The 144,179-nt window shown below is 32.3% G+C and overlaps 8 protein-coding genes and 1 long non-coding RNA gene across 20 annotated transcripts; 5 read left to right on the forward strand and 4 right to left on the reverse strand.

Annotated features, from left to right (window-relative positions):
* The first annotated feature begins 5,940 nt into the window (after positions 1-5,940).
* LOC148609605 (uncharacterized) lies at positions 5,941-7,777 on the forward strand. Its single transcript, XM_088540624.1, has 3 exons — positions 5,941-6,292; positions 6,789-6,917; positions 7,438-7,777. Exons 1-3 carry the CDS (start codon positions 6,216-6,218, stop codon positions 7,712-7,714), a joined length of 483 nt encoding a protein of 160 aa, XP_088396750.1. The 5' UTR covers positions 5,941-6,215; the 3' UTR covers positions 7,715-7,777.
* A 14,385-nt stretch (positions 7,778-22,162) lies between these two features.
* LOC148609606 (uncharacterized) lies at positions 22,163-35,119 on the reverse strand. The gene is made up of 4 exons (XM_088542032.1): positions 34,854-35,119; positions 25,499-25,615; positions 22,936-23,054; positions 22,163-22,722 (listed from the first exon to the last, which is right to left on the reverse strand). The coding sequence occupies exons 1-3, from the start codon at positions 34,937-34,939 to the stop codon at positions 22,958-22,960; spliced, it is 300 nt and encodes a 99-aa protein (XP_088398158.1). The 5' UTR covers positions 34,940-35,119; the 3' UTR covers positions 22,163-22,722; positions 22,936-22,957.
* Positions 35,120-42,398: 7,279 nt separating this feature from the next.
* LOC148609607 (galactoside alpha-(1,2)-fucosyltransferase 2-like) lies at positions 42,399-52,492 on the forward strand. Of its 4 annotated transcripts, none has more exons than XM_088541387.1 (3): positions 42,399-42,585; positions 50,413-50,503; positions 51,418-52,492. In XM_088541387.1, exons 2-3 carry the CDS (start codon positions 50,455-50,457, stop codon positions 52,317-52,319), a joined length of 951 nt encoding a protein of 316 aa, XP_088397513.1. In that variant the 5' UTR covers positions 42,399-42,585; positions 50,413-50,454; the 3' UTR covers positions 52,320-52,492. The 4 variants fall into 4 exon arrangements, with proteins under 4 accessions (XP_088397513.1, XP_088397510.1, XP_088397511.1 ...); XM_088541384.1 differs by having other exon boundaries at positions 42,400-42,585; positions 50,322-50,503; XM_088541385.1 differs by lacking the exon at positions 42,399-42,585 and adding an exon at positions 48,748-48,866 and having other exon boundaries at positions 50,322-50,503.
* On the reverse strand, positions 46,612-49,201 carry LOC148609608 (uncharacterized). 2 transcript variants are annotated; one of them, XR_015914603.1, is made up of 3 exons: positions 49,067-49,201; positions 47,285-47,373; positions 46,612-46,752 (listed from the first exon to the last, which is right to left on the reverse strand). It is a non-coding gene; the product is annotated as an uncharacterized LOC148609608 (long non-coding RNA). The 2 variants fall into 2 exon arrangements; XR_015914604.1 differs by having other exon boundaries at positions 47,268-47,373.
* Positions 52,493-60,451: 7,959 nt separating the features above from the next.
* Positions 60,452-80,950, forward strand: LOC148609609 (fatty acyl-CoA reductase 1-like). Its single transcript, XM_088540892.1, has 14 exons — positions 60,452-60,557; positions 64,479-64,690; positions 64,967-65,142; positions 65,930-66,002; positions 66,909-67,015; positions 67,331-67,508; positions 68,912-68,956; positions 70,962-71,080; positions 71,805-71,872; positions 73,025-73,106; positions 74,094-74,183; positions 75,075-75,204; positions 77,386-77,513; positions 79,448-80,950. The coding sequence occupies exons 2-14, from the start codon at positions 64,490-64,492 to the stop codon at positions 79,605-79,607; spliced, it is 1,557 nt and encodes a 518-aa protein (XP_088397018.1). The 5' UTR covers positions 60,452-60,557; positions 64,479-64,489; the 3' UTR covers positions 79,608-80,950.
* A 10,210-nt stretch (positions 80,951-91,160) lies between these two features.
* Positions 91,161-107,830, reverse strand: LOC148609610 (small ribosomal subunit protein uS15). The gene is made up of 6 exons (XM_088540526.1): positions 107,691-107,830; positions 106,802-106,850; positions 105,999-106,077; positions 94,580-94,749; positions 93,343-93,443; positions 91,161-91,221 (listed from the first exon to the last, which is right to left on the reverse strand). Exons 1-6 carry the CDS (start codon positions 107,711-107,713, stop codon positions 91,188-91,190), a joined length of 456 nt encoding a protein of 151 aa, XP_088396652.1. The 5' UTR covers positions 107,714-107,830; the 3' UTR covers positions 91,161-91,187.
* On the forward strand, positions 107,762-121,118 carry LOC148609611 (NAD-dependent protein deacylase sirtuin-5, mitochondrial-like). Of its 4 annotated transcripts, XM_088540518.1 has the most exons (10): positions 107,820-107,912; positions 108,165-108,277; positions 111,603-111,758; positions 113,468-113,566; positions 114,358-114,484; positions 115,459-115,546; positions 115,975-116,028; positions 117,787-117,910; positions 118,626-118,741; positions 120,888-121,118. In XM_088540518.1, exons 3-10 carry the CDS (start codon positions 111,606-111,608, stop codon positions 120,955-120,957), a joined length of 831 nt encoding a protein of 276 aa, XP_088396644.1. In that variant the 5' UTR covers positions 107,820-107,912; positions 108,165-108,277; positions 111,603-111,605; the 3' UTR covers positions 120,958-121,118. The 4 variants fall into 4 exon arrangements, with proteins under 4 accessions (XP_088396641.1, XP_088396644.1, XP_088396642.1 ...); XM_088540515.1 differs by lacking the exon at positions 108,165-108,277 and having other exon boundaries at positions 107,762-107,912; XM_088540516.1 differs by lacking the exons at positions 107,820-107,912; positions 108,165-108,277 and adding an exon at positions 110,848-111,034.
* Positions 121,119-124,598: 3,480 nt separating this feature from the next.
* On the reverse strand, positions 124,599-137,621 carry LOC148609612 (CD82 antigen-like). Of its 2 annotated transcripts, none has more exons than XM_088540521.1 (9): positions 137,485-137,621; positions 136,504-136,586; positions 135,495-135,686; positions 134,900-134,974; positions 133,792-133,902; positions 132,948-133,020; positions 132,473-132,636; positions 131,654-131,737; positions 124,599-130,970 (listed from the first exon to the last, which is right to left on the reverse strand). In XM_088540521.1, the coding sequence occupies exons 2-9, from the start codon at positions 136,558-136,560 to the stop codon at positions 130,890-130,892; spliced, it is 837 nt and encodes a 278-aa protein (XP_088396647.1). In that variant the 5' UTR covers positions 136,561-136,586; positions 137,485-137,621; the 3' UTR covers positions 124,599-130,889. The 2 variants fall into 2 exon arrangements, with proteins under 2 accessions (XP_088396647.1, XP_088396646.1); XM_088540520.1 differs by having other exon boundaries at positions 137,430-137,583.
* LOC148609613 (uncharacterized) lies at positions 137,560-144,006 on the forward strand. 4 transcript variants are annotated; one of them, XM_088540524.1, is made up of 6 exons: positions 137,608-137,647; positions 138,823-138,870; positions 140,369-140,545; positions 141,137-141,238; positions 141,797-141,928; positions 142,804-144,006. In XM_088540524.1, exons 3-6 carry the CDS (start codon positions 140,390-140,392, stop codon positions 142,933-142,935), a joined length of 522 nt encoding a protein of 173 aa, XP_088396650.1. In that variant the 5' UTR covers positions 137,608-137,647; positions 138,823-138,870; positions 140,369-140,389; the 3' UTR covers positions 142,936-144,006. The 4 variants fall into 4 exon arrangements, with proteins under 4 accessions (XP_088396649.1, XP_088396650.1, XP_088396651.1 ...); XM_088540523.1 differs by lacking the exon at positions 138,823-138,870 and having other exon boundaries at positions 137,560-137,647; XM_088540525.1 differs by lacking the exons at positions 137,608-137,647; positions 138,823-138,870 and adding an exon at positions 137,702-137,823.
* Positions 144,007-144,179: the final 173 nt, after the last annotated feature.

Below are 144,179 nucleotides of genomic sequence, written 5' to 3' on the forward strand. Positions count from 1 at the left end.
TTGATAAATATGATACATAAAACTTTTTATGAAAAATTTATTCATGAATCAGACACATCTGACTGCTGTATTGGTGAATACCCTGCGAACCTCAGGTCCACCAGCATTGACATCGACCCAGCAGTTATAAGTTACAAAAAAATACCAATCATATATATTGCAAATTTCGATATGTTTTACACGTGTTTTAAGGAGTAACATCTCATAAGCAGCATAACCAACAACTATATAGGAAGTTCTAAATTAAAATGAAATTATCGTATACAAGGTGTACTCAAAACCAAGACTATAGAAACCGGAAGCCAAAATTCATAACAGAGAGGTCATTCCATGTATAATGATCATCCGATTTATTTCATACAAAACAGACAAAACGTTTTACAATGCAAAAATGCAAATGTACAATTACAACAAAGAGAATGGTACATACTATTTGGTGCATAGCGATATTCCACGAAAGCGATCAGAAATAGCCTCAAATGCTCTTTGGGTGAAAGAATAATGAGCATATATGCATTAGTCGGCAAACCATTTGTAAAGCCATCAGGTGTATATAAACCATGTACTAGACAATCGCATCTCCCATTTAAAAAATCAAATGAACAACAAACAACCCATATCAGGCCAGCATTTTATTCTAAAAATGCTTTAATCTTTAAAACTAGCGTTTAGGAAGCAGAAGTTGGCCCATGCACAAGGAGATGTATTACCAGTGCCTAACTTTGACAGTTCTGGCTCACAAGTTCTTGTGCCGTGAATGTACATTGTTCATCATCAATCCATTTGATAAACATCATATGTTGCTTTACCTTATTTTGCAACTAGTTTTTGTTAATGTATTACCTTTGTTTCCTACAAATTTTGATTTCGTTGTCTACTGCAATTCATACAATAATAGATGGACATCCAATTGAATTCGATAGCCGTTGTCTTGTTTTCAATGCAAACTCATTTGTTCTATAGATTAAGTCGATTTTCGTCTTTTATGAATAGTTTTACATTATTTAACAGCTTGTGTTATGGTATGGGTTTTACCCATTTTTGAAAACTAGAGCAAGTACTAACTTCTGATTTCCCTTAACTCCAGTACTATCTGCGCATCGGACTCCTGAATGAGGGATATGTGGAAAGAAGTCTCAGAAGGTGGCTTACCAAATTCTTTTTTTAAGATATCAGCCCTTGGTTGAAAAAAACTCTTCTAAAGCAATGTGTAATGATTGCTTATTGTAAGTTATTTTTGTACTGATCTGACCACGATTTACCGTTTATGATACTATAGCATGCAAATTCTATTTAATCATCGCCGGTATATTCACACCGCAATAGAAGAGTTCGGTTTGGCGCGCTGTATAACCTAGATTTAACCCATTTTCTTTAAAATGCCTGTACCAAGTCAGGACCATTGTGGTACCAGCTGCTCCGATGGGGTAATTTCTATTTTATCAGACTCATTTTGGACTCATGAATCGGATAAGTGTTCGGTTATTTTGTTGTTACCGTTATTTGTAGGATTATCATTGAAAATTGTTTGTGTTCATGTAATAATCATAATAACATATTAAGTCTTAATACTCATTGTATTAACTAGAAATGGTACTGTAGTAAAACCATCCTGTTCCAGTAAAAATCACGACGATTATAAACATAGTGCATAACAGAGAATGCAACTTTTCTACTGAATTAGACTTGATAGAACATTAATTAGGAAAACAATTGATGCAATAGCCATATCAGAATTTTATTTATACGACTGGATAACTTATATATGGTCATAGGCTGTTTTCCGATTTTTTGGGTTCTGGTAATTTCATTTTTAACTTTGGAAACCACAATTTGATATCATACGCAAGCAGAGTGAATGTGCTTTGAAATGAAACAATTTTGTACAGAGTTTGATAAAAAAAAAATAAGGACATGACAGCTGAACAAGAGGTCATGAGTTAAGAAGGCCACAAAAAAGTTGTGATTTTTTTAGGGATAGGGCTCAATTCTCGGCTTCTTACAACAGCAGAATGGATCCATAGTGTTACATTTCACCTGGTTTCTCTCACCACTCCCACGATGTCAACCCTGTATACTAACCACTTCCAGTTTTAGGCCAATATGAAACCAAAAATTGCAAAAATCCTCATTTTTCCTCAGGAGTGACCCCAATGTGGACCCCTGAACTTCAACTTACGACTGTAATGAACTATTTTGGTTTAAATTACCATCAGATGGAACTAGTTTAGAAAAAATCGCACTTTAGCACTTTGGACACTGTCTTACCCATGGTGAGCACAACAGCCGTTGGGAAATGACAAAAAATCGCCAAACATGACCATTTTCAGGCAACAGACCTATTTTCCCGCGCATGCCCACCCACCTCGTGCTATTCTGCTAATTAAGTAAAATTAATTAGGATATATGCAACCAAAAGAGCCAATACATGATTGAAAATGCATTTTTTGTAGTTTACAACGTAAAATATTTCCGAGTACTAATTCATCATGACAAATCTTATTATGATGGAATGTCTCCTGATTTGCTAGCCAATGTATGACCACGATTTCATTTGCGCATTTTGAAATTCAGTTATCAAGATTTACCAAAGATTTAGAATTGAATTCATTTATTTGACAAACGTATTTAAGAAACTCAATTAGATGTGAAAAATTATCGGCTAAAACAAGGATCGTCAGTTAAAAAGATATGACATTCACCGATTGAAAGATACAAACAAGGCAAAATTGGTTGAAAAATATTGAATTCAAAACAACAACGACAGCAGATGAGAATAATCTCACACATGTTCAAAAGAGAGCACTAGCTTTTACACAAATTCGATTTTCACTTTATACAAATGCCTATGTTTAATGAATACAATTGTTTGTATAGAATAAGAATCGCGTTAATATTTGTTATTAGATAAAGAGATTAGTTTCCCTATGGTAAGATTTGTCTCGGTAATTAAAAAGCTACGCATACTCATTCTTCCCATTTTTGTAAAACACCCTTGTTAAATGAAAAGTGTGGCAATGTAGTATACTGAGTAGAATATTGAACGCTTTAATGCTACTGCTTCTAGATGTACTTTTCTCTTTCAGATATTAACTTGTTTCATTAACAACACTTCCAGTATTGTAATTGTGGAGAGAAAAAATAGTTGTGAAAATTTAAATAAACAGAAGGAAATATTTGGCAGTGCACCTAGATAACCAAGCAATGAGAAATACTTATAAACACCATCATATTCGTAAATAATAGATAGTGTTTCAGGATATTTGAGAACTTTTTTATTAAGACCTTGATCAGTTTTTTTTTAAATCATTGACCTTACTTGTTTTCACAAACTCACAACGGATATAGATTTCCTCGTTCCCTTATTTAATGTGTCCATTTTTTTTTTATGATTTCTCCTTTTAAAAAACTGTCTATCTGAGAACAATCATGCCCACGATATGTTTGTAAAGACGTCGCTTACGTAATACGGCAATGTTTTATTGTCATCTAGCCTTACTTCATTTATCATTCTAACAAAGCAGTATTGTTTGATAGAAATCATTTAAGAGTATTTTTATCAATTAGATTAACGAAGTTCTTCCTTGGCATTGTTCTCCTGTGTTGTATTACCAAAATATTTTATAACGTTAGAAACATTTTTTTACATTAACATACAAGACAATAAAAGTGACTGAAATAAAGTAAAGAATGAACTGAAGTTGACTAAAGTCATTATCGTATTCTTATACATCCATTTAAAAGAATTTTTCATCTATGAAAAACGCACAAACAAATGTTTAAAAGATTTTAAGCTAAGAACAAATTTTAGAAGCAGATTCAATAGAAAGATACACGAAATTGCAAAATTGCATTTTATATTAAATAGTGATTTTCTTCGGCATAACTTTCTTTGACTTCATTTCTTTTATACATTTCCGTCCTATACATCTTTAGAATTCGAGAAGAATGTGTCAGTCATGTCAGTCATAATATATTTTCAATTATTAACCTGTTTTATGATTTTATTCAATACAAATTACAGACAAAGAGGACAGAAATAGTGAATTTCTATTTGTATCAAGCTTGGTCGTAACATGAGACATGACATATATTATGATCATGATACTTTTGATACAGTTTTTTATCAAAGGTTCTTTAATTTGTTTTTCGATGAACTCTTTAACATGTATAGTTTCTACCGATGGCATGCAACCGGTACCAATAATCAATTGTTAGCCTCTTTGACGCTTAGAAAATACCTATCAATTTGTTTTGTGTTTTTGATGATTGTTTTAAAGTTCAACATGAGAGATTTTCACGGAGTTTTAGAAATAAAGAAGAAAAAAATGACAAAAGAAAAAAAACAGGATTTCAGTTTCTATGAAGTAGGTTTCTTTTCATGTTAATCTAGGGCCGTATTCGTTATCAACAAAAACAACTCATGTTATCTAATAATTGTGTTTACTTTTTTGTTTTCCTTCCAACATTTTATTGTCTATTTGTGAGACATTTCGGTTATAACAATCCTTTATTTTCAAATGCACATTTAAGGTTAAAATATTGCATTAAGTGAAAAAAACTTTCATGATATTTGCATATAATTATACCACTCTGAACATTGATTGACAAGACTAAAATGAACTAAAGTAGAGTAAGAAAACTGAATACAGTGTACGTGTCCATTTGAGATTTTAATTTACATATAAAACGTAGGCTGATATAATTGATTTTCCTCTCATAAACGTCCGTTATTCTTTAGGCATTCATTATATTCAATATATTTACAAGTTTTTAGTGCTTCTAATGTGCGAAAAATATAAAATCTGTCACCTTTTAACATTGATAATTGGATTTTACTATACAAAGCTATTCCCCATTGAGGGTTTGTTCCTACAATAACTTGGTCTTGTTTGGTAAAGTCTGTAATAAGGGATTGTCAGTCTATTAGTCACGGTCTTCAGAGCAATCACTACAACTCCGTTAAAAATATCATGCATATACATTTCATCTTTTGGATGGAATCGATGATATGATGAATGAAATTTCCTAACAATAAATCTCATTTCCTTGATTTTTTTTAAAAGCTTGTTCTTCCGTGACCGCGCAAAGAAGTCATAACTGTTTGTTTGTTTGTTTTTTTTTTTATTTTCCTTTTGCTTTACTTTGTTTTTGTTGGTTTGTGTGTGTGCGTGATCGCAAATTTTGTTAACTCTATGCCAGATTCAGAAAAGAAAAAATTTATACAATGTTCAGTAAAATTTAAAACAAAAGAGAGAGACTTTAAATTAGTTTGAATACAACCATATGATAAGTCTCAGAGTTGATAAAATGTTTTTCCCAATTTTCCAGAGTTTTCCTATTTGAATTTCAAAATTTCTATTCAATAGAGAACATAAGAGTAATAAGGGGAATCAAGGTTCTAGTGGTAATAAAAAAAATGTAATCCAGGGAAAAGACCTGACATGGAAAACAGACATACACAACAAAGAACATTAAGCAATTAAATCACATACAAAGTAGCAAAATCAAATTAGCAACTCCAACAAAAACTGAGAACATCGACCAGGTACGCTGGTAGGGTAAAGCGTCCTCTGTTTTCTAGACAAACCCGCCCAGTTGCTCATAAAAAGTCAAGTCCGGGATGAAAATTGCTTTTAGAATTAAAACAAGTAACAAAATATAGATGTTTATACCAATATGCTAATGCACATATCAAAGTATCATCATGTTTAGACTTGTAATACCAACACCATTATATAAAGTTGTTTAATTAGGTCTTGTAATCTAACGTAGGGTTGGATAAAACATTTCATCACCATTTTAGAAATTTTCCAATGAGTTAAAGACATAACTTTTAATTTGCGTTGTATTTTAATACAGCTTTGCGTCCATACTCTTTCAATGCCGACCGATGATAGTTACGAAATAGATAATTGGTTGAAGATAATGACTTTGTAAAACATCTCTGTCGGAGTAGTGGAATCAGTATCTGTTACTTTCATCAGTTGCTATAAAACTGGTATCATTTGTGCCAAAACTTATTTCAAAACTTCATTTTTCGGAAGTCAGATGTTTTATTTCGTTCATATGCAGATTTATTCAAGACGTTACTGATGTGAAGTAGTTAGATAAAGTGACATTTGTTTTATTTTTTTAGCAAGGATTTCGAAAAAAAGGCGAATATCAAGAAGGATAACTTACAATTTATGAAGTGACTTTTGTTTCACTACAAAATGTATTCTGTGATAATTGGTGTTGTGGTTGTCTGTTCATTCGTTCATGGGAATCCTATGCGAAATTCGCAATCGAGGTATATTGTTTCATACTTTTTGCAAAACATAAAATCTGATGTACTATGTGTTGTTACAAATGCGTCTCATTCGAATAGTATGCACTGGCATTGAAGTTATTTCAAACAAAAAAACGACTGAAAAATGCAACAGTCATTCCTTATAATTTAATTTTAGTATCAAAATTTAATGAGTAAATCAGCAAAAAAATGACGCCACAGTTACTTTACCATACTTCCATTCTTGTATTTCGATACTTTTATTGCTAGTTTCTATTAAAAAGACCTAAGCACATAACTGTTAATATATTGTTTAAGAATTTGAACAATTTAATGCTTAATTGCAATGCATTATACTTTCCTATACTGTATTTATCCATTTTCTGAAGCCGCCTTATGTTTAATTTTTTTCCTTTTTCAACTATTAATGTGATTCATGCAAAACAAACACATTTGCGGCTATCATAGTTTTATAATTTTAGAATTCGATCCTTTTAACAGAAAATACATTTTTCAGATCAAAACGACAAACAGCGGATCTGTGGCTGGATCATTTGAAGACAATTCTTGCCTTAAACAATAATGCAGTAGATTATACAAAATGTGGCAATGTCATTGGTTGTGGGCTGCTTGATGTTGTTGACAGGTAAGCATCTAATTTTTTTATATAATTTGACTGTAGTATCTGTATATCTAAATAAAAAACAAATAGTTACAAGATATGAAATCAAACATGACGCTGTGCAATCCATCTTTGTCCAATAAGGCTAAAAGGGTATACAAGCGCTTTTAAATAGTGTCAAGAGAATGATCGTTTTCAAGAAATGTACAATATCATAATAACAAGTATAAGTTAAATATCACTTAATTTTGGCAAAGCGAGCTTCCTTTTTTTTTGGAATGTAAACAATCATCTAGATTACAACAGTTTAATGTTTCTAAAAAAAGAACTCATGGAAAATTAAGTATTATAACTTCAATGACGTCGATGCAAATATTGTCTGAGTGAAAGGTCTTTGGAAATAATTTTTTTTTTTGTTATTTGTATGTTTGTTTGTTTGTTTGTATGAATTGATTCTTTTGTGTATTGCTTTGTATTACTGATTTCTTATGATGGTGCCAAATGAATTTATTCTTATTCAATATTTCATCAATTTCTATTCTAGCGGAAAGAAGAAAAGAAGTTCAAGCCATAAAGAAATCGTACCAGAGAGAATTAACAAGATAGAAATTGATAACTTGAAGAGAGTTTTTGACAACAAACCTGCTGCGGATGGGAAAAAATTCTTCAATCAACAGATACCATTTACATCAAAGGCAGAAATAAGACAACTATCCAAAAACGTGGACAAATTTTCTAAACATTTTCCAGTCAATAACAAAGACATTTTAAATAATTCTGTAGTTGGGCATGACAGTACTGAATATAAACTTTCCAGATGAGTTTATCTGCATAGTTTCAATATGAATTATTAATTAAAACTGTTTGTTTTTTTTCTGCAGTTATATTGTGTAGTGCTTACTGCAATGTGTTTAACGTTTATTATCTTAAATAGATAACAAATTTGATTTGTTTGAATGTGATCAGAACAATTCAATTCCAATATCTACATATTCAGATTCAACATATAAAATCACTTGAACATAATAATTATACCTAAAAGTTAAAAGTAAAATGACCTATAAGTATGACATACGAATAATACAGAGTGCCATTCTATTAAAAACTGTAAGAGACTGTTAATTCATATATACCTGATTTACACAACTGATTTGTAATCGATGATATCATTACTCTTTGGTATATCGTAAATTTATACATTCAAACCACTCCAGCTACAAACACATCAAAGCTAAAACAATACTTTTATCCTTATGCAGTTACAAATATCAGAAGTTACATCCATGTGCATTTTTTTTTTAAATAAAACGCTTGCTTTTGCTTAGTATATAGCATCGTTTTCAATCTATGGCTGTACGATTCTAGCACACCATTGAATAAGTTGGGGTAGTAAAATAGATGCAGATATGCAGATTATCAGTAAGCAACTGAATATCTGGACATGGGCATCCTGACATTTTATCGTATGAAATGCGCACTGACCTTTCCTAACAGAAAATAATATAGTTATGAAATAACTTGAACAAAATGCAAAAAATCAGTATGTTAGTTGAACTGCATTTATTTTATTACATGTACTATGCATGACATGTCTATGATAACAGGGATAAAAAATACATATACAAATATGAAATTTCTTTAAGAAAGGGCAACCAAAAAGTACTTTAAAATCTGATAAACATTTGATTGAAGATAAATGGCATTCTTGTAATAGCAATTGAAGCAGAGACATATTGAGATCCTAAACAGGAATTATTTTTCTTTTCACTATTTTGTGTACATAAAAAAGAAATACTTAATACCATATGTGAAACGTACGGACTGACAACGATAAAAGGAAAGTTTGGAAAAATACATAATTTATTCATTTTTGTTTCCTTTATAATGGATTACATGTAATTGATTTATCTGTTTGTATGTTTTGTTAGCTTTGTGTCTGTAATGGATTATGAAACGTACCATCTGATTCAAATAGCAGATTATTTTATTTGGTTTCTCAAATAGTTTTTCAGTTACATCATTTATGTCATAATGCCATCTCTATGCGAGTGTTCTGGAAATTTAAATGACGTGAATCCCTTTCATCGCATCTATGCTTGTGCTTTAAAATGATACTTGCTCTATGATCGGATCTAAGCAAGTATAATAGAAAAATGAGATGCCACTTGCATATCGCTGCATCTAAGTAAACTGATGACGTTTTTTCTATCGTTGCATCTTAGTGAGAGTATTTTTTTGTCTAAACTCAAATGACACTTGCCCTTTCATCGCTTCTAAGTTAGTATGTATCGTAAAGCAAATGACTCTAATCCTATCGTCGCAGTCCAGGAAAGTTTTCTTGAAAACTAGATGTCTCACCTAATGACATTTTCAGCGAAATTGATAACTTCTTGTTTGCATAAATATTCTTAGTATTTGATTGTAATGCTGCTGATAAGAGGTCACTTCTGGAATCCATTTATCAAATTTTCAGAACTATATGATTGTTACTCTTTTATTCAACAAACATTGGGGCGATGCTACTGCTTATGGACCAAAAGTCTCCGAGAGTATTTACTAACCATGTAGTCAGACATGTTTGACCACACATCATTTCCTATACTATTTATCTGAATTTGCAGTTTTACAAAGTCATAAAACACAAAAGCTTCATTCCTCGCATTGCACTTTGTAGAACTTCTTTGTCCTATGTTTGGCTTTCTTATCCAATACTTTTTGTTTTGAGAATTTCTTGTGTATTATTTGTATTAGTTCTTCTTTTGTACTTGAATTTTATACTGGCTATGAGAGGTCTACACGTGTATATCATATCTTAATTCGCAATATCATATGATAAGTACTTTTGTTTTTAAGTCAGTCAGTTGTTTTACGTACGTGATATCACAAGATGTTATAGAGCTGAAATATTTACTCAAATTTGCTTTTCACAGATTTCAATACAACGAGTAATCAAGGGAACCAAGATTATAGCGGAAATTAAAAGAATGTAATCCAGGGACAAAAAACAGGTCAACACAACAAAGAACACTGAAATTATCTTAGCCAGCACTCCACCGTTTAGTTTAGTTTCGCACTTTTGGCTAGGAATGAAAAATGACATTAATGGAAACCGGTGGTTGCTATAGTGAATAAAAATGAAGAATCTATTGTTGATAAAACATTTTCTGAAAAAGGGGACTTTTCAAAGTATTTTGCAATGTTTTATATATTTTCAATGTTGAAGGGGTTTTTTTCAGTGACAATTTGACTTCATTGTGAAAGTGAAAGTAAGTCAATTTTTACTATGCTAAATTTAATAAGTGGATTATAAAGTGAAATAGCTCAAAATCGAACCGGCGATGCCCATATGAGGATGGGGTTTTCGAAGTGTCAGGGGATGAAATAAAAATTTAAGATATTTTGCGGGAAATTTGATATTTTTAAACCAGATTTTATGAACTTTTTTGCAAATTTTCGCATATTTTTAGATGGTTTCTATGGTAACCCTATTTGCTGTGGGTAATTTTTTCCAGAAAATTTTTGCTGCATCCTGAAGCCTTGGCTTTAGCTATTTCTAGATATATAGATTTACAGATGCTTGACAATTTTTTAAAGTGATAAATGTTATAAAGCATAAGATTACAAGACCAAAATTAGACAGTTCTACAATGCTGTGGAGTGCTAGCTTAGTATGAAAAACAGTCTGATTATATCAAAAGTTAAGACCAGTTATAGTCGACGCTTGATATCAAATTTTAATCAAATGAAGGCGTCAGTTTTATTGACTTTAATGATATAGTAACATATTACACTGCTCCGAAAACTAAAACATACCAGGTGCGGTTCATGCAGCCTCAGAAATATAAATTTCGACGGCAAACTGTGACTGTTTGGTACTACTAACGTTTAGTCGGTAGTGTGTGTATTTCTCTTACCCGTCCTGGATAAAAGTTTAATTTCTCTTACCCGTCCTGGATAAACGTTTAATTTCTTTTACCCGTCCTGGATAAAAATCGACCTGCAGATCTTTTAAAAATGTAGATTTGAAAAACATATCTCTATTGCAATTCAGATTTAGTGTGACTTATAACTGTACTATTTCTGTAAAATTTCATCAGGTTTTGATACCTTGCAGGAATAGTTCTTGTCTTGCAATAGTCAGATGTTTCAGTTTGTTTGTTTATTTTTGTTTATTTTTTTTTAAATACTAGGTACTATTTTTCCTTTCAATAAAACTTTGTCTGAATGGTTTTAGTATACATTATTTTAGGAAGAAGTAGAGAATATTATCAATAATGACGTTCTTTAATGATGATTAATTGATGCTATTACTAAGTCATTCAGTTTTTATTTGTTAATGTTTAATGAGAATATTTATTTCTAATGCGTTCTTTTAAAACGCATTTAGAAATTGCTTTGTTTCATTATACCGGTTTTTTGTCTTTCTTCAACACATCAAAGAAAGTGAAATTGCTGCTACTGCTAATGATGTTAAAGAATATACCGTTTTTAGAATAACCGCTTTTAACTCTCCACCATCTCAGTTGTTATATAGATTGCATTACAAGCGACATACTCCTTGTTAACGATCCTGTTACAGTTAATTGTTAAGGTTGTTGTCATCATTTTTCTATGTCTGTATCCTGATTTCCGTTTCATGTAATCATTCATCATGGTACATGTAAACGATAATTAGTAACTAACAACTTCGAGTATAAATGCTTAATTGACAATTATTATTTTATCTCGTATATGTCAATTCATTCTTCAAGTATATACGTCTTCTTTTTCCTTTATTGTGTGATTATGACTTTATTAATGATTTTTGTCATTTCTGGTTGTAAAGATGTTGAAACGAATTAATTAAAAGGCTCCCTTTTTCTCAGCTCAATTATGTTTCGATTTTTGTCGTTGTTACTGTTTGCTTTTTTGATATATTTTGTGTATTGTTGTGTCGTGTTTTATTTTGTTGAATTATCGTCTATGTAGATACCAAATGCTGAGAAATATATCTCTTTTGATTGAATTATGCTAAACGAATTACTAATTTGACTTAGAATCAAGGATATTTTTTTTAAATATTAAAAGCTGTTCTATTTAGCACACCTAAAATCGGTATTGATATTTATTCTTAAGTTCAGTTATGTAAATGTTATCTGTATTATGACTCTTTACAATGTATCAGTCAATCTATTCTAGTACAAAAATTCTGACTATTTCAAAATAATCAAACCATGTTTCATCACTTTAAATGATATATTTGACTACAACGATGACGAACCACATTGTACTATATCAAAATTTTGAGTTAAAAATTGTAACACATGCAACATTCTAATAACTGACCCTTTCTTCATCTTACGAATAAAAACTTTCGCACAAGAAGTCACGATTACTTAGGTTACAAATCGACGAACTTAATCTACGGGTTAGAATGCAACTTATTCAGTCTTGTATATGTCGGGTAAACACTAGAACGATAATACCATCGAATGTGCTGTCATCATTTGGGAATGAATACCACCGAATCCCCGACAGTTTATTAACATTTCAATCAACATGATCATTCAATCATCTCAATGACACTTCGTTTTCTCGAAAAAATATACCATTCAATGAACAGTCCGAAGAAAAAGCTGTCGTAGGGAGAGAGAGGAATACTTGATACGCAAACTTTATACTACAAGACCTTACGGGTGTAATGACAATACCAAAAGTATAGGAAACCTTTCAAGCCAATAAAACAATAATATTAATCTGATGAATTTATTTGACAAAAGTCCAATACGGATAAGGAGTCACGGCCATCGCCACTTTACATCACTTAAGATGCATGATGTCTCCATAGATGGTCGGCTTCATTTCATACAAAATCCTCTTGGACTTTATCATATTCGAACTAAGCTCTCTTATATACCTCTCAATCTACTAAACTCCCTTTACAAAACAAGTCTTGACACTCCTTGGATTTTTTTACCATTTTGAATATTGGTTTCCTCACTGTTTAAACAAGTTTGTGTAAAAGGTCAAGACGAAGAAAAACGATCATTTCTTCCATTACGTGTCAACAACGGTACATATGCAATTAATTTGGGCTTACATCCTCCATCACAGAAACGTCACTAACAAAGTTTCCCCATATTTTAAAGACAAATCAATATCGATTATTTCATAATCCTATACTTTACCTATTGCATTCAAAATTTTTAATCACAAAAAGCTACTGTAGGACTTCTCCGTTCAAATATGATCCTTCCGGTCACGTAATTACAGGAGATTTAAACATCATGGAAAACGAATCATCTCTCCGTAAGGGCATTTCTAAAAGTTCCAAGTACCGTTAACCGTCCTGCATAAATGGGTATTATTACTGTAAGTTCTCGTGGATTCCATGAAGGATTATGCAAACAAAGGGATAAAACGAAAACCAGAAGATATTGATTCACTTTCAGAATGAGTAAATGCTTTGTCTTTGATTTTAAAACACCAAAAATGTTGTCGTACCAGCGGACAAAGCCCAAAACAATATTGTTTTCGTCTGCAAAATGTATAACATTCAATGTTTACTATCAGAGGTAGATATAGAAAATAAAGCAGTAATAATCCTATACTGCTACCACATTCTCCAAACAAGAGATAGTGGAAAACCATTAATATGTACTATCCTCTCTACCAAAGACGATGATTGTGATTGTGATCTACCGTCTATGTACTGGATTCCTAAACTCCACGAGAATTCATACAAGCACTTTATTGCTGGATCTGCAAAATGTATTACCAAACCTCTTTCAAAACGTTTAACTTCTATACTCACAACTGTCAAAGAGGATTTTCAGTCCTACCACGACACTTGTTACTACCGTAGTGGTATTAGTTCAATGTGAATCCGCTCCTTGCAGGCCCGGGTGTCAAAAGGACGAACCTGCAGCAGCGGTACGCTTGTCGTAAAAGACGACTAAATAGCGTTTAGAACCATTCAACACCTGGGTATGGAGTTTTCATATCACAACTCATACGTTAAGCCAGAGCTTGCCGTAACTACGCAGAGTTGTTTGTATCGCGCTGGACTTCTCACAACAAGGCTTCTCGAACAGGGCTATGTTGCTTTAATATTGGAGTGATCACGACAGAAGTTTTATGGTCGTCATCATGAACTCGTGGATCATTACGGTGTATCCATCTACACCATGGAAAATGATTTGTTCGACTTGTCATGGTTTCCCTTTCCTCTTTCGTCTACCCCGGACTTGACCTTTTATGAGTCACTCGATGGGTGTTTCTAGAAAAGCAGAGGACACTTACCCTACCGATGCACCTGGTCATTGCTCCAAGTTTGTAGTGGAGTTGCTCATTTGTTTTTGTTGCTTCGTATGTATTATTGTGGCTTTTTGTTGTGTTTGTCTGTTTCCTATGTTTGGTCTTTGTCCATGGATCACATTATTTTGAATTCCTTTAGAATCGTGATTATTCTTTCTACAGTATAATAGTAAGTAGACTTTACATTCTTGGTCTAACCTTAACATATTATAGGTACTGAAACTGGTGACCTTTCTAGTTCCGTATTTTTTAAGTCTGTCTTCTATATCTTAAGTATTAGAACTGTCTAGTAGACAAGATTTTGTAAATGCTAAATTATATTGGTTGTGTATTACACTTGTAAGTTATTTTTCAATATCTACTTATTATATAAATCATTAATGACCAATCGACCATTTAAAAAAACATGTCTGAAGCAGTTACTACGGCTGATATATGATACGGGAAAAGAGAGATAACTTATTTTTATTTGGATCATAGGGCACCTTTTGTCAAATACAATATCACTAAAGGTTCATTTGATCGAAATAAATAGAACAGCACTGGTGTGTCCAGATACACGTTGGCAAAAGGGGGCTGTAACTTTGGCCTGAAGAAAATGTGTAGATGTAGTAAATTTATAAATTAACCAAACCAAAATAATTTTCAATCACAACTCAATGACTGATCTTATGATACCATGTTTTTTTTTTTATAAACAAAAGGTTCAAATGAAATATTATTCAAATTTTATATAGGACTCTCTGCCTTTTGTTTGCCTGTGAATGAGTAAACTATACCATGTTTTTAAGTATTGTTAAATGAAGCACTAAACTTTATAATGTTTTTTTTTTAATCTGGATTTTTTTAAATTCTAATAAACATTTCTATACATATTTATCATGACAATCAATATTGACGGTAATTACATCTCTAAAAGCTGTCTTTGCCTCCTACGACGAAGTAGAGGATTGGCTTTGTCATTCATAAGTTTGAGGCATGAATGAAAATTGATACTTTTCCTCTTTCTGTAAGAACTTTAACCTTTCCAGTTTAAATGGGGAATTGTCTGTGAACAATAACAACGGCCTTTAATATCCGGTTACGCAATAAAATTGAGAAAATAGTTGGGTAAAATGTTCAGCATAGAACTGACCTTGTAGCAGAAATTCACTATATAAAAGATTTAACTTATAGTGGGTAATTCTTACGTTTACTGTTTTCATCGTTTATCCAGATCCTTTCGGCTCCATAAAGATAACTTTTGTCTTAAAATAATCCTAGCTTCTGGGATTTTATACAAAAGAACTTAAGATAAAGAATATTATGGAGTCAGCATCAAATCAGCATCAGATCTTGACTTTAGTGAACATAGGAGAGGAAAAACGCATGACCAATTTATACGACAAACGCGGTAATTTCTCGTACCATATCGTCATCTGTAACAGTATTTTTTTAGCACTTGCGTATGGAGTTTTTATATCACAACTCATACGTTATTATTTCAGATCTTGCCGAAACTACGCGGACTTCTATTGTGCCAGACTTCGTACAAGAGTAATCAAAGACACCAAGGTTATAGCGGTAATCAAAAGAATGCAATCCAGGGACGAAGACCAGACATGGAAAAGAGACATACACAACAACATAGAACATAAAGTAACTAAAATCATACATACAAAGTAACCTAAGCAAATGAGCAACTCGGACTCCACTAGAAACTGGAAGCATGGACTTAGGCATCTGGAACAGGGTTATTTTTTACAAGAATAAAGACATCACGACAGAAGTTTTATGATCATCATCAAGAGTTCGTTGATTGTTATAATGTATACATCTGCAACATGAGAAACGATTAGTTCATTGAGTGACAGTTTACCACGGAAGTGACATTTTACTTTTAACTCTGTGAAAAGCAGAAACCCTTACACTATCGATTTACTTGATCCATATACCCAATGGTTAGTGGGGTCCGGGTTTCTGATTTGACTTTGTTTCATTGTACGTGTTATTTGGGATGTTTTCTTTGAGTGTATATGTTTTCCTTTCTAGTCGATATCCTTCAATTACAATGTAGATAATTTTAATTACCGTCAAATCATGGTTTCTTTCCTTGAATTCCCTTATAGCTAATATTACCGTTGTCAAATCTTCCTGGTAATTTCTTTCGAAATAAAATTTTAAAAGTACAGAGTATGAACATTTGTCATTGTTTGAAGATGATACATGTAAAAGCAAAAGTATGTATTACCCTGAGAGATATTGAACATGTCTATTTTAATTTTAGTTCGTCAAATATTCAATTAAATTCTTGACACAATTTTTTTTTTTTCGCATGATATAGTGCTATATTTTTGTCAAGTTCGAGATTAAAGTTGTTCCGGCGTTTTGACATATAAAGTCGATATTGTCCCATGTTTTGTGCAGTTTTTTTAATATGTCTCTTTGTTCCCCGTATCATTATTGCAAGACTATGACTATGTTCTTATTGAACGCACTTGCAAAAGGACTGGTGCCGCTGGTGACGCAGGACAAATTTATCCGCCAAAAGCATATGATTTAGCTTCCGTTTGTTTTTATTTTTTTATTTTTTTATTTTTTTTATATTTTTTTTTCTTGAAGAAGTTTATATTGCTAGTATTTCAGTTTTTTATGTGTTTCGTCTTGTTTTCCTCGCCTTCACTTTTTATATGTAAGCTGTGTTATTCGGTTCGCTACTTTGTGTATGTAAATCGTTTTTTGTTTCCTGTTTTCAAGTACTGGTCATATATTTGGATTTTGACGTATTTTGATTGATCCCTTGTTCACGTTCGGTATTTTGTGTCGATATAACATTAATTCAATTGACTGTTTTGTATCAAACTTTGAATGTCAGTCAACTGTTAATTCCTTTTCCTGTTAGATTACAAGATACATACATTTCACGTCCGTCTTCCGGTCATCATTATTTGATGACATGTTTTAATGCTAAAAAAAATATTTTACTGGTTATGTCATTATTATCTGTCATAAAGTAATTTCGCAATACAGGAGTAAATATTTGAGTTGTAAATGTGAAACAAACTTTCGGAGACCTTGCACTTTGTCACATAAAGTCATAAAACCGTTACAAATGTCACCTCTAAGTATTGAAACTCATATGCATCATATCACTGTTAAACATTATCTAAAGAAGAGCAGCTTCATGGAAATTATATTTTTGCATTTAGGACACTTTTCGTGAACATCTCATTAATTTTTACTGTGTGGTTTTAAACTACAGAAGCATATTAAAAAAATATGAAGAAAAAAATACTTTGATTATTTTAGCTAAATAATTTTGAAGTGACGAAGAACAAATTTCTTGTTTCTGAACAAGTAAATCATCCGATGAAAAAAAGAACAAATAGTGAAACGCAAAGGCACATTAATGACGCATATGCAACCATTCAGACCCGTATATTTTGTTAATAATAAATGCATGTCAGCATTATATTATTAAGGTTTTTTCTGTTTTTATAAGTACAGCAAGGTTTATGTGTTTGTATGTTTATCAGAAAGTAGACCAAAAAAAAACGAGTTTGTCATTTGCATGTTTTTTATATTAAGCTGTACTTAATCTCAATTATTAAATACAACGTCTTTTTCTATGACTTATTTTAATACTTTCATTCGCAATCTCGTCTTGAAAACAATAATTTCCAAAGTTGTATACTATTTTTCTGTATTTGTTCCTGTTCATAAATATGCACTTCTTCATTCTGAACAAGGTCTTTTTTTCTTATATTTATATTTACTTGTGATGTCCGGATTGATTTCCGTATTCCAATTAAAAGTTCAACCGTAAAATAATTCGTACAACCACCTGTCGAAACATATGTTACTCCTGGTTTACAATTCAAGGTTTGAATTACTATTATCAATCTTGTATCTCTCAATAATTGAAATTCGACTACATCTCAAGGACGGCAGTTTTATCTTAATTGTTTTCAATCGCTTGTATATTCATATGCAGTGTCAAATTCAGATGTGCAGAAGGTCGAGTTGATACTTCGTGTCAGTAAAGTCTGTTCTATGACGTCAAAAACCGTATGATGTCTCGGAATATTATAGCATTGTACCTGGCGTAGTAAACTGGCCTGTAGTGATAATGTTTAATTCGCCACTTATTTAATTATGCCAAAAAGATAAGCAATTGGCTTAGTTATCAAAAGTACGAAATTGAACTGATTTATGGAGTTTTGTTTTTTATCTAAAAAATATTAACTCGGTCAACAAGTCGAAGTATGTTAGTTCAAATGAGTTCAGATGATACCACAACAAAGATATTTCTTGTAGTATTGGTTATCAATAATAACATGATATTTTACTACATTGCACCAATTTATAAAACATAAATTTCAAAATGTAAACACACGTATTGATAAAGGATAATTGCAATTGTTTTGACCTACTTCGATACCACAAATACGTTTTGATGGTTTTTGTGTGGCATTGTTAATCATATTTGTTAATTATTCCTACATTTTTAATCTAATCTCAGTAATTTTTCATCGTTGCTTCTTTCAATCAATCTTTTTAGTAATTATTTTCGTTTGTTTGTTTGTTTGGTTTTTTTTTGGTTTTTTTTTTTTTTTTTTTTTTTTTTGGTTTTTTTTTTGTTTTGTTTTGTGTTCTTTTCTTTTCTTTTGTCTATTGTTTTCTTTTTGTTTTACTTTGCAGCTGACAGATAGCAAAAGAAATTATGTATCTCATATGATAATTTGGGGGAGATCAAAACGATGTATACGTCTTTAAATTTTTTTTTTTAAAATCGAGCCTCGAACATCAAATGGCTGAAAAAAATAGTTATTAATGAAAGGACTTGAACTGACATCAAGTATAGGTACTATATAAAGATGCATTAATATTAATGTACTTCACAATTAGTTACTGAATCTATATAAATTAATCTAGAATTGTACGACAAAAGGAGCATTGATTTGCATAAGTGGAGGTCTTGTCATCAGACTAATTTCGGAAATCAAATTTGATTTCGGAAACAAATCGGAACAAATATAAGTAGAATCCGCACCCACTTTCCAAGAATAAACTTAATGAAAATATTCGTCGTTGTTCATGAATTTTATCTGGAATTGGCAAAATTAAATCTAGATATCTTTTGTATGCATCGTTTGTCATTAAGATAGATACTTAGAATATTGAACTGAATTCAATTACAGGAACAAAATTTATTATTGTTTCTTTCATTTCACCCACAATCTTAATCTTAATTGATTTGTTGGTTTGTTTGTTTGTTTTTGTATTTGTTTCTGTCTTTTTTTCTGTATTTGAATTCATATATCGTGAGTGTGCCTATCAAAACATCTATCTTCTCTTCTTCTCTCCTTATCACAATTATCTTTGAAAGAGTACTCAAGGAGTTGTCTTCCCTTGCCTTATTTTGAATACATAATGGAAAGCTACTGATTGGTATTCCGTTTTATTTTCATTTTGTTGTTGGTTGCGGGGCTTTTTTTTTTTTGCCGTAATTTTTTTTTCTTGTGTTGTCTTTTTCTCTGTATTGTTCCATGTGGTTCTTGTTTAAAGGACATTCAAATACTTTTTTTATAACCAAAACCTTTGATATGATAGCTCTATAAATCTCGTTACTTTCACTTCATTAGATACCCCAAGGGTGTTCACCAAACCAGTAGTCAGACTTGCCCCAGTCCAGAATTTGTATAAGATTTTATTTATCTTATTTATCAAAATTTGATGAATGACGTATTTACAAATACCTCGTTTCCTGTGTTGCACATGGTAGAACCTTTCGGTGGTAGATTTGACTTCTTATTTCGATAGTTTTTAGTACTGATACAATTATGATTTGGATTGAGATCTTCCTATATATTTGATGTTAATGCTGCTGATGATAGGTTACCCCTTGAAATACGTGTACAGCATATCGAAATTTGTAATATATATAATTGGAATGTTTTGTATTTATTATTCCCAATGACGAAGTTTAATGAAATAAATATATATCCCCATTGATATATCTAAATGTTCTTAGAAAACAGAATATAGTTACTATGCTATCCGATGCAAACCGTCTGAAGTTATTCCTGTTACTTTATGTTCTTTGTTGTGTATGTCTGTTTTCCATTTCTGGTCTTTGTCCCTGGATTACATTCTTTTGATTTCCGCTATAACCTTGGTTCTCTTGATTACTCTTTGGAACATCATCTTATATAAAAGTCAAATGTATTTCGCGCTTATTTTAGTACTACTTTTACATTAACATTGACCAGAAAATGAAATATAGTACAATTTCAACTACTTTGTGGTCCATTTATTGCCTTGTATCCACTTTATTTCACTTTTAATTATATTTATGAATGAGTAATTTAAGTTATTAATCTATTAATGATTTTTGATTGATTAGCAAACATCGGCTTTAAAATTAAGAACTCTTCAAAGTACGTCATTATGGAGAAGCCTTGTTTAACTAAATGATGCAAATGAATAAGAACGAGAAGGTATCTTTATGTATATTTGACAAGTGGACACTATTCTTCCCATTGTAAATGTATTATCCAACGCTTCCTTAAAGTGACATTTTATGACTAGATTGGAAGAGATGGATAACTTTAATTTACTTGTCATAAATCAGGGTCACTATTAACTACATTAGCATAACATGGGTCAATTTTGTATTGAATATTTCTCAATCTTAAGGAATTTTTGCAGTTGTAATTTCAAAGCTGAAGTCAAATTAAGGAAAACAACGAAATAAGAAATTTGAAAGCCATAGCATACAGTCAAGATTAAGCTGTGGCAGAAACAACAAACAATACATACCAACAGAAACAAACGTAAATCAATTGAGCACACGGATTCTTCATATACAAACTGTACTTCAAGTATGAACAAAGTGCACCTGTAAGGTGAGATATTATTGCTTTTTCTAAAAACAGTCACAGTTGTTCATAGTAGCATACAAACTGAAACTCTGTCCCTTTGTCCAAGGAGTATTATACACAATATCGATAGCAGCAATAGACATGATTTATTACACGACCATATATCAAAAACCTGATAGTAATAAGCGTTTATAATTTAGGATTTCAACTTTTCTAAATTCAGATGGAAATTATTCTGTACAAAGAAAAACGGGGTTTACTAAATATATTAAAGATATTAAAAACAAAATCGCATCTGTCATAGACATCTGTCATAAATTGTACTTTTATGCCCATTTGTTAGGCTTATTTTGGCATTCCTTTTTGTGTTTTACCAGCTTCATTTCTGTCATTTGACACATTGTTTCTTTTTTGTTTTGTTTGATCGTCTAGATTGTCTTGTTTTTTTATTGTTCTTGCCTTTTGAAATATATTTGTATGGTGGGCTATTCAAACTCACGCAGGCACCGCACTGTTAGCCTTGTTCTGTTTATAACTAACGCTGTTACATTAATTTTGGGTCAGTATTTATCCAAGATTATTGAATAGCTTTATTTTCCTTCTTTTTTTTGTTGCTTTGTCCCCTAAGAGAATTTCAATTTTTAATCTCAAAACCGCGTCTTGACAATTAGCTTTTTACATTAAGAATAATGTATTGTTTTAAATACATTTTTGACGGCAGGGTTATACAATGATATGAAAGAAAGAATATTAAATGCCATAAGTCGTATTAAATGTCTATAATATTATGAGGGATTGTATTTTTACTGATTTGTTGTCCATTGGAGTCTAAAATTATCATAAACCAAATGTTCTAAATGGTCATAAAAGCTTTTTTCTTTGTAATTGTAATTTTTAAAACTATCCTTTACATGAAATATAATCAATTCCTTAGAGTACTTCAGTCTAAGACGAATTCACAATACACACTCAGAATCATCGAGCATTAAATTTTCAAACACATCTAACATGTACATGAGACGGATTTTATTGAAGTGTCAGAACGTGGGTTCATATATGGTTTCACTCTTCTCGTTACAATATTAAGAAAACGACAAACAAATTTCCTCCTATGTTTAAACATCTTTATTTTGACAAACTTTAAAGATCAACAAGAATTATTCGTTATAATTAATTTTAACAATTGATTTGGACAATTAAAATTTTAAGACTATGAACGTGTTTTTGTTGGACTAAACAGCCCTCACCCTTGAAGACCTCACCTAAACACTGGAATGGAAATGGGAAGCCTTTGTTGTTCATTCATGAAATATACATAATTTCAAAGTCAGAAAAACCACCTAATTGCAAAATGCCAACAGATTTTTATCATATCAACACTGTCTCTCCTTTGATATTTCTGGCAGGATATTCGACGACCAGTTTCCAAGTCAGTAAACATATCAACAAAGCAGTTTTAATCGATGACAGTCATTATAAGATGAATTAAACATTGTGGGAGATAATCACAAAAGACGAAAGATTCAAAACGACATTTTTTTCACGATAGCTGCTTATAACAAGGGACTTTTTCTATACAAAATGTATTTTTTTGGGTCCATTTATTATTATTTTAAACAAATGGTTCTTATTCATCTCATCTGTATCCTGTACTTGGACGGCATACCATCCTGAAAAATAAGTATACCTATGATTAATCATTAATAGATCGCGTCAGATAAATCTGACAGCTCTTCTGAATGATTAAATGTAATACATTAAAAATATAAGCACTTAGGAATGAATCTTAAATATTCAAAAAGTGAGATGTACTAATTACATCTATTATTATTTCATGTGACAGTTACTTTTTTCTCCTTCGATGGTAATAGACTAAAACTTACTCTTTCTGTTTCCATTTTCGAATCATTCTGCAACAGGTTGTAAAAGTTTTGATATCAGAAATTGTCTTTCATCATCCGTAAGTTTGTCCAGACCACCATTATCCCTTTTTCTCTTACCACTGAAACCAGGAAATTTAAGGTGATTAAAACCTCACAGCAATTAATTGGGTAGTATAGCCTACCGAGCAATATCAGCCACTTGATATCTGGTCAATAGACCAAGCCAACGAAAAACATATCTTATATATATTGTCAGCTAGTTATGTAATATATCATATTGTATATACCTAAAATTGCCGTAGCACAAAATTTGAAACCCCTAAAACACAACGTTCTTTATAGCAAACAAGGGACTAAAATAATGTAGCTCCCTTTTCACACTTACGTAGAACTTATCGGCGCTGAATTTAGCTTCCTATTTCGACCCCTAATTTTTGCTTTCAGTACTTGTATATAATTTATTTTGAAATTGTTACGTGTTTCATTCTGGTGCTGTTTGGAGATATTACAACTTGAGGTAGGTGTAGCATAACTGATATTTCTAATATATGTATCATAGGTGTTTTTTAATTCATAAATATTTAATTAAGGCATATAAGTTTTATAGTACTACTGATATTAATTCGACAATGTATGATCGGTCGAATAGCCACTATCTCCTAATTGTCCAAAATGCTGACCATGAGTTTTAAGAAGGAACAGAAGCAATAATCCGTAGCTACATATAAGCATGTCATCCCATTATATCACAATACGTAAATTTCAAAACAATCCTTGCGTTATATTCGACGTTTTTTTTTTCTTTATAGCTTGAGTTGCTTTGCAATCAGATTTGTTATTAAAGAAGGGACCCTTACAGCACATGCGCGGATTAAGGTCACCAGAAGTCACATGCATACAAATTCATCTAGGTCGATTTTTTGTCTTGGAAGACAATAAATATATAGACACCTATTTCATGTGTTTAATGTATTTTATTTGTGGATATCAAATGAAATTATACAGGAAAAGTACAATTTAGTAGAAATAATTCAAAGTTAAGGTATATTTCAACAGAAACAAAAATTTACGAAAATGACAGCTAATGCAGCTTTAAATGTATTTGGTATGATCAAAGTGGGAGATCAAACCTACGACCTCTCGCGCTAAAAGCGATCATGGTACTGCAAAACCACTGAGCCCTCGACTAATGTCGAAAAAATCCCTAAAAATACATGAAATATTTACTAACACAAACCAACGTTTTGTCATTCATTTACTTTATCAAAAACCAAAATTGGCTTAACCAAATTAGCAAAAGTGCATCCGTATACAAAGAATACATTTTAATGAACAAAAATATTAATATGGACACATTTACAGTGCGAGAAAGACTAACATATCGTGTTTAAAAAGTCAAAACCGAGTATCGTATTTTCTATATGTACTTTTATTTTATTTAGAAGGAAGTTTCTATTACTATAAATGCAGGAAAGGTGTTTTCAGAAATGCAAACTTCAAACTTCATTATTCGTCATACAGTAATTAATTGTTCGCATGTGCATTTTGATTTTTCTTTTACCAACAACGTATTACATGAAACATTATCGAAAATAAATTTCCTTCGTTTCCTGATAGAAAAAGGAATAAAGAATGTGCTCCCATTACTATTGAAGCAAGGATGTTGAATACTTTAAAACATCCATGAGTTGTGTGTTGTAGGATTTAAATTTTACTAAAACTTTTGCGTGTATTTCAGCAATTCAAAATATTTAATCTGACAATATTCCTGTGTACCTGAATAGGCAATACCGCAGTCGTTAGAAATCACTTAAACACCAGAGTATTACATAGATGAATGACTTTTCTGTTTTGAAATAGCAAAGTTAACCATTTTACGCTCATAACTGAATTTGGCAATATAAATGTCACTTTACACTCAATTCGTAATAGCTTGCTCAAATCTTCGTTGTAGTCGTCGAGATGCAAAAAATATAATAAAAAAGTTAAAGTGTTTCCTTTGGCGAACAGAGCAATAACAAATGGAGTTACTTCAAGTATTCATGTATGCAATTGAATTGGTGCGTGTTTGAGCAGTTAAAAAAATGAAGAGTGCAAAATGTTATTCCAAAAAGCTTTTGTCGAAAATTATATAGACGCCCGATGTTAAAGTTGACGTTATGAATGTGCTTTGTTATAAAACGAAAAAACATTGGCACGTTTTAGATGAACACGTGACTATTGCTTCAGTTCAAGGATTTACACTGTTTGATAGAAGTTTTTTGTTTTCTTTGTCTAATTTATAATGACGATAATCCATTAGTCTGCAATGTGTTATCTATTTGGGTTTAAAGATTAACGCCCATCAAATTCAGGTCATTTAACTGATGGAAGCACTTTACAATAAGCAAACAAACACAATGAATTCTAAGTACATAAAACATTGAAGTTATCTTATCTATGAACAGGTGATGGATTTGCTAATCTTTAAATTTCAGCGAGATTATAGCTTCGTGGATATAATCCAAGATTTAACGTGGAAGGGAGGGGTAGTAACATAACAAATTTTTCACAAAAAAGTTACCTCTGATGGATATTTACAAGCCCACATCCTATCAACTGACATCGTCTAAAATATTTTTCTAAAGCCTGTCTTGTTGCATATTCTGTGACTTTAAATTCTGCAAAATGACGACGTTCTCTGGAAAGTATAACACTATTATTTGAATTAAAATGTTTATTGATTGGATTATATATTGAAGTTGAAACTATCAATCTTAACTTCTCAAATGTATGCAAAATATATAAATGATTTGTTGACGTTACGGAAATATGTGATATTACTTTAAGACATCATTTATCTTTCAATTGAAGAAGATTACAGTGTAGAAGAACAGGAAAATATTATGTATGTTACAATGGCTTATACAATTAAAAAAGTTATCTGTACTGCTGATTTCAATTTGACTTTAGTTTCCTTTCCTCTTTCGTCTACCCTGGAATTGACATTTTATAAGCAACTCGGTGGGTGTTTCTAGAAAAGCAGAGGACGCTTTTCCTACCGGTGCACCTGGTCCGTGCTTCCAGTTTTAGTTAAGTCCGAGTTGCTCATTTACTTTGCATGTATTATTTTGGTTATTTTATGCTCTTTGTCGTGTGTGTCTGTTTTCTTTGTATGGTCGTTGTCCCTGGATTACATTCCTTTGATTACCGCTATAACCTTGGTTTCCTTGATTACTCTTTTCTAAATCATATATAATTCTACTACGACGAAATCACGATAATAAATAAACGAACAATTTGCTTTACTGTATTAGTTTAAATCACAACTTTGAAATAAGGTGTATTACCACCAGTATGAATACTAAACTATCTTTTGACAAACCATTCTATTTATGTAGCCTGGTTTAGAACTGAGCCATCATCAACGTCAATTGGTCTACAGTTTACGATACAACTAATTTTAAAGTCAAAAATATTTTCCGTTCCATTTCGAATCACAGAAAAAGTTTTGAAATGAAATTGAAAAGATTGGTTTTAATGTTCGATAAAGTAATGTTCGCACATATACCGTTGATACAACTGAAATTAATTTTCTCGTTAATTTAAACTTTTTTATATGTTTTCTTCTGAAAAAAACTACGCTATATAAGCCTACTTTGAATAACGTACCTCAAAAAAACATAATGTGCGAAAAAATCAGACCAAAGCTTCATTTGCCATCTCGATTCGTTTAGTAGTAATCTTAAGTAGAAGATTAATTTGAGATTCGTTTTCTTAACTCATCATTGAATACCTTAAAATCGGCTTTTGTATTACCTTGTCTCTTTTTGTAATGTCGCTTGCTCAATCATACATTTTCTTTACAACCTCGAATTTAAAATGAATACGACTACAAAGCAGTTTAGTTATCTACTGTTCATTGTATACAATGGATTAACACAAATTGATAAATAAGCTTGTAGTTCTTGACTCCCCTACCTTAACTTTCAGAAACTAGAAGCAATAAAAGTATCGTCCTTTCAATGTCATTCATCGATTGTAAAATAATTTAGTAACGTATATAAATCACTGTCGTACACAACATTCAAGTAGGGGTTGTATACTTTAAGCAATAAAGCCATTTCATTTGTATGATAACCGTCGGCAGAATACAATAAGATATATCTTAATCTAGGAATTTGTAAGAAATCAAGATCTATCTTGTTTGGACTTGTTTGCCGTACGTCAAATATGTATTTGTTTGATTAATTGCTATTTCCAAAATGATTCGGTCTGATTCCCGTTTATCCTATCTGACCAAGCCTGTTAATTATGAATCAGATTTCATTGTTTATGTTACATTTGATCTTTTTAGATAGGAATTTAATGCAAGCACTATCTACAGTTCGTGTACGAATTGATTTGTATCTCATTTGTGACGGCACTTTACATGACATGTTATATATAATGGGTAACTGAAACTAAACAGTTTCTTTTTATATAGGGCATAGAAATACATATTTCACCTGGTCCATGCTCCCTGTTTTTAGTGGAGTCCGAGTTGCTCATTTGCTTTTGTTACTTTGTATGTATGATTTTAGTTACTTTATGTTCTTTGTTGTGTGTGTCTGTTTTCCATGTCTGGTCTTTGTCCCTGGATTATATTCTTTTGATTACCGCTATAACCTTGGTTCCCTTGATTACTCTTTCACATATGTCAGACCATAGGCATTAAAATGGATAGAGATATAAGAAGGATGTAAATTTGATGCTTGCCAAAAAAATAATAAGCTATTATGAAGAGAATTAATGTAGTTGATTGTATTTGTGTTTTCGGGCAAATGTTGTCATTAGCAGAAATTGTTTTTTTATATTCATTTTTTTCCTTTGATTAAAAAAGTTGAAAAAGTGTAATCCTTATTATCATATATGGTTTGATGGTTTATTTTTGTTTTTGTTAGTTTGAAAACACATGACAGGTTAAGAAGGTAGATCTAGGGTTAGGACATATGTATTCAAATCAATGATATGTTTGTATCATATTTAAATTTACCAAAGCCGGTCAAGTTTTCATTTGAAACAGAATCAAATCAGTCCAATTTACTTTGATGCTTACATGAGATTGATGTAAAACGCTGAATACAAAAGTTCCATTGATTTGTAAGAGTTGTGTCCCTTACATTAAGTCCACATATATAAGTGAACATTTCATTCAACATTTGTCAGTGTTATACCATGTTCTTAATAGACTCTAACTAGGTTGGTATCAAAAGAATAAACTTAAATTACTAAAGATCGTCTCAACCAAATGATAAACCATATATTATAATATGACGTCATTTAAATGTCTTCAGATAGACATGCGACCAACATAGGTATATAATGGTCTTATCCCTGACGTCAACATATTTTAACCGACGTCACAATAGAATTTGCTTCACAGTGATTCCCACTCCATGTAACGCATAAGCTGTTTGTGAATAAACTTGTCCTATTTGAATCGAGATAATGCGTCATTTTTACCACGGGCTGGCCAATTTAGTCGTTATTCTACCCTGTCTTGGTTGTGTTTCTAATACAGCGTACTGACAAAAGGGCATAGTGAAATTCTACTTAGTATATAAATAAGACAGCATGAGACTACCAGTAGCTAAGCCGTCAAACGAACGATCATTGCACTTCGTATCCAAACAATTAAAGAAATCATTTAAAGGGAGAAACAAGTAACAAAATGCCCTTTTCTGAAGATTAAATTTGCTTTAACCCCCAAAATAAACATCTAGAACAGTAAATGACGCTGATTCAGTCAGATGATATTATTTATAGTATTAAACAGTAAGGCGTCTACTATATTGACCAAGGGGGTTGATGCAATTGAATTATCTGCAGAAAGTCTTAAGATCAGCTTGTATTCCATAATGTGACCAATTTATTACTGACGTTGTAACAATAGTTGTTAGTTTGTACGAACGATGTTTGCAGTCAGATCGTTGAACAAGAATAATGCCATGTTAAATCGTCACATAAACTAAGAATAAATCATTTGCTAGTTATTCCAATTTAAAGACATAACAAGAGGAAATTTGTCGCTTTGAAATTGATGATCTAATTATATTGTGAAATTGACAAATAAGTCTTGTTAAAGTTCCATGCTCAGGACAAGTGGTTATTAACCGTAGACATGGGAATTGAATTAGGATCACTATTCAAACTTGTAGTTGTTGTCAAGTTTGAGGGTCGTAACCTTATAAGTTGAAATTGACGTCGTGTGTATTGTTTTGTCTCCTGTAATTGTCAAAAATCTTTTTTGTTGGTGTAACTGTGCAATATATCCAATTACCTTTTGTCAATCCTGTATACTAGATTGTGGGCAATAATAACTGTAACTAAGATATCATATTACTTCCATACGCATATTTATCTTATATTTGCGTTGAAAAATGCGATTTGTTGGGATTTTATAAATGTATTTCAATTTCGGTGATTCGATGCATGAAATTGAAGTCAGACATATTTTGGTAACACCGAAGTGTGACTACATGTAGGCACTTTGTTGATGAATAGGTTTTTTAAACTTGTTTTCAGCGCAAGCAATTTTCTCTCCTATCCTTAATAGCACGTGTCTTTTTTCTAATTTTCGTGATGTCTTTTGTTGGCTATCCTCGTTGTGTTCTGTGTTTTAGATATTATTTTTTTTTCTTAATATTTTATAATTCTTATATGTTTTTTTGTTGTTTTGAGTTCACGCTTTATATTTTTATTTTTTAAGACAATAATCATTTCCTCGCAAATGTATTATATTTATCGTTTTGACTGTAAAAGTTTTAGCGGGAAATGTTACCATACTCTTTTGAACTAGAAATTAATTTCCTATTGAAACTTTCAGAGCTAAAAATGTGTAGTTTTTTTTCTCAATTTTATTTTGACTATTAACAAAATTTGAGGCAAAAAAGGCATGAACAAATTATGGATTTAATATGCTTGTATTGGGTTAAGCAGTTTCTCACAGTTGTGTCGTTCGAAATGCATGCTTCAATTATAATTCTCATCAATTTTGTTAGCCAAATGAATTAATAATATTAAGAATCAATTCTAAAAAGCATTTTGTCACTTTTGTTACTTTCAATTGATAATAACAGCAAAGTTAATGGCACATTACACTTCAATTCATAGGCCCATCCAAAGGTTTTTTCTCGGATTTTGAAAGCTTTCGTCACTTTTGCGTAGGATAAGTTGGAACCTTTTAAATGTATTTTTTAGAGAAAGCATTTGCATCTTTGAAATTTCAGTATCTTCTGTAACCTCTTACTTAGTGATACTTTAATTCAAAACAATAAATCCAACATGCATCATTTTCGTTAAGTATAATTAAACATTTGTCGAATGTTCCCCTCTTGGACATTCCACAAATGTACATTGTTACCCTCGAAAAAACATTCAGAGATACTGGCCGAATAATTAATATTTAATTAATAATGGCATGATTATTCATAAAGAAAAAGTATGATTTCCAAAACATAAAATTCCTTTTTTTGCACTGAAATCTTGATTTTAAAATCCTAATTACAAATACAACAAATGTATAATTGTTCATCGTATAAATATTGCATATTTCGGTTTGCTGTATACGTGTTTACTGGAGTAATCCCTCGTCGGCACAATTAGAGGAAAATGTATAGGAGGGTCTTTAATGCAAAGTAAATTGTATACAAGAACTAAATAAAGCTAACAATAAGGAGCCAAAACTAGCATCAAGCAGATTAATATGTGCAGTAAAAGGAATGAAGTCTCACAGTTTTAAGTGTTTTGAATTTTGTAATATTGCAAATTTTATTCAATAATAAACGATGTAGTAATAATGACAAGACAGATTAATAATATACTTATTTCCTTATTATAGGATTCCACTAGAGTAAGCCCACTACAGGGGCAATAATTTCATTAATTTCCAGATTAAGGGTAGAAATTTTTCGAATTTTTCGATTTTAATATTTAATGTTTTAGGTGGTTTTGTGTATTTCTTGGTTTAGAGTAACAGACGTGTATAAAACTGTTAATTACAGAATGAAACAATTTTCTTAAATGAAAAATAACTTCCGTGATTGTTTCTACATCATTACCTTTCGAAACACTATTTCCTTTTCTAAATTTCATATCATAACATTTTACTTCTTTAATTAGTGACATATTACCAATATTATGACAAATGATATACGCCTGATAACATACAGCTTGACCGGCAGAATGAATGATACATAAAAAGAAACCTTATTTCTATATTGAAAAATTCGAAAGATCTTTTGGAGACAATCAGTTCAAGACTATTATCTAAATACAATAGCATTAAAACCTATGATTTTTCAACACTGTATACTTCTATTCCCCATACTCAGTTAAAATCCCGACTTAAAAACATTATACATCGTTGTTTTCCAAAACAGATGGTACACCTAGATACAAATATATAGTTCTTGGTAGAGATTCCTCATACTTTGTAAGAAATAATTCCAAATCATCTTCCAAATATACAGAGGAAGATGTTTACAAAATGCTGGAATTTTTATTCGACAACATATTTGTCCAGTAAGGTGGACGTGTTTTTCCACAAACGGTCGGCATTCCAATGGGAACAAATTGTGCTCCTTTACTTGCTGACCTATTTCTTCACTCTTATGAGGCTGACTTTATAGCTGATTTGATCAGAAAGAAAGAATATCGTTTGGCTACACCCTTCAATCTCAGTTTTCGCTATATAGATGACGTATTATCTTTAAACAATTCCAATTTCGGGGATTTGATACATCGCATCTACCCAAAAGAACTTGAGATAAAGGATACTACAAATACTGTGAAGTCAGCCTCATATCTTGACCTACAATTAGAAATCGATGGTAAAGGAAAACTATTGACCAAACTTTATGACAAACGTGATGACTTTTCATTCAGAATTGTCAACTTTCCTTTCATCTGTGGCAACATTCCTTCGTCTCCTGCGTATGGAGTGTTCATATCACAACTCATACGCTATGCCAGAGCTTGCCGAAACTACGCAGGCTTTTTGTATCACGCTAGAAGTCTAACAAATAGGCTTCTGGAACAGGGTTATGTTGCTACAAGATTGAAGTCATCACTACAGAAGTTTTATGGTAGTCATCACGAACTCGTGGATGGTTATGATGTATCCATCAGCATCATGAAAACATATTTATTCAACAGGTCATAGTTTGCCTTTCCTCGTTTGTCTACCCAGGACTTGACTTTTTATGAGCAACTCGGCGGGTGTTTCTAGAAAAGCAGAGGACGCTTACCCTACCGGTGCACCTGGTCCATGCTCCCAGTTTTTAATGGAGTCCGAGTTGCTCATTTACTTTTGTTACTTTGTATTTATGATTTTAGTTACTTTATGTTCTTTGTTGTGTGTGTCTGTTTTCCATGTCTGGTCTTTGTCCCTGGATTACATTATTTTGATTACCGCTATAACCTTGGTTCCCTTGATTACACTTTCATATGAATAACCTTGACTTCTACCCAAATTTGATTCATCTTCTCTTTAGCGATTTGTAGCCGGCATTAAGTCTAAAAGCTGATTGTAGTCGATCAAGAATATGAAATTTATAATCTTAAATGTCATGAAACAGTGGGAATATTCCTTTACATGTTCAGTTTCGACATTGATTTTGTGGCAATAATCTCTTGATGCGATTTAACAGTAATCAGAAACGTGAATATTTACTTCTCTATATATCCTGTATTAGAAAAGGATTTGTTTCTATGGAAGTAGTTTTTTGTTATTTTTTCTCTTTCATATTTGTGCATAGCTAACCGAGAAAGCTAGTAAATGATTTAATCGATCATTGATTTTGAAAGATAAATGTAAAACAATGTTAATGTATGGAGAGTAAAAACAATACTGCGGTTATCTTATGTTATATCGTGATTAAACATCATGAACCTAAGTGACATAATATTCTAATGGTCAAAAATATGACATGTGTCATTGCTACACTAATACTTTGATTCGAAACCTATAAAACGCCATTCAAACCACGTAAATAACATTTCAGATTTGGCTTTGTTATTGCAATATTTCGACTTTCAAAATGTTTGTTTTCTTTCTTAAGTGAAAACTGTCGAAATTTCTTTCTTCATATTTGACGTAGAATATTGAAAATGTATGAGTTCTCATATTATGAAATTCTATATCTATTATCATGGTTAACTTTAGAACTTTGGTCCATTGTTTTAATTTTAAATTTGACTCCTTACCAATGATTCCCCATTTTAAGTCATTTAATCCGTTTATAATGTTAGAAAAACAGCAAAAGCAACAAAAATCTTTTTTTCAGGAAAATATCAAGGTTTCTAACGTTCCTGGTTATGCCTTGATATTGCGATTGGTCATTACTATTGCCCAGAATGTGACCATCAGTACTTGAATTCTGATATTACCTATTATTATTTTGTTATGGGCTAAAGTTATTTTAAATTATATTTCCAATGGCATGTAAGTGTGAGTTGAAACTTTTATCACATTGACATTTGGAAAACTAAATTTTCTTAGGTTAAAAAAAACTCTAGTTCTCTCGTCCGAATATGAATCTAAGGCCCGCGCGTTCCACTTAGATGTGTAAGTATGAGGGTTTGATAACAGAACAAACTGCGTACTTTTATCTGACGTTAAGTTGGTACTATATTTTGCTCTTCTTAAAAATAGATTTATGTTCAAGTAACCATAAAATGATGTCAAAACAACTATCATTGACTTTAAAGACATATAATATTCTATTGATCCTGACTATATGAGAAATTAAACAGTTTGTTTTGAAAATCCATGTAACTGGATCACATTTAATACATGAAACAATTAAACCCATGTAAGATAATTTTAAGTATTCCTTCCTTTCACGTTGAATTAATATTTCGTTTGATCAACCTTAGATTTAAGAAATTAAAACGATAGAGTATATTCATATTACTAGACGATATCTACGAGAAATGATAAACAAATCTAAATACTGCAGTATAAGGCTGTTTTGTCTATGGATAAACATCGTACACACACTAAAAAGATTAGAATGATTGAACCGTATCATAAAAGGAAATTCATTAGAAGTTTTGAAAGTTTCCAATGTATGACAAAAGATCGTGCTTTCCTACATACTAAATGGATTCCAGTTCACATGTTATAAACAAAAATATAAATATAAAAATACTTAATGAATTTATTGGGGAGTTTTTATTATTTTTATACTTTGTCTACAAAAAATGTAAATTTAACAATCCATATTATTTAGTAATAGAGAAAAAGTTTGGTTTAATCAAATGCAAAAACAATATCTTTCGGTATGAAAAATAAAGATCCATATTTAAAAATTAATCTATAAAATTTATTAAAAACTACTAATCAATAGAATGCCAGGCTTTCATATATTCCAATAAACACTCCTATTAGTTATGCCCGCATTGTCTTTTATAATAACAAATTATGTAAAAAGTAAAAATATGAATTGCAAAAAAGCAGACATGATATTAAATAAAACTGTTGTTATTCGTACACTACGATATAGTAGTATTGCGATCAGATAGCTCTTTGAATTCCATTTTTTTTTAGCTCTGTAAGAATTTATAGCAGATATTTTGTACGAATATGATAATAATTAAGCGACTTTTCCCATTCTTAGTTTAGAATCATAAAATTATGCAATTGTCTTTCAATACTTTTACATCTTTACACCGTTACAAAAATACTCTAAATAGACTTTAAAATTTTAAAATTTCTGTTCTTCTCTTTAAGGGTATATTACGTTATCGTGTATAATGATTTTCTAGACTTTAAAAAAAAAACCAAAAGTATTAATATTTCAATAAAGAAATTGCACGCCTTTGTTTCCAGTAACCATACCATGATTCCAATATAAAAGCATTACAAGAAAACATATTATCAAAATGATATATACCTGGATAGGGGTGATTTTGATGGTGCTCCAGTGATGAGACAGCAAAGTCCAGCGCAGAAGAAAATAAAAACAAATCTATGTTTCATTGTTTATAAAAGAACGAACACACAGTAGCACCTCTATTACGTCTCGTTCCAACCGTTGTACCCGTATATTGTATCAGCCAGTGATTATGTTGCTGTGATCAATTCCTGATCTGTTGTAGAATCTGTTCTGAGACTATTGTAATACTTCTCCGGTATCGATACGGCTTCGGTTATGCAAATTGGTATATTTATACCCTAAACAAATTGGTCGGATCGACGTCAGCACTTAATATTACAAGAGTTAATCCTTAAATTCAGATGATAACAAAGGGAAGAGCTTTTATTTCATCTTTATAATAAATTCGGTCGTAAGATGAACAGCGCGCATCAATTAGCAGTTAATATTTACTTTCCGGTTTTCATTCTATTAGTTCCGTTGCCGTTATCGTAGATTTAAATTGAGGTGGAGTACGACCTGGCGTGAAGATTTAGAATGGACATTGAACATAAGGCAACTTGGTCATTGCTTGTATTCTACTATTTGTTACAAGAAACACTTGTTGTTAATTACCCACTTTATATTATGAAAAATTGATTTGATGTAGAAATTTCTGTTGACGCATTTGATAGTGCCTTTTATGGGGTTAACATATATTCGGATAACTGTAATTATTTGTATCTAGGTCAGATTAAAAATGCTTCTCTTTGATAGCGATGTGATTCAATTGTAAATAGAGATAACTGTGGTAAGGACTCGCTGGTTTCTAATAAGTTTATGGTATGTTATACCAAGTCACAGTTTTTAATTATTATCAATGTGATGAAATATTTCCAAAACTTCGTAATCAATATAGAAGAGTAAGTTTATAACTTAAAAAATCATATATGAAAAAAAAATCTAGAACAGCGAAAGGTCTTTTGAACTTCAAAATTGTTTAATGTTATTTTTTTAAACGAAAACCTTAAAATTACGACAAACAAATATATACTTAATATATAGCTTAAGTATGTGGAATAGCAAAATGCACAAAATGAACATTATTGAATAATTTCAATCTGCAATGTAAATAACATATATCTTTTCCGTGTATTATGATTAATTTTTCACCTTATTTTACAGTCTCTGTGGTGACACTTTTTTAGAACAATGATGATTTCATCCGAATATTGTACATGTAGCGATAGTAACCAAACATGACAGCTATCGCACTGACAAAAGATAGACCCGATTTAATTCTTGAAATGGTATATTTTCTGTTTTGTTCCATTAATTTTCGACGTCCTGTTGAAAAATTAAAACATTGTTTTGTTGGGGTTTTTTTTATTATTGATTAAAGACCCAGTCAATATACTGAAACTTTCTAACTCTACCCACACTGCTTTCTGCTTTACGGGAGGTATACACAGGCAAATATTTTTCACGTGAAATTCATGTTAATCGAGTTTCACGTGAAATTTATGTGAAATTCACATGAAATTAACATGACTTTCATGTGAAATTCACTAAACACGAATTTCATGTGAATATTTCGTGTGAATTTCACGTGAAGGCTCCATTCATCTGAATTTCACGTGAACATAATTTATTTGCTCAACTCAGGTGAAAATCATGTGACAATATTTGCCTGTGTATAGTGACCATAATGTCCGTCCGTCCGTTCTTCTACTTATTCGTTTATTTTTTTTCCGCCCTAGACCACTCGGTAGCCTAGCTGGCTGAGTGGTCTAGGGCGCTGGACTTCGTGTAGGCGTTGTTGCCATAGATGTCACAGCGGTACGAGTTCGAGTCCCGCGGAGGAAACGACCGAAAATTCCCAATGATGTTAGAACTGTAAAATTTGCAAAGCTTATTTCAAGCTTCATGTTTAACGATTGTGTATATATTGGGTACTTGGTTACTAGGGTGAGGAGTTTGGACTTCCTGCAATAAGCTTTGCTCACATTTTTTCTAGTTTTTTTTATTGTGGAAAAAAAGATTTATCTGAAAGTCCTTTATCTATATTGTTTCGGGTAAACGACTGTAGTTACCATGGTTGCCATGAAATGTAAATGAATAAAATAAATTTCTTATGTTGGACATTTTTTTCCGACGCAGTCGGTATAATTACGCTTTTTACCCTTTGACCTTAAGGACGCTCTTCTATGGAAACGGAAGTCATCTGATCGCAATACTGTTTCCCAATTGGCCAAACACTGCTAACTTAGTGGCGTTCGGAAAAACTGTATCGAAAATTTGAAATTGCGTTCGAAAAAACTGTATCGAAATTTTGAAATTATGTGCAATGTGTTATTTTTTTTTAAAGAAATGTAGAAACTTGGAAGTAAAAAGAACAAAATTTTACTGCGTCGGCTATCTATTTTTTTAAAGATTGTACTTGTTTCCATTATTTTGGATAATGGTCAGCCTTGATTAAATAGTTGGACGAGTTTTAAAGTCCTCTTATTCATAGGGTTAATTCGTCAGAATGTTTTATGAAATATAGTAAAAGTACATGTTTAAACAGTTGGTGATAGATTTGCATTTTCATCCATGTAAACTAAAATAGAAAAACATTTTTGTATTCAAAAATAAGTTACCAACATAAATCCTATTGTTAGACCACTCCTTGTATTTGTTAGGGCAAAAGGAAGAAACTAATTATTGAAGTTTTGGTATAATGTAGATTCAGTTATGATTGACCGGAATAATCAGATCCTCTCCGGATCCAATACTGGATTTATCCGTTTGCTGGAAAGAATTCACAATTTATTGTAATCAAAGATGACAGTGATCTATAACCCTGTTAAATCTGAAATATTATGAATAATAATTTCTTCTAGTTATGAATGTTTATTGTTTAAGGTCATGATTAAACCCATCTTTTCTTACTAGTACTGGACATATATCACGTGACAACAGGTAGATTTTTGTCATATAGTTCCGACATTATTTAAGGAGCAATACCAAGAGGGGAGCTAGTACATGTAATTACCTTCTCCTTGAAAAAAATATCATACTTTTGATCTTCGATGGATTGTCGAAGAATTGTCCGTTTTAAACCCTGTTTTAATATCTGACAGATGGTTGCGTTCTAGTCCTACTGCTCGAATCATGTGGGCATTATATCGAAAGCAACATTTACTCTTATTATTCATTAAATTAGTAACACACATTCATTTAAGAGTAATCAAGGGAACCAAGGTTATAGCGGTAACTAAAATTATACCTACAAAGTAACAAAAGTAAATGAGCAACTCGGACTCCACTAAAAACTGGGAGCATGGACCAGGTGCACCAGTAGGGTGAGCGTCCTCTGCTTTTCTAGAAACACCCGCTGAGTTGCTCATAAAACGTCAAGTCCGGGGTAGACAAACGAGGAAAGGAAAACTATGACCCGTTGAATAAATCAGTTTTCATGGTGCTGATGTATACACCATAACGATCCACGAGTTCATGATGATAACCATAAAACTTCTGTAGTGATCACTTCAATTTTGTAGCAACATAACCCTGTTCCAGAAGCCTATTTGTTAGAGCTCTAGCGTGATACAAAAAGTCTGCGTAGTTTCGGCAAGCTCTGGCATAACGTATGAGTTGTGATATGAACAATCCATACGCAGGAGCCGAAGGGATGTTGCCACAGATGAAAGGAAAGTTGACAATTCTGAATGAAAAGTCATCACGTTTGTCGTAAAGTTTGGTAAATAGTTTTCCTTTACCATCGATTTCTAATTGTAGGTCAAGATATGAGGCTGACTTCACAGTGTCTGTAGTATCCTTTATCTCAAGTTCTTTTGGGTAGATGCGATGTATCAAATCCCCGAAATTAGGATTGTTTAAAGATAATACGTCATCTATATAGCGGAAACTGAGATTAAAGGATCTAGCCAAACGATATTCTTTCTTTCTGATCAGATCAGCTATAAAGTCAGCCTCATAAGAGTGAAGGAATAGGTCAGCAAGTAAAGGAGCACAATTTGTTCCCATTGGAATGCCGACCGTTTGTGGAAAAACACGTCCACCACACTGGACAAATATGTTGTCGATTAAAAATTCCAGCATTTTGTAAACATCTTCCTATGTATATTTGGAAGATGATTTGGAATTATTTCTTACAAAGTATGAGGAATCTCTACCAAGAACTATATATTTGTATCTAGGTGTACCATCTGTTTTGGAAAACAACGATATATAATGTTTTTAAGTCGGGATTTTAACTGAGTATGGGGAATAGAAGTATACTGTGTTGAAAAATCATAGGTTTTAATGCTATTATATTCAGATAATAGTCTTGAACTGATTGTCTCCAAAAGATCTTTCGAATTTTTCAGGATCCACATTGAATTAATACCACTACGGGAGTAACAAGTGTTGTGGTAGGACTGCACACCCTCTTTGACAGTTGTGAGTATAGAAGTTACAAGTTTTGAAAGAGGTTTGGTGGTACATTTTGCAGATCCAGCTATGAAACGTTGTTTGTATGGATTCTTGTGAAGTTTAGGAATCCAGTACATAGACGGTAAATCACATTCATCGTCCTTGGTAGAGAGACCAAAAGAGGATAGCACAGATTTATGGTTTTCCACAATCTCTTCTTTGGAGAGAGTGGTAGAAGTATAGGTCTTATCACTGCTATTATTTTCTACGTCTACCTCTGATAATAAACATTGGATATAAAACGTTTTGCAAACAAAAACAATGTTGTCTTGAGCTTTGTCTGCTTGTACGACAACATATTTGTCATGTATAATAGACAATGTTTTTGCTACATCGGGGTCTTTGAAAACTGATGTAGCTTTGGCGCTCATTGAACTACTTAAAACTTTCATTCGTTTCAAAATTAAAGACCTCACGGCCTTTAACCAATCTGACAGAGAATCAATGTCTTCTTGTTCTCGTTTTATCCATTTTCTTGCATAGTCCTCGACTGCATCCATAAGAACTTTAAAGTTATAATTCCAATTTATGGAGCGTGGTTCACGGTACTTGGGACCTTTAGAGAGGATATTACGCAGAGATTCGTTTTCGATGATGGTTAAATCTCCCGTAACGACGTGACCAGAAGGACCATATTTGAATGGAGAGGTTTTGCAAGAACAGTCAGGTGGTTTAGCCTTGAGGTCCTCAATCTCGAGGTTCTGCAATAGCCTTTTATAATTGAAAATTTTGGATGAGATGGATGAAGTATAGGAATATGAAATAATTGGTATGGATTTGTCTTTGAAATATGGGGGGAATTTGGTGGTAACGTTATTGTTATGGAGGATGTTAGTCAAATTAATTGCATCTATACCTTTGTTGACAAACGGTAGTGGAAGAAATGATCGTTTTTCTTCATCTTGACTTTTCACACAAACTGGTTTAAAGAGTCTGCGGAAACCAATATCCAAAATGATGGAAACAAGTCTGTATAATGATGAGCTGGGGTCAGAAACAGGAGTGTCAAGACTTGTTTTGCAAAGTGAGAGGTATAGAATAAAGTTTGGTTTTAATGTGATGAAGTCCAAGAGGTTTTTGTATGAAAGGAAGGAGACCATCTATGGAGACATCATGTAACTTAGGTGACGTATAGTGGCGATGGCCATGACTCCTTTCCCGTCTTGGATTTTTGTCAAATAAATTCATCACATTTATGCTATTGTTATATTGACTTGAAAGGTTTCCTATACTTTTGATGTTGTCATTGCATCTGTATTGTAGCACCTAGTCTGCGTATCCAGTATTCCTCTCTTTCCCTACGATAGTTTTTACTTAGAACGGGAATGTTCGTAGGATGGTAAATTTTTTCTAAAATACGAACTTTCATGGAGAGGATTGAATGATCTTGTTGATTAAAGTGTTGATAAACTGCCGGGAATTTGGTGGTGTTAATTCCCGAACGATGACCGCACATTCTTATATTTAATCGTTCTTGCGTTTAAATACATAATTGACTAATCATTTATTTGACTTGACAGTGATATTTGTGCAGTTCGGCGACCGTCTTAAAATCCTTTGACCGATGATGAATGTATTGTGAGCGTCATTTTATTTCAATTTTTTATCTTTAAATTTGTTTTTTACGAGTAGAACTTGAGAGTTAAGTTGATTATTCCACTAGTCCAAAAAATAAAGGTACAATAATTTATATTGTGGAGATATAAAAAATGCATTTGCGTCTATTTCGATCCAAAGCGGAAAATAACCTATCACGGAATGTTTGTTGCGTCCTGAGGCTGAATAACGCGAGATTCCAAGTTATTCCGATTCAGAGCGTCCGATTCCATCGAACTGAATAAAATTTAACGGCTTTATTTGTAGACTTTTGAATTGACCTTTCTTTAAAAAAAATGTAGCACATGCCAGAGGCAAAAATACTTTGAAATTTTAATTTATAACTAATGTATGGTTGAGCAATTTTTAATTCAATCGGGCGATTTTTTTTTAAATTTTGCCTAAAAAAACATGTTACGGCATAGTTATTGTCCAAACCCGAAATCAAGTACCACGATACATGATACCTACACAAGCGCGGACTCAATGGGACGGACACGGCGTACGCCACTTAAAAGAAATCTTATTTTTTCACAAATTGCTGAAATTTTGAGCAATGCTTATATAGTGTTGTACCATATCGTGGGGTTTAAACTTTTACCGACAAAAGTGTGATGGATAGACGAATGAACAAGGATAAAACCGTACACTCTCATCCTTCGAGGAGAGGATGTAATATATAACAGTATAAGACATTAGAAGTATCGACTAAGGAACCTTATGTCTGGTGATACGTGTACGTTGAGAACTGTAAATTTATGTTGAAGGTGTTGCGATCGTTTTAAATTAAAAAGATGTTCCTGCGGCACAAAATATAATCAAAGAGAACGCTAAAAACTCTAAGGGATAACGAAGTAAAGTTAGTCATGCAGAATGGAGTTTCGTAACAAATCTGGTGATGTCACTTAATGTCCAACAACAGTTATAAGAAATGCTAAATAAAAGATATTTAAGGAATTACTCCCTATCTCTAATGTACATAGAATGTAGAACTACCGATTAACTATTCTTCCTACAATGGTTGACATATTAACCACCAAAGTATTGGATATGATATTTATTCACTAATTACTGTAATGTGTATAACTGGCTGATTCTTTCCTAAATGTAGTATACAAACTTCTCTGTAGTGTTTTTGTATATATAGTCACGAATTATTTCCAATTTGTATGAATATTTTAACATCTTAAAGCTTTTTGGTATGATTGACCTTCATGATCACGGAAATGAAAGGGGGCATATAACTTACAAGATTTCCTCACTTTTCAAAAATTATCACATAATTAAGAAAAATTCGCAACAAAAGAGGTGTCCAACTCAAGGTAATATTAGTTCATATCCTTTGTAAAGGGTTTGTGATGTTTGTGAAAGTTGCAGTTTTGCCATATTGTTAAAAAAAAATAGGCACGAAAAATTAACCGAAAAGCTTCTAATTAGTGGCTTTTAAACGTTGTACTTAAATTATCGGTCTGTTCACGTTCATATCTGGCGCTTGACAGTGTGACAGGGGTGATAATCCAACAGCCTGGCCGTTTGTCCATTTAACCTTTAATACCTTGACTGCTTGAGGCTTGATTCGTCTCGCAATCAATAAACCAGCGGCTTCCAAAATACACGTAAACGTGTGCTCCTAATAACGTGCCAGAAAACCCCAGTTTGTCAAATTATCATGCATGATAGCTTTCATCAATTTGTAAGTATGATTTATTTGTTTGTTATTTCATTTTTTCAATGTTGTCATAGTGGACTAGAAGGGTCAAATATTAGGTCGATAACACAACCTACTGAAATGAATGATATATCGACATCCAATGACGGTAGATATGCTCTATCGCCGAACTTGTAATAAATAATGCATTTCTTTTTATTTTGCATATCCTCGAGGTATTTTTCATGTCTTAATACACGTTTTGCAGAATTTGGAACTACATGTATACAGAAGGGCTGGACTAAAGAGTGTTTTTTTTTTTTTTTTTTTTTTTGGTTTTTTCTTTTGGTACGGTTCATTTCTCAAATAATGAAGTGGTTACATTGTGAAAAAACTGTGAAGGAACAGTTCTGAGTCCAGTAACGTATACTGAAAGAACGGAGGGGTGTAGCAGGGGATATCATGGGGAAAGGGGAAGGAAGCAGAGAAATATGCCGCAAGAAATGGCGATTATTTCCTCTCGGAAAAAAATATATTACTAGGTCTCAGTATCGTATTAATTTTCCCATAGACTTCTATAGTGAAGTGCATATTTTTAGGATTTTTTAACAAATATGTAAATTGATTCAATAAAACTTTCACTTATGTAGCATTTCTAAGGACGTGAAAAAAATAATTTCCCGCAAAGAAAATAGGGTGAGTCCACGAAGATTGGACAGAAAAGTAGTCTTGAACTATAAATAGCCATTTTCCCTACTTTCACTTTCCTTTTGCATTCACCAAACCAACCTTTTCAGTGGAACATTTTTATGATATTATGTTAGATTTTCTTTTTAAAAAAGTTCTTCATCTTACAGTGTGATGTTTGCTCTATTTTTTAAGTCATTGTTCATATCTTTTGACAAAACATTAGTTTGTAGAGAGGCAAAAAGAAAATGCACTATATTTTTATAGCATCCATATTTTGACGTACACCTGCTCAGGGATATGCAATACGATACTGGTACCTAAAGTAACGCTGTGTTCTCGCTAACGAGATGTTCATTTCATTGTCTGTAAACTTAGCCGAAACATAACGAATATTGTAATTAGCCACGTGCATAACAGCTTTGTTTTTTTAGGTTAAACCTCTAGATTCGGCATCCTTTATACAATAATTTACAAATAATATTCAAACCGTAGACATTTATTTGAAAATTTAAACAAAGCAAGTACATATATCCAGGGGGTCATTTTTTTCTGTAAGTGGAAAAGGGGGGGTTCAGTTTTTTTATAACTTCAAAGAGGGGTGGGGGTTATTTTTGTGCACATGGATTTCAAAGGGGATCCAAATTTTTAGTTAAGCAGAGCATTACACCAGTCAAATTAAAACATATTTTACCACCATTAAACATTTTATTTCATTGTCACATGCATGATCTCTGGTAAAATCAAGTTCACACATCAGCATAACCATCAGGACCTAAAACATTTACAGTTATTAAATCAAATTGGTCCGACTTATCTGCTGACGATTCAATTTCCTTACCAATATCTTGAATCTCAAGAGCTGTGTCTGATTCTACTTAATTTTGATCAGACTTTTCCAAAGTATCAAGTTTTGGAATCGAAGACTTGTATTTTTTATTGTAAGAATTCTTTAACATCTCAACTGCTTTTGCTTCAAAGAGTAATCAAGGGAACTACGATTATAACGGTAATAAGAAGAATGTTATCCAGGAACAAAGACCAGACATGGAAAACAGACGTACAAAGAACATGAAATTTTTTTTAAATCAAATATACAAATTAACAAAAGCAAATGAACAACTATGACTCCACTAAAAACTTGGAGCATGGACCAGGTGCGCCAGTAGGGTAAGCGTCCTCTGCTTTTCTAGAAATCCGCCGCGTTGCTCATAAAAAGTTAAGTCCGGGGTAGACAAAAGAGGAAAGGAAAACCATGACACGTTGAACAAATCAGTTTTCATGGCGCAGATGGATACACCGTAGCGATCCACGATTTCATGATGACGACCACAACATAAAACTTCTATAGGGATGACTTCAATCTTGTAGCAACACAACCCTGTTCCAGAAGTTTGTTTGTTAGAATTCTAGCGCGATACAAAAACTGCATAGTTTCGGCAAACTCTGGCATAATGTAGTTGTTATATGAACTCCATACGCATGTTTAAAAGAGGAGGTATCACATTAAAAAAAATGTTTTTAAGGGGATAAGAAAATATCATGGGGGGTCAAGAAAATTTTATATGATTTCAAAATTACTAGTCCCCCCTCCCAGGTAAATAATGATAAATTTCTATATCCATTTGAATCGTAAGGGGAAAAAAAGGGGCTATATAGTCAAATTTTGTGTCCTGGATCTTTTTATGTAATATTCAAACCAGAACCTTTTTTTCGCCTACTGCATCTTTGTATTTATATAAAATCATATATCATTGTCCTGCCTTTCTATTTGAAATGTAATCCTAGCCCCGACCCCCACTCATAAAAATCATGATGGTTACGGAGGCGTATTCAGGTGGGGGGGTGGCAGGCGTGCAAGGCAATTTGCAAAGCATGGGTTGTCAGGGGTAGATTTAGGCAGTTTCAAGTTGAAACTTTAAATTTCTCGCTAATTTTACCACAAAAGATATCTACATTGCACCCACTCTATAATATTTCGAAAATTTAACCTCAAAATTTGTGTCGCCTCGCTCGGCTCGGCAGAATTTTTACTGTGCGTCCCTATCTAAAATCCTAGATCCGTTTCTGTTAATCCTACAACGTAAGCATTTGGAATTCCGTTCCTCTATACCCCAGGATGGCATCAAGTCAGAAATACCGTGCCAGACAACCTCTAGCATTGCTGGAGTACAACATGGTTTGCTACATAAGCATTGTATTGCTTTTTATATATATATTTCTTTATTGCTTTTATGGAGAATATTAAAATAGTTTCTAAACAGGCAACTTGTTTCATGCTAAACGGTTAAAGCAAAATATGATGAAAGCTATTTACAGGTTAGTGAACAGGGACGGCTCCAGACACTTTGAAAGGGAGGGGTGCAAGCCAATGTGATGGTGATGCTAAGACATTATTTTCCATGTTTTGTCAATTTTACATATGAAAATGACTAATTTTCTGGTAAAAAGGAGGGGTGCCAACCCCCTCTGATTAATGAACAGGTATTACCAGCACAGTTGACTAATAATTATCATTCGATAAGATGTCCTATTAAACAGGTGCATCATGATTATCCTCACCTCAACATCTCTCTTAACTAGTGAACAAAAAATATCACAATTTACCAGTCTGTAGAGTTTATACAAGGAAACCATGAATTCAGATCAATTCAATGTAAATTATAGGTACAAGTACATGGCATGATTATGATTAGCTCAAAATTCAACAATAAATCCTTCTTTTTCAAAATTTTTAATGTCTGTGAATGTTTATATTTTATTCTATTTACCCATGGAACTTGTTTTTTGTCATTGATTGGTTGTGGTTTCAATGCATATTGCAATTATATCTTGCATTTCAGGACAAGAATGTTTTACAGTATGAAATGATCCTGCTTTATACTACTCAACTATTATGACATTTTGAGGCGGTTTCATAGCGCTACCTCACAAAATGAACAGTTGCTTAGCCAAATAGTTGTTACACAAAATTACTTGTTTGAGAAGAAGTGAAAGATTTAGCACTCACTAGTCATAAGTAGAAAACTTAAATACATGTACCATTTATGTTTGCCAATGAGATAGTCATTCAAAAAACCAAGCAAGTAACAATTAAGCTTCTACAAGTGACTCACCACATGGATATCAATAATGGGCAAACCACATACCATTAAGCAATCTATAAAAAGGCCCAAAAACAAATAAAGTAAAACTATTTACAAAAGACCATAATCAACCTAATCTACAGAAAACAATGAAGTAATTTTTTAGGTCAGTTGATAGAGTGACAGCTTGCAGTGCAAGGGATTCTAGGTTGATGGCTGTTATTGTATACATGTATGAAAGTGACTTCTACTTTTGAAGCACAACATATTTAAACCTTGTACATTGGTATAAGAAATATGATTTTGAAAATCTTTATTTTTAAACTTCAGCTTCATATTAGCTTTCATTACAGTGCAAGCAGATATCTGAACAGCATTGAAGATAATCTAAATTCTACATGTATGAATTCTTTTCAGCCATATATATGCCATGGATGACCTGGAAGTATAAAAATCAGTAATAAATATACATAATACTCATATTCAAAGTTACTGTGATTCATGATTCCTGTATTGAAGTAGACCTCTATTTAAGTAAATCCTACATTATATGGCTCACTGGATGTTTTTTTTCTTCAAACAAAACATCTCATTATGTTAAAATATTATGTCTATGTTACAACCTTCATTTAAGTGTCATGGGAACTGTAGTGCTACATTTTCAGTGATAAACACATATGGGATCTATCTACATTACACATGTAGAAATAAAACAAATACATTTCTAAAATAAATTGACTAATGAGAGTTTATAGTGAATAATCAAAAGACTTCGAAAGTGGGGGTCCAAGCTATTAATTTACTCATTTTTGCAAAAAATTTCCACATTACTTCCAACATTTCCCAACAAAAGAGGTGGTTCCTACCTTTGGAACACCCCAAATCAATATTGATTTTTTTTTCTCCAAAAAAACAAGGCATAAAAATATTGTATACAGAACCTCAAATACTTGCACAATCTATTATCATACTTCATTTGAACAGAGCTTCCTGTTATGTATGATTTGCCTGGTAACTTGTATCATTGATAGGTGAACATGACGGCTGCATCCAAAATTTTCTGGAAAATATCAAAACATATTTCCTTTTAATATGGAAAGAGATACTGAAAATCAACATGGATAGACTTTTATCATACTGTCATGACTGTGGTATAATTGTACATGTTCATGACAACATACCATGCAAAAGAAATCTGATGACTGACAAAATTAGTTCCCTATCCTTAGTTACAGATATACAATGTAAGTCAACAGCTTGTATTTGTGGATCTATTAAAAAAGTAAAAAAAAATAGCACAATAAACTTCTTCAAAAATTGGTAATTGTGTCTTATATAAGGTCATACAAATGTATATGTTAATGTTTAGATTAATTTCCAAATAATATAATTCATGCAGTTTATCCCAAGTTATGTATAAAATGTTCTCATATGACTTACATGTACAATACCATGGAACATTAAATTTTGTTTTTGATTGCTCTTGGTCAACTATTTAGCAATACTTGTTTCACTGGCGTTTCCTTGACCTTGTACATGAATATATTTTTGTTCTCAAAAATGAAATATGGGGTACTGTATACACAAATAACAGATTCTTGTAAGGTTGTGTTTGTGTTACCCTATAATCAAGTAACTGTACAACTCATCATGTTCAACAAGTTTGTATCATAGACTGTTTCATTTAAATGAAAATCAACAGTCATTGACTCAACAACAACTCTTCATGTCTTTATAAAAATGTTTGTATGGACTATGGAACATGTATACAGTACACGTACAAGGCTTAAGAAAGTTTTTTGTGTACCATATCTCCTGTAATTTGAACTGCACTCATTTACTTAGACTACAGCATATGATTTAGACAAATTATAATTAACAAATACATGGTATATGAAAAACACTTAAGTTATTTATCATAATTCTTCATTATTGTAACTGTGTTCGAGCTAAATAAAATATTTGTATTTTCATCATGGCGGCACTGTAAACAATAATGAATGCATATCATTAATGTTCGTTCGTTTTGCTAATCAATTTTTTTATATCAAAAAATATAAAAACAAAAAATATAGCGAAGAATTGAAATAAAAACAAACTGTCATGTTCGAAATGAAAAAATATACTCAAATAAAACATTAATTTAGCGATAAATATGCCGAAGTCCATAAGCAAGCTGCTGATAAAAAAACACAATGGAGAAAATTTTAAATAGTTTGGTGTCTTTTGTAGAAGGTTTGGAATTAACGAATTTCAGGTTCATTTGTATACACCATAATGTGTCACTTACTTTTTGGTGGAATATATGTCCATATATTAGTACACGAAACTCAAATCCCCCCCCCCCCCCCCCCCCCCCCAATGTGACAGCATGGTTTTCACAAAATACCGTTCGGAAGTCTGATTTTAGTTCAAAAGTCATGTAAAAGTCCGAGAATTCCGAACTTCTGTTTCCATGGGCTGGGTGTAGCGTTTCGTACGGAAGGAACTGGTGGAGTAGTACCAATATTTCTGTTGGTACGGCATGCAGTTTCTAAAATTCTTATCAAAAAGGTTTAAAAACAGTTTTTTTTTCAGTCTCTAACTAATTAAGGCTCATCACCACCTTCCAACAAATATGGCTTCAATTTCTACACTAATTTTCCTGTGACTACAGACAAACTTGTGTATCTAGAAACTTGTTATGGCACATTCCCTAGATATGAAAAAGTTACATCATGTTTACGTAAAATTATATCAAAAACTGGCCTTACTTTTGCAGGAGAAAATAAACAAACACCCGATATTCATTGGATATGGTCCATCCATTTACACAGTTTAAATCACTTAATTGGCTATTGTCATTCTATATATTGACCGCATGGCAATGTAAATTGAATTGAATTTACCTGGTATGGAACATCTCAAAACATTGTCCAAACTTAAATTAATTCATTTTCGCCCTGTCCATATTTGGGTATTACGCCTAATTGATAGCCATTATAATCATAACAAGTGATGCTGTGTTAGCACGCAAAACACAAAAGTCGCCAAAACCGGCAAATGGTCGGACTCAGTCAATTCTGAAGGTGCCATTAATTTGGAAGGTAATGTTTATCTTAGAAGTAAGTTTCCATTGAAATCCAACAATGTTGACATTTTGCCAGTTTTGGCACCCATTTTGAAAAAAATGGCTGCTTTCTGACAAAATATGAAGCCGCCATTGAATTTTGAATGTCATGTTTACCCTAAATATCAATTTTCATTGAAATCGAACAATGTTGAAATTTTTGCCGATTTTGGCGGCCATTTTGAAAAAAAATGGCGGCTTTCTAAAAAATATTTTTACGCCGTTGGTGTCAGCAAGCTAAGATCAGCGTGCCGAGTTATTTTCATATAATTCATGAGTTCCACTAATTTTATATAGATTTTTTTGTTCATTTTTCCGGGTTTCGTTTTGACGGCCATTTTGAAATTCCGGAACTGTTGTTTGCACATTCCCTGAGCATGCTTGACTTTTGAGCCAAGTTTGGTATTAATCCGGACATCTTTACGTTCAAAAGAAGAAAAAAGCAAAAACAGTACATATACGAATGTACAGTATTGAAATTACAAATGCAAGAAGTCGCTAACAATATTGTCACGAAGCCTTGCATGCAGAATCTGTCCTTGTCTTTTCTGGGGGGGTGTATGATGTTATTTTTTACATTAATTTTTATGCGTCTCTAAATTATGCTTAATGAACCAGACATTCGATGGCCAATTATTCTAAAGGCGGGTTGTCGATGGCACAATGTATTCAGCGTGTACGAAAAGCAATGTTCAATGTTGTGAATTTGACGAGTAAAATGAATATGTTGATCACCAACTGAACTAGGAATAAGGTCACATAAATAACTTTGGGATTCCTTATTTATAATCTTATATAACAAAATAAGTCTCCGTATCTGGATAAAAGTTTTTTCTATGACGTCTTTTGCTTCTTAAATTTAACTAACAATGATTTGACTACTTGTGAATCTTTTCCAGGTCACTATTTAGTATGTCAGCAGCGGTTGCGGGATTGTCCACCATTATGTAAACGCTTGTGTCATCTACAAACAGTTAATTTATTCCCTAGGAATAGAAGTACGGAAGAAATAGATCGGACGATTAGAGTGGAATGTTTCGAGGGAAAAAGTATTTGTATTCAAAGAAATATCTAGCTGCTTGTAAGTACATCTTGAGAGGATGTCCATTAAAATTCAGACTAGACACAGATTTAAAGAAACGAAAACGGGTCAATATACCTAATACCTAAAAAATCAGAAAAAAAAAAGATTTTTGTATGAAATCATGATTTTCCTTTAGCTCCCCAAAATGTTGGCTTTTTAGCCTTCTTTGAATGGACATCATGAATCTGCCCCCCCCTCCTTTTTTCCTTTCATGATTTTTTAAACCAGGTTCTGTATGTGATATCGACAAAATATATACCTAAGCGTCAATAATAAGACAATGTGGATACACCAAGTACTTGTCTTGAACATGAAAACTGGAAACAAAGATGATATAAACAATGTAGCGAATAACATTCAATAAGATATGAAACCACAGATTGTACCACAGTTATGAATCTTTTCTAGATCTCTAATTATGTCACAAAAAACTCGAGCACTAGCTATTATTATGTACTCCCACACAGAAAAAATAAACGAAAAAGGTTAGTGATATCAGGTTCTCAGTTAAGTGTGTATAGCTCCCCGACATACTGTCAAGGCAGAGTAAAAAAAAAACTTGGGTCCATAAAAAAATGGACGGAATTAAAGTTGGGCAATTCCTTCTTACTTGGGTGATTCAGAAGTATATCTATGTAGCAATAAAACTATTGGGATAATTTTATAGTGTACCTGTCTCTTATATCATTATATTAATACTTATGCTTTGCCCGAATCATAAATAAACACACTTATACATGTCTGTCTTCCTGAAAAGGAAGAACCCCATGTAAATATTACACATTTAAGTAGATCCGACATAACACTGCAAGTTCATGCTTCAATTCATGCAAGACAAGACACTCTACGTACATCAATGCAATTAGAATTATAGAATGATAACATGGGTTTCATTTTTTTTAAATTTTCAGTTGTATTCCTGGTATGTGTAAGCATTGCAGCGTTAGCCAACCATTTTTCGTACTTTTTGGAGAAAGTTCCATTGAAAGAAAATGAGACGGTTCTGTGTACAACATTCGCTGGTGGATTGGGAAATAATTTATTTCAGTTTGCGTCATCATTTTGCATTGCTCAAGCAAAACATATGCAATTTATGATCGACCGAAATGCTGTAATCAATAAATTTTTCAAACTCGATGTGAAATTTGCGCCCAGTGAAAGGTTTTGCAAAAGTCTTCCATCGCGCGTGGAAAAAGATGGATTGTATGCCACATATGACCCTCAAATGAGTCATTTCTCAGGTGGACAAAATTTAAGGATTGGCGATTATCTTCAGTCTTGGAAATACTTTATTGGGTTTGAAAGACAAATTCGGAAGCAGCTGACCTTTCGTGATGATATTCAAAAGAATGTCAATATTACTGTTGCTAAAATTTTACGTAAGTTTACAATACAGTCCCGCGCGAATGTAACGTTAATTGGTGTACATGTTCGGCGCAGTGACATGGTAAACAACAAACTTGGATTCACTGTGGCCGCGGATGATTACATTCAAAAGGCTGTAGATTTAGTTCTGAAAAAATATAAAAATGTTATATTCATTGTTGTTTCAAAAGAAAAGAAATGGACAGAAAAGAAAATGCCACGTTACGTTAATTCGGTATTTGTGAGCGGAAATCGGGCATTTGATATGGCAATGTTAGCATCATGTGACCACACTGTAATGACAGTGGGAACATTTGGCTGGTGGGGCGCCTGGTTAGCCGGTGGTGATGTCATTTATTACAAAGAACCGGCTATAGTAGGCTCATGGTGGTACAACAAACTTAAACACGCCGACCATTTTTACCCTAACTGGATTGGACTAAAATGAACCTTGTTATTCATACATGCTGAACGTCTATTAAGTCGTACGGACTGGGCATATCTATGGACATAAAAAAACACATATCTTACGGAGCCCAGTTCAAGCAACTGTACGCCAAGGAGACAGTAAGAAGAAAGATTGTCAGAAGTATTGTAAAAAAAAGTTCCTTTGAGAATGAATTTAGGTTTTTTGTTTTAATTATGAATATGCATTTAGAAAAATGATGTGACAATATAACATATATGGGAGGGTGTACGGGTGGGGGGGGTTAAAGGGCGGGAATCGGTGGTTGAAGGATTGGGGAACGGTGATGGAGGGAACATGGAACGGTGGTTGAAAGGGCGAGAAACGAGGAGTGAAAAATACGGGGAGTGGGAATTATGATTTAGAACCATGACCGGGGGTTAAATGAAAGGGGTCTGGAAGCGGTGGTCCAGAGGGTGGGAGACAGTAGTCTAGGGGAGGGAAGCGGGTTGAAGTACCCCCTGTCCATCCTGTCTTATTTAGGAAAACATATTTTGAACGTAATTAAAGTCTTAATATATATTTATTGATAACAATATCAACACCACAAACTTTTCCGTTTCTTAATCCATTAATGTATATTAAGATTTCAGCCTGAATAATCTAAGAATTTATTATTCCAATCAAATACAACCCTGACTCCATTGCCACTACTGCCCTATGAATTCTGGTCCATGCTCCCAGTTTTTAGTGGAGTCCGCGTTGCATATTTACTTTTGTTACTTTGTATTTTAGTTACTTTATGTTCTTTGTTGTGTTTTCTGTTTTCCATGTCTGGTCTTAGGCCTGGATTCCGGTAGAATCTTGGGTTTTTTTTGGATTACTCTTTCATAATCTTTGACATTGTTCAGGTCTTTAAAGTTATTATAAAGTTCATCAATTGAAATAAAAACACTGACTATTGAAAACAAGTACTTTCTGTAAAAGCGGACGCAGTAAAATTTTGTTCTTTTTACTTATAATTTTCTACATTTCATTCAAGTAATTAATATGTGGCACGCGCAATTTCAATTTCCAACACAGTGTTTTTTTTTATAACGCCACTAAGTTATCAGTATTTGGCCAATCGGGAAACAGAATTGCGATGTGGTGACTTGCGTTTTCATAGAAGAGCGTCTTTAAGGTCAAAGGGGAAAACGCGAAACTATACCGATAGCGTCGAAAATAAGAGGCTCCCAGGAGCCTGAATCGCTCACCTGCTTGAAGTTTGTCTTTCAATGGCAGTTAATTTAACAAGGAGTTGTCCAACAATTTTGACTCGAGAAGATTTTGGTAATACTTATCATAAGGATCATTTCAGAAATTGAAAGTTTCTTTCTATCTATATAGTTTTCAAGATATTGGCTGAAAACTGTAAAAAAAAAAAGTCATTTTTTATCTTTAAAGGGCAATAACTCTTACAAGATCCCCAAAGATTTTTTAAGGCCTTAGAATAAGGATCATTTTAGTAATTGAAAGAGTTTGGCTAAACCTAATGGTTTTGGAGATATTAGCGAAAAACTACTGTCTGACCCATTTGTTAAATTTTAAGGAAGGGTGGCCTTGTTTTTCAACGGATCAAAAATCCCAACATCAGTTCTATGCAGGATACCCCAAGGAACATTCATACCAAGTTGGGTCCAAGTGGTCAAGTAGTGTCAGAGGAGAAGAGTTTTGCAAAATTGTTAACGACGACGACGACAACAGATGCCAGGTGATGACAATAGCTCACTTGGCCTTCGGCAAGGTGAGCTATAAAACCAACTTAAACAATGACTGTAAGTAGTGGTTATTGTGTCTGCGACCAGAGGGGATTGACTCAATCGTCGGCTATAATCGGAAGTACTCGATCAGCATTTTTCGTTGTACATAGAGAAAATCTCGAATGTACTTAAGCCTGTCGGTACTGACCGAAGACGAAGTGATAAAAATTCAGCGAGGTTTCGTTGTCGATTACAACTTAATAACAATATGAAGTCATCAAAGTCACTTATGGTAGAATAAAATAAATACAAAAGTAACAAAAGGCCGATGGTAACATTGATATTGCATAATACCATTCGTATGGCCTAACAACGCGTAAAATTTATCTATGTTCATGTAACTATGCTTAACAGAGTTATGATTTGAAATGCTTACATACGTTGATAACATAATGTTTAAGGTTTTAACTGGTCTTATATGTCAGTTAACTGCTAGTAGTCCTTTGTTCACTTGTGTAACGTACAATTAGTTTCTTTATTTCTGTTTTAACAAGGACTCAGACATTTTTTGAACTGATTTTTAGGTGTGTTTAATTGTATAATATTTTTCATTGGTGGTCAGATTTAAAAAGGGGAAGGATTTTGATCACGCCAAAGCACTTTAACCCCGCCGCATTTTTTGCGCCTGTCCCAAGTCAGGAATTTCTGGTGTTTCACTTCATTGTGCCGAAAATTTGAAATGTGGTTAAATTCAATTCAAACAGTTAGAAATTTGATCAGGTTCATAGATTGAAATCAACTGTAGAAACTTTGTCATCCGTTTTTGTCTTTTTGTTAAGTATGTGCACCTACAGTTAGATTTGTTTTCTTTCAATTGCATGTTTAATGTGAATTAGTCCACACAAAACTTGATAGTAAACAATGTAGGAGGTATCTGCTGACAGATATCAGGGGCTGGATTTTTCATCGCTTTTAAGTTCATTGATAGCTACAAAATGTACAATACAACTTGAAGCTGAAAATCTACATCGTAAACTAGATTTACTACAGAAATATCTTTGAACATATATAAACAAAATATTACAAGATCTGTCAAAACATCTTTGTGTAAACCGTAAAGGACATCTATTGTTACATGTATACATGTAATAGAAATAAAGGTTAATGTGGTGTGAAATCAATTTGTGAAGTTGACCTGTAAGATTGGGTTTAAGTATAAACATATTTTATTTCTTCAAAACGAAATGAATTTGACAAAAGTAAATATACTTATTTAGTCCTTTCCTGTGTACAATACATAAATATACACAAATATAGAATATGAGAGCATGCTTTAACAATATATGAACTCTACATTACTAAAATGAGTGTACCTAAAATTCAAGTGCAGAGAAAACAGTTGTGGGAAATTAGTGTGGGGTTTACGATCTTTAAAACAGCAAAAACACAAAAAAAAATATCCGCTGCAATTACAAATCATACAACAAGAAATCTGTGTGACCCTTTTATATACTGAAAAACCTGCTGAAAAATGCAAATGTTTTCCTCGTATGTTAATTCTAGGCTTCCAGATAGTAAAATGTTTGCGTTTAGTGTGTAAGTATGATATACCCCACTTAAATTATTAAACAGTTTGTCTTTGAACTAAATATAAAGAACAATGAAAGAGTTAGTGGTCTACATCATCAATTAAAAAACTTATTCCAAAAGGCTCCTGTCAATAGAGAAATAAATTTAGAATGTTTACAAGAACTGCAATCAAAGTGTTCATTTTTTTCAAAGTAACAAGGAAAATTATTGATGACTCGTGTTTTTTTCTTTGTTTGTTTGTTTGTTATTTTATTTTATTTTTTTATTTTTTTTATTTATTTATTTATTTTTTTGGCTCAACTGGCCCAAGGTAGTTTTTGTTATCCATCAACATTTTTTTTAAAAAATAACCTCCTCTGAAACTTCTAGGGGGAGATTAATGAAAGTTCTATTCATATGGTATCCTGCACAAATATGCCATTCATGTCTGTTTACAGTACATAGAGGGAAAGTCACTTATTTCTAGGTACATGTATATCTCAAAAACTATGACAGACAGAGAAAAATGAAGGTGACTTTCCTCATCAGCTTGACAAAAGTCTCTATTGGTTTGAAGTTGTAGGGTAACTCCTTAGAATTACAGCTCTTGAATAACAAAATATATATATTTTCAGTTTTCATACCCCACCACACAAAATGGCAAGGTATTATGTGATGCTCCCTGGAAAAAAAATTGCAGTTGAGTCCTGTCCATCCATCCCCATATTGTGATAGATTTAGAAGATATAAAAGGAATTTTTTTCAATCATTGTACAGTACTGAGTATCATAAAATACAGATCAAAATTAAAATTTCAATTTGATCAGATTATTTACACAATTGAAATTTTATGGGTTTTTTTATTCCTTACATCAGATATTCATGAGGCACGTTTTTTACTTTTTCATTTTCAGTTTATTTTTTTTCCTGTCATTTTTTTCTCTTTAAACAATCCTAATTTCGGGGATTTGATACATTGCATCTACCCCAAAGAACTTTAGATAAAGGATACTACAGACACTGTGAAGTCAGCCTCATATCTTGACCTACACTTAGAAATCGATGGTAAAGGAAACCTATTGACCAAACTTTACGACAAACGTGACGACTTTTCACTCCAAATTGTCAACTTACCTTTCATCTGTGGCAACATCCCTTCAGCACCTGCGTATGGAGTGTTCATATCACAACTCATACGTTATCAACTCGTGGATCGTTATGGTTTATCAATCTGCACCATGAAAACTGATTTATTCAACGGGTCATAGTTTTCCTTTCCTCGTTTGTCTACCCCGGACTTAACTTTTTATAAGCAACTCGGCGGTTGTTTCTAGAAAAGCAGAGGACGCTTACCCTACCGGTGCACCTGGTCCATGCTCCAAGTTTTTAGTGGAGTCCGAGTTGCTCATTTGCTTTTGTTACTCTGTATGAATGATTTTAGTTACTTTATGTTCTTTGTTGTGTATGTCTGTTTTCCATGTCTGGTCTTTGTCCCTGGATTGCATTCTTTTGATTACCGCTACAACCTTGGTTCCCTCGATTACTCTTTCTTTCGATTAATTAGAGTTATCTTTCTTGGAACGATGAAAAGAGTAAAAGTTCTTCTGAAATTTTAGTTTGATCTGCTGTTCCAATGTAATGACTTGTAATTCAGCATGTGTCCATGGGTATTAAATTCAACATAACGTGGCGGGGTATCATTTAATGTCCCACTAGATGCCCTATTTCAGCCAATATCTTGAAAACCATATTATATAGAAAAAAACATTCATAAGTTTTGATACAAAAAGACCTACAAAATTAAAGTCTCCATGGTCGAAGTTGTAGGACAACTGCTTATTAGAATTATTCCCCTTGATTGAAAGCAGAAAATGAGGTTTTTTGATTAATTATCTTGAAAGCATAATACATAGAAACTTTCATTGTTGAAACGATTCTAATGATCAGCTCTGTCCACAAGTCTCCAATGGTTCACAGTTGTAATATGAATCCTTGCAACATGAAAGAGGAAAAAAATATGTTTTTCTTTTGTCATTTTTAGCCAATATCATGAAACCCATAATCGATAGAGTGAAAAAAACTTCAAATCGACAAAATCAGGAGCAGATCCAGGCTCTTTGAAAAAGAGGAGTGCCAGCCAAGGTTCCACGGAAAAGGGGTGGTACTACAAAAAAACTGACTTTAACTGAGTCTTTGAGTCTTGATACAAAAACTCCTATTAGCATTTAAAGTTTTAAAAAATACCGTTCTTGTGGTTTTGTATTTTTATTCCTGACATCAAATAATCATGAGGCGAAAAACAATTAGTTCCATGTGAGCGATCCATGTTCTCTGATGCCTCTAGTTGTTTTTTTTTAATGTGAGAAAGGTTCTTTAAAAGGTGTTTAGCAGTGGATGTGGGTGCGACCTGCTTTACCATTTTAAAAACAGTCTGTGCCAGAAAAATAAGATATATGAAGATTATGAAGATGGATAAATGCAACATATTAGTAAACATAAAATAATAAATAAGTTACGAAACTTATTTCCTTCACAATCACTTTTTATGTATACTTTTTTTTTCTTTAAAATGCTGTGTGAAGTGTTTTATTATAAACAATAAATTACCTTCAACTTCACTGTTGATTGTGCATCTTGTACTGCCATGAAGCAGGTAAGGCAAGTAAGGCAGAAATAACAGCTTGCGGGTGAAGTAATACAAGTCTTTAACTCCCATTTTAAGACACGGCGCATCGCTGCCTGGCATCAGCGGAAAGCACACATCTCCATCTCAGCGTTGGGGAAGACTTGCTCGATGGCTAACCAGGCTGCTAATGATTAAGCGATGTGTTCGAATACCGACCAACCGCAACCGTACCAACTTTTCCACATTCCCAAATAATGTTTGTCAAATTATACATTATTACAGAGTATTATAATTTTAGTTCTGAAAATTGCATGAAATATGCAAAAGTTCGTTTCGATTCATTTTTAGTCTTGCAAATGATGTATATTGTTCTAATATTTCTTGTTTTACAGGTTTTATTTTTCAAACGTATTGAAAATGTGCACAATGGGAAGTTACCGTACCAATTAAATTAATAACTTTCCTGTCCGAATTTTACGGGTTTTTTTTCTGAAAACATTCAGGGGTTTTTAAAAATTCACTTAAAAACTTTGGGTAAAGTTTTGAAAGACTTGATATTGCTTTTTTTAAAACAAAAAAAGGATGTCGGAGTTTGAATTCCGACCGCTACCTAGCGTCAAAACCACCACAAAGAATGGATACGATCTTATCCAGAATGAAAAAGAAATTATCATGTGTTAAGATTTATTGTCCTTAATCTATGAATGCCTTTGTTTGGTCCTGAAATTTGCCACAAGCCCTTTTGACCAGTATTGTTATATCATTATTGTAGAAATGGGAGATTTGATATGATTGCTAATAGTCATCCACCAAATTCCATGCAAGCAACGGACAATAAAACTTCTTTGTTCTCTGACATGTTCGAAAATTTTTTAGAAATATTTGTAATATGCAAGGTACCCCAAACTAAATTGTAGTGAAGTGATTAAATATTTCAAACGGTAATTTTGCACTCGTTGGTGTGGTATATATAGATTCTCCTTCAGTTTCTTGTGGGTTCAAATATTTCTGAACTCTAGTTAGTTAAAAACCTCGATTTTAACTATTAAGTGTAGAAGGAGTATCTGTTTCTCCCGTTTTAAAACAATTTCATTATTTTTTCATGATTTTCCCTGTCGAGTACCACATCCACGACAAATTGTATAACATTTTCACATTTGATACATCGAATAATTCATCACAAAACTTCAGAACGAGGGCCGGATCCAGACACTTTGAAAAGGATGGGTGCCAGAAGAGATTCCTCAGAAAAGGGGCTTGTACGACTTTATTTGCCATTTTTATGTCAATTATACACATGAAAATGACAAATTTTCCAATAATGAGTAGGTGCCAACACCCTGCACCCCTTCTGGGTCCGCTACTGAGGAATATATTTACACGAGTAATAACGATGTCAACTTTAATTTTCAACAGTCGATGATGCGAGGTCATAACCATAAATTTGACCATTTGAATAAATCTACGGCACGAGACTTTTTATTCCCCTAGGGAATTAAATTATTTTCCAATATGACGTCTTCATATCGTCAAACAGTATATGTCGGTGCAACCCCACCTTTAGCACCTGCGCATGGTCTTTTTTCCTCCGCTGTCGCTATAAGACAAAACACTAGAGCTCATTTAAAAACGTTTACGCGATGATTTAACGGCTGAGAGGTTATCTAATTGAAATCAATTATATACATACACACATTTAACACATACGGTCACATAAATATACAAATTGAATCCAACTTCCATACGGGAAGATTAAACGGAACAGTCGTTATTTTGGCTTCGCCTAGGGAAATTTTTGTCACAAAAATTACCGTATCTATCATATTAGAAAAGAAATAATCCTTGCGGGGTTAGATTTCTACTCATTTTTTGATATTCGAATATAAATGCCGTACCTATGTTTAAATGAGTAGAAATCTACCCCCTCCAAGAATTACTTCTTAAATAATTACCTGGTCGAGCGGTATGGAAATTCGTCAATAATAGGAGAAAACCAAGTTCCTGACAATCAAAACGAAATGATCTTCGACCTCTGCAGTTTTTCTACAGAATGATGAAATACTTTTTTTTAATTTATTTTCAACAGAATTTATTAAATATATATAAAAAGAAGATATAAATTGATTCAGTATATGAGTACTTTGATTTCTCTTAGTACAGCGGGAATGGCCGAATAATTCCGATCAATCTCGTTTACTGTCGTTTTCTTATCCGAGAATTGCCGATTATAAACGACTAGCTAACTTCCGACTTGCGTTATCTCCCTTGTTCATGAGGATTCCAAACTTCAATTCAAATAAGCTTAACGTTTTGAATGTATAATTTGACCAATAGAGTATACAGGTACAAAATAATTTAATGTTGCTTCATTTCAATGATACACATTACTCTTGTGAACAAAAGTGCAACTTGTTGTGATATGAATGCGTAAAGTGTGCATGCAAATTTCACAATGAGAAAAAACATAAAAGATGTGACGACCTAATTTTTGACCCAATATTCGATGATCAATTTGATGTGTTTGTTCACTCAATGGTGAAAATCTTACATCATCTATGTAAATTTGAGATATTGCCCTTTGTTTATTTTAGAAAGGTCCTACTGACCAACTCCTCTCCTCGAGAGTTTGCTTGTCGAGTGTCGTATTCACTAATTTGTATATCATGATTAAAAGTCAAATTTGTTGGCAATTAAATAAACAATTGACAATTTCATAATAAGAATTCCAATTTTCAAAACTTTATAAACTTATTTTATATCCAATTTTGGTTCTGTAGTATATTTCATTAAGATAAAATAATTCATATTTTATATGTGAATTATAACTCTTTTACTTGAAAAATAAATTTGTAGTAATATTTATATGTAAACCTCTATTATTTATTTACACTTAAACTATTTGTTTAGATACATGTACATATAACTTCAATAAAATATAGAGTTGTTTTTTTATAGAAGTAAGTAATATAATTCATGACACATCTACTAAATACCTAGAAATAATAATTCAATCAGACCTACAATGGAATAAACATATAGACAATATAACATCAAATGAACTTCTTAAGATGCAACTTCAAAGTACCATCGAAAACAGTAAAAGAAAGACCATACATATCACAAGTACGACCCAAGCTTGAATACAGCGCCTGCGTTTGGGACCCACTTAATAAAAAACAAATCAACCAAATAGAGATGGTCCAATGCAGAGCAGCTTGGTTCACTTATAACAGATACTGTTATGGTATCTGATAACACCAGTTCTGTCTCAGACGTGCTAGAACATCTGCAATGGCCAACATACAGCTTAGGCATATTCAGATGAGACTAGTAGTATTTTTAAGATCATTCACCTTCAACTGGCAATATACCCAACAAATCTACTTGTACAGTCTGACAATAGAGCCAGAAATAAACATCACTACCATTACAAACAAATTCATACAAAGAAAGACACTTGTAAATTTTCATATTATCCATATACAATAATACAGTGGAGCATGCTACCAACATCTGCAGTTCTCTGTACTACAGTAAACAGTTTTAAAGAGCAGATCACCACATTTGCTATGTCAGAAATTTTCTGAACAGCAAGACATGTGCATAGTTTAAAAAAAAAACAAAAAACTAACAAAATCACTTTAGATTGAAAAACATATTTTCACTGTATATTTTATCTTCATCAGTTATAGTAAAAGTTCTTTTTATATCTATTCGGTAGCCACACATGCAAATGGCACTTAATAGTCAGTATAATGACAGAGTGCAGAAATATGAAGATAAGATAGATAAAGTTATTTTATCTTTATTAATGCAAAATTTGGTACTACAACTTACCATAAAAAAATATCAGATTAATAAGGAACAATGAAGAACAGAAAGTTTATGATATTTTAACAACTAATTTTTAAGATATTCTAGTAAGTTAAGATGTTTGACCTTAGATTTTTATAATGAATAATCATAACCAACTAAAATATCAAATTCTTTAGTCAATGGGTAAGTTTTGTATTCAATCTTTTTGGCCTTATGAATGTACACAGGTAAAATTGATACACAGAATGGACTGGGAAATATAAATAAAAGGCAAAATAAACACAAAAACAGTGAATATTCTTTTATTGAATCATATTTTAACAGTTAAAGTTATTGATATTCTTCCTAAAACTGACATTTACATTTTGGTAAACTGCACCAGTTTGGCTATGCAACATTGGTGTCACTTTCATGTCAGTTATAAAGCTTGCCACGTTCTTCAGCTGAAATTTTTAGCCTATTAGCTAGATCTCGCCTATAATAAGTCAGAACTCTTGTCAGCAGTCAAAAACTTAGTCCCAAAAATCTGACTTATAGGAGAGTATATACATTGTAAGTCTCAAAGAGAGGTGTTAAGTCATTGAAAAAATGAAAGATTTAGTTTTGAAAGTATCACAATTTATTTTAGTTTTTTAGTAATCTGTAATCCTAATTAATTGTGAAGGATAAGAAAATAATAAAAGACATAAAGTTCTCAAATCAAATAGAAAGATGTTAAAGCTCAAAAGATGATGTATGAAGATTCATATGAGTGTTGGACTGTCTATATTCCACTATCAATTGTTGTAGGGGGATTTTACAGTACCTTATGGTTGGTTTTGTGAAAATTTTAATGTTTGTTCTTTAGATACTTAAGGGTTTTTAACATTATTATGTTACTCTGTCAGGTCTTGCATGGATGGTTTCTTTAGATCTATTTCAAATGATATTTAATATACACTTGAAAATAGTTAGAGAAAACAGATTATTTTGAACAGCACCGATACACAGAGAAGGAAGTACATTTCATATTATTTTAACCTCTTTCAGAAATAAATAATAATAATTAATTGATAGATATGTTAAAAATCTTGAGAATCTGAATGACCTTATAGGTAAGGCCAAGAAAATATTTCTGAGATTGCAGAAACTCATTTCTGTACGTTCTTTTTTTTTCTGTATCTTTACTCCCACTGAACTATTTTTATACAACTTCAAACAAATTTTTCAGTTGAATAATGGTATCACCCTGTAGTCATCATTGGCCTCTGTTAACTTTAGTTTATTTATGAAAACTTGAGTAAAACATACATACATCCTTTCTTTTTTGAAATTTTAATACATTGTTTCTAGGGACATGGCGGAAGGCCCTTGAGTTTTTGTAGGTTTTTGCCCCACCCCTTTTTGAAACAAGGGGCTAAAAGTGGGAAAATAGATTTTATCATTAAAATTAGAAGTTAATTGTTGATCAGATATTTATGATTCAACTATTAACTGTTTTTTGAGTTAAAGGGGTACAAAATTTGGCCACACTCAAAAAAATCAACTTATTTCTTTTTGTTCCAATTTCAAAATTTTTCTTCTATCTTTTTTTTTATAATTCTTATGAAAATCCCTGCTTGCAATAACAATCAGATTTAAGATATCTGATTCTCTTATGGTTTTTAGTTATAAAGGGTCAGAGGGGTCACATCAATAAATATCTACTTTTTTAATTTTTCGTCCGATTTTGAAAATGTTTAATTTAATTTCAAATTATGCTGTATTGGGTCAAAACCAGTTGTTGTGTCTATAATGAACAGTAAGTCGCTATGCTTAAGTGTGTCAAAAACTCTTGTCCTTACTGTTCAGGGTTCGAACACTGTGGTCGAATAATGCTGTGCTCCAGCCAGGAAGCTCTTTATTTAATTTTTTCCTAAATTGTTTTTATATCTTGCACAACTTTTATATCTATACAACCATGTACAAAAAGTTATTGTGAAAAAAAGAAAAATCAACCAACACTAATTAGAAAACAAGGTATCATTTGAATTTGGAATTAAGGAAATGGCCAAAAAAATAACTTGTATAACTAACCCTTACTAAGGGGGTTAGTCATACTGGTATGACTTAGGGGTAAGGTTAGTTGGATAACGAAAGGCATTGAAAACTTCCTAATCCCTTGGTCATCAGACAGCATGACTAGCCATCTTAGTTGGGATAAGTTTTATAAAGAATTTTTAAACTTTTTTTCTTAAATCCAAAATTATTCTAGATTCAAATAATACCCTGTTAGATGGAAAATACAAGAAGGAAGCACAGCCTAATACAATGTATTTGAAAGGTAAAGGAATTTCTTTCAACCCAATTGATTTTGTTGGTTGAAGTAAAAAATGAACTTGGTAATTAATGTTCCAAATAAACATGTATAATCTGGTGCCAAAACTTGCATGGAATTGTAAATATCTAAAACCTAAATTTTATTTATAGTTGATGCAATTATGGAGACCGCTGTACCTTCCATCCCAGAATACTATAGTGGAAAATGCTTGTTCATAACTGGAGCAACAGGATTTATGGGTAAAGCATTGGTAGAAAAAATACTCCGATCCTGTCCTGAGGTCAAGAGGCTTTATTTGTTGGTACGACCAAAGAAAGGCAAGGAACCAGAACAGAGAATAGAAGAAATAACTGCTAGTAAGGTACAGAAAAATGGTAAAAATGTATAGTCTTTATAAACATTGAACTTCTGCAAAAAGGGAGATAACTGGACTTTTTTATTTATTGGGAGTCTGAATACCCCCTACATGATATATATATTTTCAAAAGAAAGTAATACACATTAGAAGAGCTCAATGCTGCTTTTTTATTAATTCAGATAACTTGAACAGGACGATGTTCTCAAATTACAGAGAAATGGATTCAATGGACATCATTATATATGAAATCTGTTATACTTCTGTTTTTTAATATTTCAGTTGTTTGATGTATTAAGAGCAGACCAACCTGAATTTAAGAAGAAACTTGTACCAGTATGTGGTGACATTTTACATGAAAATTTAGGTATTTGTCAGACAGATGAACAACGGTTAATAGATAATGTCCAGATTGTTTTCCACTCAGCAGCAACTGTCAGATTTGATGAAGAAATGAAGTAAGACAAGTGCATAGTTGATAAAGTTTATTTAAACAGTTTCATATTATTGTCCTTAATGTAGTTAGAATGTATCTAAAACTCAAGTCACTTGACATTTGCCTATTTATAAGATGTTGACTCAATCAAAAACTTGCCTAACACTAGTGAGAACTTGACTACTTCACTTCGTTCCATCATGGACATAGGGCGATCACTGTTCTTTCTACTTCTTTCCATATTTTGATCATTACCTCAGTACTTAGCATCCACCAAAATTAGAAACACCAAAATTGTTTGTATCCTTATTTGCCTCATAATAATCAACCTGCTATGATATCTTATTTAATGTTAAAAGTCATAGGTCGAAGGTCAGTGTGACATGGTCAAATATTTACAAGATTGTGACATGTCATGTGTAGGTTTGAAGTTTAATCTTCTGTGTGTATCATCAAGAATACATTGTTTCAAAATATTACAACACTAGATTTTAGTCACTAATAAGTGAAATCAAATTAAAATTCTAGGTGAGTCATCAAATGATGATAGTAGATGATTTTATTATAAAATCTCTCTTCTTGTCATTTGATATATCATTGTCCAAAAAAAAAACAAAATGTATAGTTATTTCACAATACAACATGTAATATACAACTGTGTTATAATTGGTCTTCATAAATGTATCAAAAACTTCAGTACTAGAGCAATTATAATGCTGAAGGAAGGGCTTGTAGTACACTGAATGAGGAAATTTTGAAATAGCATTTTTATACTTAACCCAGTGCCACAATTTATTGTTTATTTTTAGGTTATCAGTAGATATGAATATTCATGGTGTGAACAGAGTTATACAATTCTGTAAAAAGATGGCCCATATTGAGGTAGATTTCTTATTTTTTTACCTTTCATTGAAGTGTTTAGCACACAATATATTGATTTCTTTACTTTTATCCTCTGCATGTTCTTCTACATTATCATTGTTGTCCTCAAGTGAAAGCAAGAAAACAATGTTATATTGATGAAATAACAAGTATTGCCAATGGTTTATAGTACATGTAGTTGTGATTTAGATATTATATCTTTAACTTCTTCTTTGATATTTGCAAATATAGCTGTTTTATAAGCCATAAAGTACATGTAATTTTAGGGGATGTTTTTTATTTTTCTTAGTAACATGTATTGCTTGTGTATGGTGTTTGAAAAAAAACTTTGTGCCAAATATAACCCATTGTGCAAATTCAGGTTATTTTTCATAGATTGACAAACTATTCCAACATTTTTTTCTAATGTAAATTTTGATTCTTTGACTTAACTATGTTTACTAAAGGTTAAGTTACTCTCTATACCTAGTATATGCCCTTGTAAGTTGGTTGGGCAAGCCAGAACAATTATTTCAGACACTGTGTATGTACCATCTCCTCGTAACTCTGTTCAATGAGCAAGAATTAAAATTAGCAGTTGTCCAGTAGCCCATGGCTACTAGATTTTGAGCTGTGCTACCAAACTTTTGGGTAAAATTTAGTTGAACATCAAGAAAATAATGTTTTGGCTACTAGCTTGTATTTCCTTACTTTTACCCCTAACGACTTGCTTCTCAGAGTTGTCTTGTATATGTCATGTTTGTATGTACATATATTTTATTTAGCATATTTGTATGTACATGTATATGTATTTCATACCATTTTTGTATGTACATGTAGTTCATAGTGACCTATATGCTGTAAAGCATTTGGTGTAATAAAGAATAGAATAGTATACCATTTTTGTATGTTCTTGTATTTTTTCAGTCTTTCCTTCATGTATCAACAGCTTATGCTAATTGTAATGAAATGAAAATAGAAGAGAAGGTGTATGAACCACCCTTACATCCTAGTAAAATATTAGATGCTGCTGAGTATGTATTGATATTAGTGTCAAATATATATAAATTGGTCATCTTTAGTATCTGTCCTGAGAAGAGAGGTGGCTTGCAGTATGATGCTAGGAAAAAACATTGAAAATTACTGTAACTAATGGTATTAAAAATTTGACATTTCCTAAAATCTAGTTCTTTCAACCTTTAGTGTATTTCTTAAACAGAACTCCAGTATAAGTGCCAATTCACACTGCATACTGTAAATTTAGAATTATTGCCTGTGATATTTTAATGTAATACAAATGTACTGTAATATGAAACTGCTAATACTATTCTTGAAATTTACTTTTTCAGCTGGATGGAGACAGAAATATTGAATATACTTACTCCTAAAATGATCAAAAACAGACCAAACACTTACACTTACACAAAATCTATAGCAGAGTATGTAGTATATGAAGCTAGAGGGGAATTACCTGTTGCTATATTTAGACCATCAATTGTTGGTGCATCATGGGAAGAGCCTGTTCCAGTAAGTCCTTCACCATCATGAGTGTCTGAGATTCAGATTTGATTTTCATTATCATGAATGCAGAATTCTGCTTATTTCAGTGTAGATTTATACCATTTCAATTCTTTTTCCAATGTATTTTTACTTCCAATTTTGATAAATTTGGCTGCGTTTTTGTGACCTAGTAAAATCAGATCTGGATATTGCTTCCTGGTTTTTATTGTCTTTGTAGAAGCCTGAGGGTGGAAGCCCTGGGGTAAATGTCCATATTCAACCACTGGGAAATCATTTCCATGCCCTTAGCTTTAAAACAAAATAATTTAGTCTGCCATCAGTGATTTTCCAACCTTAAGTCAATGGCAGAATTTCATCCCTTATTCTAGAAGAGAAATGATCACTAAATTTCCTAAATTTCAACAGTGAAATTACCAATTGTTACCTGAAATTTGGATTCTGATTTGTACATGTTCAAAATGGGGATTTGTAAGATGTCCTAAATTCTTTCACAACTCTATTACATCAAATTTGTCATCCAGAGGTCACCTCATGGAATTCAAAATTATAGAAACTGTTGTGGTTCTAATCCAGGAGTGTAATTAGAAATTATTTTTTAAATACTGTATTAATTTCCTTGCCCTCTTGTATATAGATAGAGTTACAATGTTCATGCTTCCCCACCCCAAATGATATGGATCCCAGGCCCCTTTTCCAAAACAGTAGGAAAAAACTGGCTATGAAACAAATCATTAAAGTGTCAGTCTCTGTAAGAATCAAGCAGTGTGTGAAACATGGTATGACAAAAACCACCATATTGAAAATTTAATTGGACTATTTGTACCATCAGAATCAAGGAAAAAGACAAATACTCTATATTATTTATAATTTGATTGAAATGCACTGAAAATAAACATTTCCTTGGCAGATAACTCTGTCAAAAGCAGCATTTCTCTAACATTTCATTGAAAAAATTCCAAGCTAATCCAGTGATACAGAGATTAAATAGAAGTCTTTTCAAATAGAGAAAGCATTATATTGTCAAATCGGTGGGTTTTTGATATATGTTTCTGATTTTTCCCATTTTGCCAGATTCTTACAAGAATTTACACTCAATATACTGTCTCTTCCGATCTTTTGTAATGCTTATCATCCATTTAACATTTTAGGGAAATTGTAAATAAGGTATTCAATTCAAATATGTAGTGAAGAATTGGATTTTAGTCCAATTTTTAACTACTGAAAGTTCAGAAATTATGGTATGCATTGATGCAAATTTTCTTCAATTGTAGACCAAAGAAAATTCATCTTCAGTAATATATGATTTGGTAATGAAAGTTTGAACTACATGTATTAAAATGACAACTTAGTTGCATTTTTGCATCAATATAAACATTGCAACAGTCGGAATTTACTGTATTTAATTGTAGGGTTGGGTTGATAACTTCAATGGACCAACAGGATTACTAGCTGCGGTGAGTTAAATTTGAAATTTCATTATTAACTTATTTATTAGTATTACATAGTATATAAAGGATGACATTGTAGAACAGATCAGTTATATCCATTCATCCTACTGTAAGTACTTACATGTAGATTGAAAGTTGTTTTTTCCTTAATCAGGATAAATTTTTTTGAACAACAGGGTTTAGTTTCTCAGTAAGTTAGTTAACTGAGAAACCAAACCCCTAGTTTCATTCATCAAAACTGAATAAGTAATATTGTACTGTTAAAGGGTTAGGCTACACATTACTCTGGAGACAAGTAATTATAAACTGGCATGTAATCATTCATACAATGTATTTTTTCTATTATTGTTGTCGTTTATAATTACTGGCAGCCAACACATTCATATAATCATTTATCTATTGTTGTATATTGTATTTATTGTATTGCGTGTTATTGTGGAAAAGTCTTTTATGGCATGATTTATCCTAACTGTTTCCCATTCCCTGTTTTAGTTCAGCTAGATCAGATTTCTTAATATGATAGTTTTAAGGGATACCAGTATATTTTACCCTTGTACTATCTAACTTTTACCCAGTTCATAGTAGTATATTACATTTAGTTTATTTACATTTGGCACAATTATCCAAAAATACTAGAAGTAAACTCCACAGTGTGAGACCATGTAATTGGGAGATTATTTACCTGGCCAATCAACAGCATGCCACAGTACCACAGTGAAGATGTGGAGTCTGATATAAATTATGCTAACCCAGAAAATATTCAGAGACCAAGCAACCATACTGTGCATTTGTTATATAAAGATATTTAATATAACGAGAATAGGTATAGTTAATATGTCAAAAAAACAATAACCAAGATGAAAATGTTTGTCCCAGGCCAGTCATTGGTCTTCAAAGAACAATAAGGAGAGGCTAGCTCCAAAACATCATTTTACACAGGTACAGCAAAAGAGTTGCCTATATATACTCAAGTAACATAAAAAATAAACTAAAGGTGAAAACGAAACAAGACATACAGAGGCCAGAAATTCATAACTTGGGACAGGTGCAAAAACTGGTGGGGTTAAAGTACATTGGTGTGTTCACAACCCTCCCCCTTTAAAATCTGGCCACTGTGGAAAAAATATTACACAATTAAATACACCAAAAAGTCAGTTCAAAAAGGACTTGTTCCTTGTTACAATGGTAATAAAGAGACTGAATATAAATTACACAAATGTACAAACTAAGGACAACTAGCAGTTAACTGACATGCCAGCTACAGACCAGTTTAAACTTACAAAAAATTATGTCCCCATCATATGTAAAATCATTCCCAATTCTTCCCATGTGGATTTGAAAATCACAGTACCTCAGAAGTCATACAATAAGGACACAACCCATCTCATGCCAAAAACTGCTTTTAAATACATGTATAGTGTTTTAATTTCTGTGTACAGACTCTATGACCTTTTGAATTTCATCCTTACTTGTTTTTACCTTGTTTAGAGTATGCCCACTAATGTACGTACATCATTGATTTCATGATGTAGTGACCCGACCTGACCTGAATACCAAACCAAACTCTTCACCTTATTCCAAAACCCATATCTGTTATATTTAGGTGGGGGAGGGGGTCATGGATTTTTCAATCTTGTGTGTAGTGTGTATTTTATAGAAACATTATTATTGATATTAGTGTGTCAAAAAAAAAAATATATGTTAAAGATTCTAGTTGTTATATCACAATACTTAACAAAACAGTGCATTACAGAAAGCTCAGTTACATTTAACTTGCTACCAAGGTTTACTTAGCTACCACAGTGTGACTAAACCCTACAATATGATAACTACCGCTGAGTGACCAGACCTTACAATATGACATTTATGATATTGTTTTATAACTTAAATACATACTGGTACATGTATATGAATTTTTCATGTTTATATTTTAGCCAGGCTGTAAATTCGATAGCAAGCCCAAGTAAATAGGGAGTGTTGTTTGAATCTTTTCTTTTCTATCTTCCTACAGATCGGGAATGGTTTACTTAGGAATATGTTGGGTAATTTCAATGGAACAGCTGACATAATACCTGTAGATACTGCTACTAAAATGATGATTGCCTGTGCATGGAATACTGGCATAGACAAGTAGGTAGTCTCTATTCTATCAAGCCAAATAAAAAAAACTGTTGTTTCCAAAAATCCAGTCAATTCAATTAAACACCACCAAACCTTTTTTTTTAAGGACATTTCGAGTTGTTAATTCCACAGTATAGTGTCTTGAGAATAGTCTGTGCATTCTATTTTCAATGATCAATATACAGTTACTGTTTTGTGAAAGTTTTTTCATGGAAAATAGCCAGATCATCATGAAATACTGTAATTTCACAAAATATATTCAATAAAACATTAAACAATTCATAGTTTTGAGAGAGAAACCTTTTAGCTGCCTGATTTTTTTATTTTCTAAGACTGTTCTCAAACAAGCATGTTATTTACTCGATTTATAAAGAAAAATCAATTCAATAGAAATATTGTGACAAATACATGTATCATTTCCAAGATACTTGGAAACACAGCGAGCAGCGCCCCTCCTTTTACTTCATTTTCCCTCAGCTCTTTGCTCATTAGATGATAGAAGCATATGTCAGCCATTTAGTTCTGACTATTTTATTCAAATATATTCAGTGTATTCCTTATGATTTTGTTTAAGCCTGCCTTAGTCATGGAATCTTTTCCAAGATCATGCCCTCTATCCTAATTTTTTAGCTGGATTGCAGACACCAAGGTTGAAACACTAGTGACAAAAACATGAAATTTGGATATTATTTTTGTTGTTAAATTGTTCTTGCATATTTTTTTTCCCCAACAGATCATCATTAGGAAGTGTTTATCACTGTACGACAGGCCAGCTAAACCGGTTAACTTGGGGTATGGTTGGTAAGTGTTAAGGATTTAAGTGCAAATATTTATAAGAATCAGTAAACATGCATGTCAAAAACCCACCAATATGACAATACGATTTCACTTAAAGGTGATTTCTCTTATATGAAAATGCTACTATTTCACATCTCCATCACTGGATTTGTTCAGAAAATATCAATAGAATGTTAGAAAAAATAAGGTTTTTGACAGAGTTGTCTGCCCTTGAAATGTTCATTTTCAGTGTATTTCATTGATATTATAACTCAACTTACCAAAATGATGTGGAAAATTTTCTCCTATGTCCTTAATTCTGATGGTGCAAATAGTCAAATTACACTTTCAAAATGATGTTTTTTTTCATACCAATGTTTCACCCTCTGTGTAATTCTTATGGAGACTGACATTTCAATATTTTGTTTCCAGTTGTATCATACTCTTTAGTTTTATTGTTACTGTAAATTGTGTTGAATGAAGAATTTTATGTGCTGAAAAACTTATACATGTATTTATACTTTGGGGGAGATGTTGTGGGTAATCTTGCTAAAAATAAATCCTTTCCCTTGTACAAATAAACTTTCTTTTATTGATTGATTAGAGGCAAAGCTATCAATTTTTTGTGCTGCTTTCACACGTAATTTGCATTCACTTAGAATTATTAAGTCAGTGTGCATAGGAAATATTGATAACATTCACATATTTTAAATTTGCATCAATGTACATTTGAATTCACTTTGCATTTACACAGGTTAAAACATAAAATTTTTATTGGATTGCTTTCATGAAGTCAGTTCACACAGCATTTGAATGCCAATTGAATTTGCATTATCTAAAACACATCAAGAAGCAAATTCAGGAATATTTCATTATTTCAATTTGCATTAATTTGCATTTGAAATATATTTTTTGTGTGAATGTGTAACTGTAACTGATTATAATGCTAATTAAATGAGCATTATTTGACTGTGTGGATTCACCATATGTCTGTGTGGATTCACCATAAGTCTGTGTGGATTCACCATATGACTGTGTGGATTCACCATATGTATACTATATGCAGGATTTTGATACTAGCAATACTTACACTCGTAATACCTATTTACGTGTACATGTAAGAATCTTTATTTGAAGAAATAGATTGAAGACATGTCTTTTATTCATATTTTTCAGAAAGAGGAAGTTATAAATATTTCATGAAAAATCCAGTAAATACCGTTGCTAGGATACCAAACCCTAGATTTACAAAAAGTGTGTAAGTACATTATTGATAGATTGCAGTGTCAAATAGGTTTTAATGATTGATATTTAATTGAAATGAACAATTGCTGCTTCTATTTTTAGAAATAATGTGCAGGTCGGCCATTAACATGTATGTGAAGAGTAAAATCATGACATAAATCATAAAATGGCCAGCCCATATGGTAAAATAATGACAAAATGGAGTCGGTGAATTATTTCGATTTTGATAGGACTTGATTATTCATGATAATTAAAAGATGCAACCTATGTGTTGCACAAAATGGCAACTATTGTTGAGCAATATGTCTACTATGACAATGGTCTGTAATGTTGGAAATAAGACTGTCATATGTCTATGATGTTGGTCATATGTTTATCACTGTTTTACCATGGTGGTGGTTTAAAGACTTATGAAGTATGTCATTTGTGTATTAGAATTTCTGTTTACATAAGAAATCATTATTATGTCATTTAATAAAAAAAATAAGATTTCAAGTGTTGACATACAAGGCCTATCATGGGGACTCGGTAATCACATAATCACAATTATTTTGTTGGCATAGACAGATATGTTCTGAAGTATTAAAATATAGTCTTCTATTATCAAATCATCGTTATATTTTTGATATAGAAAACAAATAATTACTGAAAGCCAAATGATTACTTAATCAATAACCCCATGAGGAGGCTCATTTACCAAGAGAAAATTGAATATTCATACCAAACCATATTTTACTGTGTAAATATATATATTCCTTGAAACTGTAGAGCATTTTCTCATGTGTAAAGATGCATCTATCATTTTCAAGATGAATCTAATAAAAACCATTAAAAAATTTCAATTTTTAGGTTATTTAGATGTGGCTAAGACAGATCAGCCAATGTGATTTCACTAAATGTTATTTATCAGCTTATATTATTTTATTTCGGTATTTACCATGAATTCTGTATGTTATTTGACCATATGTTACCAGCCTATATATTGGATTTCTTATTTCAGTATTTACCATGAATTCTGTATGTTATTTGACCACATGTTACCAGCCTATATAATGGATTTCTTTCTATGGGTACAGGGGAAAAGAACCATGTAAGTTTGATAAACATTCAGGTTGTGAAAATGCCTTTTTATTGTAAATTCATTAATTATTGCAAAAATTGCTAATTTATGCAATCGCAATAATTAAAAGTGCATTATATTATGTTTAAACAGTAGTTCAGCAGAGTTTTTCACTCAGTCTCAAACATTTATATTTGCCATATTATCAGTAAAGACACCATTGCAATAATGGATGCATGCAATAATTCCTGAATTTTCAATAGTTTCTTTCATTTGACTTAGTTTCTGTTTTAAAATGGATAGTCATAAATTGTAGCATCATTTTTTTAATATCTCCTGAGGCTAAAATGTCAGCTCTATTCATGTATAATGAATTGATGAAGAAGAAAAAAATCATGAACTGTAATTGGCATGTTGTGATTTATTAGAAGATAAATTTGCCTAATGCACATCGCATTACGTAGATATTGTTGGTTTTATTATTTGAATACATTTGTAAACCAACTTTCAAATGTAGTCATTATTAAGTAAAACAAGGTACATCTGACATTTATCTTGTATCTTTTAAGTTCCTTGCAAAGGACAGAGTAGTGGAGGTGAAAAATGGGCTTTCTTCACATTAGCAGCAAATTTGCACATAATGCATGCATTAATATCTATTTAGGAAAAATTGACCAAAAAAGGCAGAGCACCCAATGCCCTCCTAAAACTGTCTGTTGGAAACACTATTTTTAGTGCCAGAGTTTATCTCAAGACTTTTTGATTAGAATGTTTCTCATAGGATACAAACTCTTCCATCATTTATCTTACATTGTACTATATTTTACGGTACTATAAAGAAAGTACATTGTACATGTATTTAAATTGAATTGAAGGAAATAGTGATTTTTAATGACTATTTACTTTTTTCCCTTATTACAGATTTGTAAAGATACAGGACAGATTAAGAAGATCAGTGGCTAGTTTAGATTTCTTCACTTCTAATGAATGGGAATTCTCTAATGAGAATTTATACAAGTTACTAAGTAAAATGACACCTGAGGACCAAAAGGTAGTGTATAGTTCTATGAAGAACCATATAATTTTATTCCCACCTATTAGGCCAAATAAATGATTTGTGTGTTTCCTGCTACCCTACCTGCTCTAGTTTTAATGACATTCTAATTTCATTCTATAAATGTCTGATTTAAATTATTCTGATTTATATAAGTTTTTAGCATGTCGGGGGCGGATCCAGGATTTGAGTTTCGGGGGGGTGGGGGGGGGGGGTGTATGCCTGGTACGCCAGTCCTTGGATCTGTGCCTGCATGTTGTCATTTATTTGTCATAATATAGTTTGCTCTACAGCATGCCCATTCACAGACTGCAGTTCTTTTTTCACGTACGATAAAAATCATGTAAGATACAATTTCAAAAGTCAAAACATTTGTGCACATATGTCACAAAATTCTATTTTAATTTTAGTCTTCATCCATTAGTTTCATCTTCTGGAACGAAACATTCATCATCAAAATTTGTCAACAGTCGAGCTTAATATTTTATTACATAATAAATGATATATTAGTCTGAGTATGTAATTTGTACCCTTAAAAAACTTCCTGTACCCTCAAATTCAAAGGTCAGAGGGTGCATGAATGGTGTCATCCTGGTTTGCCCACTTTTAATTGAAGGTTTAAATAGACATAGGGGGTTGTGTTGTTTTAACAATTAAAGTTTGTTTCTGAAATATAGGTATAATTTTTACTTGTAAATTTATGATCCACTATTAAATTATGAGGAATATGCATTTTTTGCAAGAAAACTTTCCATAATGCATATATAATGCACATTTATTATTATCATTTGTTTCTATTTTTTATTTATTCATGAATACGATACAGTACTAGGCAGTAAGAGAAAAAAATAAAATATATAGCACCATTTCTTGCTGCCATCATTAATCCAAGCAGTCCATGTAACCTAAATGTTTCTCAGCATTCAGTTTTATTCAGCTGCAGCGCGTATGACACAAGGTTCAAAATCAAAATCATCATGATTCATAGGTCTCCTCCCAGCAAGTATCATAGGTCTCATCCCAGCAAGATTCATAGGTCTCCTCCCAGCAAGAATCATAGGTCTCCTCCCAGCAGGATTCATAGGTCTCCTCCCAGCAAGAATCATAGGTCTCATCCCAGCAAGAATCATAGGTCTCATCCCAGCAAGAATCATAGGTCTCCTCCCAGCAAGATTCATAGGTCTCCTCCCAGCAAGAATCATAGGTCTCCTCCCAGCAAGAATCATAGGTCTCATCCCAGCAAGAATCATAGGTCTCCTCCCAGCAAGATTCATAGGTCTCCTCCCAGCAAGAATCATAGGTCTCATCCCAGCAAGATTCATAGGTCTCCTCCCAGCAAGATTCATAGGTCTCCTCCCAGCAAGAATCATAGGTCTCATCCCAGCAAGAATCATAGGTCTCCTCCCAGCAAGAATCATAGGTCTCCTCCCAACAAGAATCATAGGTCTCCTCCCAGCAAGAATCAAATATAGCAACTTTGAGTCTAAATAACTTACAAATGTAAAGGGAAGTCATGTATAAAAAGTCACACGCAAAAAGTCGCGGAAAATAAAATCACAGTTTTTACATAAATGGAGTCTTTATGAAAAATGCCAATTGTAAATTATAAGTTTTTCAGAAAAATAAAGAAAATCAATCAATCAATACACGCATGACACCTACTGGTTTATTTTGATACAGACTATTACAACTTCATGGTTAGTGAATCCTTGGTCTTTTTTTGTTAATACATGTACTATTGATTGATAATTGGGGTAATTAAATGTTGGCAAACCAGGATTAAACCACATGAACCTCCAGGTGCCAAAACTTGTGCGTATGCTGCACTAAAAAGTGTTCTATAATTTTATGATTAATTTTTGAAAAAAATTATTCTGAAACATTGTAAAAAATTTTTGATAATAATCGTATTAGCACTTCAAGTTACAATTGTTAATAATCATAATAGCACTTAAAGTTATGATCTTTGTCATAAAGCTCAACTACATGTGTATGTGGTGTTAAATGTTAAACTTTTAAGTGCCCCTTTTCTGCTGTCACGGGGATGAATGCTTTATTGATCTTCTTAAAAAAATTGATATTACCGGTAACTTTCTGTAAATTGATTACAAAAAGTATTTTCCACCTTTAAGTTAAATCAATGACAAAATTATCTTTATTTATTATATTTAATTGTAGACATTCAACTTTGACCCTAAGTTGATAGATTGGTCAGAGTATATGGAGCATTACTGTCTAGGAACAAAACAGTTTGTACTGAAAGAAGAGCTGTCAGAGCTACCCAGAGCTAGAAGTAAACTTAGAAGGTACCAGTCTGAACTTTTTACTTCTACTTGATTGCATTGGTTTTAGAGTTAAATCAAAATAAAAATGGCTCACAGGTCTGGCACCACAGTCATGCTGTTTTTAGCTCATCTGGCCAAATGCCAAGTAAGCTTAAGCCATCACTTGGCATCCGTCGTCTTGGACAAATTGTGAAAAATCTTCTTCTCTGAAACTACTGGACTGACAGGTTTTAAACTTGGCATGATTGTTCCTTAGAGTGTTCTGCACAAAATGAATGTTGGGATTTTTGATCCATGAAAAAACATGGCCACTGTTACTAAAAATAGAACATAGGGGGTCAGATTGCAGTTTTTTGCAAATAACTCAAAAACCGTTGCCTTTAGCAAATGTCTTTCAGGGTAAAATTGTTCAGCATCATGAGATGGGCCTATGTCAAAATTTTAAAATGTTTGGGCAATTGATTTAGGAGTTACGACCCCTAAAACAGTTTTTTTTTTGCATTTTTCACATAAGCAACTTTGAAAATCTACTTCTCAAAATCCATTGCACAGAATTCAATGAAAGTTTGCATTTATGTTCGTTAGGGTATCCCACACAAATTGACCATTGAGATTGTTGATTCATGAAAAAAACATGGCCACCATTACTATAAATAGAACATAGGGGGTCAGATTGCAGTTTTTTGCAAATAACTCAAAAACCGTTGCCTTCGCCAAATTTCTGGCATGGGTTAAATTGTTAAGCATCATGAGAAGGACCTATGCCGAAATTTTCAAAACCATTTATTGACTAATGTAGCAATTACGACCCCTGAAACAGTTTTTTTGTTGTTTTTTTCCACATGTACAACTTTGAAAATCTTTTCTAAGATCATTGAATAATAATAATCATAATAGTTCTTTAGTGTATTGTGCTCAAAATGACTTGTGATTTTTAATCCGTGAATAGATATGGCTGCCTATACTAAAAATGGAACTTAGGGGTCATAAGACAGGTTTTTGAAAAAAAATTCAAAAATTGTTGCCTTTAGCTAAATTCTGGTTCAGGTCATGAAAATGCTATAAAAAGCATTTCCTGCATTTGACAATTTAGTTGATTTTAACTTAGCCTGTCTCATTCCTCAAGTCTTGCAAATAAGCAAATGGTTAACCAGGTGAGCGATTCAGGCTCTCTTGAGCCTCTAGTTTGTCAAAAATGTTTTCTAGGAATTAAGTTAATGTCAAGCTTCTCTTGGGGAAAATTTTAGATATTCTAAAGTACTTGGACTGTAAGTCTTTTGGTTTAACTTGTTTTTCCTTGGTAAAATTTGAATAATTTCCCACAGTACCTGGTGACCAAAGGAGGCCAGAGCAAGAATGTAAAACACTTCTCTACTGAAGAGAATAGATTTTGAAATAAGTCAACACAACATTGTACAATAAAACTATCAATTTTGTATTCAGTGATTGCAAATCATAATTTGAAATAGCAATTTAATTTGACAATGTATATATTTATATATATATATATAATGAGCTTTTTTATTTTTTATTGCTCTTACTTAAACTTGATGGTTAGACACTATTTATTACTTCATTGTTGACCCAATAGTCTATGTTAATTTAAATCAAATATGAAAGTGTTTATGTGTAGTCTTTGGAAAACCCATACCTGTAAACTGTGGAACAGTTCATGAGGGAGATTCCCCCCATTGACTGTGTCATGTGGGATCTCGAGACTTTCAAGAAAAACCTAATTTTTAATGTGAAAATTCAATTATTTAGTATTGTCACAGAAAAATGATTGTGTTTCCAAAATCTTCCCATAAATTTAACATTTATGTGTGGGAGAATCTAAATTTTTCATTTATTGTGTTCAATGTTTAAGGTTTATGATTTATTTCATGTATTTAATTAATGAAAATTGCATGTACCATACTTGAAGTTTATACTCGTCAATACTTGTTTTATTTCAGACTTCAGAGGATCAATTTTTTCATCAACTGTTTTGGAATCATCATTATTTGGAGACTATTAATGAACAGATTTGCTCTAGCCAAGTCATTATGGAACTTTTTGTTGGGTTGGGCGCTGAAAATATTTAAGAGTTTACCTTCAATAATGAAATCCTCATGATTATTTCGTGTACTTTAGTATCTGATTTACCATGGTACACCTCTATTTAAAGGAGATTCTCACATCTGTCATTATATCATATATAATTATTTATTTAAAAAACCCAGAAATGTTGATGGGCAAAATACAAGATAATATAAGAGTTATATTTCTTGATCATGTTCTGTTTACTCCTCAAGTTTGTTGTACATGTTTCTATGTAAATTATGGTTGTAAGAACAAAAGAAACTATAAAAGTTGTCATTATAGGATCTGTAACTGTAAGTGTAGAATTGTCTGTATGCTGAGATATTGGTCTTTTAGATCTCATTAGTGTTTTTATGTAAAGCATCTGTGATATGACAATAAATAGTGTCTTTTTATTGTAAATCATATGTCACAATGGTCATCAGTATTTGAATGTGAGATTACCTAATGCATTTGTACATTCTTTTATTTTGCATTGTTTTATCGATAAATGTGTTGTATTTTTTTTTCAATTTTATTCAACACCTGAGTGTTTACAGTAACACTATATGAAGCTGGTATAAACACAAGCTGAATTCTGATTATATTTTCTTTGAAGTTCCTTATGACCTTGTTAAGTTTTGTTACAGAATTAATTTCACCTTCAAGCAGATGGTAACAGTGGGATATAATGAGGTCAAACCATAGTTAAACTTCTATGTCCATGCATCAAAAATAATTCTATGGCATGTGTCTCTGGCTACTGATTTCTTTTCCAATAAATATATTAATAGTTGTTTCTAGATCATCTAGATTCTTAGAAATCTCAACTTACCGATAACCATTTAAAACTGCGTGTTTTGTAATACTATGGAAACTGGGGAGGGGGGGACTAGTTATGATAATGTAAGTTAAATAAAAAATGTGTGAGAAAATTTTTATAGCATCACCTGGACTTAAAGTTTTTAAATGACATATTTAAACAATTGAAACATATTTTTTCTGTCCATGGCTGAGTAAAAAAAAATGTTGGCTTGAATTTCGTTGAAGCTATGTGAATGTAATAGGTACATGAGACCAAAACATGTAGATTCAGTGATTCCCATAAAAAAATAAAGTATTAATGGAACATGAAGTGAAACCCCATCACTTAAAGGTGAAAGTAACGTTTCAGAGGGTATCACATTATACCTTGCCACTGTCTATGGCAGGGTATGAAAATTATGTTGTGTGAGATTCATATACATGTACTGTATATTGTTAGTCATCCTATGAAGTCAGGGCTTGAGTTTACATTCCTTGGAGGAGGATGTATGGAAGTCCTTGTGCAGTGTTATCTAATAGAACAAGTCCATCTTTATATAATTTTAAAATTAGTAATAAAATGATGTAAAATATGACTTCTTACATGGCCATTACTTAAAGGTTGTTTTACTTTACCCTACTTTGACTTGCAACTCTTTTATAACAAATACTAGCACATCAGGCCTTAGATTAAAGATTTTGTAAGCATACACCAGAGGACTTAAAATTTCTTGTACTTCTATCTGTGCCATGTAGGTCATTAGCTGATGTGGTTTCACAGAAATCTTTACTATGAATTATGCTTCCAACTCCAAAAGTTAAAGTTGAAACTTTTGAAGTACAGGTGCATTTGCAAGTGAAATTTATAATGTTGAAAGCAAATATCAGGACAAAACTTGCTTGCATGTACTGGTACAGTAAATCACTGTGATTGTGAGGAACTGTTAATTTATGGTAAGAAGATCAATTTAAAGTTGTTGTTTGTGCTATTCTGTAAGCATTGCTCATGTGTTACTTGTTTTCATTTTAGAGGAAGTCTTGAGATATAGGTTTGACCTTGTCTGTCCGAGCTATTTTTTAAGCAGCTTGCAGCATTGTTATGAAACTTCGTCGGATGTAATATAACCACATAGAGATGTGGAATTTATGTTTGGTCAAAACTTGTAGAAATGACCGTTGGAACTTAGGCATTTTTCTGCAAAACTTGGTTGTTGCTCTTTCATGACGTACAGGATTGTGATTAAATATTATCTTATGGAGATGTTTTCAGGACTTCATCACATTCTGTTATTGATTGATGTTTGGAATCGAGTGTTTTAGGAATGGTAGCAAATTGTATGTCAAAATGTGCTTAGTCTATCCACCTTAAAAATTACGCCCAATATGAACCGTATGTTCTCATTGGTCCCCAAATGTACAGGGTTCAATTGGCTGCGGGGATATTAGTCACGGTAGGGGCAATGCCGTTTTAGTTTTCCGTGTTTGTATTCCAATGTGTTGTTCCTGCCTACTTTCTTTATTTGTGAAAATTGAATATTGTTGTAACCATATAGTAATTAGGTCCATACCATCTGAACTATCAAGCTATCCTGTGAAGTAATTTGCTGCCAGATTATATATCTCCAGAGACTTGACATACTAGGTCCACTAAAACAATGATTCTTTGCGAAATCCATATCTCGTGATATGCAAAATACAAGAAACACACAACCAATAAACTACTATAGGTAAATGTATGACAAAGACAAATGTCCAAATTATAGCACAACTAACAATGCTGCATACCATACTAATATTGGGTCATTATAACCACTTTATACCCATAGTCATCAAACCAAACAACACCTGTCTATAGTTTTAACTGCGAGCTTGAGAAAACTTATCTTTTTATAACCCAAGTAAACCAACAACTGATTAAAAGAGTAATCTAGGGAACCAAGGTTATAGCGGTAATCAAAAAATACATCTACTACTAATATTTCTACTCTATTCAGGGGTTTGCGGGAGCGAGGGTGGACTCAAAACCCTGACTTGAGAGGATGATGAAAGCATAGCAGTCGCCCGAAAGGTCTTGGTTGTAAAATATTACGAGAATATGTATGTATTATATGTCAAAGAGAAACAACACCATTTATGTTAAAAATAACTTAGCCGCCACTGTAGGGCAGGACCTGTTTGTCCGGAGTGCCGAAGGTTTATGGGTTGAGGTTAATATTAAGGGGAATCAAAACGTTTTGATAGGAGTCTTTTGTAGACCTCCGGATTCTGGCATTCATTCATTTACTCTAATTGATCATACCATTGACTTGGCTGTAGATACGGGTATTAGCAACACTGTCATTGTCATCTTGGGAGATTTTAACGAAGACTATCTAAAAAACAATAATACGCGTATGAAAAATATCATAACGAATTATAATATGATTCAACTAGTCAACGAGCCGACTCATTATACAGAAAATAGCAGTTCTTGTTTAGATCTGGTTATTTCGAATCGAGAAGATTTAGTCGATCTTGTTCATGTCGATCATTCTTTTCTCGATTCTATGACAAAATATTACTGTCCAACTTATGAACTTATTAAATTTGAAAAATCGCAACATATATGTTTCAAGCGTCGGATTTGGTTATATGATCGTTGCGATGGAAACGACTTTCGCGACAAATTACGTTCTATTGATTGGGATGCTATCATTTCTGATGCTAATAACAACATTAATTGATAGTCTCGTCGAGTCATTTACATATATTTTATTAAAAACCGCTTTGGAGACTATCCCAAATAAGGAGATAACTGTTCGGTCCGCCTTGGATGAATAATACCGTGCGTCGCGCTATACGCAAACGCTGTAGATTACATAATAAGGCTAAAAAATCAAATCTACCCCAACATTGGGCCGATTTCAGACACTGTAGGAACCGTACGGTGAATTTAATTCGAAAACAGAAACAGGATTTTCTTGATAGTTTGATCAATATCCTGCAAATTAATACTTCTGACGTCAAAAAATTGTGGATTACAACCTCTCGAGTAGTCGGTCTTAAAACTCGAGACTTTGATATTCCTCCATTGAAGTTGTGCGATTCTGTCGTCAATAGTGACAAAGAAAAATCGGAAGATTTCGTCAATATTTCTTCTTCATAATCTAACATAATTGATGATAATAAACCCGTACCCGCTATTGAATCTGTCCATGACAGACAACTTAACAACATACACATCACAGAAGATGATTTTAAGGATGTTCTTCAAATCATTGATGTTAACTAGGCATAAGTCCTAGGCTGCTGAAGATGGTTTTTGATATACTTCAGAAGCCTCTTTGTGTTTTTAATTTAAGTTTAACTAATATGTATTTTCCTACTCCATGGAAACTAGCCAATGTTATCCATGTTTTTAAAAAGGACGATAAAAGTAGTGTTAGAAACTATTGTCCTATATCTCTATTGTGTATTTTGAGCAAAATTTTTGAAAAATATGTGTAAATATGTAATGAATTTTATTTGTAATCTGCTGTCTGAACACCAGTCTGGTTTTACTGTCAATCAACTATTATACTTATCAGATGTTTTTACCAGAGCTTTAGATCAGTAAAGCTTTCGATCGTGTTTGGCATAAGGGTTTGGTATATAAGTTACAAAAAATGGGTATCACGGGTAGTTTATTAACTTGGTTTTGTAAATATTTGAATGGTCGGAAGCAAAGGGTGGTTTAAATGGTCAAGAGTCTTTTTGGGTATCTATAAACTCTGCTGTTCCTCAGGGTTCTATTCTGGGTCCTATGTTATTTTTAATTTTTATTAACGATATCGTTGACAAAGTGAGTTGTAATATAAAACTTTTCGCTGATGATACTAGTATTTATGCTATTGTTGACAGCCCTCTTTTGGCATCAACAACTTTAAATTCTGATATGTTAAGAATTAGTCGTTGGGCCGAAAGATGGTTAGTAACATTTAATCCGAAGAAAACTGAATCTATGATAATATCTAGAAAGGTTGACCCCGACTATCACCATCGCTTACTTATGGATGACAATGTCTTTAAGGCAGTTCAGTCTCATAAGCATCTAGGTCTTATATTTTCTAGTGACTGTTCTTGGAATGAACACGTCAATGAGGTCATTAAAAAGGCATCTATACGCCTGAATCTACTACGTCGATTAAATTTTTTTGTAAACAGAAAGTCGCTCGAGACAATGTATTTTTCTTTTATTCTTCCCATTCTTGAATATGCCGACGTCATTTGGGATAATTGTCATGAATACATGAAGGACAGATTAGAGCAGATTAATTATGAAGCAGCACGTATTGTAAATGGTGCTTCGAAATTGACCAGTCTAAATGTTCTTCTGAGAGAGATAGGATGGGAGACGGTAAGAGAAAGACGGACAAATCACAAGCTTGTATTATTTCACCAGATGGTCAACAGTACTGCCCCAGCATATCTTTCTAGTATAGTCCCAGCGTCCTTTGGCAATACTCATACATATGGAACCCGTAATGCTAGCAATCTTGTAAATATTCCATCAAGAACTAGCTACTATCATATCAGTTTTCTTCCTTCCTCCACTAGATTGTGAAATCAACAACCGGCTGACAAAAGAAATTCATCTTTATCTTGTTTTAAAAAATATTTAAGGAAAACCCACCCTGTAACATTTTTTCATTATGCGGGTAAGAGGATGGGGCAAATTTTTCATGTCAGAATTAGGACCCTGAGTAGTGGACTCAATGCACACTTGTTCATGAAAAACTTATTTGAGAATCCTTTTTGTTCATACTGTAACCAAGTTGAAAATTCTGAACACTTTTTTCTATTCTGTAGCAAATTCGACGATCACAAACGTAACATGATTGCTAAATTATCATATGACCCTATTACGATCTTTGGTGACAGTAACCTCTCTGATCGTGAGAATTCCGATAATTTTATTGTGATTCAAGAATTTATTTAATCTACTAAAAGATTTTCTTGCTAGATCTACGGTCTAGACTATTCATAATCTCTTGTTTCATGTGTGTACTGATTAAAATGTGTGGTATCCTTTGACTTTGTCATATTGCTTATAACAGTTGGCTTCAAATAATATGTGTATTGTGTATAGATTGGTCATCATCATTATCATCACCATTTTCTGATATCTAACTGATATATGCTAATTACCATCTCTGATAATGTCTTTTTATGGGAGAGGAATTTATAAAAGTGTTTAACACTTGTTTTCCAATCCCTATATTGTATTACATTTGTATCTGTCATGTTCATATTTCCTAATAAAAATACTGTTTACACTAACAACCCCACTGGAATGAAAATAACAGCCCCTTTGGTCCTCAATGAACGACGAGGAAACCCTCAGACCACAGGACAGGCTACAGTTGGCTCCAAAACATCATTATACACAGGTACAGCGAAATAGTTGCCTCCTTCAAGTAATAAAAAATAAACCAAAGATGAAAACGAAACAAAACATACAGCGGACAGAAATTCCTGACTTGTGACAGGTCCGAAAAAAAATGCGACGAGGTGAAAGTACTTTGGCGTGACCACAACTCCACTCCCCCTTTAACGTCTGGCCACTGTGGAAAAAAAGACTACACTATTAAACACACACCTAAAATCAGTTCAAACAGGTCTGAGTCCCTTGTTAAAGAAACTGAAGATAAATTACACAAATGTACAAACTAAGGACTACTAGCATTTAATTGCCAACTCCTGACCAGTTTAAAAGATTTTTTTTTATATAGAAATCTCAGCGTGGGTTGAAATATAATATGCCAAACACGTAGGTCAGTTTGGTATCTTTTAATTCGAAAAAAAAACACAAAAATACATGTAAACACAAGTATATTCGTGAAATTATTCGAAAATCATTTTAATTTTGGATTACAAAAGTTTCGTTAAATGATATGGACTATTATTTCCCCATATTTATCATCGAACTTATAACATCAACCGCATTATACGAGCACACTTTGCTGTTCGGCTGCCACTTCATCGACAAAAAAGTTTAATGTCCTCATGAAAACATTTATTTTTCATAAATAACTGATATTCATGTCTCGAATACCATACAAGGTACATCGACCCCATTCATGAATAAAGAGCGTTAGATTACGTTTATCTCGAATTATATTAAAAAATAGTCTAAAATGACCAAGATTTATGGCAAGCCAAAGTGGACAAAAATGAGTGTTTTCTAATATTGAAAAATGACTTTTAATATTTTTTGATGTTACAAATTAATTTTTTTAATATTACAAACTTGATTTCTAATATTACAAAACCCTTTTTTGATATTAAAAATTCATTGAATTTCTGATATTAAAGAACGATTTTTTGATATTAGAAATTGGTTTCTTATATTAGAAAATTGATTTGTTGTATTCAATTACATTTTTGTAATATTAGAAAATTATTTTGACTGACTTTGCAATATTGCAAATTAATTTGTTTAATATTAGAAATTCATTTTCTAATATTACAAAATGTGCGATACTTTTTTAAATATTACTAAATCAGGATTTTATAATATTAGAAAATGAATTTTTAGTATTACAAAATGAATTTTCAATATCAAAAAATGATTTTTTTATATTATAAATTCATTTTCTGATATTACAAATTTGATTTAAAAAATTCAATTGAATTTCTAATATTAAAAACGATTTTTTGATACGAGAAATTGATTTTCTAATATTAGAAAAAGGGTTCGTTATATTCAATTACGATTTTTTGATATCAGAAAATCATTTTGTAGTATTAAAAATGTGACTGATTTTGCAATATTGCAAAGTGATTTTTTAATATTAGAAATTCATTTTCTAATATTACAAAATGTGTGATACTTTTTTAAATATTACTAAATCAGGATTTTATAATATTAGAAAATGAATTTTTAATGTTACAAAATGAATTTCGAATATCAAAAAATGTTTTCTAATATTAAAAAAAAAATATTTTGAAATATTAAAATTTATTTTCTAATATTACAAAATATTGATTTTTGTCCACTCTGGCTTGCCATACAGATTAGTGTAATATCCGGACAAAAATGAATTACACACGCGTCTTATCAACTTACAGCGTATGTCAAACAATTATATTGGAAGTTAAATATTTGCCTCTTAACTGAGAGATGATGAAGCTCCATAATTCATACTTTTCATATTTAATCCAATATAACAATATTGTTAACTCACCTTAGATCTATTTTCAGCTTGTTTATCAACCTTATTTGTGATAAGCACCGCTTTGGAAGCAATTGGTATACCCGGGTGTTTCTTGTATGGATTCGGCTTCCAATTTCGATACTTCTGGTTTTTAGTACTTCTTGTATGTACAACTAAATTTTATATTATGATCTTCCTACATACTGCTGATGAGAGCACGTGTACAGCATATAGAAATTTACAATTACTTATCAGTAGTTATACGGTTTGTATTTTTTTTGTATTGTAATGACTACAATGTAATTTTCAGTGATTTGAGATAAATGCATAAATCAGACTTCTATAGATACGACAAATGCTTTGAATTTTTTAATTGAAAATATTTATATTCACTTTGGTAATATTCTGTAGACGTACAAGTTGTCGGTATTCCAATGGGGACTAACTGTGTTCCTTGCCCCAATGTGGTTGAAAATAAATATTCTGACCCCACAAAATTAGCCAGCCCCTCAGAATCAAATGGCCGTCCTTTAGATATTACACTAGAAAATGACAGCCTTCATATACAAATCTGTGACACAAGAGATTAATTGGATTTTACTACTGATAATTTTCCATTCCTAGATGGTGATGTTCCCACGGTATTTTCATTTTACAACTGGTCCGTTTTGCTCGCCGGGGCGTAGCTGCCTATACGCAAATACGCAGTTGCGTACTTTCGGAAAAAGTAAGAAAAATAAAACCACACATTTTAAAGATGAAATAAAGGTTATTTATCACATATGCATACCATGAACGTAGTATAGGCTCTGAAAAACTGGCTCCAAAATCGTTAAAATTCAGGAGTTTCCCTCAGGGCTTTGCCTTGCCGGACTCAGTGGGGGACCTTGAGCGACCCCACCCCTCGCCGTAATTGTGCGTACAACTAAAACAGGCTTAGCTACGCCCCTGGCTCGAACTTGTAAAAGTCATTTTTGAGTATTGTACTTGCCGATTATTTCTTTTTAAAAGGCGATCTCACATAGCCCCCAGTTTTAGTAAATATTTTCTGCGCTAGCTTCTAGCAACTGCGATCATTCAAGGCATCTCATTTTGTCCTTATGATGTATGTGGAGATATTCCAATATTATTGAGTGAATTCATTTCTACCTTACATTAAATGGTAATACCCGCACCAGAAAAACAGCTAAATGTTGGTCAATAATGTAAATTTGTGTTGTTATTTCACATTTAAGTTAATTTTGGAAGCTTTTGTTCTGTTGTAAAAACCGTGGATTTTATTTCTTTTGTTGCCTGGGGCTTTCAGAGCCAACTTGGTGATTTCTGAAACAATTGACTATTTCGTATTTTGGTTACCAGCAAGTATACTCTGTCTCGGGTGCATTTGTTGCCATATCTGTTCTTTTCTGTAAGGCTAGGGGAACTTGCATACATACCTACCTTTTTGGACCCAAAAGTGGTGGGGAGGGGTTGCCCTCACCTCCAGAAAGTTTTTATCCTGGGCACATTTTGGAGGATAAAAGACACCTGATAAGGGGAGTGAAAACTTACTATTTCGTTCATAATATTTGCCCATCTCCCCGATTTTATTTACGATGAAGAAAAATGCTGGGTCCTATTTGGGCATACTTTTGAAAGAAAAAAACCCCCAAAATACAAGCATTTCTGGGGCTTCACCCCGTTCTTTGTACTGTATTAGAGATTTTCCCCAAGTTCAAAATCTAGCGCCAAATTAACTTTTTTAATTGGTGCACGTGTCTTTAAATAACCAATGAAAAGATCGGGGTACACGTATACTGTTGGACATGCATTTTACTCCCCTTTATTAAAGGCGAAGTCGTCACATTATGGACTCGACCATAACGTAGAGTTGAATTAAATAAAGAGGAAAAAAAAATCGGTTATCATATTTGAAATCGGTAGGCGGTAGAAACACCAGAAAATCGGTAGATTACCGCCTAAAGCGGTAGGGTTGGCATGTATGAACTTGGTCCAGAAAAAAGTTCAATTCTAAATTTGTACATGTTGATTTATGTTATGGTAAATTATTTCTCATTTTACTACCTAATTTTCCTGTTAACTTGTCTAAACATCTAAAAAGGTATTGGTTTATACACCGATTTAGCTTTACAGCACAATGTATTGTAGCTAAAAAAATGTCCACTAATTAATTATGCCCCTGCCATTCCTCAATTTATTTCAGGCTGATTTTCAAGTAGTTAGATTTTGTGTTAGCAAAAAACAGTTTAAAAGTTTTGTGAAAAAAAATGTGATATTTATGATTTGTATAGAATGTTCCTTTTTCAACATACAAAATCTACAATAGAATATATATATGCTTCATTTTATGTTGAATAATAAGACATATTGTGCTTCTTGATTGCCTGATTAACATTTGTAGATTCTGATTTGGTGTCCTAAAATGTCCTGATATTTCACCATATCAAGCTCTTTATTAGTCCAACATGCTGAACATGAATTGCATGTGTTGTTGTGCCAAGCATACCCCCTAGTGCAGGAAGTTGATACCATTGAGCAATATGAAACTTCACACCAAATTTGAAATCAATCCATCCATTTGGAACAGAGATTTTGTGACAAAAATTTTCTTTCATAGTAGCAACAGGTCCTTCAAAACAGGAAGTTTGATATCCTACAGTACCAAATATGGCTTACAACAAAGCCTCTCCTATTGAAGCTACACACCAAATTTGAAATGAATCGTTCAATCGGGAGCAAAGATAATTGTGATCAATTATTACCAACACAGTGATTCCAATATACCACCTATTAGCTGAGTAGGGGTATAACTAAATTTTTTAAAATGCTAGCTCAAAGGAAAACAAATGTAATAGCCAACAGATAGGCATGTGTCCCCATTCGGACATATTTTTCACACTTCAGCGAACTAATCTTACAAGCCGAGTGGTCGGGGGAGAAGCAGTGACTGTCAAGTTGTAAGTCTTTGGTATGACTTGGCAGGGATTGAACCCACCCCCTTTCTGCACTGGAGGTAAACATGCTACTTGTGTACATTAACTTCAGTCATGGCAAAATTCGTCGGACATGACTGGTACTTTTAGCCACCGGTCTGGTAAAATTGGCATGATTTCTGGACCAAATGTCTGGTACAGTTTTTTATTGGACAGGCCTCAACTGGAACTTCCGGTTTAAAGATGGCATCCGAATCCAGTAAAAAAGCAATGTTAAATTCTTTTTTTTTCCCGATCGGCAGACAATTGTTCGGTCCAGCGGATTTTGTTTGGTTGCCGGACCAAATGTCCAACAGGTTGAAAAATGATTTCGCCAGATCTGTAACTTTCAAATTTAATTCCTATTCCACTGAATTTCAGGAACACTAAACTCGTCTTTTGCAAACTGTAACAGGCTAGTGGCTAAAGTACTCTTTTTTTTTAATGAAAATTTTCATGAACCAGCCCAAATGGATTGATTGATTGTTTGGGTTTAACACCAAGCAGCAATAACCAGCACAAATGGAAAATCTCAGAAAATTTCAATAGAATAGTCTTTCGCCAAAAAATGAACTAGAAACAAAATTATAAGCCTAACTCAGGCTCCAGACTATTACTGCTCTAGAATGATAGTCTCAAACCAACAAAGACAAGAGCAGATTGGCTATTATTTATTGTAATGTCTATTGTACCAATGCAGCAGCTGTAGCAGACTCACTGAAAAAGATAAAAAGTGCAATATTAGTATCAGTTTGGTGCTGCTTTAAAAAATATAAAACCTGGTTTAACCCATCTTTGATTTTGAAATGCTCGTATCAAGTCAGGACCACTGTGGTTTTCAACTTTCTGATTTTGACCCTGATATTGCCATTTGTTATACTGACTTCAACTTTCCAGTTTTTACCCTGATATTGCCATTTGTGATACAAACTTTCCTTTTGATCAATGCCTACGTTTTATCAGTTCATTATATTTTGTTATTACCCATCATTTCAGGTGATAATGGATGTTAAGTCTTTTTAAGATTGATAATACAAGGGTTTGCATGTACAAGTCTGTTGCAATAACGTATTTTGGTGTGTATAGTGCACATTTATGTATTGTGCGCAGTGCAGTTATGAAGGTCTAAACGTGTGAAAAAAAGTTTTTTAGACTTAGATTGCAGTAAAATTTAAAAAAAAAAAAAAAAAAAAAAAAATCCATATTTTGCACTTGATGCAATATTTCCTATGAAAATGTGAAGGAAATAGACTTCTATGCAGACTAAAACGTCATGAAAACATCAGTAGCTACAAAAATTGTATAATTTTAATTTCGAAGCATGATAAAATTGACACAGGATGTATGAAATGGCTTATAAAACAATATCAGAAGTCGGGAAAAATCCGACATTTCCGGTTTTGGTTGTTACTCAAATTTCACAATTTTTCATTTAAAAACATACTTTTAAGAAAGAAAATTGTAAGAAATAATCAAAATAAGTATTAGAATAATCATTTGCAGCTGTAAAAGCATTTGATAAGGAGGACTTGACAAAAAAGGAATTAGTTACTTTTTGGTTTATAGTTGTTTCATACTAATTTCTAACCATGCTTTATACGAAGTAAATAAGGTACAATCTTTGTTTGAAACATGTTATTATGTCATTTGAACTTGATTTGAAGAAAATATCACTAAAAATTTAATACTTAAAGATGTACTTGATGATTAAATAAAATTTCTTTCAGCAGCATTTCATTTCTGGTTTGTTCGTTTACATTACATAATGTCTTTTCACATACCAAAACCTTTAATTTTGTGGCCAATTCTTATGTATTGATGTATAATACAAACCCCCATGTTCTGGAAATAATTTCTATGTAAAAATGTGTGCATAATACACATCAAAATATGGTAGTCAGATTTCAAAAGAATTTGATAATTAATAAGATCAACTTGGACCATTAATCAAATTTTTTTCTCCATATTTTCAAACTTGTAACTATGCAGAATGTGAATAATTGCTAAGGATTGAATGTAGAATTCTTGTAGGAGACGATTTACAACTTGATGCTATATACAGTGAAACTTGTCTGAACCCAGCCCTGAACAATCCATATACATGTCTGGATCAAATGCTCCGTAAGTCCTATAGCTATTAACAATTTTTTTTTATCTATTTTGAACCATTGTAAACCAAAACACTTTTTAAATGGCTGTATTTATATTAAGAATCATACAAATTCTGTAAAAAATGTGATACACCTAAAAAAAGGCTACATATTTTTATTTTTTGTTATTAAGTTGCTTTATTAGTCTATGATGAAATGCGTAATTATTCATTCCAAGTCTACTCTAAGGAGATAATCCACATGTAAAATGCAAGTTTCTATTGTATTTGAGTGTCATTTACAAAGTTCTCTCTCTTAATCTTGAATTCTACAGTACTTTCTATGTAATTTTTATTCTCTTACGAACAAGGATTATATGAAAAGCCATATGTTACTTTCTGTTTACTATGACAATTTACTCAAAAAAAAAAAAAAAAAAGAAATATGTAGGCTTTCCAACCATGAATCACATTATGCATGATTTTTATGTGGAGTGGTAATTAAGTATTCAATTCAATTTAGACAGGTATCACTGATTTCCATGATGCCAGGTAAGAGCTAAACTCAAAATAAAAAAATAAATATTACTCTAAATTTAGTACCCCTATTAACTTTTACCCAATAGTCAGCCCTTCAAATGTGCATTGTGGCAGTTGGATCTGAGAACAGAAGTCCTCTGCACATCATTGCAGCACATTTAAAGTTACAATTAACATAAACACTATACATTTATCTTTATCATACTTACTACTTCCAGTTTGGTGGGAGGACTCTCTTTTTCTTGTAGTATCTAGCCAATCTGTGGATTCTAGCTTCAACCAGAATCAATCGGAATTTGGAGTCTTTGTCCTGAAACATTAGCAGTTATTCTCTATGAAATCTTCAGAGTTTAGCAGCCACAGATATATAATTTAAATTGTATAAATTTAGTGAAACTAGATTTGTGAATACAAACAAAACTAATAGCATGCCATGCCTGCATGATCAACTTGTGTCAGCACACTTCTTCATAAATTGATAATGCATAAATGATGAGCATTTTTTAACTCATTTAACAATAGCGGAACTTATAAATTACATGAAGTATGTATCCACGAAAGCAAATAGAGCAAGTAGAAAAAATAGCTTAGTTCATAGTGCACATATGGAACCCACAACACAGGTGTTGCTGAAAATGGTTTTAATTCAAATTAGTCAATAATAGGGGATACCTACCTTTAAAATGTAATATGTACATGTATATTAAACACTGTGCAGAGTTTGATTGATAGTAAAAAAATGTTTAGTCACAAATATTTCATGCACTGAGACCTAGTGCCTCATGTGCAGGTACGGCTATGGCCATAACAATAATAATTTTCGTTGCTGAACCTTAAACTCTTGTCCCTGTCAGGGCATCATTCTTGCAATACCAATCCAGATTTGGATGCTACACCTCTGATGCATGAACAAAACAAGTAGTAACAAAGATCACTTAGAAACAAAATATTTTGGTGGTGGAAGACAATTTTACCTGCCACCAGAAAATCGGCAGAAAATATTTTTTTCAACTGAGACAGCTCCATGGAACCTACTATGAAAGAAAGTCTTCAGATGGGGCTCTGTTAAATACATCAGGCCAGTCACTATAGTTTTGCATGAGCATTTTCTTCAAATGGCCTGACCACCATTAAAACGAGATCTACCCTATTCAACCATCTTGAATACACACCATGATGTCTATGGACAAGTACAATTTCATTAGTTACATGTATATCTGCAAAGCATTTAATAATGCATTAATTTATTTTTCATTAAAGGACTTTATCCTTAAATTCAGATCTGAGAAAACCAGACAGAAAGTCAGATCTGAAGTGTTCTACTTAAAAGTCTGAAGGCCTAATAATGACCATGGATAATACCTTCAACCTAATTTTTTTTTAAAAAGCCCAAATCTTTCCCTATTGTTTAATCAATATAGGTTTTACACATGATCAGTTATATACCTTCCTGTTTCTTTCCATGTGTTTTCTAATGTTGACAGCCTTTTTGATGAGGTGGTACAAATCCTCAGGGAGATCTGGGGCCAAACCTTTAGCCTTCAGAATTCTTAGAATCTTGTTACCAGTGACAAATCTAACCTGTGCAACACCATGTGAGTCCCTCAAAATTACACCTAAAATTTTATAAATATTCTTCAATTCCAAACAATTTTGAAAAACACAGCTCTGTTAGTAATTAATACTTGGTTGCATGTTCAGTATCTGAATAAAGCAGTCATTTATACAAGCTCAAACCAAATTTTACCATCATGGTCTGTAGGACAGTTTATAGCTTAATGAAGCATGTTCATGTGTATAACAGTATCAAAAAAGCCTTTATATACAAAAAAATTTGCTCACTTTCGCTGGCAAAATATTACTATATCAGCATGAAGTTACAATGTAAGCCATTTAAAAAGAAATGGTGAAAATAAGAACAAACAAAATATTTCTGGAAACCAATCACTGTAGTCTTATAGATAACTAAATGAGTATACAACTGTTTCCTTGGTGTGGACATTCATATTTTAATTCCAATAACCGTCGAAAATTAGATAAAAAATAACACAAAGATACAATAAGTAAAATTCTTCGTCCTCTTCTCAACCATGTCATCTCTATTTTAGTGACTGGTCTGAGACCTGGGACCAGCTGAATGATAATTAGGACCTGTGTTTAAGAATTGACCAAGCAATGTCCGGGACTTGTGGAACAGTATTTCAGACCCTGTGTTCTCCCCAGGATTTTCAGATAGCATTGTATTCAGTGCGTGTGACACGACGTTAATATGTCTCGTGTCATAACATGCCAGTATTTAATATATTAAATAAAAAATGATCAGTGTATTAACAAGAGGCTCTCATGAGCCAGAATCACTCACCTGATTAAATTTTGCCTTTCAAGGGCAATAAATTAAACAAGAAGTTGTCCAACATTATGACTCAAGAAAACTTTGATAGGACTTATCATAAGGATCATTTCAGTAAATGAAAGTCTAAATCTATCATAGTTTTCAAGACATTGGCTGAAAACTGAAAAAAAAAAACCAAAAAAAAAAACATGTCATTTTCCCCTGTCAAGGGCAATAACTCTTATAAGAAGGCATCTGACAAATTTTATGCCTTTAGACTTTAGTAGTCCTAAAAATAAGGATCATTTCAGCTATTGAAAGAATTTGGCTAAAACTAACCGTTTTGGAGATGTATGCGGAAAACTACTGTCTGACCGCTATGTTCTATTTTTAGTAACAATGGCCACTTTTTCAACAGATCAAAAAAACCCAATTAAGCACTAATACTAAGCAGGATACCCCAAGGAACACTTACATTGAGTTTTGTTGCAATTGGTAAAATAGTGTCAGAGGAAAAGATTTTTGAAAGAAATAACCTTAAAAATAGCAAAAACATTTGAAAAAGGGCAATAACTCCAACATGGCTTAATAGATTAAAATGAAAATTTGACCGCAGACAGTTTACCCCTTTCAGAATGGGAAAAACCTAACCGTTTTGGAGATATATGCAAAAAACTATTGTCTGTCCCCTATGTTCTATTTTAAGTAACAGCGGCCACGTTCTTCAATGGATCAAAAACCTCCACATCAGTTCTATGCAGGATACCCCAAGGAACATTCATACAAAGTTTGGTTTCAATTGGTCAAGTAGTGTCAGAGGAGATTTTTGAAAGAAATAACGGAAAAAAAAATATAGCAAAAAACATTAAAAAAGGGCAACAACTCCAACATGGCTTAATAGATTAAAATGAAAATTTGACCGCAGATAGATCTCATCATGCTGAACACTTTTACACCACGTCAGAATTTGGCTAAACCTAACCGTTTTGGAGATATACGCGAAAAACTGTCTGACCCCTATGTTCTATTTTTAGTAACGGCGGCCATGTTTTTCAATGGATCAAAAATCCCCACATCACTTCTATGTAGGATACCCCAAGGAACATTCATACCAAGTTTGGTTCCAATTGGTCATGTAGTTTCAGAGGAGAAGAGTTTTGAAAAATTGTTAACGATGACAACGGACGCTAAGTGATGGCAATAGCTCACATGGCCGTTGGCCGGTTGAGCTAAAAATGTACATTTGTACATTGCTGTTGATGATTACATGAATTATTTGTAGATAAATATTTTACCGTTTTTCTTCTTTTGCAGTAATTATAACTTTAATACCATTTTTTTAATTTTTCCTTTGTAAATTAACAGAAATATTAAAGATATTCTATAAAGTAATTCTTCATAAATATTTCTGTTTAAAAGACAATTATATTTTTTTACTTCAATTTTCATATGTTTTTAGATAACGTTTTTTTAATTAGTTTTATTTCTTTTCACTTTTAATTTTCATTGATAATTTTACATAGAAATCGAATTGTAACCTTGATCTAGTTAAGATAAGATAGTCGTTGTTTGTCTGGTCATCCAGTACATGGAACTAATTAATTATTTTGATAGCGGTCAGCTGTTTAACATATTTAATGATCTGTATCAGACAGACAATGAGAAAGTAAAAGTTCAAATTGGTAATTTGGGGAGTTTTCCGTTACATTTAGGTTAATTGGGTTTATTTGTTCAGATTCGGCACATAATTATGGCCAGTTAGAAATCAGAGTTCGATCGGTAAACATTGTATTCAAATATGTGAATGTATATATAATGTAAATAAACGTAGGATTAGAAAGATCGTTTTAATCGAAATCATGGTCGTAGACAAAAGTTATAGTGCTCGTCGTCTAGCTTCCCAATTACATAATTGAACAAACAATCGTAAAATCGCTTCCACTGCGCAATCACTCTGCTCCATTCTCTGGTAGCAGAGCGTGGTTAATATGGACAAAACGGACTTATCGAAATCGTATCGAAATTATAATTCATAATCGGAATTAATATTGACATTTAGTGATCGTTAATCAAAAATGAGCAATTGGGAGCTAGATCTTAGAAACGAAAAAATGGAAGAGACAATGATTGAACAACAAAACGAAAAAATCGAGGACATTAAAAAGGACAAGGCAAAAGCTAAATCGGCCTTCACAAAATTGAGACATAACCTTCTCCAGTTAATCGATGAACCGGAGGAAATTCCTGATCATGATATCATCAAAGAAATAAGACAAAAACTTACAGATGCAGAAGAAAATGCTATGAACATTATGGAATTATTATATGACGAATATAAGAAGAGAAACGAAATATTAAATGTACGGAAAACAGCTAATGAACTAGAACAAATGGAATTCGAATTTTCTGAAGCGATAAATGAATGTCAAAACTTTTTGATAAGTACAAAAGACGGTTCTAGTGATTCATCGCATGCCTCGAACTATAGAGAAGAAATAGATAGACAAGATGTTCCAGTTACTGACGATAGTGGCGATAGACGTGAAATTAAAGATGACATTGGACATTTAGCAGATCGGATTAATCGTGACATACCAGTTGAAGTTCAAAGTGACAATCGTATCGAAATCGGAAATGACATGTGGAAGCAGTTGAAACGAATTGCGATTCCAATATTTTCGGGTGACAAATGAAGTTATGAAGCATGGAGGGCCGCCTTCATGTCGTGTGTGGACAAAGCGCCGGCTACACCTGAATACAAACTTTTACAGTTAAGACAATACTCATCGGGAGAAGCATTAAAAGTTGTTGAAAATCTTGGATATTCGGATTCAGCGTACGTGGCTGCAAAAGACAGATTGGAGCGTAAATATGGAGGTAAACGACGACAGATCGCACGTTATATAGAAGAGTTAGAAACTTTCAAACCAATTCGAGTAGGAAATTCAAGAGACATTGACAAATCCACAGATTTAATTGACGTAACTGTTGTGAATCTAAGGGATGCCGGTCGTAGAGAAGAACTTGGTAATGGATTGTTTTACAATAAATTACAGCAAAAGTTACCCGAGTCTATGCTTGCGCAGTACCACAGATGGGTATTCGAGAAACGGAGACCAGAATCAGTCGAATCGTTAAGGGAGTGGATAATTCAGGAAGCGGAATTCCAAACTATCGCGAGCGAAACTGTCCGAGGATTAGACAACTTGAACAACAATGACTTCGGGCGTCCGAGACTGGGTACAAACAGAACTTTCGTCAGTAACACTGAAAACACAGATAGAAATGCTCGTAGACGACTATGTAAAGTATGTAATGAGCCGCATGGTGTGTGGAACTGCGAAATGTTCAAAAGAATGGATTTGCAAAAAAGGTGGAATGTTGCAAAGGAGCATAAACTTTGATATCGTTGTTTAGGAGATAATCACCTCGGACAAAGGTGTCCAAGAAGTAGAACGCGTGGAATCGATGGTTGTAGGGAGCTTCATAATAGAATGTTACATTATGAAAGGATTAACAAATTTAATCAACGCAGGCGAGTGGACAGTAACAATGTGCACAGACATTCAGAAATATTCAAAAGTGTTACAGAGCCAAACACTGAAGGGGAGCATCAAAACAGAACGATGATCGCTAAAGACCAAGAACTGTACCAGTAATTGTCAGAACTGGTGATCGAAAGTTGAAAGTGAACGCACTACTCGATGATGCTAGTACAAAGACTTATATTAATTCGGATGTAGCCGCATAGTTAGGTCTCCATGGACAGTTACAAACTATGACAGTAAATGTTTTAAATGATGAATGTGAATCGTTTGAAACAACGCCAGTTGAGTTCGAAATTGAAAGTGTGAATGGCAGAACAAGAAATCGAATCGTAGCTTTCACGACAAACAAGGTGACCGGGAATATGAAACCCATAGATTGGTGACAGCACAGTTCTAAGTGGGAACATTTGAAAGGCATACAGTTTCCGGACATAGGTTCGAAGCCTAAAGTTGATATGTTAATTGATTTGGATTATGCCGATTTACATTATTTGTTCAAGGATATTTGTGGTAAACCAGGCAAGCCGATAGCAAGATTAACTCCCCTTGGATGGACGTGTATTGGGAATCCAGACACTGATGACAATCTGACACATTACAATTAAACATACTTCGTCGGAAGTATCAATGAATCAAATGAATACGTCAAACCTATTGATAAGAATGAGATGTTAAGTGCCGAAGATAAACCAGCTGTCAAAATCCTTGAACAATCAATGTGTTTCAAAGATGGTCGCTATGAAGTAGCCTTGCCTTGGAAGAGTGACCCTGCTAATTTACCGGACAATTATAATATGGCTTATCGCAGACTTGAGAATACTGAGAAGAGGTTAATTAAGGATACGACTGTGAAGAACGATTACGTTAAAACTATTGAAAAGTATCTTGACAAAGGTTATGTCCATAAAGTGCCACCTGAAGAAGAGGTGCCGAAATCGGGAAAATGGTATTTACCGCACTTTCCAGTTGTAAGACCAGACAAGGATCATATTCGACGCGTCCGCAAAGTGTGAAAATGCATCGTTAAATAGTGTCATTCATCAAGGTCCAAAATTACAGAAGGATTTATTTAATGTTCTATTGCGATTTAGAAAGAATCCAGTTGCGTTAGTTTGTGATATTGCTGAAATGTATCTGAGGATAAATATAGCTCAGGTTGATAGGCCATTTCACAGGTTTTTGTGGCGCTCAATGGAATTAAATCGAGAACCGGATGAATATGAATTCAATAGTGTTATCTTCGGAGTTAATTCTTCGCCATTTCAGGCCCAATATGTTGTGCAGAAGCATGCCGAGTGCATGAAAGCGTCGCATCCGCCAGCTGTGGAAACAGTACTTCATTCGACTTACATGGATGATAGCATGGATTCAGTAATGAATGAACATGAGGGAATATTATTGTATAATTAATTGTCGGATTTATGATGGAAAGCTGGAATGTACGCACACAAATGGTTATCAAATTCAGAGGCAGTGTTAGATTTTAATATGAAGGAAGATCACTCGTCCGAAGTTAATCTTGATGATGGCAGTTTGCCTACTGTGAAAACCTTAGGAATTATGTGGAAAGCGAATGTAGATTTATTCACATTCAAAGCGAATCCTCCAGGCGAGAACTTTGTGTACACAAAGCGAACTTTTTTCTTGAGAAAAGTGGCTATGTTATTTGATCCTCTTGGATTTATTTCGCCATATACAGTGAGAGCTAAAATGTTGCTTCAAGAAATGTGGTTAACTGGATATAATTGGGATAATTTACTAGATGAAAATTTAATATGTAAAGCAAAATCTTGGTTTAAAGAGCTAAATGATTTAAATCAAATCAAAGTTCAAAGGTGTTTACAAGTTGTGGATCAAAATGAGGAAATTATTCACACTAATATTCATACATTCGTTGATTCGTCTGAAGGATATGGTGCCGTTTCGTATCTGAGAATTGAGTATAAAAGTGGATTTATTTCGACAAGGATTATTGCATCGAAATCGAAAGTTGCACCAATTACTGCAGTTAGTATTCCGAGATTAGAGTTGATGGCTGCTGTTTTAGGATTAAAACTTGCACTTTCCATTGCGGAGCCGCTTAGAATACCGACGGAACAACTTGTGTTTTGGTTAGATTCTATGGATGTTTTATGGTGGATACGTGGTCGAAGCAGAGACTTCAAACCGTTTGTCACGAACTGCATTGGAGCGATAAACAGGGCTTTGAGTCCAACACAGTGGCGCTACGTACCAACGAAAGAAAACCCCGCGGATCTGGTATCGAGAGGCAGAGCTGAAATTGGATATTATATGGTGGGAAGGCCCAGACTTTTTATCAAAACAAGAATGTGACTGGCCTGAATGTCGTATTAACAAAGGACTATCGTGCGACAAAGAAGTTAAAAGCGCTAAATCGGGTGCTAAATTAGAGACTACCAAGGACAGTGAAATATTTACAATGAAAATTGTGTTTGTATCGGAGAAGGATTGGCGTTTAAATCCAGAACATTATTCGAGCTGGTTGAGGCTCATTCGTGTTCGTTCATGGGTTAACAGATTCGTTGAAAATTGTAGACTTAGGCGTGACTTACGTAGAAAAGGTGGACTTAGTGTAGATGAAATTGAAGAGGCAGCGACTAAAATCGTGCGCGACACGCAGAGATGTGAATTTCTAGAGGATTATAATTCAATTATGAAAGAAAAACAGTTACCGTCAGGCAGTAAACTTCTAAGTTTAAAACTGAAAAACGATGAATATGGACTACTTAGATGTGACGGGCGTCTTGAACATGCAGATTTCTTGCCATACGACACTAGGTATCCTATAATACTTCCAAGGAAAAATCGTGTGACAAGACTAATCGTGAAATACTACCACGACAAAGGTAGACATGTGTGCGGGACAAATCAAACATTATCCATGATGTCATCTAAATATTGGATTATATCTGCCAGAGAGGAAATACGTGAGTGTGAAAATGAGTGTTATATGTGTCGTAAGAGAAAGGCAAAAACAGTAGAGCAAGTAATGGCTCCTTTACCGGACATTCATTTCAGAACGCCATTACATGCATTTGCGCGTATCGCAGTGGACTATGGTGGTCCGTTTATAACAGTGCAGGGTCGAGGAAAGAGACGTGAAAAGAGATATTTGTGTTTATTTACGTGCTTGGCATCGAGAGCCGTGCACTTGGAAGTTGCTTTTGGACTAGATACTGACTCTTTCCTTAATGTGTTTATAGAATGGCCAGGAGACGTGGAATGCCACAAGAAGTTGTTTCGGACAATGGAACAAACTTTATCGGTGCAAACAAGGAATTACAGGAACTAGTTTCACTATTAGATAAAGACAAAATATGTGACAATACGTCGAATAAATGTGTTAAGTGGCATTTCAATCCTCCTCTCGCGCCTCACTTTGGAGGCGTACATGAAACGATGATAAAAGCCGCAAAGAAAGCAATTTATTCCATATAAGGAAATGCGGACATTACTGACGAAGAGTTGTTAACTGCATTTATAGGTGCCGAAGCAGTCATTAATTTGCGTCCGCTTAAATACCAGTCGGCAGATTCCAAAGATGACTTAACGTTAACGCCTAACCATTTCCTACATGGACAAATCGGAGGAGCATTTGCACCAGAGACCGTTGATACAACTGACTTTAACCCACGTAAACGATGGCTTCGAATCCAGGAATTAGTTAGACATTTCTGGCAAAGATGGATTAAAGAGCGGCTACCAGGACTAAATAGAAGACATAAATGGACTGAAACTGAAAAGGACTTGAAACCCAATGACATTGTGCTTGTAATGAATCCCAATCTTCCACAAAGACATTGGCTGTTAGGCAGAATCATCGAGGTGTACTCAGGAAAGGACAATCATGTTCGAGTCGCCAAAATTAGACTTGGACAAACTGTTTTAGTACGACCAATTACCAAACTGTGCCCGTTGGAAGTTAATTGACTTGAATTTAACGTGCAATAACTATCAAGAAGCAGTGACTTTAATTCTCTCCGTTTACATGGACTATCGCTATAGTTATGAATTATAGACTATCAAATATTTTCATTTATTTTGTTTTATTTTTAAAATTTTTTTTTTGTTGTTGATTGGCTATGATCAATCAAGAAGGGGTGAATGTTTATAAGACAATTATATTTTTTTACTTCAATTTTCATATGTTTTTAGATAACGTTTTTTTAATTAGTTTTATTTCTTTTCACTTTTAATTTTCATTGATAATTTTACATAGAAATCGAATTGTAACCTTGATCTAGTTAAGATAAGATAGTCGTTGTTTGTCTGGTCATCCAGTACATGGAACTAATTAATTATTTTGATAGCGGTCAGCTGTTTAACATATTTAATGATCTGTATCAGACAGACAATGAGAAAGTAAAAGTTCAAATTGGTAATTTGGGGAGTTTTCCGTTACATTTAGGTTAATTGGGTTTATTTGTTCAGATTCGGCACATAATTATGGCCAGTTAGAAATCAGAGTTCGATTCGTAAACATTGTATTCAAATATGTGAATGTATATATTATGCAAATAAACGTAGGATTAGAAAGATCGTTTTTAATCGAAATCATGGTCGTAGACAAAAGTTACAGTGCTCGTCGTCTAGCTTCCCAATCACAAAATTGAACAAACAATCGTAAAATCGCTTCCACTGCGCAATCACTCTGCTCCAATTTCCTCTAATTCATACACACAGTGTTCTTCAAATTTTTGGTGACAGCAGACCCATTGGAAATTGCAATTTTTCATTTGTTCTGGGGCCGCAATGGCTCATTTGAATGTGATATTCATATGACGAAGAGCAATCTCTATTACTCTTCTTCTAGTCTTAATAACTTTCAATATATTTATAGATATAGAATATTATCTAATCAGGTACATGTAATAGACTACTCTAGTCTTAATATCCATGGCTCCAAAACATTTTTAGGAAGTAGTGTGGAGTTGACCTAGTTATACCAGGAAAAAACATAAATCTTATTCTTGTAGGCACACTATACTCGGCGTCACATAAATAAGATACTGTTAAAATTCGAATAAAAATATTTTCAACGACTTTATTGACACCTACCGTTGTTTAAATTGTCTTGCTCATTTGTTTAGCCAAACTGCTTCTCCCTGAACATTGAATCATTAAATTCCGGTCAAATTTTAATTCTCGGTCCCAATATTTCTATTGTCAAAAGTCGGCCATGTTTATAGTGATCAGGTTGCTAGGAGATGTTGTTTACGTTTAAATGGTTTGTCTAAAAACCAAAGAACCCAGAATGCATTTCGGCGTAAGTCCGGATATCTCAGATTTATTTTGACACGAACAACATACAATACCTAGAAGTTGATCGAGCAGACGATTGTCACCAGAGTTTGACGGGAACTTACGAACTTCGTTTGTAAACAAATCGTCCCGTAGAAACCAACGTGGTGGATATTAGTATGGGATTTTCCCGTAAGTATTTGTTATGCACAATTTAAGCCTATAAGCGACGCATTGGTACTAACATGTCATGCATATATGCGAACTATCTTCAGGTTAAATAAAAGAGACAACTCTAACGGTATGTCACGACGGTTTAAAAAGTAGAGCTTCAATTCGAAAATGTGCTGTATGTGACGTCGAGTATAGTTGTTTTGTTTTTAAAATATTATATTCATATGTAGTTTATTCATGACAAAAACCCCATATCATGATTTAGAAAAAAAAAAAAATCCCCACACCAGTTGTACTATTTTTAGACTTTTTACAATCTATTTCTTAACTAATTTTCCCGCCAAAAAGCATGTGCTCTTGATACACAACATGGCAATGTGAACAAAAGACGGCCATTTCCTTTTTCTTTTCAAAGTGTTTTGGAAGTATCTGATGGAATAAATATTGTTTGGGAATTTAATATGTTCTTTTATAAGGTAAATCAGCTTCTTAATGTTGAAAATATCATGTGATTGTACAAGTCTTCAACTTTGCATTTAGAAATAACCATGTGATTTTGCCTTTGGCCAGGGTTGAGTGAACTTTTCCCAGTCAGTTTTGATTGGTTCAGCATAAGATATTAGTATCTGATTGACACTTTCATTAAAATTAATTTGTGGCCAGGTGGAGTGACTGATAAAGAACCTTGTCAGCAATGTCGTAACTTTTATTAGCATCAGACACGTGCTGTCACGTGGTGATCAATTGACCATAGCGTGTTTACTGCTATTGACTTCCAAGAGGTAATTACATGTACCTTGTGGGATGCCATAAATGACCTTGGGGGCACACACGTTTCCTGTCGTAATTGATTTTTAATCCTCAAATTTAACTTTACATGTTATAGCACAGTACCGATTTCAATAGCGCAGCCCTCAATCTCGATAGCGCTGCAAAGCACAGCACTTCAAAGGCCTGGGGAGAACACTGTGTCATAGAAATGACCAAGATAGACAGTCCCATCTGAATAAAAAATGGGCTTGAAAATCAATCATCTATCCTGTTATATCAAGAGTATCAGAGACTGACCTTTAATATGCTTAACAGTACAAGGATTTAAAATGAGTAACCATTACTCTCCAAGCATGTCCCATGAACAAACTACAGTCCACGTCATTCTCAGGCATATAGTCGAGTCAAAATTTCGGGACGACAGAAAAGTCTGTGAAATTTTAATGTCCACAGTTCCTGGAACAGTGTGATGCTGAGTTTATTTTTTTTTTAATTTCTGTTGTATAATGTGAAACTTTACTACTAAAGCCAAAATAAATTTGTTCTCAAAATACTTATACTTTGCCCCTACAACTTTGAATAATAAAATATATGTGAAAATTCTAATTTTGAGACCATTTGCTTCCCATTCATTAGAAAACAGACACTATAAATGATTCCATCCTAAAGACTTACAATGCATCAAAATCCATGAAACTTTTTGTTTTTATTCATAGTATGACCTGTTCACAGATATATAACCAATACTAAATTGAGCTTTATGAAAGTCCATACAGACCTATTTGAGATGGTGTCAATCCTTTCTTGGCCAGTTTAAAAATCTGTTCCTGAACATCTTCTGATGTCAATTTTAACCACTACAATATTTAAAGATACAAGAATAAGATAAGATTTCAAATTAAAGATATCAGTTACTATAAGAAAAAAATGGCTATTTGTATTACATGTATCATTATTTTCCTAAAGGTTTCCCAATATACCAATGAAAAATAATTTATGTCATTGGAAAGTAACCAAAAAGTTTCCCATTTTCTTTAGCCAAACAAATAAAAATTATTTAATAACAAATCACGTCTTAATTAAATTAATCTTTTCAGAAGTCACAAGTTATTTCCATAACTAAAAGGAATGAATGATGGTTTAAAAAGTTTGGAAAAAGTTTCGCATCTTTCTCCATAGTGAATCTCCTAATCACTTCCTATGGCTGTTCATGAACCTAAACTGCCTGAGAGATATATCTTAGATTGTATTATCCAAATCAAAGCAGAACTTTTCTAAAGCATTCAGTACCTAATTGAAATTATTCAGCTGCATCAAAATATTTGGTATGCATTTGGTTATGTTATAAGTTATGTGTAAAATTATCCCACATTCTGTGGAGAACTATTATTTTTTCCAGGACATAATATATTTAATTACTGTGTTTACTTCTGTGAAAGCAATGTCAGAGATAATACAAGTGTCAATTTCACAGTTTCATAATGTACATGTATAGACACATCAGCATAAATCTGAAGTCGAATACGTTCTAAATTCAACCATGTTAAGCTGGAAAAATAACAAGTACAGACTAATACTAACAGTTGGAACTGATCTTCTGTATGGTAGTGCTGACTGGGATATACCCTTTCTAAAATATGAAAAGAAAAAAATTATATGAAATATCAGTGACATATGACTAAAGAGATAAGAAACATGTTAACAAGCCAGTTCATCGATTCTCTGTCAGGAATATTTATTTTTTTTTTTTTTGCAGTCAGTAAATTGTACACTCACAAGGAACTGGAAATTGTGTTCAGCCAAAGCTCAATCATTTCTTGGTGGTACTAATCATTCATAATTGTAAATAGGAACACGGATTATATATATATATATACTAGATTCAGTAAATGGTATGTCTAATTTGTTGAAATAGGAACCTGATACTTTTGCACAGGACTTCAGGCAGTTAAAGAGCACTTCAGTGCTCATGTTATTTTATTATTTGTACATATATGCCGACTTTAAAAAAAATTTACTTGACTTTACTTTACTCGCTCTTAAGGCCATTGCCTTCCTCATAAAAAAAAAATGTTTGAATTGTGGAACAACTTCATACTGGACTCCAACCCACTGTACCAATAAAATTGGATGTGCATGTTGAGTCAAGACTCAAATTGTAGACCTAAATTTTGAATTGATGAGTTAAAATTCCCTTTCAAAAATATATTTCAAACCTCGCAAAAATAATAATCCGGTATAAGATGAGAATATTTCACAAGGACTCAGTTTCAATACATGAATTTGTCTTTCACGTGTTTTTTTTTTACTAAATTAAGGAACAGAAAGAAATTATTGCGGAGTAAGACTAGAGTAAAACCAATGATGAACCGAACAGATGACAAGAACAGACAATTCCAATACAAGAAATAGTAAAAAAATAAGATTAAATCATCTTTTAATACAAAACGAAACGTTTATAAATATATACCCGGGATTGTGCATACGACCCATGATGGCAGCGTGGTTCAAAAAGGCCCGGATGTAAGCGGAAGTTGCTGCCGACACCTGTGTCAAGAAAGATAACTCATTTCTACTTTCATTTTCGATTTACTTCCTCGATCAGATGTTTGCCGTAGCCAGACGTCTTGCTTCGACATCTTTTCTTAATTCGTCTGTCATCCTTTCATCCTGTGTCAAAATGACGACTAAAGTAATTTTGTACAATTATGATAGAAATACTGTAGCTTATTTCAGCTCTAAGATATAACACTTTTACTAAAAGTTTTAATATTCACTAAAAAGTAAAATTGAAAGTGTGTATGGGTGCTACCAATGTTGCACTTGGACCTTTTTCAGTTTTTGATATTTATTTAAAAAAAAAGTAGAGCTAAAAAGTGATGAGATTTAATTTCAGTAATAATTAGGTAAAAATATAAAAACGTGTGTTTCCTATTACTATTAGTATACCTTTGAAAAAAAAGGTAGGTATGCAGTGATACTAAACACAGTCCAATAGACTATAAAGGCAGGCACGGATCCAAGGACTGGTGTACCGGGCATACACCCCCTAAATCGGTAAGAAAAAAATTTCACCACAAGTTTCACCCCATAATATTTTTTGCCTTGCTTTGCAATTGCATTTAATTCAAGTAACGCCCCCTAAACTCAAATCCTGGATCTGCTCCTGAAAGGCCCTTAGCAAAAAAAAAAATTACTATTTGTGGTGTTAATAGTTTTATATTTTAATAATTTTATCTGAATTAAGTCATTATTTAATAAATCACACTAACATTTATACATGATAATTGTATTTATGATGTCAGATATTGAAATGGACTAATGTTGTTGACTCTGGGTAATGGTGACAATAGTTAACTTCCTGATGTGAATTTTTTTGGTTAACAGGAATGATATTAACTTACAAAAGTGAGATTAAATATACTGGTAATAATAACTTGTTTTGATGTGCTTTTTGTGATAAAAGTATGGTATAACTATGATTGTTGGTTTTATTAAATTGTAAAATTCAATATGGCTGTTATTTCATTACACAGCCATTTCATAACACGCTTGTATTGGACCGTCTTGGGGGAAAACATATACTTTATACCATGGGCTTTATATGTAGATATATACAAATAGGCTTATTCTGATTTTATGAATGATCATTAATATTTAATTGTAACAGGGAATATATAAAAAGTAACATAAAGTCTATGAATATGCACACTGTAAATATTATTTTTCAATATTTCAAGTTTCTAATAAGAAGGACTATATTAGACTAATGCACACTCCCTAAATAGTGACAATGACAAAATTATGACTTATGTTACAGAATGAAATTGTGACATTGCATTACTCTGTATACTATCATACATATACATCTGAGCTGATTATATCTGATCGTATAAACTAAACATCATCTAATATGAGTATATATCATTTGTACAATTAAATATGAACAAAACACAACTTTTATACCGGTATATTAAATTTAAAGAATTTTTGTGGCATCTGTTATATCAAATATGGGTAACATAAGCTCCGGTTTTGAGGTACAGGTATATTAAATGATTCAAATAACCTGTTTTGTTTATTGTGTCAACCTGGTCATTTCTTAATTAGAAAACTAAGGATATTAATTATTACATATGGGCTTGTGCTGGCATATGGTAGCTAGTTAATAAAATGGGTAATCATAAGATTGTAGTCCTTCGTCTGTACTTTATTGAATCAATTGGTTACAGCATATAGATACAAAGACAGAAGTACAAACATGATATAAAAAAATGAATATAAAAAATAATTTGATATACAGTGGTGGATCCAGAGTTTTAGGTAAGGGGGCCCAAAAAAATATATTTGACAGGATCACTAGTGACGATCACGAAATGATCCCAGTTTGCTAGGGTTTTTTTTTCAACAATTTTTAAAAACTGCAGATTTCTAATGGGGGGGGGGGTTGAGCCTCCTGCCCCTGGATCCATCATTGATATGATTAAAAACTTACATTGGCGATCAGGAAACTAAATCATTAATCAAGATATTAAAAAATGTCTGGCTGAAAGTGCACTTTTGACGATTATGAATTTTTTTTTGGACCCCTTATGAAAATTCCTGCCTGCTTTGTTCAATCAGATTTCAGATATCTCTTTATTTTTTTTAGTTATAAGGTGCCAGAGGGACCATACCCTAAAGAATCAATTTTTTTATTTTGGTCTGATTTTGAAATATTTTTTTATCAATTTTCAAATTTAGTGCTTTATTGTTGCCAATCCAGTTGTTGTCTCCATAATGACTTGTAAGTGCTTATGCTTAAATTTGTCAAAAACTAATATTGCTTCCACGCTTGCCTCAAGTGAACAGGCCCTGTGCAGGTCTGGATGTTAAAAGAATAGGCCTGCAGCAGCGCTAAGCTTGTCGTAAAAGGTGACTAAATAGTGCTCAGAACCCTAGCCGTGGGCTAGGGCGCTCTGCCCACAGAGCAACTGGGATGTGTGCCCCAGGTGGTGGAATGGGGTACCCCTGGTGTGCTACATGCTGGGGTTGTCATGCTATAATACGGAAAACCTGACCGCAAACCATTGGGAAAGATGCCAAGTTCCTCGCACGTTAAAGAACCCTACTGTGGTATTCTTCCGGAGTAGGAACCATAGGGCTCCACCACAGGAGGCTAAATTGCCCGACCTTACCCACCTCCCCCTGTTTCCAGTGGCAATCAAAATTTGTCGACCCCATTGTCCTTGTGTCCCATCCCTTTTTCATTTCATCATCATTTCATGTTCGTTTTTTCATCAATTTCATGTTCATCGTCTGAATATAGCTGAAATATTGCTGCTCGGATGTTAAACCCCAACAAACAAACAAAGAAATCAAGTGAACAGAGTTTAACATCCTGTGGTTGTGTCATGCTGCACTTAGCAAAGCTCTTTTAAAAATGTTTTATATGCTGCTTATTTTTTATATAGGAAAATAGCAATTTTTATATGAGTACAACAAATTCAGCTCTGCAAAATATGTATAACTTATTTTATTGCATGCACTTGAGACATTTAAATTTCAACAAACAGGAAGTAGAGTATCCATATACCTATATTATTTACCGGTAAAACCTTGTCCTATTTTTAGTTATCACAAACAAACAATATTAACTGTAGTATAAGGGGAACCACCATTGTTATTGTAGAAAAGTCAATAGCCCTTTATGGATTTTTAAAAGGATTGGGCTGGTATCATATTTCTTTTCCAATGGCTGGGAAACGCTATGAAAATTTAACACCTTTCCAGAAGTTTGATTTATTAGGCTTGATGCTTGGGATTAGACCTTCTGTAAGTTATGATACAAGAAGAAAATAATATTGATAATAATATCTGCCGTAAGTTCAGTTTCGTGATCCAATATCTTTTCATGTAAATTTTCGTACATGTGTTCAAAACATTTAATGTGATACCGGTATGTTTGTTAAATTGTGAATTTAATCATTGTATGCAAAACAATATGTACTAGAGCAACATCTAAAAATATACCGGAGTACTTAGATAAATAGTGGTTTAGCCCACATTGATCATGCATACCCACAGTCAACAGGGCTAAAATGTACTTTCTAAGTTTTCATGATGACCTACATGCATTATGTTTGAAGATACAATTTAAATGTTTTGTGTTTTTTATTTTTATTTGCTATGTTATGTATGGGAGGGGTAAATTGTGGTTTCTTGTGTTGAAATGAAGAAATTTTTGATATTGTGATGTGCTGTGGAGCCTTTTTGAATGGAAAATTATATCATTTTGATATACCATTGTTCTTTTTAAGAAATGGTTTGCAACCAATTTAATGTTAAGATAGCATGTTCTGCTGAGATTCACATTTAAATTTTACATATTACATGTATCCAGGATATGAAAGCTCCCAGCTCCAACATGGCTGAATTCAGGGAAGATTTTGCCAAGGCTAAACATATAGTAGTCCTAACAGGTGCTGGTGTCAGTGCTGAGAGTGGAGTTCCTACATTTAGAGGTGCTGGTGGGTTTTGGAGAAAGTGGCAGGCTCAGGTAAAGTCATGTATAAAGATGGCAGTTCTCTCATACATGAGGTGTCATTGGTTTCTGTGGAAGGCCAAACAACACTAAGGTACCCATATTTATTTTAACAGACTTTACATTTTAAGGATATGGCAAAATTAGGTAAAATTACCACTGTTTAGATCATTGGAGTTCAGTCATTGAAGATAGACTGATAATCTTTTGAGAAATTTACTACTTTAGTCTATGTTTATATATGTTTGCAATGATGATTGCCCAAAAGGAATTTAGATTACATCCAATGTAATCCAGTATCTTGGCTTCTTTTACTTCCTGATCAGAGAAAATTTAACTATTGTATTTAAAAAAGATTTAAGTCAACATAATATCATTTTAAACTGTTTGAATTCATTAAATGTAGAAAATATTGGCATGCTGTCTCATTATTGTTCAGCATGCAATACATATTTTGACGCATGTATTAATTGTCCATTAATATGTCTCTTGATCCCCAGTTTGGTGGGGAGACATATTGTTTTTGTCCTGTCTGTCTGTCTGTCCTTCTGTTAGTTCTACTCCTCAAAAACTACAGCATCAAATTTAATCAAACTTGATAGTTGTGCATATTACCAAGAATATTTGATTTGCTAAATTTTGTGGAAATAATGAACTGAAATGAACATATTTTAATGCATAAAGAGCAAAGGGATTGGACAAAAATTATTCCAATTTATAAATGTCCTCTCCCAATTCCATAAATTTATAAATAGGAAATAATGCCCCTTTGAACTTTGAAATTTTCTGAGAAATACTACTGAAAAAAAGATTACTTCTTGTAAACTACTGTACCAGATTTCATGAATCTTAATAGGTAGTTGGCATACAATATGAAGTAGTGTACATTAACAAGAATTTTTGATAATTTTGTGGAAGTAATGCCTCTTTTAACATTGAAATTTCGTGAAAAAATACAAAGCATATTGTAAGTACACCTCTGTGGAAAGTACCGATCTGAATTTCATGGATCTTTATAGATGGTTGAATTATAGGATATGGTAATGCATGTTGGCCAGAATTTACCAGGAAATTAATAAATTTTATCTAAGTTATGCCTGTTTGAACTTAGAATTTTCATGTTGTAAAAATGAATCACTTTGTGAAATTGTATTACAATATGCCTATACCACCAAAAGAAGGTTGGGATTGATTTAAGTGTATGTGGGGTCAAGAAAGGCCAGAATTGCCCAGAAATGGGCATTATTTCTTATTTCTATTCAGTAACTTGTTGTACCAATGTATCATACTTTAAAAAAGAAAGTCTTGGATTGAGTTAATTATGACTTGAAGTGCTTTTACAATATTTTTTTATATAGCAGTGAGACTGAGAAAGCTACTAAAGGGTGATTGTTTTATTTTTCTCATCTCAGCTATTTATTACAAAAATGCATCTTTTATATCATATAGAATTAGTGATTTAATTATCTAAGAAAAATATTGTTTTCCATTTATAATTGAATGTTGTCTTTTTAGTGCTGTTTCCCTTTCTATTATGGTCATAAAGGCTATTTGATGATAGTTCCCCAGCTTACCTTTAGATTTGATTAGGTATTACACGTCAAAAGTTTATCACACTGCCATACTTCTATTACTGAAGTTTACTTATACTGAGATTGAAAGACATCAAGTGGAAACGGTGGTTGTGTAAATTATTTTTGTACGTTATTAAATTTTCTTGACAGCAACTTGCAACACCTGAAGCATTTGATGACAACCCTTCACTTGTCTGGGAATTCTATCACTATAGGAGGGAAGTTATGGGCTCCAAAGAACCGAATAAGGTGAATAGACTTGGCTTAAATGAGATAAAACATCTGAAATCCTTCCTTAACCAAGGTATGACTAATTAGATTGCTGGAACTGGAAGAGCTTGATAGTGCTTGAAATGAATAGGTGAAGAAATCACATGCAATTTTTACTATATTTATTATTATTTGTAGAAATTCAATTATAAGTACTTAAAGGTTTAATAATGAGTACCAGTTAGTATGGCAAAATATTGACTCAAGTTATTTATTTTCAACATCATAACAAATGAACCTCTGCAAAATTTTTTATGATGTTGAAATTAAATAATGCGAGTTGATATTTTCAACTTTCACAAGTAACCTTTTTCTCTATGACCCCTTTTGAATATTATGGCTGCTTGAAATATGGCATCTGTAATGGTGAAAATTCTAGTGATGTTACTTCTATGATATCGCTAATGGTATTGTGAGAACAACTTTAGAAATGTCACAGTGCGGCTTTTGACCAATCAGGTTTTATAGAAAATGTTACACAATCCCACAACAACCAATCACAACAGCAACTTTTTTTCAAAAAAATAAGTTTGTATCATATTATACATGGTTTGATATTGCATATGTCTAGCCATGCAAGAAGTACCTGTAGATAAAATGATGAAATCATAAAGAATAAAGATTTCAACATTTTTTTCAGTGACTGTTATATTTATAAGGGAAAGATTTGAAGTAAAAGTTTAGTTCTTTGCTTTAATTATAGTGAAGTATGTGTAAAATATGAATTATTTGTTCTTGTATTGTACATGTATTTAATGTAATATTTAAAGGCCCATCTTGCCATAGCAGAGTGTGAGAAAAGACTAAAACCACAGGGAAGAAGAGTTGTAGTTATCACACAAAATATTGATGAACTTCACAGACGAGCTGGTACTGAAAACATTCTGGAATTACATGGTAAAGTCTTATCTTGTGTTTTAGCTTTGTGTTTTGTCTTTGATGTTTTGTAGATGAAACTAGACATTTTATTTGATGACATTTTATTTACTATCACTATATCCGTATTAAACTCTAGGCTGAGGACATTTTACTTAGTATTACAATATCAATATTAAACTCTAGACTGAGGAAATATTTATAGAACAATAACAAGTAAATTTAAGGGAAAAATTATCTTTTAAGATACATTTTTAAAAGTTTATATCATGGTCTACAGTGGAAGTGTTTATATTGGTATAGTGTACAATTTTTGGATTTACAGTGCATACAATGATGATGTTCAGGGGCATAGATTTTGTCTTGTTTTTTATTAAATTAAGTTAATTTCATTAGGACAATGTCATTTAACCAAGGAAAGACCAAATCTATCCACTGAGCATCATGATGTTATGTGCTATAATCAGGGCTGAAAGCAATCAGTCAATATGTTAATGGTAAGGTAGCATCTAAACTGATTTTATATTTGCAAAAAAATAAACACTTTTTAATGTGTCTGCAAGTTGTGAAAAATTAAGTATTGGTCTGTTTAAAAACCAGGCAATCAATCAAAATAATTACAGAAACTGTTCAAATACATTTGTTACATCCTAAAACAACTCTTACTGCCATTCCTTTGAATCTACTATATATCATGAAATATTTTTTGGTTGATTATAGTATAAAAATTCTGGCAGGAAATGTTCCTGTACTTTTCTGTAGTAGAAAACAACCAAATTTTAAGTGTCAATATCTCCAGTGATCAACTGTCATTTGCATTATTATTGTCGAATACAGTTTTGTAAGTCCTACTAGTAGATTATTAATAAAAAAAAATTGGGATGAAGAAATAAAACAAAAGCTTTTGCCTGGTTTTAAGGCAGATCTGTATTTAATTGTCCATTGATGATCAAATTTGTTCACAAAAATTAGATATTAAATTTTATATATTGTAGGAAGTTTGTTCAAAACTAGATGCACTAAATGTAAAGATGTGAGAGAAAACAGAGATAGCCCAATATGTCCTGCACTTGCTGGAAGAGGGTATTAACTTACAGAAAGAAATAGTTTAATGAAAAATTTTCATCAGAACTTTGAAGCCAAATTAGTAGGATTTTATCTTACAATATTCTGTCCTATTTACAAGATCAGCCAGAAAACTGCTGACCACAATAAATGTGCATGCAAAAGCACCTATTAACTGTAATATTTCAACTATTCATGCAAGTTATCTCCCTTTGTAAAGTGTACATGGCATTTCCTTAAACTGTTATTCTTTGTATTTTTCTGTTAAATAAAAATAAGTTAATTTTTCTCATAAATGATTTGGTTTAAATTATTGATAATGTCAGAGGATGGAACTGCAATACACAGTTGATAATGCAGTGTAGATGTATGCATAAAGAAAGGCCCTGAATAGGTTACAATCTTTGAAAATACATGAAAAATAAAACTTATTGTTTCTTATTCAGAGCTCCAGATCCTGATGCACATGATGCTAAGATACCAGCAGAGAAACTGCCCAGGTTTGATAACTGTTTTTACATAGAATTCTTCTTGTTTGTTTACTAATGGTATCACTATACAATTTGTTTTCAACAAAAAAACAAACAAAAAAACTATGACAATGTAGTGAATAAAATGAATTTTAAAAATATATTGTGAATACTGCAGGGATATACATTAGGAGCTGTTTCCATTAACAGATATGAGGTACTTGGGGAAGGCACTTTGTCACCAGGTGAGCCACCCATAGAAATTCTATTGATGTTTTGTATTAATCTTTATATTTTGTCAAGAGACCTGAACACCCACCCATATACAATGAATAAAAGTTCCTTCTTGCCTTTCCATATGTTTTACTGGATCAGCCTTAAATAAGATATGAGTCATACTCATCTCAGAAACAGTAGGTATACAGTCGACTCCATGATTCATACTCATCTCAGAAACAGTAGGTATACAGTCGACTCCATGATTCATACTCATCTCAGAAACAGTAGGTATAAAGTCGACTCCATGATTCATACTCATCTCAGTAGGTATAATACTTAGCAGTGTATTAATAAGTGACATTTATGCTGGTTACAAAAAAATTACTGAGAAAAAATGCTAGAAATACTATGAGATACTCAACAAATAGAATAATCTCAATTTTTTTAAAAGTTGGATTATCCCCCTTCATACACATGTACAATTATTTTAAACAGAGATGCAAATTTTACTATCTTAACCAATGGTTTTTGCTTGCATTTTTGTCTCAAATCAATTTTATAACAGCTGCTGGTTCAATATAGAGTTGCACCACCAGACTTATACATCATAGATGAAGTCTTTTTGATAAAGAATGAAACACCTTAAATAAACCATGATGGCATTAGCCAAGCTTCCCACACCCATATGGCCCTTTATCATATGTTTGTAGAAAAGCTGTCTCAATCTAGTCCAGAGTAATCCAAAAACCTGTCTAAACCAGACATTTTTCAAGTTCATTTAATATGTTAATGCAATTGTATTTTGAACCCTATCAAACCGAACATCATTTTATACCTAACCAATCATTAGGTGTAAGTGTTTGTAATAATCAGGCAAAATGTAACAAATCAGAAACATACATGTCAAAACCCCACCAATCTCACAATAAAATATCACTCATTGGATTTGCTCAGAAATTTTTCAATAGAATCTTGGAGAAATGAGGTTTTTGATAGCGTGATATGGAAAACCTTGATTCTTATGGTGCAAATAGTCTAATTACACTTTCAAAATGATGGATTTTTTTATACCATGTTTCACCTACTGCCTGATTCTTACAGGGACTGACACTTAACTCCAAAAGAGCTTTGGTTTAAACAGATTTCCCCTTATATCATGTCCAATGTGGTGATTAAACCTGCCTTTAGTATTAAAGAGCAACCCATAAAGAAATACACATGTGGAAACATGGAGGTCCTAAATTAAAATTGTGGGGATCCAGTAAAATTTAAGAATATACTGTAATTGAATCATAGAGGATCATAACTGAAGACCTCTGTGATTATTTAAATGTTCTCCTAAAGCATACAGCATTTAATTTTTGGAATTTTCACTAATACAGTAAAACCTTTCTAAACTGAACCTCTTTGAGGGGGGTAGGGTGGGGGCTGTAGATTTGTCCACTATAAATAGTGTTCCCTTTACCTAGGTTCAATGTACATTTAAACTAATATGAAAGGGCATAAAAATGTCTGGGTTAGACTGGTTTTCAGTTTATTCAGGTCTCTGTTTTCACTATCTGTTTTCAGGTGTCAGAAGGATAGTTGTGGTGGATTACTCAGACCGCATGTTGTGTGGTTTGGAGAGTCTTTAGACCCAGAGGTGCTAGATGCTGCAGATGAAGAGCTCTCAAAATGTGATCTGTGTCTGGTGGTTAGTACTAACATTATAAGTTTTTGAGCTCTTAAGCACACAGCCTATGTTTTTACTTGATTTTTTTTATCATACTTTACTTTGAAGTGTTGTGGTTCCATCCATGCAAACTTCTGAAACAATTATTTTGCACTATTCTCTATAAATACTCACTAGATGGGATTTATATTTTGTATTAAACCTTTTATGCTAGATATGCCCTATCATGGGATATGATTGCAGGCATGAAAAACTTCCTGTTTAGACAACTTCATGTTTTTAACATAAAGAAAAGTGAATTGCCATGAATGAGTCTCTATATATGTTTGAATTTGATACTACTTGAACATCATCAAACAGACTTTGTTTATGTTTTGACCATATTATATCTTGGTAGGGGAGTGGGATGGGGTGGGTGGGGTTGGAATCCTTGAGTAATCATTGCTCAATGTTTTTAAATAGTTTAATCTAGATCTTCCATTGAATTTGAAGTTGGGGTTTCTCTCTTTGTGAGTTTGCTCATACTATTTCTAGTTATACTAGTAACTATGTAAACATACTATATCATTAAACATACTATATCATTAAACAAATATAGTAGTTGATGTGAAGCAACAATATCTGATGATGTTTGACATCAAATTATGTGACTGGTATTTTCAGGAATATTTCATTTAGGTCTGTTACTTACATTGGGATTTTATTATTGGTACATGACTCCTTAACTTATTTACAGGTAGGCACTTCCTCCGTTGTGTATCCTGCTGCGATGTTTGCACCACAGGTGGCTGTTCGAGGTGTTCCTGTTGCAGAGTTTAATCCAGAAGAAACAAGTGTTACAAATCAATTAGGGTGAAAAAAAAATTTTAAATTACTTGCCATAATTATTTAAGCATTCACTTTATTTGAATTATGGTTCTGCTTGAATAAATTAGCATATGCAAAATTTGATTTATGCCTATGCATATATATTTAAGCATGGGCATAATTAGAATTTTGCATATTCTATAATATAAATGCATATCATTAATTTGAAAAAAGCATATGCTATAATATAAATGCATATCCTTAATTTGAATAAAGCATATGCTATAATATAAATGCATATCCTTAATTTGAATAAAGCATGTGCTTGAATAAACTGTTTATGCATATGCATAATTCAAATTATGCATATGCATAACTAATTTAGCATATGCCTGTCATCCTAGGTTTTTATCAAATTCCCTGTTAAAGTTAGTTTGGTATTATTATTTGTATTGCCTGTTTGTCAAGGTAAAGGTAGATCATACCGATTTTATATGTGGAACATACTTCTGGGCAGTTTGCAAATTCATATATATGTAGAAATTTTAAAAAAGCAAATTCTATTTGATATTGAAATTTGAAAATGAGAAATTTTGACTGAATTTTATACATGTATTATGACCATTAATTTTGGGACCTCTTTTTAATTTTAGTCCACATATAGGTCCAAAAGTCCAAAATGAGACTTTGTTTGAGTTCATCAATATCCTATGCTGTGTCAAACATTTACTCTCAACTCACTTTTACTGTCTCCAACTGTTCAGGTCTCCACCTCTATGGTCTGTACACACACAGCTGTTCAAGTCCCCACCTCTATGATATAAAATGATAAAATATCTATAAATAATAAAGTTGCATAAAATAGTTCCTAAAATTTGTTGTTTAGAAGAGGAAATAATTTGCAGGAAATATTTTTATTGAAACATAGGAAATTTCTTTTTTTGTTACAATAAAATAGTTTGGAGTAAAGTTTTTGGATCACTGTGAAATTATACAATAAGTTTCTAATCTATAAAAGGGAGGTTTTGTTGATTTTGGGGTTATGGCTGTAACTTATAGCTGGACAAAAATGGGTACTTAAAAATTAACATTTTCTGGTTTCCAGACAATAACTTGAGTAAGTGTAGGGATCTATAAATTTGTATCACAAGGTTCATTTCCTGAAAGGAATGTTAAGATTGAATGAGTGGTTTATTGTACTGTTCAGGAATTTGGTTAAAAAATGTCCAAAACAAAACTTCAAAGACTATTTCTTGACTAATTTCAATGGGTTAAATTTTCAGTCCCCAATTCTTTGGATTCTTTAATATGCTGAACCTACCATATACATGTATTATGACCATTAATTTTTGGACCTCTTTTTAAATTTAGTCCACATATAGGTCCAAAAGTCCAAAATGAGACTTTGTTTGAGTTCATCAATATCCTATGCTGTGTCAAACATTTACTCTCAACTCATTTTTACTGTCTCCAACTGTTCAGGTCTCCACCTCTATGGTCTGTACACACACAGCTGTTCAGGTCCCCACCTCTATGATCTGTGCATACACCAACTGTTCAGGTCCCCACCTCTATTGTCTGTGCAGACACCAACTGTTCAGGTCCCCATCTCTATTGTCTGTACATACAATGAAGAACTCCTTTGTGGTATAGAACCTTAATATAATAACTTAAAGATGTATAGTTTCACTCAAGTTATTGTCCAGAAACAAGAAAAATGTTGGTTTTTATCCCCTAATTTCTTTAACGATTCAGATCATAACCTCCAAAATCAATCTCAATCTGATTTGTTTGGTATAATTTTGATAAAAACCCATTTACTTACACTCAGATTTGCAGTAGTATAAAAATTTAACAAAATTCTATTATACATAATTTGAACTTACTGGATGTTGAAAGTGAGACTAACAATATCAATCCCAATAGTTGCAGTTACATCTCCCCCACTTTGGTTGGGAGACACATTGTTTTTGCCTTGTCTGTCTGTCTGTCCTTCACACTTTTGTAAGCATATCTCCTAAGAAACCACTGTACCAAATTTCATGAAACTTTTTTGGAAAGAACATGATGTGTATATTACCAGAAATTTATGATCCACTGAATTTTGTGAGTTATACATTTTTAAACTACAGCTCTGGGGGGAGACATACATATAGCAAAAAACAAAATTTAATTTGTCTTTCTATTTCAGGTATCATTTTCATGGACCAGCTGGAACACATGTACCTGTGGCATTAGCAAAGCATGATTCTGAGGGTTAAGACTGTGATACTGACAATGCTATATGTGATTACAGTCTTTGTTACAGTGACTGTCCGTCTGTATATATATGCCATGTTCCTTTGAAGATTTCAACATAAATGTAGTGGTTTGATATATTGTATCAGGCTTTTGTCAAACACAAATACGGAAGTCGTTTCTAGCATTCTTTAATTATTTATTGAATGCTAAATTTAAACACCAACTACAAAGAAACAAAAATATATATAAAGATAAGCATGTATTCATATATTGTCATAATACATATACATTAGGTATAAATTATATCAAATTAATAACTTTGAAAATGAAATATGAAATCATTTCAGTTACAACAAATACTTGTAAATTCTAATGGAAATTTACAGATCTTCTGATATTACAATTGTACATGTCATACGAAATTCATTTAAAAAAATAAGATAAGGAATAATATAAAACATATCATACCATCAGTGTGACGAAGTGAATTAGCGTAATATATGCGTCATGGATTTACATCATCTCTAAATACACAGATCCAATATAATCCTATATAAAAGAAATCCTATGTCTAACTGTTAAACAAAACAAGCATTTACAGAATAAACAATTCAGACTAAATAAACATTAACACTTTATATTCAGTAGCAATATTTATACAAAGTACTATATAAGAACTTTAGCCATTACTATTGAAATACATAAAGAATTTATCTTGCTAAATTAAAATCCAGAAATTACTTTACAATGAAGTTACAAAAGTTACAAAAGTTCGAAATAAGTACTTACAATCACAGTAGCAGTATATTCCAGAAAATAGTAGTTTATCAAACAGATCCAAAAAAGGCACTGATACAAGTTTTAAAAATGCAGTTTATAAAGCAAATACAAAAACCAGATAGAACTAGATATTTAACATAAGACTACTCAAAATGTCTTTATATTAAAATTAGAAAAACTGACCATGTCTATATATGGTTATAACCTTGAGGTTTTTAAAAATAGCCAAAAAGTATTCCCAAATAAGGATAAACAGAAGACAGGTTAAAGTGTTCTAATTTAGAATAACACTAAAACATACAAAGTGAAAAACAAGGATGAAAACAGCTCACTAACTCAGTCAACTACGACCAAGTTTACCTGCAATTAAATGTAGTATTAATTATCTATGTGATATAAAATAATAAAGTAATTAGATTGCTGAAATAAAGATAAGAATGATTAATTTACAAATCATATAAAATAACCATAATCATTCTGAAATATGATAAAACAATTGTCAAGAAAAGTACACATATGTATGATAATATACATGTACATGTATGTACATATAGAGGCTGCAAATTCAAAGTTTAGTTAATAATCTGAAATGGAATTGTACATTTCAAATGCAAATAAGTATTTATTAAATCAAATTTAATAAAAAACAACACATAGAATCTAATACGGGCACAATATTTATGTTGGTCTCCACAAATACAGTGTACTTCTCAGATTAGTATAATATATTGTTTTTTTTTTTTATAAATATCCTTATAGTAGGATTTTTGTACAGCAGCAAAGGGAAGGCTTTTAATTATTATCTGTGTGACCTGCTGTAGTGAAGTAGGGGTGTTTTCCATTGTATAGTTTGTTTCACTTGAACCACAGATTCATATTCCACTATTTTTTCAAACCCAATGGTTTGTCTCTGATGACAAACCAGTAGAACTGGAAGTAGAACTTGAGAAAGTCGTTCTTACTTGTTAATGGGAAACAAAACAATGGTTTTTGAAAATATTTAACCATAGAATTTAGGAGCTTTAAGATCCTTTCTTGCCTTTGCATTCTAGTTTGGATTTCTGCAGTTTTAAACTTTGAGTTTCAGTTTTGAAGACAAAAGAATGGCAGATTTTGGGTTTAACAGATTTTACCTGTGAATTTTGCTATGATTCTCCTCTGGAGTAACGAGTCTTTAAATTAAAACAAAAAGAAATAAATTATATTGAAGTTAAATATTATTTATTTATTTTTTTAACATTAAATATGTAAATATGTGTTTAGTACTTGTCCTGTATTGTAACTGGTTGTTATCTTATTATTTGGATTTTATACCAATAAATAATTTAAATTTGTGCCAAAAATCAGGAAAAAAACATTAACCTTGAAATGCTATGTATATGTGCATGTAAGGTAAAAATATTGAGTATTTTGTATGGAATAAATTTTTCTTCAGAATAAGCTTATTACCAAATAACAGGTAAACCATTGGTTGATGGTGATAACTTAGGCATTTGATACAAACATGTAGGAATACACATTTTAAAAACTTGTAACATTAAAATAAATATATTAAATGAAGTTTGGTACCCTGTTAATCTGTTGGAACCTTTGTATTCCATTGCTCAACAAATATACATCATAATGATCCTACAAGAATCTAGATCGATGGCCATTCTCAGGAAAATGTCAGAGCCTGAAAATTTTCAAGGTTACAAGGTCAAATTAACAGTTTGATATGTTCTTGGGAACACTCTTGAACAAAAAAAAACTTGGTGCATATACCTACTTAGACAATCGTTGATACTAAACAGGAGATTAAATGTTAATATAAACATGTAAGTATATGGGGCTTACAACTTTTCTCACTGAAGTAACTGAACCTCCAACATTTTGTTCCAGATTGGTTTATTCCAAACACGTTTTTTTCTCCTGTTCTTATTTCACAATGTTTGATTTTACAATTCAAATTTGTAATTAATGTTTTGTAAAGTTAGTTTCAAAATGTGTGCAAGTACTGTCACTATATCCTCAGGTCGGCATGTAATCATGCCCTGACATACCACAGGTGGGTATGTAGTCATACTTTGACAGCCTCTCAGTAAAACATGTAATTATACTCTGACATCTCACAGTTGGGCATGTAATCATACTCTGACAGCCCACAGGTGGGCATGTCATTGTACACGGATATTATTCCGAGTCAATCACCTTATCCCTTTAAGTACCATTCTGTGTAAGAATCAGGCAATGGGTAGCATATCATATTTCTGAATTTGGTCTTTTTTTTCACATATATATATACAATATGTATAGAAAACAACTAAAAAGCTATTTAAATTTATGCAGAAGCATCTGTGACGTAGATAATTTTTGACTGCTTATATAAGGAAAAAGTGTGGGAAAATTTTCTTGCCATTTTTCTAGAGTGCATTTCAACTTTTGATCTATCAATATCTTAAAGAGGCAAACTTAACGTTGACAGTAACTTCTGGAGGTTATGAGGTACAAATATCCAGATAATGCAATAAAATCGCTGCTTTTTTTTCCCTTCATGTGCCACATCTTTTACACATTTTGCCTGAATCTTAGATAAAGAAGTACTTCTAAATACTGTGTGCTTGGCATAAAAGTAGAGACCAATAATCAAAGTCATGACCTCCTACACTCAAGGTGAGAATACCACCCCAAGACCACCAAGAAGGTTAAAATATATGAGCTCTTCTTGAATATAACCCAATTGTCATACTTCCACTATAAATGAAACATAACATGTTTTTCATGAAGCTTTTCTTTTTGAGTAACTTAGAAGATTTTGATCCAATGGAACTTGAAGTTCTTTTAAATGGTTGTTAAGATGTTGCAAAAACAAAAAACAAAAACAAAAATACGAAAGTCTTAGTAAAAGCTTTAAAAGGTTTTATTTTTTTTATTTTATATACAATATTGGAATGTCAGAATCATAAATATAAAATTTGCAGAATAATATTTTGATGAAACAGTAATAAAGGACATATACAACTACCAGTAAATTGTAATTGATATGAAAATGCAAGTTGACTCTTTAACAATACTGCCATCACCAGTACAGCTTTTACACAGAATTAATTCACAACCAGTAACAAATGGAGGGAATGTTGGAGTGTCAGAATCATAATAATAAAATTTGCAGAATAATATATTGATGAAACAGTAATATACAAGTACCAGTACATTGTAATTAGTATGAACTTACAAGTTGACTCTAACAATACTGCTGCCACCAGTACAGCTTTAATACAGAGTTAATTCACAACCAGTAACAAATGGAGGGAATGTGCCATAACTTATTCTAACATTTATTAATTTTTTTTCACCTTGACCATTTCAATAAAATACTATCAAAATTAAAAAAAGCAATTAATAATTACTTCATTCAAATGTCTGCATCCACATCAATAAATGTTGATACAAATAAAACAAGAGGCTCCCAGGAGTCTGAATCGCTCACCTTGTTCAATTTTTGCCCTTTAAGGGCAATACCTCCAACAAAGAGTCATCCTACAAATTTGATGAGGTTTTCATAAGAATCATTTCATTAATTTAAAGTTATTTTTTTATGTACCATAGTTTTCAAGAAATTGGCTAAAAACTGCCCAAAAAAAATGCCAGTTTTCGCATTTCAAGTGCAATAACTAGCCACAAGTCATCCAACAACATCGACCCAAAAGACTTGTATGCCTTATCATAAGGATCATTTCATCAACTGAGAAAAAAAATAATCATTAAAACCAAGGCCCATGTGATATATACAACTAAAGCAACCTAACCATTGATCATCATGACCATCTTCACTTGCCCGATCATATCTTGTAATAATATTGCCAGCTTAAGTAAGGGAGACAATCTAATGAAAATGATCAATGCTAACCTTCAAGTATTTCTCCTCCATTAAATTTTTAAAATTATGAGCCTCACAATTTTATTTATGAAACATACTAAAATATATGATTGAAATGTAGTTCGTGCTAAAATTGTGATTAAGAATTTTGTAGACAATAATGCAGATACAACAAAATGTCAAGGAATATACAAATACAAAATGTACATGTAATAACTATAGCATGCTAAATATTATTCACTAGCAAATAAAAATACAACAATAAATGATCTAAAAAAGCTGAAATATGAATAAAGAAAACAACAAAATGTACAAAAAGTACTGCATCTCACAACCTCCAAATCAAAATGAGAATTTATAAATATATTTGTATACATGTCAATATGTTGTTCATTGATAGTTCTATTTTTATCTTCAAATACATTTACAATCATGAAATGCATGTATAAAAAAATACAAGTATATACCATCTACAAATTGAGCTAACTCATTCAACTGAACTAATGATGCCCTATTAGATAAATACTGTGCATGTTTTTTTTTCAAGTGGAATGGTTCCTTTATAACATGAACATTCTTAATTACTGTGAAAGTACTTTAATTCATGGATCAGGGAAGAGACACAAGTTCATGGATTCTTGAATTCATTGTTTTATAATTTTCAGTATAAACATTAAATGGGAATCTACTATTCGTTGGGAACCATATTTCATTGTTTGGTCTATTATATCATATAAAGAAAACAAGTTTATCAAAAAGTGAATAAATGATATCACAACAGTATATTTAACAGACAACATATATAAATGTACATGCATGTGACAGATGACATATACAAATGTACATGTATGTGACAGATGACATATACAAATGTACATGTATATGAATAAAACTTCTGTAGAAGTTTCATTTGATATCTTATCTGAATCTGTAATAACTGTACCTAACAAATACATCAATGTACAAAAAACCTAGTGCTTTTACGCTAGTTGGTCCTTAATGGCAATTAATGGAATGGAAGAAACACACGTACATGGATTCTTGAATTCGTTGTTTTAAAATTTTCAGAATGAACATTAAATGGGAATCTACTATTTGTACAGAACCATATTTCCTTGTGTGGTCTACCAATGAAAACCACAAAAATTGGTACCCCACGAACAAAAGTACTTTTCCACAGTATATCTCAACCCTACAATATCTACAACAGTTACCTTGGGAAGATAAACATTTGTTCACAGAAAGAATATTACTGGCCCTAATACAAAACTGTCAGTTGCTTTCTAAAATGTAGAAAGAGGACCACAACTTGACTTAAAATAAATTCAGTATGCATGTATTCATCTTATCAAATAGGTCTTAAATTCAATGACAAATTATCATGGAACCTAAAAATTTTAGGGATACACAAAAATTCCATGAACTGGACCCAGAATTCATATCATTTAATACAATGATGCCCTCCATTTGAGTTTCATTTCCAGATTTGAGTTATATTTACAATAGTTACAACTACAAAGTTGATCTGGTGTTAAAATAGCACCTCTACTTTACAAACTAATATAAAAACAAAAAGGGTCCATAACTCTTGAACAACAAAATGAAAAATAAAACCACAGTCAAATTTGACCAGTATTCAAATAATGTACTGGTAAAAGTATTAACAATTGAACAGAATTATCATCAACAGGTCTAAAATTACTACCCAGGACCCAAAAGTGTGTGGAATGGAGAAACAGATGGTTATCAAGATCACTATTATATGACAGTTCAGGATTTGAAGTATAAAAAAAATACATTATGTACTTGTATGATCCTTAATTGCTTAATTCAATTCAAATTCTGAAAGCTTCCAATAAAATGTTTCTCAAAAGAGATCAAGCTGTTCATTTGATGTAGAATTACCAGCAGATATAGAGTTTGTTTATTGCAATTTTTGTCAAGTGCTTTCCAATGTTTATCTCCTATGTGCATGTTAACAAATGTTTTGTCTTTCATAATAAAAATCCTCCTGAATATTTAGCACTTACCGGTATTTGATATACAAATATATACAAACAAGTACATAAAGCAACAATGTAATAAAAAAAAAACATTACAACCTAATTGATTTAAGTAAACTATTGAAAATGAAGGATGTAAAATGACACTTGAGACTTAACCTTCTTCATTCAGAGAATATTTTCTGGGTTTCCCATTGATATTTCCTGTCACAATATTATTTAAAATTGTAAAAACTTAAAAATCAGCAACTATCAAAAGTCATGATATATATATCCTGATGTGATGCCATGACATACCATTGACTTTTTACTTCCAACTTTATATAAATAAGACTATTCACAAAAACATAAAAAATCTAGATAATAAAGAAAGTTAACAGTCGTTCAAGGAGTAGATTATCCATAATTGTATATCAATAATAGCATCAAAAAGCTCCAGTGTCCCCATAAAAAACAAAAGACTAATGATATTAATGTTCATGTAAATTGTATAAATTATGATTAAACAACTTTGTAATTGGAGGAAGATGCAATGGAGGTACATACACTATTATATCATATAAACAAAAGTTTATCAAAAAGTGAATGTATGATATCACAACAGTATATGTGACAGATGACATATATAAATGTACAAGTATGTGACAGATGACATATATAAATGTACATGTATGTGACAGATGACATATACAAATGTACATGTATGAAAATAAAATTACTGTAGAAGTCTCATTTTCATTTGATATCTTATCTGAATCAGTAATATCTGTACCTAACAAATACATCAATGTAAAAAAAAAATAGTGCTTTTACACTAGTTGGTCCTTACAATTCAATTTCGAAAATCTTCACATCATTATGTACACAAATTGTGGAAACTGGAATCCATGGAAAAACTAAGGGACTTCAATGGCAGTTATAACTAATATGACTAGAATGTAATTATGAAGTGAAATGATCATAAGCATCAAAGTTGTTATACTTTATCTCAGACATGATTTGGTAAAACTTAAGTCTATGATAATGTTTTTTAATCAGATTTTACACATAATGCATATGTAATTGACACATTACCAAATGTAAGGAGTAAATGCCCTTATATAATATAATACTGCAAAAATATCTTTTCATTATAACAAGGTGTTATATGAATTTGAAATTATTTTAGATTTAGGAAGCACATATTAAAACAAACCCCTACTTAGGGAGTAAGTCATGCCATCATGGCTAAGGTAATAGGTTTGCAAGATAAAAAAAAATAAAAAAAATAAATAAATAAATAAATAAATAAAGTAAAATAACAAGAAAGTAAAGCTTGTTTTTGTCTGCAAAAACATATGTCTCTCAATGTCCCGCAAGATAACTGTTCTTGGAAGAAATGAGGTAGCAGATAGAGAAATGGTTTCCCAATTTTAGATTCTTTTCAGTATGAATTTCTATCTGTAATTTATATCATAACATAGTTCTAGGATATTGTAAAGGCCTCTTAACAATTCTCATATAATACCTGATAAATTTTTTAAATGGAGCTGCACTGACAAGGTAATTTATAAGGATTTTTGGCAAATTTCAAGGCTCAAAGGGGCATAACTCCAACAAAAATTGGGGGATCAAAGTTTCTGGTAATATGCACAACTACATATGATGTTCTTGCAAAAGAACACATTTTGTAAAATTTGGTTTAATAGTTTCAGAGGAGTTGCTCTGACAAGGTAACTTACGAGGATTTTTGGCAAATTTCTAAGTTCAAAGGAGCATAACTCCTAATAAAATTAGGGGATCAAAATTTCCAGGTAATATGCACAACAACATATGATTTTCTTTCTACATGCCAAGTTTCTTAAAATTTGATTCAGTAGTGTGAAAGGAGTTGCACTGACAAACTTTGTGACAGACGCATGGACAGACGGACAAGTCAAAAACAATATGTCTCCCCACCAAAGTGGGGGGGGGGAGACATAAAAATACTAAGTTCTTCTCATGACAGACAATCTTTTTCATTAAGATCACCTTATTGTTCCCCACAGTCAATGTAAGGGGCAGGATCTAACAAATTTCCATTATATTTTTTGTTCAGATAACCTCTCTTATAAGCCAATCTGATTTCAGCTAGCATTATCTAAATCAATTGCTGTAGTAGTAAGACTATCAGTAACTCCTATTAGTAGTAGTGGTAAGTTTATACATAATTCTAAAATTTTACACATCATCTTTCATAACAATAACATTATTTGTTATAAGCAATATTGCACGCTGGCTTAGCTAAACTACATGTACACATGAAATAACATAAGGTTTACAATATGGTACAGAACTATAGAAGGAAAAAACTTCCACTTTTCAGTAGGACTTTAATAGGAAACATATTAAACTGGTATTTATGAGTTATTATTGTTTATATTATGAAAAAAGTCTACATTTGAGTATACTGCTTATCAAGCTTGAAAAATGACTCAATAAGGCCAACTTAGAATAATTTCTTGTTTCACATGTCCTCTCCTGTCTCTTTAAAAAGTATCTGATAACCAATTTTCATTGTCATGCCAACAAAATTTTCTCATAAAATGACCTGAGAACTCCAAAAATTAAAGTTTGAATGGCCAAACACTTCTTACAGAATATTTTACCAAAACAAGTTAAGTGTAAGTGTTCGTAAGAATCAGATCCATTGATCTAAACATATATTTTCACTCAAGGATGATTTCTCTATTTGAAAATACCACTATCTGAACTCTGCATCACTAGATTTGTTAGAAATGTTAGAAAAATGAGGTTTTGGACAGAGTTGTCTGTCCTTGGAATGTTCATTTACAGTGCATTTCAATGAAATTATAACTCAATTTACCAAAATGATATGGAAAACTTCGTCTTTTTTTCCTTGATTCTGACATGCAAATAGTCAAATTACACTTTCAAAATGGTGTTTTTTTTTACGCCATGTTTCACCCACTGTCTGATTCTTACTTAGACGTAACTTTTGTGTCGCTGCATTTACTGAACAGAATGGAAAAACAAATCATTATTGAAATAATAATCATGACATATTTAAGAAACCAACTTTTAAGGAAACTAGACAAATATTCTGGAATTTTCAAAATTAGAAATGTTGAGGCAGGTTGGAGTGAGAGTCAAGGAATGTTTCTATAATCACCTTATTACAGAGACAAGCAATAATCCACTAAATTCCCTACTTCATAGCTCTATGATATAAACTAATAATGATACTCCTACCGACAGTAAATATCAATGAAGTAATGATGTAATTGTTCTATATAAAACCCTGAATGAATAATCTAATCTTCTCTGATGATCATCGATAGTCTCTGCTCACTGGTGTAAAGTCATAAGTTATTCTCCTAAACAATAAGACTGCAAAAATCATTCCAAATATCTGAAAAAAAGAATAATGAACATTTTAAAACATTGAAATCAGTTAAGTTAATATAATTCCACACTGATACTTGATATTGCAGAAAAAATAGATGATGAATCAGATCAGTATTTTCTTTGTTGAAGGAAAACCCTTTTTAAAGCTCTAGAATTATTTTAGTTAGGTTGGTTAAATGATATTAATATGATTTTTATTGTCCTGTGTATTCCAATGTCAAATGATTTCAACCAAAATACTATATATTGAATTCAAAACACGCAGATCCCTTAAAATTCATAAGCACCAAATTTTCATAAAGGCCACTTAGATACTATTTAAATAAAAAAAGGATTAAAGACACATGAGACAGAAATGGCAGAATTTTGTTAAACAGGAAGTAGTTGTCCAACAGGCCAGAAATCAGATCCAACAATATGGAAACTGTACCTGATGCTGGATACCAAATATCAAGAGGCTGCAAGAAAAAAGTTGGGAAAATAATTTCTCTGCCAGCTTCACATTCATCATACTATAACCTGATTTTCACATGTGAAATTCAGCCAAAAGTCCTGTTTGCCAACTAAAGTTTTTTTTTTAAAATAACTTTTTTTCAATCACAAAATGGATTTTCACCAAAACACTTTTCATAAAAGGCTCTGGATTATAGTAGTATGTTACAGCTAATACACATCTGTAAACTTTACCATCAACACTGAGAAACCAAATCCCATTCCAATAAGTATCTCAGCATTTCCTTTGACAAACAGCACAGCAGATGAATAACAACCCTGTGAATAGTCAAATGAAAATTAAATAACTTGTAAAAACACTACCTTGATCAAAAGGAGTATACATTTATTTTACAATATAAAAAAAATGTTTAATTGTTTAACTGCATGATAAAAAATGCAGTGCCATTGCTTTTAACATAAACATTCTGAAATGTATTTCAATGCATAATGCATTTCAGGCACTATGCTATAACACTGCTATAAACTATGATGCACTGAAATATAAAAGTGATGCATGCAAGTACATAATGAAATAATAAGTTACTTAGCAAGATCTATGCATTTTGCCATATGTCCCCCACTGTAGCAAAGTTTGAAATCAAATAAAAAGACAAAAATGTATATCATTAAAACTGCTATGAAATGTAAAAGTATAATAGTGATAAAATATATACTGGGTATATTTATTACAAGACAAGGAATTATCTTTAAGGTCAAAGAGGCTAAATGCCCACTAAGGCAAAAAACATGGAACATAATGAATACATTGGTTTCTGAGGAGTTTGTATATCAAGTTCCACTATAATGTTCAATGCAGAAAAACGATCCATCCTATAACTCACATTACAATCCTACAAAAATTTAACAAAATTTAGCGGTTTCAGAGGCATCAACAAGATAAGTGTGAGGAACAGATGGACAAACACTATTACTATGTCCTATTGTCACATTGTGGTGGAGGACAATAATAGTGATATAAAATGCCACTAGACAGCAGCTTTGTATACTTACAGAGTAGTACAGAGCAGAATTAGAACCAACATCTACATCGGACCCAGGAGCCATATGTTGGGCCTTTTGACAAGTGTTTAAGTTTTGGTACTGTTGTGCGTTCTCTATGTATGCACAGCAGGTCTTTGGTACATAGTTCAACTGACCTCTGTAAATACCTTGTTCTGAAAATTATTAGAAATGATAACATTTATGACTAGGTTCAGATGTTGTTAATATTGTTTATACACTAGAATAAATTTTATTTAAGACCATTTCTGTCATAATAAATTCAAATAACTCATGAATGACCTCAAGGATTTTTTATACATTAATTAGATCCAGGTTGATCAATAATTTTACTAAATGGTTTCTTGTATTTCATCTGACTCCTAAACAGTACAGAAAAAGATATACACACTGGCGGGACCCTTTTCTCATTTGAGAAAATAAGCACTAGATTTATTCCTGAGTAAGGATTCCTCAACACTCATACCTATTTGTTTCTTGTAGTACCATGATTCTCTGTAAAGTCTGTATCCTCTGTCATCAACAGCACAACAACGTAGCTATTGGAATACAAACATGACTGAATAAACAACCATGGTGGCCAAAAATAAAATGTCAATTCAATTCAGCAAACTTTTATTTTTGTTCAATTCGGTTATAACATCAGTTCTATAAATTTGAAAACGATTGCAATGTTTTTAACATTACAAAAAAAAATGCAATTTGGTTTTTCTAAAAGATATAATTAAAATTAAAATTTATGTAATACTAACTCAATACATACATTTATGTGATAACTTTTTATAATCCACATTCATCTCTTATATATGAGCAACTTGGCAGATGTTTCTAGATAAACAGAGGACGCAAACCCTACAAGTGCAGCTGGTCCATGCTCAGTTTTTAGTGGAGTCTGAGTTGCCATTAACTTTTGTTATTTTGTATGTTTTATTTTGGTTATTTCATGTTCTTTGTAGTGTGTGTCTGGTTTCACTATCTAGTCTTTGTCCCTGGATTGCATTCTTTTGATTTAGGCTAATATCTTGGTTCCCTTGATTACTTTTTTAAAAAACAGTTATGCAAGAAAGTCATTAGTTGTTTTTTATTTTTATATTTTTGTGTTTTTGTTTTGAATTTTCCATAAAACTGAATTTATCATTAAAGAAAGCTCAACATAAAAACCATAAAAATAAATTTCTATCACAATGAAACCAGTCTACACTGATAGTTCCCAGGTTAAGAACTAGGTCAATAAATAAGGAATTCAGACAGGTATGATAAATCAGGGTTTAACAAGCATTACACCAGCTAAATTAGAAATGTTTACAAACCAATGTCTGAGTGGTATCCCATGCCTTGGTGACTCGATCAGCATCAGCTCCATCACCACCATAGTATTTCTGAAGAGTTGTCCTCATTGATATCAACATTGTATTTTTTATCTAAAACAACAGAAATAAATTAAATTATTATTTAGATAGCAGTTATTAACCAAATGTTTCCAGTGTAAACATTTTTGATAATTCACACTGTGAAATAAGTTCAGTAATTTCACTCTCACGCTTTCTCCCACCAAAACATCACGACACCAATATCAATCTGCCGTTCACAAAATTTTAAATTTATGTTGAGAATAGCAACGAATAATGGAGGAAATCTTTATAATAAATAGGATAATCAATTTGTTATCATGAATAACCAAAATATGATCACTTGTGCCAAGAACGCATTAAGATTTAACTCATGCACACACAATTGATACATCTAGAAACATGGTTTTCTTCAGTACTCGTGATCATATTTTGGTTATTCACTATTTCTAACTAATTATCCTATTATTATTGAAATTAAAAATAAAGTTAAAAATATCCATCATTTGATATTAAAAAGCAAGAAAAAAAGGCACATTGCTTGAACATAACACTTTGATAAATTTTAAAAATAATGTTTCCAATTATCTACATGTACTTGCAAGTGTATCAGTAGAAAGTAAAGCAAGTTCTTAATGGTAGAAGGATGGAGTACTGGACCAGAGTTAAACTTGTCATTGCTACATGTATTCCATGTCAGAGGCATAAAAATGGACCAATGGTACAAGTCTTAGGTTTTTGAGCAACAGAGACCTGAGGGATTATATGAAATCAATTTTGATTTTTTAAGGAATAAACATTTATGTTAGGGCCCATGATTAGCAACTAGCCATTTACCTCTTTAAAGATCTATAACTCTGAAACTTAAATTCTTCAAAGTAGTTTTTGAGTTGTCAAATGATGTGTGAATGGAAAGATTGATAGAGGAACATTTGTATACAGTAATATGCCTGTTGACAGACCGGGGACAAGATTGGATATTTGTCTGTCTATAGCCCTTAATAGAAAGATGTATATTATGATAATTAAAAAAAAATCAGATACCTAGTCAAGGCTGTCTATTTCTTACCTCTCCCTGAAAAACAGCTCCCATGATTCCAGCTCCCATCAGAATAATAAAGATGACTAACAATGCCACAAAATACTTGAATAGAAATAATCTTTTTATCAGTATAAGTATATATATATAACTAGCATAAATGTAGATCTTTTTTCAATAAAAAATTGACCCCTAACAATAATATTAAAAATGAACAATTTTTAATTCTGTTCAAACTAATTACTGTCAGCTTTTAAACCTGTAAAGCCAAGAATTAAGGTTAAAAGAAATGAAAAATGATAAATACTAGCTGTATCTGGGAAACAAGACCACATTTGACCATACGTGCTGTATAGCTTATCATGTGCTAGCTATCATGTATATCCACACTCATTCCATATAGAGAACAATGACAATGTCCCAAGAAACTGGAAGTCGATATTTGATAGCAACTAAATTTGCTTACAATGTATGTCTCAAGTACATAAAGCCATAAACCCAATTAGAAATCAATCCATCCATTGGAAGCATAAATTTTTACCGTGAAATCAAGTTGGATGGATGGATTGACAAGGCAATTTCAATATAACACCTTCTCATTGAACGAGAATATAATATGACTTACTATCATGATAAATAGTCTTTTCATCTGAACTGTGCTGAAACATCCCCAGAAGGACACAAGCAGCAGGACAGCACCTGATACTATAGCTAGATATGCTGCTGTGTTAAATAAGTCAGTACCAATAATATCTGATATAAATAACTTGTCAACTGCCAACCATATTCCAATGCCAAGCATGACACCAGCTATTATCTGCAATACAACAATAAATAGAAGTTGTGGTCAGACACAGTACATTGGAGGGTGACGTAATGTCATTCAATACTGTCTTCACAACTAACTTTCCAGTTCACAGGCCCAAAATACATTATTCAGAATTTTTTATGTAGTGACTGTTGGCCTGTAGTAGTTAATTTTACAGGCCTACCTCCACTTTAACAAGCCAAGGGCCTCGGACTACTGCTTAAAAGTGAAGACTGTCAATAATTCAATACACCAAAGAACAAAATGAAACTTTCATAACAGGGAAAGATGTTTCATATGACACAATCCATTGAAAAAATCAAACGCACAGTAAAATAATATTTATAAAAATAAATGAGCATTATCGACCAAAACAAAGGATTATGACATCCAAACACATGATTACAGTGAATTGTTTATACCACATACATTTTGTAGAGCAAGCCATGGAAGAGGAATTGTAAGATACACCTACATGTATAGGAATGTTTTGACCTCCTACTTGTATGAATTTCCAAACATGGAAACATCTGTATATTGGTATAGGAGATCTTGTAGTACATGTACATACATGTAGATGTGTAACAAAATTTAGAATTTTGTAAGGAGCTTGTTAATAACAATATACGTATGCAATACAACCATATAATAAATCATACAAAATGTAAGGACAATTTTTGTTCATACCCTTTACATGTATTTTATTTCCACAGTGCCATACAAAAAATGTATTTTTGTTCATCTGCTTTAAGAATGATTATCACATCATATCATGTTCATATTCCTGCATTAAACACATTTACTACATATTGCAAATGATACTTACAAAGAAAATGACATTTATTACGGTTAAAAATACCACAAGCAACTGTCGAGATAACATTTTTGTCTTCTTTGTCTTCAAAATATCTAAATAAAATAAATCATAAAATTAACTGCAATTGTTGTATACAATATATATAAATTAAAAATGTACATGAGGTACATAGTACATGTACAATGTACATTTACATCATGGGACATTAATGGGCAATCAATTAGTTCAATTCAATAAATAGAGGCTCTAGAGAGCCTGAATCACTTACCTGGTCAAAAATAGACTTTATACATTTGTAACTACTCTTAGGCCAATTTAAAATTCAAACTCCTTACTTGAAGTTGACATTTTTCTATTACTGAGGTATTGATTGATATATATATTTCAAATTTTGCCGAAAACCATCCATGCTTTATCCCCATATATTGAGAGTTGAGTATTAGCCAAATATTACAAGAGACTTGAAAATGAGTGACGAATACGATAAAATCTTGCCACACGAGATACAACAAGAAAGCATGAGATTCCAATCCTTCTATAATTAACTCCTTGCCTAAACTTTAAGATCAATGACGTCACAATTTAAAATGACATGGTTTCATAGACATGAAAATGTTATCTTAGACAAATCTGGGGTCATTTGGAGCAAAATGACAAGTGTGAATTCGTGTATTCAAATCCTGTCTGCTAGAAAAAAAATTCTTAATTTGAAATAATGAAATAAGCCCCCTTTTAGTTTTATGGGTGTGTAACCCTTTTCTTGGTATTCTTCAAACAATTTATATGCAAACATCACTAGTACATGTTTCTATCTATGGAAGATAACAGTAAAACTGTCCGTGTTATTACATGAATGTACATTGTAGAATTATTATATAATGACAGTTAAAACAACCCGGGTCAAACCATTCAAGGTGGGATGAAGATTTAGTTACCTTTGCTAATTTAAAGAGCCACTGTTATGTGAAGTAATGTAAAATTGAAACTAACTAAAGAACTGAGATATTGTTTCTTCCTCAGGATTTTCCTCGGCTCCCTAGGTGAGTCAAAACAGGTGCGTTTTTTTTTTTTAAAAACCGGAAGTTAACAATATACCTGAAGGGTTTAAAATTTAGTACGACTATCCCGATCCGATAAAAAGCCCGGGTAAAAGGTAATATGACATTAATCCGTTCCCCTTTGCGTAAAATATTGTTATGTCACTTACAGGGAGATACAAAAATCGAGCCAGGTGCGACCATTCCTTCCATTATTGGTTGTTGTTATTTTTGTAGTTTCAGATTTCCGTTCAAATTCAAAAGAAAAAAGTATCCATCTTTCAGCATCAAGGTGTGTTGTGTCTAAAATCAGTTATGTATAGATGTCTTCCACTATTCTAAAGAGATATACACATGTAATTTGTTTATTATATATGTAAGAGGGGCTGTATCCTGGATTTCTTAAAGGGAGGCGTAATTACGAGAATCAGTATGAAAGAGGCCAGATCATTATGATATGTTGAAGAGTAATCAACGGAACCATATGGCAAGCCATAGTGTACAAAAATGCATGTTTATTCACAATTCATTTATTAATATGTATAATTCAATTATAAATAATAATAAATCATTTATTAATATATATAATTATGGCAATTATAAATATTAATGATTCAATAATAAATATTTATAATTCAACTAAAAATAATATGGGGTAGGCATTGCCTAAATCAGCGAGCACTGTGATCTTTACCATACATGTACTGTCTGTGCGAGACTCTTAAAAACAATAAAGGGCATTACAAAGAAAAGGGGATTGTCCCAGAAGAAAATTTTTCTTCGCAAGCGCAATATTTTTATTTATATTTCAGCAGCAAGCGAAATCAATATTTCTTTTTGAAAATCTGTCTTGTTAATTAAGGGGGGAGTATTTTTTTTCAATAAATGGATAACTTGAAAAATTTTTTTCTCCAAAATTCCAACCCCATACCCCACTTTCCGGCGAAAACTGAAATGGATGTTGCTAGAGATGCCCTTAAAGGATAATAAATGTAAAGTATTGCAAAGTGCTATTCGCAAATGATCAATAACTTTATAGCACAATGCAATACTTTACATTTATTATCCTTTAAGGGCATCTCTAGCAACATCCATTTCAGTTATGGCCGGTCAGATCAATCTGTACAGATACCGGATATATTACAGTTCTCCATGGATGGTGTGAACATGTCATGTAAACAAATTTTAGACAACAACTGCAAATCCAAACAAGAAAATGATTGCCTTTCCTATCTTACAAAAGCTATGCTTCGATATTGATAATAGAATCAGAGTTTTATTTGTTTCCAAGGCGGGTTAGGTTCTTGACAACAGTGACAGTGGAACAGTGGAGATACACGTACGTACATCCACATATTTCCCAAACTTTTTAAAAACATCATATGCACTTAATAGATAAAGACTCAAAAACTGTCCTGTGTCTGTAAATGATGAATTTATTTTGACTGAAATGTAATCTTAACCTATGTATTTTTATTTGTTTGGTTTGAGGAAGTGATGAATTTTTACTGTAAGGACAGTAACTTTTTGTTACTTATGGGACATAACTTTTTTTTGTTAGTATATTGGAGAACCTTAAGAGAAATATAGATAGAACATGTAATAACCATACAGCTCGCACCGCTTTGCGGTGCTCGCTGTTAATAAACGATATTTATAATTTAATTATGAATATTTATAATTTATTTATTGATATTTATAATCCATTTATAAATACTTATCAAATAATGTGATTTATAATTATCTATAATTCAGTTAATTTTGGAAATGAATAATATATATGTATAAATCCAACACCATTATTAATATTTATAATTTATTAATAAATATTTATAAATCATATCATCTTTATGAATATTTATGAATGAATTACAAATATTTATAAGTGAAATTTAAATATCAATGAATGAATTATGAATATTTATAATTTGATTTAAAATATTTATAATTATTTACTAATAGTTATAAATTTGATTTTTTGTCCCTATTGGCTTGCCATAGAACTGAAATTCTAACAGACATCAAAAGAATATTTAATGAATGAATATGATAAATTGCCATATTCAATCCAATATTTAGCAGATTACAATATATTTAGTAGTTGTTTTTTGTTTTTTTTCTTTGAAAAAGGGATGAATGCTAATTACACCCTCACTTGGACATTCCCCCTCCGTGTAAGACATAATACTATCCAAATGAAATCTCATCCTGTAGAAATTATTTCACATGATTTTTTTCCCAGAGTATATTATTTCACTATCAACAATTTTCCACATCTATTAAATTTTTTTTTACTACTTTAGTCAGAATAATATATTCATTATATTCCACTCACTATGGATTGCTACATTACCCCCCCTCCCCAACCTTTGTGAGTTGGAGAGAATTGATGTGAGGGCTTTAGTTATTCTGGTAACCACTACTTGAACTATGATATTTACTATGATTTATTATGGAAAAGCTAGAGGTATTCCTAAATGTACACAGGATATTATTTAGTACTACAGTATGAAATAATATCCAGAAAATAGTTCACTTAGAGTGAACAGAATTCATAATTGTATACAGGATATTATTTCATACTATAAAATAATATCCTGAATATAATTCACAAATAAAGAGTGAACAGAACTCATACTCTTGATGAAATGGTTAATATTTATCAATTTAATAATATCCTAAATGAAAATAAATTGTTACTAAGTAAATATACCATTTGTTTTTATTTTTTTACAAAAGACAACAAATAAAGCTAAAAGTTGGGATATTTTGTAAATTAATGTTTTTTTTGTTTTTTATAAATGAATTTTTTTTTTTTTTTTTTTTTTATTTTTCAGACTTTTGGAAAATTGTGCAAAATGCCTTCTAATGTTGAAATAAAGGCTTATTTAAAAGATGTGAATGGTGTTTGTGAGAGAGCATCTAAACTGTGTACAGAAGGACCTACCCTCATTAAACAAGAGGATACCTTTTTCAAGGTTGATAAAGGGAGGCTAAAACTTCGTAAAATTGAGGTATTGCATTTCATTCATAGTCCTCTGCAAATAAAAAATACAGACGGATTCAAAAAGAAAACAAGACTCCATCATAATCATTTTTCAGTCGTATTTCTAGGAACCTTTTAAAATGTTTTTAACTTTTTTTTTCACAATAATATACATTGTACTCCTTCAACATACAAGATTGGAATTATGTTCCTCCAAACTCCATTCTATAACTTTTACCTATATCCTGTTTCAGTGGCACCAATACATTTTGTATCATTGTTTTTCACATACATTACTTGTGTATAGAGCGTGAAAGAACTTTATTTAGTTTATATCATTTCATGTATTTTAGCAAAATGCAGTGCACCATGGTTTGTTGCATTGTGAGCATCAATGTTTTCAACTGTGCATTTTCATTTTGTACAGAGTTTAAATCTTTTGTTTGAACAACCAATGAAAACCGTGAAAATTACTATTGAACAAGAACTTTTTCATAGAAATTGTATTAGTACACCTTTTGTGAAATCTAAACATCATTGTAATCATTAACTGTTTCATGGTACTGCATATACATGGTGAGGGTGTATCAATATCTATTATCAAATCATTTAAATGTAGGGATCCAAGGCACAGTTGATATTCTATGACAGACCAGATCAGACTGGACCTAAATTTAGTGATTATAATATTACAGAAGTTACAGATGCTAACAGTTTAAAGGTATAATTACAGCAAGTAAATTGGTTAACTTCAGTTGGTAGAGTTGGACTAATTTTGATTTATTGACCATTACCTGATGAACTCTTACAGTAGTTAATTAGGAAATTAAAAGATATAAACTTTCTATTATTCCATACAATGTAGGTATTTAAATCTCATTGTTTTGTAGGACTTTGTCCCAACATTCTTCAGAAATTCTGGTGGAGTGGTGCCCTTTTGATTTTCAAGATCATAGGCCAAAAGTCAAGGTTACAAGATAAAGTTCATACATGCCTTACTTGCACATTACCCTTGTTAATTACACTTATTTAACAACTGGTTCTTTTTAATGTTCCAATAAAAGAATACTAACAGTTTTTTATAGATGTGTAACTGGTCATTTATCAGGATCTGAGATTTCATCTAAAGGCTCTTTATTATAGAAACACTATGAATGAGAAAAATGTAATAGAAACTTTATACTAATACTTTGACCTTGTCAAACTAAACATTAACTGTAAATCTTCATTGGATTCATAGCACAGGACACAACATGTTAAATGTACATGTATTTTGCAGGAAACATTGGGGAAATGCTTAGGTATAAGAGGTGAAGTTATTAAAACCAGGACTTTATACATAGTTGGACAAACTAGAGTCCATATTGACAATGTACACAATTTGAACAATGGAGATTTCATGGAATTAGAGGTAAATCGACTAGATATCGCTCTCATTTAAAGCCTTCTAATTTTCTTCCATTGGTACCCATAGAAATTAATGTATTGATATACCTGACAAGGTGCAGGGTTAGGTTTTTTTGCATCTGGAAGATTTTGTATCAACCTATATGATGCTTATAAAGGTTCTAATACATCAGGGCAAACTCCGATCTAGACCTGGGCTGACATTTCCATCCTGGTGGGGTTGTTTGTAAAAATTGATTGAATGTATTGCAATTTTCATTGTTAAAGGGAGATAATTCACTTTTTCCCTATCATTCTATTGTTACTTTGAACTCACTTTCCTGCATCCTCTGACACTTTTATGACTGATGAACTGTAAATTTGTCATCAATACATCATTAATGATGTGCCCACATTGTTTAATTCTTGTATATTTTTTAGCATGATTCATTATTTTTTTCATTTTGTCGGATATTTACAGATTATAGCACTTAATATGATATTAGAGTTTATTTATGAGGAAAAAAAAAACTATTTTATGATACCCGGTGCTATGGTACTACATGTAGTAAGAATCACACATTTAAAACCAGCTACTCTCAGTTAAATACATATATACTAGTACATACTAGAGGAACATCATAAATGTACAATGGGGAACAATCCATTAACACTAGAACTATCTTAAACCATTCATACAAGTTGTTATATAAACATGGTGATTTATATACCTGCTGACCAGCTATGATGCCTGAATAACCTGTTAGCTACCAGTATTTAAAGTAACCAAAACATTCACAAAAATCTGCAACAATGTCATTAAAATTGTAAAATCAGACAATCATCCAATATCAGAACTACATGTATTTTGAATAGAAATTATCATTTTCTACTTTCCAGGTGATTATGAAAGATGGACAGACTGTAGAAGAAGGACAGAGTATTGCTGATAACCTTATGAACAAGTTAGGAATATCACACTCAGATCTGATATCTGGTGCCTACATTGATATGATACTCAAACAACAATAATTTCTGATGTCAGTGTATAGATCTGCTTACAGGCACGAGATCACAATTAATTTTCAAGTGCATTTCAATATACACATTTGAGCAGATTGAAAAAATCCCACAAGCATAAACTGAATAAAATTTCTCTGATATAGATACTCAAAAACAGGATTTTATGTATAAATAATGGAAAATTTTTCCATCATTTTCTGAAATTAATACATATGACCCGCAGATGGGGTAAACTTGAAAAATGAATTGAGTTAAGAGTCCTAAATTTTAACCTCCTGAACCAAATCACAACTTGTAGTCAGAATTGATTAATAAAAGAAAATCCCATGTAATTTTGACCTTTTTCCTACCAATTTGAGGCAAAAATTCAGCCAATAAGTTTCCAGTAAAAATATGAAAAAATGAAGGTACCTTTTGCCAAGTTGGAACTATATTTGTATACAACAAAAGCTAAGGTGAATTAATTGTGGTCTCGTACCTATTAAACGAGTAAATGTGCTTAAAGGCCAAAAATTGTTTTTTATACATGCCGCCATGGTCAATGCACTTTTAGACCATGTATAGGGGTACACATGTGAAAACTTATTTTATGATGCTGACAGTGACTTAAATTGACCAACTTATAACTTAAAGTGGTCTACATATCAAATGTACATTAAAAGCAATAAGAAGTGGTTTCAAAGCTAAAAGTATTACTTCAGGTCATATTAACCAGATCTGTACAGAGCTTGCTCAAGTGCAGTTGTGTCTAATATTCAAAGTTAGCTTTTATTTGGACTTTGAATGATAAAAACTGACACAAATGTAAAATAATTTAAAGTTTTAAGCTTATCAGGTGCATAATCAGACCGCTGTATTTTCCATTTTTTTTTCTCAAAAATTGTCTTTTTTGCAACCTTACAGTGCATGCAGTACTCTAAAATTAGGTGTTCTTGAGCCAATGTGAGGTGAATACATGTAGTGACTTGCGCTAGATGCAAGAATGTAAATGGAATGAATATATGAGTTTTTTTTTTATGTTATTAATATAGTTTTCTAGCAAATACAAAAGATTTTAACCAATAAAATGCATATCTGTGATTTTATAGTCTCTGAGATCCTAAGACAAGGCTGTGAATACCCCTGCTTTTGTCATATTGCATTAACTGGATTCATAAAAATACACTAAATTGTCAGATTCCCGCCTAAACCTTGTTAATATAGTATGTTTTTTGTTGATTTGATGTTCCTAGTGGACAGTTAGAGAAGAAAAA

Source organism: Perna viridis, chromosome 8 (genome assembly GCF_037379345.1).
Source record: "Perna viridis isolate PV_CMFRI_1.1 ecotype Kerala chromosome 8, ASM3737934v1, whole genome shotgun sequence".
In the NCBI taxonomy this organism is placed as follows: domain Eukaryota; kingdom Metazoa; phylum Mollusca; class Bivalvia; order Mytilida; family Mytilidae; genus Perna; species Perna viridis.

Coding starts and splice junctions, on each gene's coding strand:
- LOC148609605 (XM_088540624.1), top strand. CDS start 6,216: ATGTATTCTGTGATAATTGGTGTTGTGGTTGTCTGTTCATTCGTTCAT. Junction 6,293..6,788: donor ATGCGAAATTCGCAATCGAG/GTATATTGTTTC, acceptor TACATTTTTCAG/ATCAAAACGACAAACAGCGG. Junction 6,918..7,437: donor CTGCTTGATGTTGTTGACAG/GTAAGCATCTAA, acceptor TTTCTATTCTAG/CGGAAAGAAGAAAAGAAGTT.
- LOC148609606 (XM_088542032.1), bottom strand. CDS start 34,939: ATGAAACATAGATTTGTTTTTATTTTCTTCTGCGCTGGACTTTGCTGT. Junction 25,616..34,853: donor TCAAAATCACCCCTATCCAG/GTATATATCATT, acceptor TATACTTTCCAG/AGAACGTCGTCATTTTGCAG. Junction 23,055..25,498: donor CTTGTAAATATCCATCAGAG/GTAACTTTTTTG, acceptor TCCTGGTTTCAG/TGGTAAGAGAAAAAGGGATA.
- LOC148609607 (XM_088541387.1), top strand. CDS start 50,455: ATGTTTCGAGGGAAAAAGTATTTGTATTCAAAGAAATATCTAGCTGCT. Junction 50,504..51,417: donor AAAGAAATATCTAGCTGCTT/GTAAGTACATCT, acceptor TTAAATTTTCAG/TTGTATTCCTGGTATGTGTA.
- LOC148609609 (XM_088540892.1), top strand. CDS start 64,490: ATGGAGACCGCTGTACCTTCCATCCCAGAATACTATAGTGGAAAATGC. Junction 67,509..68,911: donor CATGGGAAGAGCCTGTTCCA/GTAAGTCCTTCA, acceptor ATTTAATTGTAG/GGTTGGGTTGATAACTTCAA. Junction 71,081..71,804: donor TGGAATACTGGCATAGACAA/GTAGGTAGTCTC, acceptor TTTCCCCAACAG/ATCATCATTAGGAAGTGTTT.
- LOC148609610 (XM_088540526.1), bottom strand. CDS start 107,713: ATGGGTCGTATGCACAATCCCGG. Junction 93,444..94,579: donor ACATGGAAAGAAACAGGAAG/GTATATAACTGA, acceptor CTAATGTTTCAG/GACAAAGACTCCAAATTCCG. Junction 91,222..93,342: donor CTCCCACCAAACTGGAAGTA/GTAAGTATGATA, acceptor TATCTTTTTCAG/TGAGTCTGCTACAGCTGCTG.
- LOC148609611 (XM_088540515.1), top strand. CDS start 107,826: ATGTTTGCCGTAGCCAGACGTCTTGCTTCGACATCTTTTCTTAATTCG. Junction 114,485..115,458: donor AAACATTCTGGAATTACATG/GTAAAGTCTTAT, acceptor TATATATTGTAG/GAAGTTTGTTCAAAACTAGA. Junction 115,547..115,974: donor CCTGCACTTGCTGGAAGAGG/GTATTAACTTAC, acceptor TTTCTTATTCAG/AGCTCCAGATCCTGATGCAC.
- LOC148609612 (XM_088540521.1), bottom strand. CDS start 136,560: ATGTTATCTCGACAGTTGCTTGTGGTATTTTTAACCGTAATAAATGTC. Junction 134,975..135,494: donor AAAGACTATTTATCATGATA/GTAAGTCATATT, acceptor TTTCTATTCAAG/TATTTTGTGGCATTGTTAGT. Junction 131,738..132,472: donor ATTCTGCTCTGTACTACTCT/GTAAGTATACAA, acceptor GACTATTCACAG/GGTTGTTATTCATCTGCTGT.
- LOC148609613 (XM_088540522.1), top strand. CDS start 137,855: ATGTCTTCCACTATTCTAAAGAGATATACACAT. Junction 140,546..141,136: donor TAAAACTTCGTAAAATTGAG/GTATTGCATTTC, acceptor ATTTAAATGTAG/GGATCCAAGGCACAGTTGAT. Junction 141,929..142,803: donor GAGATTTCATGGAATTAGAG/GTAAATCGACTA, acceptor TCTACTTTCCAG/GTGATTATGAAAGATGGACA.